Source organism: Fundulus heteroclitus, chromosome 17 (assembly GCF_011125445.2).
Source record: "Fundulus heteroclitus isolate FHET01 chromosome 17, MU-UCD_Fhet_4.1, whole genome shotgun sequence".
Lineage (NCBI taxonomy): Eukaryota > Metazoa > Chordata > Actinopteri > Cyprinodontiformes > Fundulidae > Fundulus > Fundulus heteroclitus.
The window spans coordinates 10,732,496-10,876,674 of NC_046377.1; the positions used below are offsets into that span (position 1 = coordinate 10,732,496).

At 39.1% G+C, this 144,179-nt stretch overlaps 1 protein-coding gene and 1 long non-coding RNA gene across 2 annotated transcripts; one reads left to right on the forward strand and one right to left on the reverse strand.

Moving 5' to 3' along the window:
- Window positions 1-56,046: 56,046 nt before the first annotated feature.
- Window positions 56,047-116,464, reverse strand: LOC105915955. Its single transcript, XR_004933134.1, has 4 exons — window positions 116,396-116,464; window positions 103,088-103,182; window positions 79,533-79,675; window positions 56,047-56,076 (listed from the first exon to the last, which is right to left on the reverse strand). It is a non-coding gene; the product is annotated as an uncharacterized LOC105915955 (long non-coding RNA).
- Window positions 64,541-81,211, forward strand: LOC118556574 (prosaposin receptor GPR37-like). The gene is made up of 2 exons (XM_036149127.1): window positions 64,541-66,097; window positions 80,304-81,211. The coding sequence occupies exons 1-2, from the start codon at window positions 65,114-65,116 to the stop codon at window positions 81,117-81,119; spliced, it is 1,800 nt and encodes a 599-aa protein (XP_036005020.1). The 5' UTR covers window positions 64,541-65,113; the 3' UTR covers window positions 81,120-81,211.
- Window positions 116,465-144,179: the final 27,715 nt, after the last annotated feature.

A 144,179-nucleotide genomic window follows, 5' to 3' on the forward strand; every position in this document is an offset into this window, starting at 1 on the left:
CGAAATGTTGCCATCTTCTTCATACTCCTAGTGTTATTGTTATGTCTGGAACGGCGTCGTTTAAGTGTTTTTCTTGTCTGGGCCACCAAAATAGACCTGTTTGTCTGCTTGGCAACAAGCAGCTCGGGTTGGTGATTCTCCAGGTTCTGCTGGACAGCGATGAAAGCTTGGCGTTTACAGCAAGGCGTGGGACTGAGGGAGACAACAGGTGGGAGGTTTTCTTATGGGCTGTGTCTTGGCACGACAGAGTGTGTCTTCACATGTCAGTGTGGCATTACACGTGTCTAAGTTGGTGTGTCTTGCTGTGGCCTCTCCAAGAGGACAGAGGATGGATTTCCCTGTCAGCATTGTTAGGTGGAGCCATGTCGAGTTGACAGCAGCGGCAGCATCCACAGAGAGAGCCTGTTTGTGGCTGCACTATTTCACAGTGCAGGGAATGACGAGGCTCTAGTGTGTTTCATTGAAAAGCACACAGGCCCACCTGTCCTCCGGTCTTTCTTTCCTTAGGCACCATCCTCCTCTTCTTCTCCCTACTTCATTTGAGACAAAACCTGTCTCTCTCTCTTTCCAGCTGTCTTCTGTCCCACCAGGAATCTGTCACAAAAAGGTGTGGGGATTCGGCTACACTGTCCCCCCGTAAGCTCTTGTCGATGACAGAGGGTGACTGGCTAAGCAGCTTTTCTTTCTTTCTTTCTTTTTTCCTCTCTGCTGGGTCTGACTTTCTGACAAGGGAGAAATGCAACAATGAGTGCACTCAAGACCCGTATCAAGGGAGGGTGAAGCACAAGATGGACCGAATCAGCTTCAGACAGGCAGACAGGTAGATAATGAGGATAGACTGTAGCAGACAACAGCATCCCCCTATATACAGTCGCACGAATATTTCACCCCAATCAGATGACAATAGCTGACAGGCACTTATACAGTGCTGGTTTCAATCATCAGTCTTGTTTTCTGAACCTTTCCCCCTTCTGTGACTCGCCAGTTCGCAATGAAAACACAATTTGGCTGCCATGTAGCGCTGTGTATTGCACCAAAATAATTTATGAGTGACAGAAACATTGGGTTGGCCCTACAGAAGGAAATGTGTTGCTGGAATGCCCACTTGTTGGTAGTGCCACATTGCATCCGCTGAGTCGGTTTGTCATTATTAGCCAACTGAGACTCACTCCTGCTGGAAGCGGCGGCGCCGGCCAAGACATGGCGACAGCCAAGGCCTCGTTGTTACAGTAGGCAAGGAAGCTCAGCGCGAACTGATGGAGCTAGACTATGGATGCTTACAAAGTGGAGCCATCTTTCAATTATCGCATAAGTTGGTTAGGCTCATTGTCCCTCCCTTGGCTGTGTGCGGCCTGAATTGTCATTTGCATTTAAGGAAAACAAGCTTCCTCTTGAGAAACGTTCAGCTTCAAATGGAGTCAAGAAACCCACTTGATGATCTTAAACATATGTTTGGCCTCTCCACTTTCTCCTTAAAAAAAACATTCACTTCTCTCCATCAGAGCACCAAACTGCATAAGTCAGTCTAGATGGCAATCATACTCCTTCCCAAATGCCTTTAGATAAGATATTCAGGTTGTGCTTGAGCATCCATGAGGATGCCTTAGTTCGGGGATTGTGTGTTTCTTTGTTAGAACCAAGCAATTAATGTTGTGCAGTTGGAATAAATGCTAAATCTGAAATGTCTTGGCTCCCTTTCAAAGATCAATGACCCTTGTGTTAATTTCCAGACCCGCTGTTGCAATATTCCTCCTCCCAGCTTGCTGCTACATTTCCCTCGGTTAACTTGTTCCGGGCAGAAATAAATTTGGAGAAGCTTGTAAATTTGCTTGTACAGAAAGTTACTTCAGGTAGTATCGTACCTTTTGTAGACGCTTGACATAAAACCAAATAAAAACCCAAACAAATCATAACTATAAGCTGTTTTTATATCTGTTATTTAAGGGCCAATTATAGGGCAAGTCAGAAATGCAAAATGTCAATGTAAAGATATACCTGTTTGGACCATTTTATCCAAATTTGTATTTAACTATTTCAAAAACACACAGTCAGAAGACTATGCATACTTGAACAAAATGGTACTTGTATTCCTTACAAGAATCCAAACTATCCAGTGAAGGATTGGTGTGTGCATATTTGCAGCAGCCTTGCTGTCTCTAGAAAAAGTTCCCTTTACAACAATTGGTTACTGTGGAGACTGATCATGACAGAAATATCGCTCCTTACTCAATTGCAATTGAGTAGGAGGTGATATAGGTCTCCCCAGACAAGGAAGATGGATTTTAGCTTCATTGGATAGTTCTCATTTACAATACGTAGAATAACAATAAATTACAGGTTACTATACTATAATATATAGACAGTTAACTTATGTCAAAACAAACAGAACAACCCCAAAACTAAAGCTGTTCTATTTGCTTATGACATCAAGGTGCTGCTTGCTGTTTCCAATCAAATCTGCAATATATACTTTCCTGAAAAGAAACTAAGAATGAAGGGACTATTTAATAAAGTAAACATTGAGAGTAAGGCTATTACTATTTGATTTCTTTCTCCAATAAATTCAGAAATTGTCTATATTCTTGCCCAAGGTAAAATATGTTTATATCTGTTTAAATGGGACTTTTTTAATATTACAGACAAAAGGTCAAAGTGTCCCACTGTGGTTTTTATATCTCCAATATGAAGGACCCTAGTTTGAGTCCCAGTTGCATCAGGAAGAGACTTTGCCAAGTCTGTGTGCAAGTAGGAGTGACTTGCGGTGGCAACCCCTGAATAAGGGAGCAGTCGAAAGGACAAATGGTCACAAACACTGAACTGTTCAGGTCCACTTAAAACAAAGGTCACAGAGTAGGAAAAGCACGGCAAACATTAGCGACACGTTTCAAAACTTTAAACCTACTTGCAGACACTTGATTCACCTTCAGACAAAATAAAAGACATAGAACCTTCCAAACAGCAGCATTTAACATCTGTCAGCTTGTAGGACACCTCATGATGGCAGATTGTGAGAACTGAACTTTACCCTGAAAAGCAAACCTTTGTCACCCTATCGATGTCTGACATTGTGTATTAAATGGATTTGGAAAGTTATCCAGATGCATCTATGAAAAATACCCTGGCAGAATATGTGTGCAAACTCTGCTGCAGACCACTTTATGCCATGCAGATAGGCATAAAGTTTGCTTATAATCCTTCAAAAATATGTCAGCATGTCACATTGCATTCTAGACGTTGACTATAACTACAAAGTGCTCCACAAATACTTATAGCTTCATAACAGATTTTTCCTAACAAGTATAACATAACTACCAATGTTATTGCTATTTCCTACTAGGACTGGTAGATATGGCCTAAAATGAAAAATAAATAAAAATTGTATATATATATATATATATACATATATATATATATATATATATATATATATATACTGTATGTTAGATTTATCATGCTATATTAAATATAACCACAATATTTACAACTTTTTATTATTTGGTGCAGCTATGACTGGTGAGTCAAACTGTTAGACTTTGACTCTGCAAAACAAAAAACAAAAACAACTAAATAAAGATAGTCAGCACAGTATAATGGGGCTCACAGTATTGAATTGGTTTTTAGGACAGCATAAGTCATATAATGATAAATCTGAATAAATTCAAAGGTCAGCTAAAATTACTAGTTCAAGTTGACTTTGTGCTAGCTGTTTAATTTCTCTGTCTTATCGCAGCTCCTTGATCTATACCCATTTTCCTCAACAGACGTATTATCCATCTGGTAATTCAACATCCAACACTGAAAACTTGAGATCTCTTGTTGGTTGTTTTACATTTCTAACGCTGTCACTATCCTCAGCTCACCGAGTAAACTATATGGACGCTGCCTTTTTGTGCATGACAGGTGAGGAACTGGGTAGCAAAGGTGGTCTAAATATGCCTTAAATGGACTTTATGTAATGACTAGCGCTGGAGAACCCAATAATCAGCCAAACACAGCATGTTTTTTTAAAAGGTTTGAGAGGATGAGTAGTGATTGACTAGGCATGCAGGGCAAACCACACTGGACGGATGAGTAGTGGCGGGGGAGGCAGGCAAGCAGAATCAGACTGACCAGGGGTTGCAGGCAGTGACAGGACAAACCAGATGATGAAGGCAGGGGCTGACCAGAACAGGCGATGCGTACTGAGGAACTACCAGAATGGGCAAAGCAAGAGGCGGTTACTCACAGGGAAACGTATAAACTGAGCGCACATAAATTTGTAAAGGCTCGGTGGCAGTACGCAACAAGCAATATGAGACGTCCTGGCAGTGAGTGGATCAAAGAGGCAGGTATATGCAGGCAGGTAAATAAGTGAGCAGAGTTGACAGTAATTACTAGAAACTGAGGAGTGGACTGAGCAGATTGGATGAGGACAGAGGGCTGTTGGCTGAGGGGAGCGAAAACTAATTAGTCCAGAAAAGTCCAAAACAAAGAAACAAAAACCTAAATCATGACACTTTAATACTTTAATCTGGCTTCAATTTATAAAAAGATTATTCTGAGGTAATATTTTACCACAGTTGTGGCCACAGGTGCCTCTCTTCTCCTGTTCAGGAAAGACTACGCAGTGTTACATCAAATGAGCAACATGGAAGTTGTGAAAATCTCTTATTTTATGCAAAGCAATAAAATAAATCACTTCATACAATTTTACTTATTCCAGTCCAGCTAATATTTTGTTTATTGCTGAAGGTTATTTCAGAATTGCCATAAATAATTAAAGGTTGAGGATGAATTACCATATTGCCATCACTTTTTGATTCTGTGGGGCATTTTTATATTGCAAGACTACATACTTATGCTCACACTGCATGTATGGGAAAAATTAATGTCGTTTTTTTTTCTCTCACTCAAATCTTCCAAGGCCAGCACACTTGGCAAAATAACTGCTGAGGTCCCTGACAGCAACTGAGAGTAAGTACACTGCTATCAACAATTTGGCCTTGTGTTGGCTTTGGCCTCACAAATCATCCTGAGCTGCATTCAACACAAAATCTGGGACTGGATGTGGCCCTCTGGATTACATCACCCCCATTAAACCGATCTGCCTCATTCTCCTTTTACAGCCATGGGTGATTTATTTCTAGACCCTCCCACTATATGGTAATGAAACAATCAGCCAGTGTACGCAGTGATTTAGGAACAATTAATTAGCAGAAAGCAAAGCAGAGAAGCATATGGCTTTCTCGTCTTTTAATTTTTATGTCTCTATTTGCAATAATGGTTCTGGTTAAAATTGACCAAAAAAAAAAAAAGATTTTTGCTATTTGATGACTGAACAATTTCTGATATTATGCATCCAATTAAACCATAACTTTAATTATTACCCTATTTTTCAATACAAATATCTGAAAATTAAATGCAGACAGAAGGTGGGAAGGTTTATGATGAATGTTGTAACTAATAAAGAAAACCAAAGCTGTCCAAAAACAGGCAGGGAAAATTAAATACAGAAAAACAATGACTGGGTACATGTCTGATTCAAAAAGATCAACTAAAACAGAAAACAGGAAGTAAATAGTACACCGTTTACAAATGAACCAGACTTCTAAAACACTGTCAATCTGAAATGCACAACTTGAAACAAAATATGAGCATTACACCAAAAACATGAAAACTGAACAAAACACTGAATAACAATCTTAAGGATGAGGAGGCAATTATTATAATGAAGCTCAAAGGTCTCAGATATCCTCTTTGACTTATTGGACTGTCTATCTGCAGGTCACCTCGAATGGCCTTGTAGGATAGGTTTAAACAAAGAAAACTTCCATCTGCTGGCCGCCTAGTGTTTCTGCTAGACTACTTTCCAGTGTTATCTGCAGCCCTGACATAGTATATGCAACGTGTTCCCATATGAGACTGAGCAGGAGTTTTATTAACCCTACTAGCCCTTATTTAACTTAGAAATCCAGAAACTTTTGAACAAAGGATAAATTAAAGTATATTTTATTTATAATGACAAAGCTAGGTTGAATTCTGTAAAGTGATTACACACTTGTGATTTCAGAACTTCCAATGTCAGTGATGCCATAGGAATTTCTCACAGCGGAACTGATATACCGTCATTTCTTGTTTGTATTTGTAGGGTTTATTACAACCACCTAAAGGAAATAATCTTTACAGATAAAAAGAAAGAAAATAAATATTTGTCATTGCAATTGTGCATTCCAATAAAATTTGTCTACTGCATGTAGCCCATCCCTTAGGGAGCGGTGGGCAGCGTACAGTGCCCGGGGAGCTTTCTGAGGCTAAAGGTCATGCTCAGGCACCCATAATGGGGAAAGATAGTGGAGCCAGATTTATCCCTGACTGTACATCTGAGCTAGCCCATGTGATTCCCCAAGGTCTCTGTCTTATTATTTGAAGCCACCCCTCACCTAACTCATCCACCCCAGATATGAACTCCTTCACTAAGCTGAGTAGACACACCACCGGTCAAAAAGGGTTTTTCCTCCACCTCTGGAAAGGAGAGCTGACACTGTCCAAAGCTGCCGGAAGTAATCTTGAAGTGAGCCCAGTCCATTTCAAACAGCTGTTGTGCCAACACTGTTTTCCAAGCTGAAAGACGAGCGTTGGCGCCGCATGGCCTCAGAGACTTAGGATTCTTTTGTTAGCATTTAAATACCACCATCAGACCTCGACTAAGGTTGTTTATTCTGTGGTTGCTCTGTGGTGCTGACACTTGGGTGGTCCAGATTTTGATTTCATTTCTGTCTTAAAGTAAAGTATTAAAATTCAGTATTAGTCAACGAGATCTTGCTTCTTTTATGGCTTAAAAGAGGGGTTTTAAGCTCTAATTCTTTTTTTTATATAATTATTGTTCGTTCTAGATATTAAAAGAATACTATAATCCATACCTAAACCTGAGGCAATCATACATTCCTGTACATCGCTCCTGACTATCAATATCTATCAAGGAGACTAGAGACAAACTGGTTGTTCCAGCTGCAGTTATAATGAAACCCTAAAGGCCTCTCATCTGTTAACATCCACATGTTTATTATGCATGTACTTTGGAATGGCAACACTTATGTGTTATTTAGTGACCTTTTGTTCAACCAATTTTAATAGTCAGCTTCTTTTCTTTGAGCTTTGAGCCATTAGAAAACCCAGCGGTCTGCACTCTGCAGAAGCACTTTGCTTTTTTTCCCTCTCTCTCTGAGGTCACTTAACAAAAGGGAATGATAAGTATGCCCTCAAATGAAAGTGAGAAACGTCTTTTGATAATACATTACTGAAATTAGTAGAAAGGACTGATTCACAAGTGCCATTCATGAGAGAGTTTAACAACATGTCTCTGTGACACATTTGTCATCAAAGGGTGATGGACATTGATCACAGCCTTTGTTGCTTTTACGTTTTGTAGGAATGAAAAACCAACCGTTCAGTCAATATTCCTAAAGAGGAACCACTTGATCTTTAACCAGAAGAAAATTTGTTTATTCCACAGTCCACATGTGGGGACTATGGAGGCCGCTTGTCCTGTTCAAGAAACCCGTTTGAAATGAGTTGAGCTTTGTGACAATGGCACATTATTCTGTTGGAAGACAGCAGTATAAGGTTGGCTATACTGCAATTATAAGGAGATGGACATGGTCAGAGACCCAGGATACTGACTCCCACCCAGTATCCTGGGTGGGAGTCTATTTAGGGTAGGAGGTTAAGTTATGAACTGGTAGGTTTTAAGTGTGCCGATAAACTATTCCCCCATTCCTTTACTCAACCACATCCTACCAGAACCTCTAATGCAATGCAGAACTGATCTATGCTTCTTTATTGTTTACACAAAATTCTGACCTTATTTTTGGAATTTGGCAGCTGAAATCAAGATTTATTGGACCAGGCAACACTTCTTCCAATATGCTTTTTATGCAATTTTGGTGAGCCTGTATGAACTGTAGTTTCGGTTTCCTTTTCTGAGCCGACAGTATCAGACAGTACCAGTGCGCTCATCTGCTCCAAGGTCCAGCCTCTTGTGTGTTCAGAGAGTATATTCACAGTTGTCATTTTATCATCTGTAACCACTTTGCCAATTTCGCCCCGAAAAAGATCTCGGCAGTTTCTGTAATACTCAGAAAAGCCTGAACAAAAGATACACTCTGAAGTTTGTTTTAACATTTTCAAATATGATAAACTAAAATGCTAACTAAAATCTCATTTTAAATGCCAATGGAACTGCATCTACAAAAAAGCATTTTCAGAATTGGAAAAGGCTTAAATCGGAGGCAACCGGACTTTCGATCAGCCTGTTTGCTGTTGCGATGACCCGGATAACATAATTTGCACAGGCATATTTCCGAATTATTTTTAAATCATAAAGTTAGAAATCTTTGACTTTCTTATATGCAGTAATACTTTTATGTTATTTGTTTCCAATTTACAGTATTAAAAACATACAAACAGGCTTCCATGCCTTCTCAGCCACGTGTAACATTGACGAGTAACAAAGAGGACTCTTAAATGTCACTACTCCTATCCTACTCAAAGACTGTAAGCAAACACTAAGGTCTCACATTCATCTATATCATGAGAGAGTTAAATTTAGCCTAAGGCATGAAACAGAAATAGCTTTGCTAATTTAGCCCATCATGGCTCTTTAAGACCAATTTGTCCCTTATCGTTTCTCTTCTCATGTCTTTGCTGATCACTCCTTATCTTTTTTCTTTCACTTTTCCTCTTCATGTACAGTATGTCTCCCATTTGCCCTCTTTAATTTTCTGTCTTGATCTCTGCCTCTGTCTCTCAATCCCTCTCCAAAGGGAACCCTGCTTATACTCTGGAATGAAGCCTACATTCTCATTGTATAGTAAATTACAGTAAAATTAACTTATCTTAGACTACTAATTGTCGAAGCATCCAATTTTGACCCACATTTGCAAAGCTCTGAGAGTGAGACTATTTATTAAAAGTGTAAATGTGGTGCAAAGCTGACATTTAGCCAAGCTTTTATGTGTTATTGAGCACAAATAACCCAGGTTTCAAATAACATTAAACTGTAAAAAGTCTGCATTTAGCTGTGGGGGTAGCTTTATGCATTTTGAAGGAAAGTTTCATATACTGTGCTAGTTAGACTTTTAAATATGCTTATGGGCATGAGTAGCAGTCATTTTGGTTTGATTCTGATGGACTTACAGCATTATTGTTTTCAGGATGGAATGATCATACTAAAACTTAGGTGCGCAAGTTTGAATTCATTTGGAATTTGTGCTTATACTCAAATTATCTTGCTCGAATTCATATGTGGACATAACATCTACTCAAATGTCCCTGAGCAAGTTGTGCAGGAACCATAGTTTTTATCTATTAGCAGCCTGTTGGCATTATTCTGGATGGATGTTTGATTGGTATTCCTGGCAGAATTGTTAGAAAAGTTTTAAATTGATTTGACCTTCTGACCATCTGACATTTACCTGACTTCAAAGCATGGTCCTGAACTTTGTCAGTTTGCTTTATCCATAGACAGTCTAGTTCATATTTTATGTGCTGCACCAAAACATATACAACTTTAAACCCTTTACCTGCTGATTTGAGGTTTAGTTGCAGAATTTGGTGATAATTCTCCTCCATGTTATAATTCCACCCTATGGACTGCAACAGGATCACTTCCAAATCCACTTTCTGTCTTTGTCATATAAGCTCTTGTAAGCAGAAAATTTCTCCAGGAGACATTTGGTTTGTCTATGCGGGCAGCTTCAAATTTGAATACGGTTTTCTTTATACTTCAGTGAGGATATCGACACTTGTTTACTAACATGTTTGAAATTGTGATTGGTTTGAACCTTGGCTGGTTCCTAAGCGGTTTCTACACATTGCTGACCAATTTCCTTTCACTGGAGGGGACCCTGTTGGTTTGGTGGGTAACACCTGGATACTATTGGGCTTTCTAACAGCATACTGATCAAAAAAAATGCATCAAAGGGGATTTTATGAATAGATAAAGCAGGCTAGTGTTAACCTCAACAATATTAAATATTTAGGGGCAATGCTAATCCATGGCATCAAACATACCAGTTTAAAGGAGCTCAGTCATTTGAGTGATCAGAAACCCAAGTCTGTGACTTGCAAAGGGACATTTGACCAAATAAGGCGCACTGTCAATCAATCTTGGATGCTCGTCAGTAACTGACCAATCAGCGATCGCAATTTGTCCCAAATGTAACTGCCCCTTACCTGCAGAAGCTGAACTTACTTTCCCCCCGAAAACATTCTGTGATTTTACATTACAAACGCATTGCAGGCAGAGGAATTTTGTTAAAAAACATTGGTATTAATGGTTCAACGTTATTGTGGGGGAAGTACAGGTTAGACACGCGTTAGTCAATCTAAAATGGAATTTTGTTTTAGGCCATTTTAGTTTTAATCTAATTTTAATTGACTAAATCTTGCTGCATTTCCGTCAACTAAATTTCATGTAGATTTTATAGACATGCTGTACAAAAGGCAGTTTTTTATTTTTTTCATGACATCTTTTAACAAAATTAACAAGTTTAACATGCATGTGCAAGTATATGATTATTTTGGTTACATGGTACACAAATCTCAACATTTTCTGAAAATGTCCATTGCAATCAAATAGAAAATAATTTCCTTTTTAAATAACAATAATAAGTCGAAGGAGAAGAAGATGAAGAAAAAGACGAAGACAAAAAAGGAGAAGAGAAAAAAGAAAAAAACATTTTTAATGATTTAGTATCAAAGTATATTCAAACATATGCCACAGGGATGGGGCTTACAGCAAATTAGCATTATATTTAAATATATCTTTCCAGTTCATGCATTTCAAATTCATTAAAGCTCTTTGTTATATGATCATTCCACCATAATAAAAACACAGCTCAAGTGCCTCAATAAAAGCTGAAAAATAATATGATGTCTGTATCAATAATGCATGAATAATGTCAATAAACCTCTGACTGGCACAGTAAATGTAAATCTCTCAGTAAATCTGTACAGGCAAAGTTCATTCAGTAGCTTTCAAAGTATATTTGGAATATTTGCACATCACACTTGAATTTGAAGTGTTTATTGAAACAACCCCTCTCTCACACTTGATATCTACAGATATTTGTGCATTCCATCAGGGTGTGACATTTAGCGCTGCATAAGAATGTCCCTGGAGCAGCTCGCCGCAAGCTAAACTCAAGCCATGCATCACTGTTGCCTCCAAACCACAGAAATTAGCCTTTTTCATCATTACTTTTGGACAAGGTCAACACATTGGTAAGGTTTATTGGCCTTAAGGAGCCTCACTAGGGCTCTGACAGAACAATAACTCTGAAATGTGTGGAAGCGAGAAAATTTGCTTCTCTGGTGTCTCTGGTGTGCAGTATCTTCAAAGACGCATTTCTACAGTTTTTATCATTGCTTGTGTCATCTCTTAAGTGGGAACTATGTTTTCCAAGTGTGAGGCATAAGAGCTTATTTTAGGAAATGTTTCCCATGTATTGTTGTTTTATTTGTTTGTTTTTTTCAGATATGTACCTAACTGGAACTTATTTATTTATTTGATAGGGTGGTCCACGACACTTAAGCTTAATATTACCAACTCTAGTGAAAGTGCACACAATATAGATAAAGTAGCACTGTTTTTATGTAATATAGTTATATTAGAAGGGTTTAACATCTTGCTATTTGAAATTTTCTTCACACTATACAACTTCTTTTATACGTTTTGTTAAAAAAAAAGACCCTAGAGTTGATTTAGCTTAAATACGAGAGCTAGAATTTTAGTGCTACATAATAAAATAACTCTTTGGAGTATATACTGTATGTTATTGATAGCATTGAAATAAAATCCAGTGTTGCGGGAATTAAAATCATGTCTGTCTGTTGTTGCCGAAAAAAAGAGATAACAGGGGAACAACTCTTCAAATGGCAATGCATTAGACACTTTACACTTAAGACCAGAAAGGATATAAAGTCTTTCCATCAAGTTCTGATTCTTGGGCTCCCATTCTAGCGGGAAATGTTCAGAAAATCTTTAAAGAGAGGTGCAAAGAAGGTAATCTGATCAAATGCGCAAGCCTGCTTGATGCTTTTCTGTGTGGAGCAGTAAGGGCTGTACTTTATGATAGACCAACTCACATTATCTGTAACTAATCTCTTATCTATCCATTATCTATGCATCCTTGGCAATTGACCAGAGGTTTTCTGTGCTGCAATTATCTGTCGGGTTAAAGTGCTACCATTTTTGCATGTCTCCCCCTTTTACCGCTGCCCAATCCTCTTTGCACCGATCCCTCATGGTTCCCCCTGCAGAGGGTGGGTCCATTGGTGGACGGCCTGGTGTCACTCATTCACTCAACCCGGGTCCCACAAGGAGTAACCCAACCACCACGTGCTTGCGGACGTGCCCCAATCCCCGGCCTGGCTCCAAGGTGGGGCACTGGCTACTGGCCGACACCTCGTTGAAATGATCATGAAAGCTTGTGAGATGCTTTTCATCTGACCCATCACCCAGAGCATGTTTGCCATGCAAGACCCTACAGGGGGCATTTAGCCCTTGTCAACACCCCAGTTAACTCAAGGTTCAGGTTGGCAGGGGGGGGGGGGGGGGGGCTCAAACGGGAGAGTGGGCCTTATTGACGAGCAATGGGAGAACGGAGTGTAAGATCGATGGGTGGATTAGTGTGGCCACTGCAGTGATGCGTATGCTGCACCGATCTCTTGTGGTAAAGAGAGAGCCAAGCTGAAAGGTGAAGATCTCGATTTACTGATTGGTCTACATTCCATTTCTCACCTATTGTAAAATATGGTCCATTGTTACAATCCCTTGTGGTTAGGTTGGACCTGGTAAGGCCCTCAGCTTTTGAAACCCTGGGAGCCAACTAATCTTTCTGCTGTCCTCCACATGTTTGCTGCAGCCTTTTGCTTTGCAGGCACATTGCACTTCTACATACATTCTCCACTCATACACCACTGATTTCACATACTTTCTGACTTCATATTGACAGTTTTGGTTTTAACCATAGTATGATTAAAATAAAAATAATAAAAATCTTTGTTTCAAAATTATTATACATGGTGTGTCTCCCTTTTTGTTAGGGCGTTTGAGCCAGGTCATAAGCAACCCATATGCACAGATAACAGAGGAAGGCATCACACAGCAGCGCACCGTTTAGGGATGTAATGCCGAATGTAATTACTAGAAGTTTTAAATAAAGCTTCCTTTAAAAAAAAAGCTTAATGTTGGATTACCGACGTCTGTGTTAGTATGAAGTTGAGTAATGGGAGCTGAGAATGTCAAGATGTCATCATAGCGAGAAAAAGGTAAAGAAAATCAGAATCAGGGCTTTCCCCAGACGAGCTGGAGGAGGTGTCTGGGTAAAAGAAAGTCTGAGCATCCCTCCTGATTGTGCTGCCCCCACATCCTGGTCCTGGAAGATGATGAGTTTTTGGGGTTGAAGCAAACAAAAACTTAAGGATTTAGAAAGAAGATTGTGTTTTAGATCATGTAGCTTGTACAATTTTATTTCTAATCAAAGTACAGGGATACACACTGGTCAGTGGAAAAACCGAAAGGACTTTTTAACATTTTCTGAATGGGAGTTATGTAAAAATAGTGGTAATAGTTCCCTTACCCTTGTCATCAAATAAATGAAAGACTAATGGCTTGTCAGATGGTGTGCGAAGGATTTATTTACTTTTCCACCAACGTACAGCAATATAACTGAACATTTCTTTGCATAAAAATATCTAAACTATATATTTTATACTTGAAGTGAAATTCGACATTCATTCTGAGTTATAACAGTAACTTGTTAAAAATACTTAATCAACCTGTCTAAACGGTCGTGTCCACAGTCTAAACGGTCATATTTGCTCCTAGCATATTGTTGGTGGAAAATATATCTCAACAATACCCTAAATGTTAAGTCTAAAGCTGTTAGACTTAAGTTACATTCCTTCATAATGTTTTTAGACATTTATTAAAATTCGAAATGTAGAAAGGTTTTTGACTGACAAGCAAAACAACAAGGAATTCAAGCTGGGCTCAAATTCAGGAATGTAATTACGTCCACAGTACCTTTACTTGATGACTTAGACAACCACACAATTCATGACCTGCAAAAAAAACAAAAGTAATGGATTCTTCATGTGTACCAGCCAGGGTTTTACTGTTGCTACAAGAAAATGTGTACAATTACTGTAGAAATTAAACTCCATTCCTCATCTGCCACAGAGAAATAATGTTTGTGCTGCAGCATCTCTGTGATAGGAGCAACTCTGTCACAGACATTCTGCCACTGTATGAGAATACTCATTATTCTTTCTAAAACTGCTGGTCATTCTCTTTTATAGAAACAAACTGAACTTTGTCTTTGGTGATATGTTAAAAGCAACTTTTCTGGTGAACAGCCTGTACAGCCCAAATGTTTTATGACACCTAGATCAAAATGCACGACTTTTCTATCCACCAGCACAGTTCAAACATACAAATATGCCTTTCACAAATCTTTTTTTATCTCCAGCTCCTAAATAAACGGCATACCAAATCTTTTACTACACATCAACAAAAAGAGGCCCAAATTAATTCTTATTGAACCAAACAAAGCAGTATTTAAGTTTTGGTTCATGCTTTCTGTCATTTCTTTATCATCTAAAGATTTTTCGGGGGCCCATGTCAAGTCTAAGCACAGTCGAAATTTAGACTCCAATTAAGTCAGGCATCTTTGCTCTAAACCTAGAATACATAGGTTTAATTCAGATCGACATGAAATGGTCTTTCCATCCTGTAAATATCTTGTGTATTCAGAAATAGGAGCTTAAAAAATTAGATCTCTATGAAAGCTCCAGGCCTGTAAAAACTCTGAGCAATCCCTGCCATTCGCAGGTTTTGGTCCTACTCTCAACACCCCTGTCCATCAAGTTCTGGGGGAATCACCTTATTGATCGGTCGCAGACTTTATCTTTAATTCCAAAAAAAGGTAAAAAACAAAGCAACTTGACTTGTTTTCCGTAGTTGGAGACGTTTCGCTTCCTCTCCAGGAAGCTTTCTCAATTCAAAAAGTCTGGAGTAATGTGGAGTAACAAGCTTTATATGTATAAAGCTTGTTAATGTGGAGTAACAAGCTTTATATGTATAAAGCTTGTTACTCCACATTACTCCAGACTTTTTGAATTGAGAAAGCTTCCTGGAGAGGAAGCAAAACGTCTCCAACTACGGAAAACAAGTCCAGTTGCTTTGTTTTTTACCTTTTTTTGGAATGACCATGACCTGGATGACTGAGAATCTTCACCAGCACTTTATCTTTAACTTTTACTAATGCTTAGGTCTAGTCTGACCACTGAAGTCATGTCTATCACACAGTGGCGAGACTAACCAGATTCTAACCAGAGTAAATAAAATAGACCCAATTTGAATGGTCAGATAATGGCTTTTGTAGGTTTTGATGGTAAAGAGTTGGGGGGACATATGTAATGGGTAATTACTGACCTGATTGTGAGATGAACCAAGTTGTTGAGGGGTATACTAACTTGGCTTTATTGCACATGAAAAATGCCATGAGTAAAGATTTAGTTCCACACTGTACAAACCACCCAATATCTGTTAGCTGCATATTGCAATATATGAATCCACAGCTTGTTCTCAACACTCCAAACAAAAAATGTCTTCGAGCTATTCACAGGCCTTCAGAGAATTATATAGTAACGTGTAGAATGTGATCTGATGTGCCATTTTATTTACTGTTATAATACTAATAATTTCACCAGATGACAGTGTGTAAAATAATGATTTCTGATGCTTTCATTTTGGAAAGGCTTGTTAAAAGTATGTTTAAGCTGGGCTCTGGACAGACAGTTCAGTCAATTTCCTGCCCTGATCAGTCAGAAATGCAAAATACTTTGCGACTGCAACTTGCTTAACATCACCATCTGTTAAACTGGCCTTCCTAGACCCCCATTGTACTCAGAAGGAACATAAAAACGCTGGAATTCAAAATGCAAAAGCTTTTTATTTTTAAAAGCTGTACTCTCATTTTTTATGTAATGCAATAAAACCCTTCCAGGTTGCATCACATTATCCCCAGTGAAATTTAGTCAGATTTAAAGTGATAGCGCGTATAGAGGGCCAGATTGTTGCCTGATTTATAGTCTGCCTCAGAGCAGTCATTTAACTCTGTTGATTGCACAGCAGTAAGGTTAATACGCCATATTCAGTAATATTATGAATTCTTATAGTTTTGTATATTTGCTGCTGCTTGGCTTTCGACTGCTGTGCCCTCATAAAAGCACACAAAGATTTCAAAGAATCGTATTTATTTTAAGCAATATTTCCTTACATGCTCCATTAATTTGTCAAAACATCAACCAATCAAACAAGGCTTTATGGTGTTTGTTTTGTAGGAAAATTAACCCAAAGCAAGTTACAAACACCACACTCGTTTATCATCATCATTCAGTTTCCATTCCCTGCGTTGAGCTCAACACAAAACAAGAAATGCAAATCTACGCATTGAACCCACCGAATTTGTACTCCTCCCCTGGTCTGTTCATTATGAGATGCACATATCAGAAAATCTGCCTCTTACTGTATTTATCTCCAAGTGTCAGAGAAGAGCATGCGTGCTGTCACTCACTCCCAACATTCCTCTGTTCATCATCCTGTGCTTTCTCTTTGTGTACAGCACACGAGGGCGCATGGAGTCCCCCGAGGGTTTGGATCACATATCATCATGTTCACTGAGCCTGAGCACTCCACTTCATGAAAGACTCCAGTTTTGTTCCAGCATGTCACAATCCTTGTTTTGCTGAGATCTGCCTTCCCTTGCAATTTCATGGAGGATTCTGCAGTCAATTCTTGTCCCTGTATTGTTCGGCTGAACGTGTACGGGAGAGCGCGCGCGCGCGAAGGCTGGTGTATCTTTCTGCAGCTTTAGAGCATGACAGGATGCATGTGTATTCATAGGTTATCACGCGTGCAGCGTCTTGTACAAATAATCCTGTCGCTCAAGATGTTTCAGTTTGGTATAATGCATTTTATTAGGATTCTATGTGACAGTACAACACAAAGTAGTGCATAGTTATAAAATGAAGGGAAAGGGACGTAGTTTTTTCTTTTTCCTTTTACAAAAATCTCAAAAGTGCAACTTGGATTTGTAATCACCTACCACTTGACTATTAAACCCCCAAATTAAATCTAGTGCAACAGATTAGCCCGTTTAACTATTTGCCACACTCCCTCAAATCTGTCCATTACAGACAGGTGGCAAGAAGAAAGCAATTAGTAAATAAATATAAAAGGTTTCATAAAGCCTTATGTGTAACTCACCCCACTGTCAAAGCATAACCTAGCCCCCGAACCAATGTTTTAAAATGTTACAAAGTGGGCAGTCCCAGAATTTTTAACTGCTAATGCAGTTAAAAATTCAACTGCATTAGCCACGGTTCAACCGTAAGAGGGCATCACTAAGACAGTTTTAAGACAAGTATTGCAGTACTCAATAAGTTCTTGTAAAAATGTATTAAAAAAAAGCACAATAACATTAAAGTCCCACTTTATACAGTTTATCTGCAAAAAAAGTTGATTTTGAAATGAGTTACACTTTAAAGTAACCCTGGAGGAGCTGCAGAGATCCACAGCTCGGGTGGGTAGATACGTCAACAGGACATCTGGTAATTAATTTCTCATCAAATCTGGCCTTATTGAAGAGTGGCAAGACATTTTTCAAAGAAAGCCAAAAGAAGTCCTGCTTGCAATGTGCCCCAGTCTAAGTAAAAGGAAATAAAAGATACATGCAAGAAGCAGCTCTGGTGAAAGATGACAAAAAACTATACTGACTTATATGCAAAACATTATGTGTGGAGAGAAACACTTCATCACTACAGTGAACCATAAGAATGATGGCATCAGGCTGGAAAATATTAGCGACAAGGTCCACCTTTGAGCAGGACAATGACCCATAACATGCAGTCTCTGATAGAGTAAAAATAGATTGAAACATAATCATGTGTTAGAATAGCCAAACCAAAAGCCAGACATAAATCCAATTAACTACAATAAGACTTGAAAATTGATCGTCACTACTGCTGCTCTCCCGATCAAATCTGACAGAGCTTGAGCTATCTTGTAAAGAAGAGTGGCCAAAACATTCATCTCAGAACCAGGAGTCATTTTCCTTCGCAATTATGTACTACTTTTTGTTGATCACTTACATAAAATCCCAACAAAGAATCCTGACATTTTTGGTTGTAGGTGACATAAAAAAAGAACAAAAATAAAGTTATGGGGGTATGAATAGCACAAAAGCATTGTTTATGTTAACATTTATATTTCTAAGTGTTTCTTGAGGAAAAAAGTTCTGCATTTTCATTTCTTTCCACATCTTTAATTCAGATTAAACACATTAACTACGGAGATAAAATAATGGTTTTATATGACAGCAAATGATCCATTCAAGACTTTTAGAATGTAATAAAAAGCATAGAAAGGTTAAAGTTATGGAATATTGTAATTTGAGTTTGTTACCGTCATTGTCTTTGAAGTGAAGTCTTTGAAGTTTCGGTATAGCGCAAAGAAAAGGAGTGGCAGACTTAAAAGAAGATGAAACTGGAGGTGTCGAAAAGGGAGGAATGAGAGAAGAGAAAGAGGGATGGAAAGGACTGCAAGAGGATGAAACAAGATGCACGTGAGTAACAAATGCTTGCGGACAGAAGGGGTGATGGAAACCCGAGATGACAGATACAGTTTTAAAGATGTTGTTTGAAAGGAAAATTGGAGAAAAGATATGAAGAGAATATGATTGGAGATCCAATTAACATTTCAAAAGATACCGAAGCAGGCATGTTATATTTGCAATGGATGAGCAGCAAACTGCTAAAGGTTTCATTCGATGATGATGAGTTCTGCACATTTAATTCAAATTATACACTCAGATCTGAATGTATTTAAAGGGGTTTTATTTGACAGACCAACACAGACTAGTGCAACTTTGTGGGAAACGTTTTACAAATACCTGTTAACTGTGGCATGCATATGTATATACCCCCCTTTGTCCCCCTCTGACATCATAAATGAAATTGCCTCAAACATGTACCGGTATCCATATGTACAAAAGAAAGGTTTAGATCAGAGTATATTCATCTTGTAAAGAAGAATACACTTTGTAAAATACCTTTTTCTTCTTTTTAGCAGCAATTTAGCCAACATTAACCAAATACCTCTTTTTTTGACAGAATTGGACACCGCAAACATACAAACCAATTTGGTGGCAAGAAAATTTATCAAGCTTCGCATATTTTCTAAACTCATTTACTGCTTTAAGGACCATGGATAGTGGCAAGTTTAACCAGACATCTTTATCCAGCCTTGTTTCCCACGGTTCATGTTGTTTCACACACTTTAATTAACTGCTTTTACTGTAGATAAGGAGAAATATGGGACAAGGAACCCATTTCTTATTGCCAATTTTTGGCAAGTGAATAACAATACACGTGCTGCCTTACTTGTATCGACATGTTCTCTTGTCTTTCTTCTTTTAAAGAGTGCCAAAAATGGCCGTAGGTACAGAGCTTGAGTTACTTTTACTTTGTAAAAACTCTAGGGATGCCATGGAGTTCTAATTTCTTAAAAGCATTTATTTCTTAGCATAGGTTTTTTTTTTTCTCTACTAAATAAATGTGCACAAATTCAAAGTGGAATTTTTCAAAGTTTTTAGGGTAAGATTATGTCATTGCAGTAAAGTCAAACCTATTTAAGACTACAGTCTCGGACAGCACTTTATGACTTCCTAAGTAATCACTGCTTCTTCAAAGTTAATTTGGAAGATTTCGGACAACAATTAAGTTTGTGTGATCAAGCACTCTCCCGCTCTATTTCAGGTAGTCAGCACTATTTACAGCTGCAACCCTTGCCTGGCCATCAAACTAAGCCGTCTCCTATAAAAAGAACATATGTGCTCTCTAGCCTTTCAGACGGGAAGTTTGAGAAGGATGACAGAAAAGATGCTAAGCAGAACTGATTTGTTAAAGTTAAATTCCTATCAGTTGTCCATGTGCATGTCGGCATCACAGCAGAGTGCCGGCAGGATGATGCACATGTACCACCTGTGTGAGGCTAAGTGTAGAGGCTTGTTTCACAGATTTTAACCCCATCAACAGTTTTGTTTCCCACCTCTGTCAAAAGAAAATTATTTATATGACAAACGCTGGCTTTACACTGTGTGCTGAGAGTGTAATGATGCCTAACAGTGTGAGATATCATGATATTAGAACATCACATCTAATATTTTCAGCATGGAATTGAAGCTCAGTGTTTGAAACTTGACAGCCTGTCTCTACTTTTGAAATCAGACATTTACACTGTAAGAAAGAGTCTTTTTTTTTACTACTGTCAAACAAAAAAATCAGACCAAAACATTTCCCGGTTTATGTCTATTAGTATTACCAGCAATATTTGCTTAATGCAAGAATATTTTGAGGATTATTTTAAGAACTTTAAGTATTCTTCAAATTCAGAAGTTTGCATACATATAATATTTGATAGAATATTTGATAGACCTGTGCCCGTATTCACAAAGATTCCTAAGACTAAAAGTAGCTCTTAGTGACGTCATTTTAGGAAAAGATTTGATTTTAGGAAAGATTTTTATTAGAAGTTTACCTTGGTAACATAAAGGTTATTCACACAGCATCTTAGGCCTTAAGAGAGTGCCTAAAGTGTAAAAAATGTTAGGAGTAGTGAGGAGGACTTTTAGCGGGCCTAAGTGTGTCTTAAGCAGAGAAGATGGTGGAAACAAAGAGAGCTGATTGGCTGATCCACCATCTAAACAATGGAGGAAATGAGCACATAAACTTCTTTTAACAAACATACAATAATAATATTTAGATAAGATAAACTCCATCATTCTTATAGGATATGAATTGGTTTCAGCAGCCCTACGGGTTTTAGGCAACTCGTCTATTTGAGAATAATTAAATAATAGGAAAAATGTTAATGCAATCATGAATAAAAAGTGGAGAAATTAACAAGGAATATATAGAAAATTATTTTCGGTATTGCATAATCATTTTAGTATCCTATAGTCATCTAGAAGTTTACTTGTGTGATGCCATCTAACTTTTCAGGCTGGTGCGTAAAGCACCAGGACATGCAGAGACAAAAGCGCATCTGTGGCAATACAACTCATTGTCTGTGTATTCATGCCGCGATCCAGGGACCAATTTACCTTTGAACATTCCTTCTCCTCCCAGAGCAGGAACCGCTTTATACAAGCAGGAAATCCCAGTAAAATGCTGACAGGTGAGTGCACAGTAATATCAAATAGATAAGGTAGTAAAATGATTGGCAAGTGAACATAACAGTAAGCAAATTAAAACAATGATGTCAATCTAAATATGGTGCTTTAAAACATTCTAATGCTGGGTGACAATTAATAAATTTAGATACAGCATCACACCTAGCAACAGGGTCAACCACATCTCCTCACTAAGATACAAAATTACGTCATTTCCTTACTCATTCTGAGCAGCATCTGAATTGCTCAAAGCTAGGACTCTAGGTAGGAATTTTTAGTCTAAGATAGGAGCTCTTTGAGAGGACTCTTGAGAATCTTTGTGAATACAGGCAGTGGATTTTGAAGGGTCCAAAACTGGGAGCTGGTTCCACAGGAGAGGCTAAAGCATCTGCCTCCCATTCTACTTTTAGAGACTCTAGGAACCACCAGTAGACCTGCAGTCTGAGAGCGAAGGAGAATTTTAAATTATATTGTTGATTTAACAGGAAGCCAATGAAGGGAAGCTAAAAAAGGAGTAATATTATCCTTCTTGTTGGTTTTCATCAGAACTCTTGCAGCATTTTGGATCAGCTGAAGGCTTCAAACTGCATTTTGTGGACTTCCTGATAGTAAAGATTACAATAGTCCAGCCTTGAAGTAACAAATGCATGGACTAGTTTTTCAGCATCACCCCTGGACAGAATGTTTCTAATTTTGGCGATATTCCGGAGGTGAAAAAAAGAAACTCTGGAAACCTGTTTAATATGGGATTTAAATGACATGTCTTGGTCAAACATAACACCAATATTTTTTACTGAATTACCAGAGGCCAATTTAATGCCATCCAGATTAAGTGATTAAGAAGTTTATTTTTGAGGACTCTGGTTCAAAGATTACAACTTCTGTCTTGTCAGAATTTAAAAGCAGGAAATTTAAAGTCATCCAGCTTTTGATGTCATCAAGACATGACTGCAGTCAAAGTAACTGATTGGATTCATCAGGATTTATGGATAAATATAGCTGAGTGTCATCAGCATAACAGTGGAAATTAATCCCATGCTGTCTGATAATTTTGCCAATCGGATATAGTAAAGATAATTGGTCCAAGGACTGAACCCTGTGGTACTCCACAAGGGACCCTAGAGTTTGAACAAGATTTATTATTAACATGAACAAACTGGAATGTGTCAGATAAGATTTAAACCAGCCTAATGCTTTGCCCCTACTCACAACAGTGTGCTCTAGTCTTTCTGGGAGAATATTTTGATTGTCTGTATTAAATGCAGCACTGAGACCTAACAGGAGAAGTACAGACACAAGTCCATTGTCTGAGGCCAAGAGAATATCATTAGTGACCTTCATCCGGAGCTGTTTTAGTGCTATGATGAGCTTCAGTATTTCCACATAAATTTAAAATTCAGTATTTTCTAATGATGCCATATTTTGAAAAATGCACCTGTATTTCTTCTCAGGCTCGTCTTTGGGTGCAGTCACTAACTGTAATCTTGTTTTTTATATTGCTTTTGGGCCAGTAGTTTCTTCCTTTCTGAGCAGGCCGTTCTGCCCTTGGTGGTACAGGAGCCGTTTCACTGTGGATATTGACACCCAGTTTCAGGTAGCTCCTTCACAAGGTGTTTTGCTTTTTTCAACACCAAAACCAACATTTGAAACTGATTACCAGAGTGGGAAATTTTAAAGCCGCCACAGGGGGTGCAGTACTCGTCTCAACCTCACCTCTCCCTTAACACAAATACACTAATGCAAGCACCAACAATGGCGGACTTCGGTGTTGTGGTCATGTCACAGTGTGGTCATGTCACAGTATTTTACTTTACAGTATTTTACTTTTACACATTTTGCTCCTCCACTGCGTTTGTGTGAACTGCCTTATGGTGAGCCCACACACTTCTTTTCACTTCTTTTCCCTCGTGCATTTCTTGTTTTCATTCACTCTTCTTCCTTTTTATTCTTTCTTTACTTCTGTGGCAGTGTTACTGCGCCACTCAATGCAGTTGCATTACAATGCCTATTGAGGCTCCTCCAGCTATGTGCGGTTTCCTCTTTATGCTCAAACCTTTCTGAGCAGATACAGTATTCAGCTCCATGTGGATATAGCCTTAGTCATAGTTCGTCATGTTACATTGTGTTATACATATATTATGTTACATTATGACTTTTTACAGCTTGGATATTTGAGTAATCTAAAGTCAGCCCTCATGAGCCAATGCCTTGTGTATTTGAGATGTTTCCATGGTTCAGCACACTTGAAAAGATGTCTGTTTCAATTGCCCTCTGCAGAACCTGTGGACATATAGAGGACTTACGTCTGCCATCTGAATTGACTGTTTGGGAGAACATCTAACCCATGCAGGATAACGGCGCCTGAGGACCTGAGATACATCTATTTTATAGGGTGGCGCAAGCATAAAAGTATATTAGCTGGTTAATTAATTGGAGGTATCTGCTCAAGTAGGCTTTAAAGAAAGGCTGTGTTGGGTGATAGATGGCCCTCAAAATCACCAGATAATTATACATAAGATGTTTTTTGATATGTTGAGATAAAACGCATTGTTTTATAGGGCTTGAACAGCCTAACGGCCTCTGCAAGATATCCATATGCACATAACTAGAATTTTAATGAACAAACCCTCTTCGCTATAGGATGGGACATGACAACTTTATTATGTCATTTATACTGCCTCCTTCATACTTTCAAAAATATATGCAGATAAAGGATAAATATATAAAAGCAAAGGATGAGCAATGATATATACCACTTAGAAAAATAAAAAAAAATAGAATTTGGTTTCAGGTTATTTAGCTGGACATCCCTGAAGGAAATGTATTTTTGGGAGTTGCAGAGAGTGAAGGAGAAGCTGACGTTTTGGAAATGGAAAGCGTGGGATTTGGAAAGACAGAGGAAAGATGGATAAATAGAAGCTGTGTGCTGACTGAGACACCAAATGTGCTGGGGTATCCAAAAATGAGCTTTTTTCTGAAGCGTGGCCCACCCCCCAAACCCATCACCCACTCACACACACACAAACTCTGCTATCTTGACATGGCAGCAAAGAGGAAAACAGGAGATTTGTTATGTAATCCTGTGTCTCAGCTGCTCACTACTTTTACATTTAGCCGAGCTCTTGTCTGTAAAACTCAGTCAGGTGGGCTTGTGCTTCAACTCTCTGTTGTCTGGTGATTTTTATTGCTTGTAATGAATTGCTCCTGAAGAACCACAGCATCATCTGTTGGTCTAACAGAGAATAGCTGCAGTAGAAACATTGGGTTATGCACAAAAACAAGATTATCGGGAACTCTTGGTTGCAGATTGGATGTAATATGATAAAGGAACAAATATGTAACACTTAACCTTCATGGTAAAAAGCTGAAAGTTAATGATTTAGGTTCCTAATTTCATACCTAATGTCCCGAAGTGCATTTAATTCACCTCTAAATTCAGTTACTAAACCAAGAATCTATTCCCGGCGTCTCATTTGCTGTGCCATTGCTGCCAGAGTCTATCCCTCTAATCTCCATCTTTCCATCATTTATCTCCCTATCTCAACTTGAGCTCCCTGTAGGCACTGACAGCATGAAGCTCTTATCAGGGGACAGAACAGACAGTCTGAGGATAAGTTGACTCATCCAGAAACATGTTGATGAATTATTCTCAGTGAACTCATGAGAATCAGTCTTTGGATATCATACAGCTAGTGCTTGAAAACAAGCGCTTTGAATAGAAACAGTGTATAGCTTCTATGTGACCACGTGGTAATGTTAAATTTTGCAAACCAAACCCACAGCTGTGTTTGTACCATCAAGTTGCTGTTACATTAGAAGGTCTGTAATAAAAGACATCCTTTTGTTTCCCAAAGCCATCCCATACTCCATGTACAGTGCAGTAAAAAATAAACAAAATATTAACACCCTTGCAGATTTTTTTCTGTTTTTGTCAAACCAACATTTCAGATCATCGAATACAAAACAAAGTTTTTACTAAATTATTTACTATGGGGGGATGGGGGGGGGGGAGAGAAAAAGCTCTTCAATAAATTGATTAAAGTAATTGCCCTGCTCTTTAACGTATAACTCACCCCCGTACCACCGCCACAATCCAATATCATATAAAAAATGTTACGAGAGGAGGCAGTGCCCAGCCGAGCAAGAAACATGCGGTAGGTGAGGGCTGGTCCTGGTTTGGACAACTTGTAAAAATTAAATAACCTCTAAATAAATTAACTGAATACTAAGCTAATAAATTGCTAACCTCAATAGGCCGCAAACTCCCAATTCAAACTCCAATCTCCTACAGAAGCCTATGAGAAGGAGCCGGTTTTATATCCCACAGCAGCAGAGCAACAGACATCAATTATTCTGGGTGACGTCCAAATAACTTTTGAACCAAGTAGCAATACTAATTCAAAATTCAATGCAAGAGACTCAATACACCTGAGGGGGGCACTAAATCAGGATTTCAATAAATGTGCAGTAAATTGTCATATTAATGACCAGGATATGAAGACAGAACTATAAGGCAAGGCAAGGCAAATTTATTTATTTCAGTGATACAGTTTAACTAGAACAGTCGAAGGCAGTCCTAAACAAATGTGTTTTTAATCTTGATTTAAAGGAACTCAGGCTTTCCGCACTTTTAGAGTTTTCTGGAAGTTTGTTCCAGATAAGTGGAGCATAGGAACTAAATGCTGCTTCTCCGTGTTTGGTTCTGGTTCTAGGTATGCAGAGTAGGCTGGAGGGTTGATACACTGATAACAAGTCTGATGTATTTAGGTGCTAAGCCATTTAGGGATTTATAGACTAACAGAAGTATTTTAAAGTCTATTCTCTGAGATACAGGGAGCCAGTGGAAGGACTTTAGAACTGGGGTGATGTGCTCTACTTTCTTAGTCTTAGTGAGGACGCGGGCAGCAGCATTCTGGATCAGCTGTAGCTGCCTGATCCACTTTTTAGGCAGACCTGTGAAAACACCGTTGCAGTAATCAATTCTACTAAAAATGAAAAGACACCTATGTTTAGTTTATTATTAAAAAAAGGTTAATTTTGGGGTGAGTGACCCTTTAAATGTAAATTAATTGTGACTAACCACGTTTTGGTAAGCCACATTATTTTTACCGTCAACACCACAGCCTGATTGCTACCAGAATTTACTTCAACAGTACCTGTCTGACAACATGAATTAAGCCAAAAGATTTATAAAAAAAATCAATACACCATTCCCTGATCGAAGGAAATTCAAGAACTGATTAGAAGCTAAGTCGATGACATTTACCATATTTTTCGGACCATAAAGCGCGCTGTGAATTAACGTGTCTATGTGTGTCTATGTCCACACATAAGGCGAATTAAATATTCTTCCCAGGTGTGTAATATCACTCCACCCCTCTGCGTACTCAGCTCTCCGTAATCCATGTCTATCAGGAGGACAGAGTAGTTGGACTACACTGCCCTGTTTCCAGCATAAGGCCAAAATAAACGTCACTTTAATATTGAATTACTGTACTAGGTTTATTGTTGCTAGCGCGTACTCCAGGCGCGGGCTGCCTAAAGGCTCCCACATACTCGGGCGTACTATGCTCATACTTTTTTTTTTTTTTTTTTTTTTTTTTTTTTTTTTTTTTTTTTTTTTTTTACTATGCTCATACTGTGAACTTGCCGGCTTTGTATCACCTAAAATCAGTCAGTAAGCACAAGTACGGTAATCATATAAGGCGCACCGGACTGTAAGGCGCACTCTCAATTTTTGAGAGAATTTAAGGATTTTAAGTGCGCTTTATAGTCTGAAAAATACGGTATCAGACAGGAATGGGTTACAAAGCCATTTCTAAGACTTTGGACTCCAGTGAAATGCATTAAGAGCCATTATACACAATTCATTCATTAAGAATTTTGTATCATGATTATGAAACTTGCTGACAGGTAAGGGGGTACGAGAGAGGGGGAGAGACATGTGGCAAAGGACCACAGGTCAAAGTCGAACCTGGACCCGCCATGTTGAGGACTAAGGCCTCCGTACATGGGTCATGCGCGCTAACCACTGCGCCACCAAAGCACAACTGTCATCATTAGTTTGATTTTCTTGTTATGTTTACTCTCCATATTGGTCATATTACTACTTGATCTATTTGATATTGATGTGCACTCACCTGCCAGCATTTTTTGTGATTGCCTGCTTGAATAAAGCAGTAACGTTTGGCAAAACGACTGACATAAAATGGAGAAAAAAAGGTGGGGGAAAAAAAACCTGAATTGGACTAAGGAGCAGCGTCTCTGTCCACACAGCTCTGGTAGGAAAATAGAGGAGTGTTGGAAGGTAAATTGGTTCCTGGATCACAGCGCATATAGGTGGAAATTGAAGCACATGGCCACAGATCAATACATCTTTTTCTCTGCTTTTATGCTCCAGCCAGGAAAGTGAGAAAGTGAGAAGCAATCAAAAGCCAGACAGAAGATGGCATCACAAGCAAACTTCATATGACGATTTAGGCTACTGACACTATCTTGTACAATACAGAAAACACTTTCTGACCTCTTATGTCGTCTAGAATGTGTATTTATGTATAGATTTTTCTGACTTTTTATTATTTTGAGAATTTTCTGTAAATGTTATAAAAATTCCTCTGTACAATGTTCTTTGTACATTTAGCCACTTTTTAATTAATGATTATTCAATATTTTTCCAAATATTTACATACGCTCAAAATTACATTACTCGAGCTGCACCTTTAATCTGTCCAGCTGCTGAAACGAATTCATTTCTCACCCTGGGGATGATAAAGATTATTTTATCTACATAATAATATTTGTATGATTATTAAATAAGTTTATGTGCTCATTTTCCTCCACTGTTTAGGTGATGGTTCGTAAAAATTTACAAATGACAAAAAAAGGGGAAAAAATTGTTCCAAAGGATTTTCTTTTTGACATTTTAAATGGAAGAAATGATTGTTTAAAAGTCTTTAAAATGTTTTCCACTGTGTATTTTGGCAGGGGGGAGCTGAAGCTCTATTTGAGGATGAGGCTCTTAAGGGACGACGGACGCACACAAGCACTCAGCCACACAGACTGATTGCAGTGGGAGTGACTCATTGACTCACTTATAGAGTGAGCGCAGTAATGCGCCACCTAAGAACCAAGGCTGGTCTGAAACTGAAAAAAAGGTAGATATTTTTTATTTTACCTAGTAGACCACAGACAAAAGCAAGGAAATCAATTTTAAACATGATGTGTTTTTAAACACATATCATGTTTGTCAGTAAAGACACCCTTGCAATGCAGCCCTTTCTTATTTTCCTAGTTTTCATATCAAAGGTCTGTACCATATTATACTGGGTCACTTAGGGGATTAATTGACTTATGCACTCATAAATGAAAGTAAATTGCCTTTGTTAAGCGATGTGTTGTTGATTTTGAATCATCCTCGATTGTGACAGCTCTTTTCCATTTTGACATAACCTAAAGCCACAATCTGGATAACAATACATTTCCTCCAAAACTCTATATGTACTCTACCATTGAATAAAAATGTTGGATTATCAAAACAATTTCCAAAATACTACAGCCTTGATACTGTATTATGTAATGATTGACGCAGTGTAATTTAAAAGTAAAGCAACCCGAAAGTTAAAGAGAACTCTGTGGTGCATGTACCTAATTGATGCATGTCAGTTGTTGCCTTTAGGTGACAAGTTTCATTGAGGTGAGAAATTATTTGACTTCAGCAGTGGATAGTTTCATCAGAAGCACTGACGATTCTGAATAAAGTGCTGGGCGAATGTTTGAGCATTGCCCAATCAGATGCTGCTAAAGATTGTTACCACAAAGGCTCCAATTCTTATCAGATTATGTCTGTCCTATAATGTAAAACAATCTTCCAAAGCATAGGTGATCTCTGCATGGTTTTCTGGAAAGTAGTAAATTCTCCATAACGCCTGGCAGAGCATGAGTTACCTGACTGATATATACCAACATGGAAGCTCTGTAGCAATGTTACTGTTCTTAGGGGGTGCATTAATGATGTGATATGCACAGATGCCGCTTTGTCATTGACAATTTCAAGCATTGCAATTGGCATTGCTTACATCATAACTATGGTCTGAGCACATCCTGTCCAAAACAGGTGGGAAGCACACAAAGCATGTAACTAGCATTCTCAGTGGTGCAGCTACTGAGGCAACCATGTCTGTCTTTGTCATGCAACTACCAATCAATGCTCTAAATATACCAATATATGTGCAAACACAAAACAGTATGAACTGAGCCAGGTGCTGGTCTTTGGAGACAGAACTCCAAATGGCACCTTGGTCATGCAACACAGATTACCCAGCAAGTTAAAATTTGGTGAGTGGTTCAGACAACTTGATTGCAGTGCATTTCTGTCAGTCTCTCATAGAAAAACCCTGGCATTATAGCTATGGCTATAAGAAGATAAAGTGGAAGGCAAAGTTACAGCCTGCTTGTGTGATTGAGACTTGAAGATGAGAGTGCCTTCAGGCTTTAGTGCCTGTAGGGTTATCAAACAGTGACTGGTGCACAACAACACAACCATTTTTGAGTTTGCTTGAAGGATTCTTTCCAACTGGACCCGACATGGGATCATCATATATTGTTTTAAAGCTGCAGTAGGTGACTCGCAAAAAAAATATTTTTTACATATTTGTTAAAACTGTTACTATGTCCTGACAGTAAAATATGAGATAATCTGTGAAAAAAAAACTCAACTCCACTGGCTCCTCCCAGTGGTTCTACTATTACTTAAGCAGAGATATGCAGCTCCAGGTCAGAAACAACCAATCAGAGCCAGCAGGATGTTATAGGAATGTCAGTCACGCTTATGTATGCACTACTCACACCCTTCCCCTGCACAGCACGTGAAGTTGTTCCAGCTCAAGGTTGACGGTGTGCTGTAGCTGTGTGGAGAAATGGTGGTGCAACAACTCAGTGTTACACGAAAACTGCCAAGAAGAAAACTGATTTAAAAAAGCAAGCAGCTAAAAAGAAAGAATTAAACCAAGCCCAAAATAAACTGAGGGTAAACATTGAAGCAGCTTAGAAGGCTCTGCTGTTGGAGAGGAGCTGTGGAGGGAAGTCTGTAGCTCGCAGAGGGCAAGGGGGAGGGGCCTGCAAGGTGTGCTTGTTCAAATTTTCAAGCTAATTTACAGTTTTCTGAGAACTCCCTACTGCGGTTTTAACTGGGGTGTAGTGTGCAGAATGGCATGCTCCCTTCATCTGCATCCTTTTGACGGTAAACTCATGTAAATGTCACTTGTATATGCACCAACACTAAGAACAAAATTCATAGTAGAGATAAAATAAATTGTGACTGGTTTGTGGAAAAAATAAATAAAAGCAAGTACAAAGTTGATGTTTTAGTTTTTATGCATCCAAACATCGTCCAAGAAAATCATGCCAGAATGGGACCCAAAAATCAGGGAAACGATGTGCCATACTTGGCATGGTCATTGTGAGTATATGTCGCTGATGGATAGCAAAAGACGGCGCCTGAGAGATGTAAAAAATAGTCAGGAAATTTTAACATCTTGACTATCTTAGCACTGAAGAGGTTTTCAGAAATTATAATCTAGTCACGTTCTGACATGTTGGTCATTGAGAGGTTTTTTTCATCTTAAACCTGTGTGAAGTGGATTGAAATCAGTCATGTAGTTGAAACAATGCATTGGAATGTTGAGTGGAACGTGATTGGTCAAGTTTCTTGACTTGTAAGGGACAAATATTTAGCCCACATTTGCATATTAAGACACTTATTTTTCACATTAAGTATTTTTCACTCAGACTAAAGTCAATTTGGTTTTGCAAAGGCCTTCTAAAACCTCCCTAGAAACCTAATTTATATTTTATATGTTCTATAAAAAATTATACACCAAAACTGAAATGGACATGAAAATACACATAAAATGAAGATAACAAAGCCTTCATCCTAACACTATGTTCAAATGCAGTCTTGTGTACCTAATGTAGTCACCTCAGTGAGTGTGGGTCTCTGTGTGAAATTGTGCAATTGCCTGCATTGCCCACAGCCACTAATAATCTTTCCTGTCCCAAATGTCATATGATCCCGAGACTCCAACGTGAAAGGGCAATACCTTCCTTCCGTCCTTTTCTCAGAGGAATGCACACATACCAAGAGGAGTGCAAAAAATATCATTTCTACAGGCCTGTTAGACGACCCTGATATGTCATGTGTAGCAATTTTTAAATAATTTGTTTCTGTGCATCTTATCACATTAAAGATGAGTTCCTTTCTTGTCTGTAGGTAAAAAAACTCTTTTTAGAGTTAATAAATGCAGCTGACACGAATATCAAAAATGTGTAAATTTCTGTAGGCCTACTATATTTAAGCTGTAGTCAGTGTAGAAGATACACATCTTATTCTAAAATACTAAAATTTTGACTTTTCATTATGATTTGATACTGGAAGCAGGGCGGTGCAAAGTCTGCAAAGTCTTTAATTAATCCATAATTTATTTGTATAGCCCTATCCACAATAATAGCAACACAAGTGCTTAAAAAACTAATAAAAAACAAAAACACACAAGGAGATAAAGGAAAACACAAACAGATTTAACACAAGGCAGATGAAATATTGGTTAAAACTATGCAGATACAATCAGAAGTGCCAGTTTTAAAAGCCTTCCTGAACAAAAAAAAGTCTTGAGCCTTGATTTAAAAAGGCCAAGTTCAATTATAGATCAAATATCTAATGCAAGCTGATTCCAGAGTCGAGGTGCGGCTTTAGAAAAAGCTTGGTTACCCCAATATTTCTATTCAGCCATGGAACCATGAGTAAGCATCTGATATCAAGGACCTGGTGCAAATTGAAAAGCTCAATAACTCGGACAACACATTCACACAAACTTTGGTTCAATTCCAGTATAAACGGGCAACTGTAGAGCTGCAACACCAAGATGCACATGAATGTAGAGGCCAGCAGGAAACAGCTTTCATGTTATTGGTTCTTGTTTTTGGTTTTATCAGATTTAAGCTTCTTTTATTCTCTATAATGCGCATATAAAATTCCCATGAATGAAAAAATTCAATTCACTGTCCTTTAGGAATGTATGTCCTTCCAACCCAACCCAATTTGCCGTTTCGCTAATCAAAATTTATGGTGCCGGTGCATCAATATCCCTCCAACAGAGAGCCACCACTCTTGGGACCTGTACAGGTCCAAAGTCCAATAGTTTACCTGTTTTTAATTAACTTAAAAGACTTATGGGTAAATTCCCAGAACACAGAACTTGACATTTCAAGGTATTTAAACACCAAACACCCCTTTTAGGCATCTAGTGACGACCTTCAACAATTCAATTGTGGTGCATTTCCACAGACAATGGATCAGAGTGTTGTTCTCAGTGAAACATTTCAATCATGTGTCTGGGATGTTATCTGAGATCTGATTGAGCTGCACTGGGGTTATCTATGATCTTATTGGCCATTTTCCTGAAGTATTCCATGTCATGTATTTGTATACATGACAGTTTGGTTTTGAGCCCTCAGACAAACTTTGTTCCATTCTGCTTCATCCATGTCCTCTTGAACGTCCTTTCTCCATTCATTAAAAGTTTCCACCGTCCAGAGACCTCCGCCCTCAACCAGCATTTTGTAGTCGTCTCCTACTTTCTAAATTTGAGGCCGTTATTTCCTCTAAACTGGATAATGGTGGTTGACACATGAATCATTTGAATCTTAAAGACATGAAACTTTTGAGCTGTAAGTATTTAAAGAAATGCTTTTATTAGACAACAAATACATCAGGGATGACTGGTCAAAAGAAGGAAAATACCATCTACATACACACACACACACACACACACACATACATACATACATACATACATACATACATATATATATATATATATATATATATATATATATATATATATATATATATATATATATATATATATATATATATATATATATATGACGTCCGCAAAATATGTTTTAAATGTTTATTTTTGTTGCTGCTGCCTTTATTTTCCAGATCACCCTTGTGAAAGAGTTGTTCATCTTAACTGGTCTTTTAGCTGGTTAAATAAAATTTTAATTTTTTTTAAAATGCCATGATGGCGGAGATGCCTAATTAATGCGTAACGATTATCACAATGGAATGATTTTGCTTCCATCTAGTGGTGGAAGTAATGACCATTTATGTAAGTAATGACCATTTATCCATGTAACTTACATCTGAATATCTAAAAGTATATGTATTTGCGCCAGTCAAAATAGCAATCAAATTAATTCAGAATCTGTTTAAAAGTAAAAGCAGTTATTTTTATATAGCCTTGAATAAATTCCTAGGGCTTGATGAGGTAGATGCATTTCCAGGGCACACACATCCTCACAAAAAAGAAAAGGAACTGGTCCTTAATTTCATGGCTTGGGTTAAACCCAAACTAAACCATTTTGATTTGTGTCAAACACCACCAAAAAAAACGTCATTTCTTATCTCATCAATTCAACAGAATTCATTTCCAATGTCTACAACATAAATCCCCAACCAAAACACCAAACAGATTATGTGTTTTGTCGCATTTCATGCCATTCAATCATTTTGGAATCACACACACTGGGAGACAGAGGATTACATAAAAGCGTGTTGATTTATCCCGCGCAATGCGCATGAATCAGTCTGCGAGGTGCAAAGATGGAACGACCGATACAAATCTCTGTCAGCCTCAACGTTCAGATGACATGCTGAGCAATTACAGAAATGATCAGCTGATAACAGGTTGACAGTCGCTCATTACGAGTAGGATTTTTCCCTCCATATAACAAGTGTAGTACTGGCCTTTAATATTAATCGTCCATAACCCACAGAGAGTTATAGCGACTGCCTTGTTTATTGTGAAATGTTATGGAAATGCCTAAAATGAAATGTCACCAACACATAATAGTGCTGTACGGTCTTAAACCAACGCAATAACTGAGGTTAACGCAGCTAATCACGCTGGATATTACACAAAGCTACTTTTACATGAAGTGGTTGACAAAAATGGTTTTGATTTTTAAGTCATACTTCTATATTTCAGTCAAAATCCCAGCTCTATTGTGATAAAAATGTGGCACCAGAATATAGGCATCTGTAGCAGTGCAAATTGCTCAAATTAAGATTCTTACTCCCCTTGTGTGGCTTTTTATTTTTTCAAAACTTCTCTTTTGCTCACCGTGCAAGACATCTCAAACAAGTTCAATAATAAAATTGTGTGTGTGTGTGTGTGTGTGTGATGCATTAAGCATGATTATTCCGTGGACTAAAATGTCTCGCAGATGGTGCACACACTTAACAACGGTGGGAAAAGTGCTGATTTAATTCCAGTGATAACACTCATTTTATCCTGACAAGCCATTGCAGAGGAGGAGGAAGGACCATGTGACGTTTCAAACACAACTTGCAGTATTTCAGGTGAGGTACGGACGGAATCCATCAGAGAACATCATGTCGATTTCTCATGAATAATTAGCATCTTTCTCTCTCCTGAAACCATGCTGTCAGAGGGGTTGTGTGAGTTACACATTGAGTAAAATTGGGTTCTTTACATCAGTTGTGAAGGATTTTTAAAGAATAACATACTGTTATGTCTCATCACATTTTTTATGATCAGTTAGTGTTATATGAGCCCAGAGGTGCTAAAACAACCTTGTCATCTTTTCATGCCCTGACTTGAATGTGCGTATATGTTTAAGTATATGTTTAAAACTGGATTTGTTTAGCCCACAAAGTATTTGCAAAGACTACAAAGTCAGCTTAAAAGTCCCAAAAGTCAAACTAACCCAAACTGAATATTCACATCCTAACAACCGCAATGACTTTCCAATCAAATTTAGAAACTGAAGTGGTTAAACGTCCTTGCAGTCAGATGTCTGAGAAAAAAATCTTTTGCTTGATTAAAAAAAAAAACTGAAAACTTTCAGAAAACAACTCAAATTGCAGAGCAAATCTAAAAATCAAGCAACGCAGAGAGCTTGAACGACTGAAGAATTGGGTGGATTAAGTTTTATTCTGCCAACATGGAAACGACAGGCAAACACTAACATGTACCCAAGAGATACTGAGACTGCAACAAATGAATGTGACATTTTGAAGCAACTTATATAGGCCCCCCTACAAAAACTGGTCACCAAAACCATCTATTTCACACCTATTATACGTTGGCCAGTCAATGTCCTATGAGCTCTTAAGTTCATTCTCAATTATTTTGTCATCTTTCACATCCTTCAATTTTGATTTTGATATTAACCACTGTATTTGATTGCTTCTGTACATTTTGTTTGAATTTGATTGTGGTATAATTTAACTTTACTTTGGAGAAAAACTGAAATGATGTGCCGTCTGTCCTCCTTTCATTCTCATTGTACAACTGTTCGTTGAGTTGGTGAGTACTTGCAAACGCCGCCAGTAAGACTGCCACTTGAAATTCCTGCAGTTTTTCTGTTCAATGCACCATCATGATGACCATTTAGGTGGAATTTATATCATTGTCACTCACAACATGCCTTTTTAAAATAATGTAATATTAATTATTTACATAACTAATAATAGGCGTGGGCCAGTTACTGATTTCAACTTATACCAGGGTTTTAAAAATCTACTGAACTAGTGAGTGGCGACAACTTCAAACTTTGGAACGGGTGAGGTCCACTAAAAATCATGATTGTTGATCACAGATTTTTATTTAAATTTTTTTTCCAAGCTACGTTCAAGAAATTTAAGCAGATTGCAATTATTGCTTCGGAAGACATGGTTGCACGCAACGCTCTGTACAGAAAACTGCCGTGCCTGTATGCTTTAGTGTTGATTGAAGTTGATAGTCCTTTTCAGAAACACTTTTGGTTATACTGGGTAAAACGGTCCTTACATCCTGACAGTAGTAAACACATTAAATATTCAGAAAAAGGAGGTTAAAAAATTAGATTTCTGTAAAAGCTGCAGGCTTGTAAAATCTCTGACCACTCTCGTCATTCGGTCCGAATGGAAAGCACCAATCAGATGCCTTCATGTCTCATCCTGTCCACGCCCCCCTCTGTCCCTCGAGTTACGGGGGGGGGGGGGGGGTATCACCTCATCTATTGGTTTTCCCACATGCCATTCATTCCAACGTTCATTGTTGCTCCACTACTCTCAGCATATATTTTTGAAATACTTACAAAAAGTGGCATCCGCAATGGTAAGACGTGCAAAACCAGTTTCGGCCGCCCCATTCAAATGAGTAAATGGTGTGTGCTACTTGCAGCTTGGGAGCTGCCGTAATAGAAAGATGACGTTCCAAGCAATGTTTCAATTTCTGAATGCAAGTCAGAAACGACCGTCCACATAATCTTTATCAAGATACGTGATGTATTTCGGTCATGTGGATGATGTTACATTTTATCAAAATCTTTCTTGCTCTCAGTGTCCATCTTTATGCACCCCTTCTCCTCCTTTTAGTGTTGTTGTACTCTTTTGTTTAATTAAAAAAAATTTTGATTTCATGTTTGTCACTTTTCACTTCGGTTCTTTCAGCGGCATCTTGTCTGAACAAAATGGTTTGACAACGTGCAAACAGAAACAAAAGAAGCAGAAGAAAACGCTGCTTTCTTCTTTCTGATATTCTGCAGCGCAGCATCAGATGCTTCACTGAGTAATGAAGGTTACCCACACTTAAAGCTCATTCAGGTATTCAGACTTCTCTCAGAGTGCGTCTGTGTCGGTGGAGGAGTGGGATGAGAGGACAAGGACATCCAAGAGCTGACAAAACGCAAATGAATATGCATAGATTCAAAACAGAGTTCAATTCGTGTGTAGACATCACGTTGGAGGAGTCGGCCATTATCAGTGCTCAGCAGTTAACTTCAGCAAGGTTTGATTCAAGTTAGCTCCCCCCAATTCTGCGTGTGGATTAGCTTGACCTCACAAGAGATGTGGAGAAAATTATTGATTATAGATCATCGTGATGACATACTACTTCAGTATCTCTCTTCCAGAGATACTGAAGGGCAATTTCTTCGCTGTCAGATTTTAGCTTGAATAAAATGTCCAGAAAGTTTCAGGGTTCTTATAGCTAAAGTCTGAAGTCAAAGCAGGAAAAAGGTCAAAGGAGAACAAGCTTCAAAAGGTAAAGCAGCAAGAAAAGAAACTCAGACACCTGGGCCAGGGCACAGCCGGGTGCAAATTATAGTGACTGGCAAAAGACAACATGGACAAAAATTAATCTTTAGTCTGACAGGCTCATTAGCAGAAAAATCCCTTTTTAAACTATAGGAAAAGCACCTTCAGGAAATGTTTTAGCAGCTTAGTAGTTGTGACAATCTGTCTGTGGACTCTAATTACTAACTAGGTGACTTCTAAGACTACTCGGTTGCTCTAAAATCATATTTAGGGGTACCAAAATAAAGATTTTCAATACTTTAGCAGGGTACTGTCTATGGATAAAGATGCTAAAAGGAAGCAACATGCAATACATTTAAAGATTCAGAGAAACGGCTCAAGGATTCTTCCTTCATTCATTTTGGTTTCTGTTCTCATCAATCACATTTTCTTCTGCATACAAAGACCAAACACTAACAAGGAATCAGTGCTACAGCTCCTTGTGGAAGCACCAAGCTAATACCAACATAATTATAACAAAGATTAGATCGATACTGAGTCAACATGTCATGTCTAAACATCCACAGGCTGACACATTTCCATGTAGTACTCGGCACCCAGTTTCAAAAATATACCTAAAACTTGTGCTTCTGTTATTTTGGAACCTATCACTGAGGAGTGCTGTATAGTTCCTGCTCCTGTCCAGCGCCCCCAGCAGAGACTCCAGTTCAGACAGAAACGATCCGTGTCCATATTCGGTGTAGGCTGGCGTGTTTTTGTAATTGATGTCAGGCTCTGGGAGGAAGCAGCTTTGCCATGTGCCGAGTTCCTCAGGCTTTGGCGCCAACAGATCTGTTATCTGAGAGGAGTACAAACAGGGAGCAGCCAAAGCAAAAGGAAATAGATTGACAAAGATAGAAAGTAGTAAATGGGGGAAGTTGTAGAGAGTTTATAGACACTGGGAAACAAAGCTGGTTAAAAAAAAAAAAGACTGGAGCAAAGATTCCAATATGGAGACAACAGTCAAACTGGGAAACCTGATCCAAACATGCTACCCTCTGCATTTATTCTGTGGTTTCACCTGAAGCTCAACTTTGTGCAGCAAGAAAATAAAATCTAAACCAATAAACTTAGTAAGTTCCTTGGTTAATTTAATGTAGTTCATAAAAACTTTGTCAAGTAAATGCATTATATGTGCCTAAATACTAACACTAAGGCATATTAAAAACACTGCACAGCCTGTATCATAGTGTTTGAGTGGATGCAGATAACATTTCAGATGATTTAGGGAACTCAAAACCCTCAAAACAAATGCAGGAAGATGAACGGGTTTAGTGGCATAATTACCCAATAGAGCAAGAGAATCTAAAGAGTTTCTGCAGACATGTCTAAGAAAAGCTACATTAAAAATAAAAACTGCAGGAGCCAGTATTTACAAAGAGGAAATGTGTTTTCAGTGTGGGCTTATTGAGTAGAAATACCTTTATATGTCTACATGTAATTACTTGTACACTTCTAATTACAAATGTGCATAAATATTTAAAAAGTAAGAAAGCAGTTAAGCCTTATTTTGTAAAAGCGACTAAAAGCAATTATGTGCAAATCATTCAGGCTTTGTGTTTTACTGAAAGTGCTGGAAAACTGAAGTGATAAAATTAAAATGCTTCTTTTTCCAACTCTATAACATATCTAAGAACTTACTATGAACTGCTGTCATTTTAGATGTTGCGGAATGCATTTTTCTCTTCCATTTTAAAGATCAGATATCTGATTTTAGTAAAGAAAAACATTACATTTTTAACAGTCAGCCTCCATCGTAACACCTGGCACAATCAACTGAAAACAAAAAAAGGCTAAAGTCTGTGAATAAACACTAATCAGAGTAGTCAACATTTGCTGGAACGAGAGGAAGAGTTCTTGGCTCTGTTTGAATACGGAAGAAAAAGGAGTTTTAACCATCTCTCACAGGACAAAATCTTAGTTTTCCAAAAAAAAGAAAAAAAAAGTGAAATATCCTCATGAGACGCTGACAGGTTAGAGCTGCATTTGTGAGCACGCCTCAAGCGTTTTGAATGAAGTAAATAATTGGGCTTTCACCCTGGGATTTAGGATGTCAATATCTTTTGAATTCCCTGCCAGAGCCGCTTGCGTGTGTGTTTTAACAGCATGCATTTGTTTCTGTATGAGAATATGCCTACCTGACATCTTCAAAAGCACTTGTGTATATATAATCACCTCTGGCATAAATGGCACTTACTCTTTAGGATGGCTTTTGTTTGGCCGTCACATCCCATTATTTGCACTGACGTGTGAGAATGTGCGTACATATTTATTTATTTATTTATTGTGTGGGTAATGGGAGACTTTGTCAAGTTTGATTTTCTGAGTCTGTGTCCTCCTTTGAAAGACTTTTGCTTGGACACTTTTTTCCACATGTTTTCCCCTAAGCATATGGGCATTTTCAATGACATGTTTACTCATTTTCGCCGCACTGATATGCCTTGCCTCCTACATTATGACCCATCTTCTTTTGTCTGTTTCCCGCTTTTATGTGACTCTTCTTTTCTCTCTTCTCTCTCTCTCATTATGTTCCAACATGTTGACAAATGCAACAGACTCCTCCGAGCTGAGTGTTGATGCGCTTGGTGTCGGCAGAAATTGGTGCCGTACCGTTTGGCACAGAGATGATGTTGTGGCAGTTGTGACAGGATGACTGAACATGTGACTGGTCTGCTGACTGTTTGAAAGTCAGTGACTGATTTGTGGACAGCTGAATGACTGGCTAGTTTTCACATAGACTGATTGACTGTCTATGCTGACAGAAAGATTGACTGGATCTAATCTAACTATTTGTCAGACAACCAGACAGAATGTCTTGTTACAGAGTTTCGGGGATGGCCAGAGGCCCTTTGCCCCATATTACTTGACTTGAGAATTGAGCAGACCTGAATATTTGACTAAATCCAAGATTTAAAGCCATGGAAAAAGTAATTTCATCTTACAGATTTCTTCAGTTAAAAGAATTTATTTTGTTTTTGTCACAAAAAAAGAATTTGAATCGCAGACAAAAGCAGGCTGTGTAAATACCTAAACCAGTATTGAAATGGTTATTTTATTCAATAGTAGAAAAAAAGAATATCAAACCAATTTAGTTTGATTCTCTTATAAGAAAAATAATTGCCCAAGTTCTAATAACTTGATTTTCGGGATACAATTTCACTACCCACACTTACGCCCAATTACTGTTAGATCTGAAAAAAACAAGTAATCAATGGAAATTGGAAATGGAACCCTACAAACAATATGAAAGATGCTAAAAGAGATCAAAAAGCAACTTGTCATGCCCCAAGAGGAAGATATTTAAGGAAAAAGGTAAAACAAGGTTATTGACATCCATCAGGGTACAAAGACATTTCTGAAGCTTCGGGATTCAGGAGAACGACAGGAGAACAAGTTGTGAATCATCCCAGGAACGGCCAAGCTACCAAAGATAACTCACATATGCTAAAAACCATCTTTACGACTTCAAAGACTGTGAGGAAAAATGAAATTTAAAATAAGAAAATTAAGCTTTTGGGAAGGTGTCTATTCAGTTATATCTGGAGTAAAAGTAAAGATAGCTTTTGGGTTTTGGTATAGGGCTGCTTTGCTGCTTTAGAACCCAGAAAACCTGCAGTAATTGATGGAACCTTGAATTCTGACAGAATATTTGGCTATCGATTTGTGACCTTCAGCTCACCTTCACCTTCAGCTTGCAGCACAACAAGATTCTGAAGCACACCAGCAAGCCACATCTAAATTTCGGAAAGAATGAGATTGTTCAGTTGCCAGCTTCCCATAAACCAAGTTGGGCACACAACAAACATGTGGAAAAAGGTCAGGTGTATCCAAAACGGAACTTCTTGGCCTACATGCCAGTCGCTGTGTGACAGAAAACTAACATTCCACATTACCCTCAACTCATCATTACCACTATGAAACATGACGTCAACAGCATCATGATGTTGGGATGCTGTTCTTAAGTAGAGGCAGTGAAACTGGAAACTTTGTAATATTTTCTTCCACTTCACAATCATGTAGTACTTTATGGTGGTCTATCACATACAATAACAAAAATAGTTTGATTTGTTACTTGACAAAAAACTGAAAACGTCAAGAGTTCGGATGACAGATATAACTTTACGGCTGCGCCAATTTTTTTTAAACCACCGAAGAAGGAAAAAAATGGTGGATAGTGGCTGCTGACTCTTCTGAATAGAACCATAGTACTGACATAATTCAGTTACTTTAAGCAACAGTTGAACTTCATTGTCTGTCCCTAGGAAAATTTTATTCTCTGCCATCGAGAAGGTTTATTCATTGTGACGGCTATAAGGCAGAGCACATGTTCATGTTGAGTCTCAAAGACTCATAGCACTACTAGTGGTGCGGCATGTGAATTACACCATTTTCAAGTATCTACCGCTGCCATGTAAAGGAGGATTGTAATGAGAACATTATTATGTAAATGTGTTAAGAGAAATGTAACAAATGTCCTGTTTTCAATGCATTGTTGTCATGGAAACAGGGCCATAGACTTTGTGGCTGTTGTTTTTTTAAATTGTAAACACACCCAGATGTACACTTATTATCCAAACTTGCAAATGCAAGTGTTGAGCAATGCTCTAAACTCTATTTTAGTGTGTGGCCTGTCTGCAGATATATTTTCTGCTTCAGCAATATCATATCTCTTAACCGCTGTTAGTATCCTCATTTTGAGCTACACTTTTTATTGCCGCCGTAATGTTTGCTTTTGTAATAAAAACATGACAGAAGCACTTTCTCATTTGGAGAAGCAGTACTTGTACAGTACGCATGCACACTCCACACAAACACACTCATGTTTCACCTCCTGAATTGGTCCTAACAAATGAGTGCAGATAAGGCTGTTTAGGTGTAAGTGCGGTACTTCATCACTTTTCTGTAGCAATAATTATTGGACTCCTGGTTTTTTTGCTCATTCCCACTCAATGCAGAACGCCTGGTTGGCTGAATTATGCATGTTTGTTTGTTGCTTTCATTACACAAGCAGATGTCTCTGCTGGAATAATGGGAGATTTTAGAGTGTTATTATGTTATTTCCCTCTCTCTCTCTCTCTCTCTCTCTCTCTCTCTCTCTCTCTCTCTCTCTCTCTCTCCTCTCTCTCTCTCAATCTCTCTCTCTCTCTCTCTCTCTCTCTCTCTCTCTCTCTCTCTCTCTCTTCCTGCCCTTTTGGTGGAGAGATTATGAGCACTTTGGGCCTCTCAGCTCACTGAACAGAATCTTCCTCCTTCGCTGCATGCCTTTTCACTGTTCTTCAAAAAGCAGTGGTTATAGGGTCAGGGGTTTGAGTCTGAGTTTTTCTTGCGTAGTCTTCTATTCTTCTGTCATATGATGTGTGAACGTTAAACAGATAGTTTGTTTTCATTAAGAGATAAATTTCTTTCTCCCTTGAGCACATTTTTTTATTCCCCTTGCACAGACTCTTATTATGAATAACTGTTTCCTGTCACCTGCATGCCTTAAAGAGCAAACCTCTTACTCACATATGAAAATGATTGTCCCATAATGGGTAAATTCGGGCGTGACAGTGGCATAGACACAGACACAGTTACGCACAGTTTATAGCAGTGAAAAAAATATACTAATCTAATCTAAAGTGAGTTCTTAAGGAGCAGAAGATGAGCTTTAGCGGAAACGCCAAAATTAACAGTAAAAAAAATAAATGCCAGAGGAAGTATTGCATAATATTGATTATATGACACACTAAGGTTAAAAAAGATGAAATATTCAAGTTAACAGTGAAAAAAGAGCACCAGCCCTAATTATAGAACAATATGAAAAATGTGCAATATGCATGATAGTACATCAGCGTTTCAAAATAGCTAATACATGTGTTTATTTTTGCATTTGAGACTAAACAATTCACAATCAAATCATAACCCGTGCAACAATTAGCATATTTTAAAGTTATTCAGTCTGCTGTGAGCAGTAGAGATTATAAAGTCTAACAATGGCTGGGAGGGACGATCTGCAGAAGTGCTCCTTAGAGCATCTGGGATGCTGCGTCTGTCTCTGAAAGAACTCTCCAGGCCTGTAACAGCTCCATGCAAGGGGTGGGAAACGCTGTCCAACATTGATGTGATTTTTCTTACAGTCCCTCTTACAGGCTGAGGTCAGCACAACTGGCTGCTAGGAACTACAGGAAAAGTAGTAGTTCACAACTCCCATGAACCATTTCTTCAGTTTACAGGACGGTTCATGAAATTAATCATTTTTCCAGTGTGATCAGCATTTAGTTTAGATATTTGCTGTGTATTTTCTCAGCTTCGCTCAATATTAGTCTTGCTAAGCACTCAGCTTAAATATTGATGAATAATAACAGCTGATACCGAATCTCTACTCTCCTTTTACTACAAGTTAGTAAAGTAAGTTGACGGACTTCCAGTAGAGAAGACGCTGGCATGTTTTGCTGCTGCTACTCACTGGCAACTTTGGATTTTGCAGATTATTGAACTCAGCCGTCTCCTCGTCCCCACCCAGCTGCAACGATGTGGGCTACCCAACTTTATATATGGGCTGTAACAACCTGGATTCTCACGTTGCTCCTTCTCCAACCTGGGTCAGGTGTTTTCCAATACACCGCGGCTGAAGTCTTTCGGATCTGATGACACCTGACTGAGCCTCCACCAACAACGTCAAACCTCCATCCAGATGTCATTCTTTTAACAGGCCGGAGATATTCATCATGGGTCTCGCTGAAACTTCCATATCAACAACTCCAACAATACTAAATCAATTTGTTCCACCACTTGTTGCTCTCACAGGAAATGTAGATCGGCCGAGCCTTCATTCAAACATGAAATCACTCTGAACCTTTTCAGCATGCACTTGCTCATGAGCAAGTGTTATCTCATCGAAGATCTCCTTGTCAACGGTGAGTTTAACTTTCTCTGTTTAATGGAAACTTGGCAACAACTGAATGACTATACACAACAACGCCACTCCACTGGGGTTTGTTTTCATACGCAAGCCTTATGAGACATGCCGTGGAGGCAGACGAATGGATTCAGACAACAATGGCGGCTCGCAGCAAGGAAGCAAGCGGTAACATTGATGTTGCTATTTCATCAGCGTTGTCCAATCTACTGAATATCAAGTCCATGAAAGAACGCCAGCAATTTCCCTCTGGGATTATTAAAGTATGTCTGATTCTGATTGATTCTGATTCTGAACAGCTGTGAAGGCTTTTGTTACTGGAAATTATGTTTTCACCCTTCTTCCGAATGGGTTTGGCAAAAGCTTGCTCTACCCTAACGTCAATGTCACTGGTTGGTTTCGATGTGAGTGGTTGAAGTAACACGTCAGTAAAGATGACAGACAAGTGGTTTATCAAATCATATTCAAGAATTTTTTGATAAGGCCCTTTCCTCTGAAATACATCCCCAATGGAGTGATCCCAGATGGATGTGTGGAACTCTATCTATCTGGCAAGAGTAGGGTTACATGTAAACTCCCTCGACCCACTCCTACTCTTATAGCTGCAGTCTACCGCCCCCTCACCCACACAGTGAGTTTTTAAATGAACTAAGTGATCTACTCACTCACCTTTCATCTCTCTCACCTAATGTAATATTAGAGGGGGATTTCAACATTTATCTGGACACCAATAACATTTCCCTCGTCAGAGACTTCATATCATGTCTGGAAAACTTTGAATTTGATCAATTTACTGATTTTCCCACACACATCAAAGGTCATACCCTGAACTGTATCTGTTGTTCTGATCTCACCCCCTCCACCTGTTCAACAGATGATCTTCAATTAACTGATCATTTCCTCCTTTCATTAAACATTCTGTTTCTCCATAACTAAGAGATCATGTCTTATCTCATCAACATGGATACCCTTCCTCTCATATCCTCAGAACTCTGACTCCAGATCCAAATTCCACCCCTTTTGAGCTTACATCTCAATATAATAACTTTAAGTAATATTTTGAACGATCCTGCTTCAGTGGAATCTCAGCATGATACCTTCTCCCATTCTGCCCCCTGGTTCACCCCTGAATTCTGGTCCATTAACACTAAATGTTGTCACTTGAATGACTACAAAAGAAAACTGGACTAGCAATACACAAAGAAATTTACAAAACTCAAATAGTACAGTATAAGTAATTAATTACTCCAAGTAAATCCAGTTACCTTCACTGGAAATTAATAAATTAGAGTAGCAGCTCCAGGACTTTGTTTTCACTGTTTAACAACTTTTTCCAGCCACCAAATGCATTCCCACCCCACTTGTTCCTCCTGTAATTCTATAATGCAGTTTTTCAATGAGAAAATCCAGAAGATTCACCAAAGTTCGTCTCCTAACACATCACTTATCCTCCCTTTTGAGATTATGCATCTCAGCCATTTTCTAGTTTACAACTTCCAAACATCTTGAAAATCTCTGAAATCATCTGTAAATCTAAATCTTCCACCTGTATGCTTGATCCAGTCCCAACATCCCTAGTCAAACCTTGCTTTAAAGCTCTCCTACCATTGTTAACTGCCATCATGCACTCCTCACTTACTATTGGAATTGTTCCCACTCTCTTTAAAAGGAGCTATAAGTAATACTGAGACCTTGTGACTCAGATCGGTACAACGGCTTGCCAATCCCAAAAATGCTGTTTTTTAACGGTGTGAAAACCTTCTGAATTTTTATTAACACCGGATAGGTCTATGATGTATTATGTTCTATTTATGGTTTGCTTCTCTTACTGGCTTCCACGTTAGCAGGCTGCTGCTCTTTTGCCAAGACAAATTATCAAATGCTGCGCTCTGTGTTGGGAACCCTGGGAAATCTCATAAGATTGGCTCAGGAACCAGGAAGTAAACACAGGCAACACAATGAACCGAAATAGTTCCGGACTGTACCTCTAGGTTTGAAAGGAGAAAAACGTGACGAATGCATTGATGATGGAGAGGACCAATTGTTTTTAGGGAATGTTACTTCCATCCCAGGTGAAAAATGAGAATGATTTCGGTTGATTTTACAGTAAAGATTTTACTTATAGCTCCTTTAAAACTGTCATTATTACTCCAATACTGAAGAAATCTGGCTCAGGTCTCAACAGCTACAATAATCTTTGCCTGATTTCTAATTTACCTTTTATCTCCAAAGTTCTGGAAAAATCGGATACCTCCCAAGTTCATTCTCATTTAACCCATAATAACCTTTATGAACAATTCCCGTCTGGTTTCTGTCCCCGCCATAGTACCATAACCACCCTTATGAAAATCAACAATGACCTTCTGATGGCAGCCAATTCAGGTCTACACTCTATTCTCATTGTTCTGGATCTGAGTGTGGCCTTTGATACAATTTCTCATTCCTTCTTTCTCAACATATTATCCTCAATTGGCATCACTCACACCGCCATGACTGGCTCTTGGATCTTATTTTACTGGCCGCATTCAGTTTGTTCAATTTAAGTCGCTTAGTTCCAATCCATCCCCTGTCACAACTGGTGTGCCACAGGGTTCTGTCCTGGAACTCCTACTTTTCATTATTTACATTCTTCCTTTCGGCAATGTCTTCCAAAAATTCAACCTCCATTTTCACTATTGTGCAGATGACACCCAGCTGCTATGATTTTGATGTTGATTTCACAGAAGGAGATTGTACTTAGCTTGGATCCAGCCTGCACATATGTTTGTGGGTCACCAAAACCCATTTGGATGTTACAGTCTCATATTATTTGTGTCTTTCAGCCACAGTCTTACGTTAATGTTCTTTCCTGGGTGAACCACAACATCCCAATCCTACAGCAGCTCATTCAAAGTTCTTCTCTAAACATTTAAGGTCATCCCCAACCTCGTTCCCCTCTACTTTTTTAATCTTCAAATGCCTACTCCTTCCCGCACCCTTATATCCTCCTCTTCCGTTTCACTTCACTCTGCCTCCTTCCCACCTAAGCACCTTAGGGAGCAGAGCTTTCTCCCACACTGCTACCTAACTCCATCCAGACATTTGCAACACTCACACTTGTTCTCAGTTTATTTCTAAAATCAAAAGCCATCTGTTCAGAAAGGTTTGGAGTTTGGTTCATTGGTCACTTAATGGTTGTTTTATCTTTGTTGTGTTTGTTCTGTACAGTTTTAAGTGTTCTGAAATGCGTTTTTAAATAAAGTGTATATAATTATTATTACTATTACAATTATTATTATTATTATTATTACTATCATTGTAATAATAGCTTGAAACACCCGTGATCCACAGCTTTGAAAGTTGTGGGATTGTAGCTGATCAATCAGTCTTTGGCATGCCACAAGAAATTTGGCAGATTATTATGAATAATCTATTAATACAACTAATACATATATAAAAAAAACTCCAGTGAGGAATCATATTCTGTCAGTTTTGATCTAAATTAAGGACAATCAAAAACGTATCTGGTATTGTGATGGTAAGGTAGTATCTTATAAAAACATTTGTTGTGTTCTACTTTAGTGTCAAATGTGCACAAACCTCTTTGGGCTAGTTATCTTTCCACTTGGCCTTGTTTGTGGCTCCTATTGTACCGAGTACCTGGATGAAATTTCGACATATTTCAGTCATCTAAATGTGGGGAAAAAACATCTTCCTCTAACATGTTTGAGTTATTTTTAAGTTATCTCATATAAGACGCCCCAAGGCTGAACAAATAGTAACTCATAGAATTTCTCTTATCACTGCCTTCAGAAATATTTTTTTTAAAAAGTGTTTGAATTTAATGTTATGATTATTAAGATGACACAGCAACCAATCATATAAACATGCTCAAGGTTTTGACTTTAGGCAACATCAGTACCGAAACAGGTTGGAAGTGTAATATCCAATTTTTCTGAAGATTTGCAAGATATCCTCATGCAAACACTGACAAATACAAGTACTTTACATTTTTTGTGAATTACAACCCCAATCATGCTCATTTCAAAGATATAGTGAAAAAACGTAAACTTTCAGGATTCAAAAAAAAAAATTTAAGAGCAGTTATTTTAGTTTATTTTACAAAACATTATTTTCTTTATGTCAAATTACCTGTCAGGGTTGTACCCGCCAATTGACTATTGTCTGCTGACATATAGTGGCTCTCAACAGTCTACACATCCCCGTTTCAGTGGCAGATTGTTGTGGTTGTGTTTAAAACTAAGGCCATGATAAATCCTTTCCAAATCTTATTCACCTTTAATGAGACAATCTGCTTTAATTAAACTGAAAAAACAACTAATGTTTTTAAAAAAGTCTGCAAGAACATCTGGTAGGATTTTCTTAGCTTTTGCACTTTGCTTCCTTTAGAACCAGTTTAGAGAGAGGTTAAAAAGAAGATAATTTCATTGTACAAAAGGTACATGTCTGGAGCAAACTATATAAACAAAATCAACAGTGCAACCACGGGACAATGAAGACTGTCATCAATAATTGGAAAACAACAAGAACATGACAAAGGCTGAGCATTTTTCTCCACAAATGATAAAACAAGATAGAAACTTATTAAGGATGCTCATAAAAGCCTAATGGCAACAGAGCTGCACGTATTCTGGCTAAGCCCTTAATGCGCGTAACATCTGATCATAATTTGGTGTGTTCTCCACATGTCTAGAATTAGGCATAGGGATGGACCACAGCCTTTCTATCCAAAAGAAAATATCCCATAATTTTGTAAATTTGAACAAACAAAAATGCAACTTTGGGCCACAATTCTAAAATATATGTTTGACACAAACACAACACCAAGCATCTCCCTAAAGAACACAATACAGTAAAATATGGCGTTGGCAGAATTATGATCAGGGATTACTCTTCAAATTACATCTTTTCACAATAGCGTTTTTATTGACGTGGATGAACATATGAATATTAATAAATGCCAAAACGTTTTTGGACAAAAGTCTTAGTGTCTGCCAGAAACCTGAAGATAAAAAAAGGATTTGATCATTCAGCATCCCAGTGAGTCCATGGTTACTGCAAAATCACATTATATGAAGCAGAAGTTTGGGAATTATTTATCATAGTTTGATTTTTGTCACAGAAAATCTGTCATTTTAAAAGGGGGGTTGCAACCCTAGTAAGGACAAAGCAGGCATACAAAAAATAGATGAAATCATCGACTCATATCTTAGTTCAAACAAACCCTTGCCTTTTGCTTTATCCTCCGCTACTCAAAGCTGCTCAGATTCTTACTCTCACACTGTAAGATTTTTAGTATCTAACCTGATATAAAGTGTGACTTAAGTTGAAAGAAAATAAGTCAGACATTACAGTTCTTCTGCATGTGTATGAGTACATACGTGAATCAAAAACTTGAAAACAGATTACCATTGTTTGTTTTTTACCGTTTTGCCTGTCACCGTTGCCACCAGTTATCAGCTACAAACACCACACAGCAAAGTGTTTACCAACAAGCCAACTTGATCCGGTAATTTTGTGTCTATGTCTAAAACATCTTTTGTCGAATTAAAAAAATCTTAAATTAAATAGCAGTTATTGAGGTTTTGACTTCTTTCTTGGCCTCCCTTTAATAGCATTCTCATTTGATTAAGATGCAATTTCATATTTAAAAAGAAAACTGAAGTAAGACCCAAAGATTAAGATGCACTTTTCTGACACATTAGGAGCCTTTGAACCTCTCTAAAGCTGAAAGGCCCCATCAAATATGGATGACAACCTGTCATCTGAGCCGCAGAGGACAAATAACTATTGTTCTAGAGAGAGAATGCATTGTTTTTGGTACAAAAAAAAGGTCCCTGATGGGAATGTCCAACAGATGTGAGGCAGCTTGTTTTCCTTCCCACAAAAATAATCTACCCTAGAAAAGTGGGTGAAATAAGGGAAAGTACTGCACTCCCACTTAAAAATGTTTGTCCATTTAAAATTGAGTCTCCAAAGAGAAGGAAACAATTTGACAAGCAAAAAGATATCAAATGATCGAATCACAAACCACTGAGGCAAAAACAGGTGTTTGTGGACATAGTGACTCAGTTAAGGATATACATAATTTTTGTGAGTTTTTACTTCCTCAGTACAAAACGTCTGCTGACATTGACAGATCACAATTAAGTCTGTATTCGCTCTCCTTACATGTCCGTCCTGCATGGTTTCCCTAAAAAAATGTGCTGTATCTGTAACGCTGTTACCATTTCTTAGTGTCTGACCCAAACAAACAGATTAAACTGTATTAATAATATTTTGCTTTGTCCAAATACTGTTAAGGTTGTCTGTAGAAATGAGAGTAGTGCTGCGAGAGACCTCTGTGCTGTAATGAAAATGCAGGATGCAAACTAAGCAGAAATTAGAACATTCACCTAAATGCTGGCAAAATTGTTGTGTTTTGTCACAAGTGGTCATTTAAAACTGTGACAAATTATAGGTAGATTGGGATAGCCACAGAGCGCTTTTAATCCCAGCATGGGTCTGTAAGGCTACGTTCAGACTGCAGGAATATGCGACCCCAAGCCCATCTTTTTGCCCATATGCGACCCATATCCGTCTTTTTCATGGCAGTGTGAATGGCCCAATTCTGATCTTTTCACCCCAAAAAAATATATAATAAACGGTCATGTTAAATTTTCTGTGTTCTATGTCACTCTCCTGGCTCCCACTGCACATCCATACACAGCAGTAGCAGTTAGCGCTTCACAAAACACCTTTGTTAATACCGCATTACTTTATTCTTACCTTGCTCTGTCTCACTATAACGTGTTCTTAATATTGTCAATGGCTTTGAAGCAATCCTTCATACTGAGCATGGATGAAGCGACTCCCTTTAACAGGGAGGAATAACTAACCTCCAGCAGAACCAGGCTCAACGGTCATCTGCCTCGACTGACTAGAGAAGAGAAGGCAGAGCAGAGACACAAAAGCACAGAAGCACACACTGATCCAGGAATCCTTTCTATGTTATATGGTAATAGCGGATGATCCGTCTCCCCTGGCTGATGTCACAGCTAACAGATCAGGTGTACTTACTAAACACAGCAGGAATATCTCTTAAGATAGTCGGGGCCTGTCGGAAGGGGAAGATCTGGAGAAATTGGGTCCAATTATCCTGCCGTGTGACAGCCACAAGAGACCGACTTTTTGATTTTACTTTTTTTTGTTTGTTTCGCCATCAGTCTGGTGGTGGGCAGCGTGGGCTCCTTCAAAACCCAGGGTAGCTGCACCATCTGGCCCCCTGCCGGCTCTCCTACAGAGCCTTAAGTAGTATCTACCAAAACTGAGATGGCAAACCATTTTCTCATCCATAAGACATAGGTAACTTCATCTGGGTTAACTTGATAACAGGTTGTCCAACAGTTCCAATGAAATGCAAAATAATGGCCCGCATTACATTGCTTTAGCATTTACTGACACAAAAACATTCTTCATTTGAGGCCAGTGCAGTAGTTTGCAAGCTTGATTACAGCTATTCCAATCTGCGCTGGAATGTGAGGTTCAAGGCTCAAGGCTGAAGTCCCTGCTGTAGTTTGATAAAATTCATTAAAAATCTTGCAAGAGAATTTCAAATCTCACAATCAAATGGAAGTGGCAAAAAGAAATTCCAGCTTTTGTGGAGGCATACTTGTTCCACAGCAAGACCCCACAAAAAAGATTTTATGCAATGAAACGTCAATGTGAGACCGATGGCAAAAATGTGAGTTAGCATCTCTTATGGCCAGCACCGGGAGAAATGGTTGAAATGCAAGGAGGGTTTGTTCAACAAGATCTGGACATGGTCTGCTTTTCTATTCTCTTTGCCTGGGTCATGAACTTTTTGCCCTTCTCACTACTTTCAAACTGCAGTAGTCTCTGCTGGTCCTTTATCAGACATGGAGCCAGCCACCTCTATACATATCCAACACACACACACACTGATATGTCCATGTAGAAGCACTGCATAGCAATACAGTATAAAGAAGTGCATGCATGGATGGGCAATGCAAAAACATGTTGGCTTGTCCACATGTAGGTGGACACACTTATGATGAAGGGCAATTACTTGGAGGTAGGAATAATGAAGCTGCAAACAAGGCCAGTCACCTCTCCAGCTCTTCATGCCTCAACCGGACATCCAGACATGGATTCTGTCTTTTTTTTTACCTTTATGTTCAGTTGTTCTTGTTTTACTTTGTTTCAGACTCGCCTGTTAGAATTATTCGTAAACACGTCTTATTTCAATGCGTCTCCAAACCGATGACGTAAAGTCACTTGCATTCAGCTGTATGTTATTGATTGATGTCTGTTCAGCCATCAATGACAGTAAAACCAACCTTTTTTTTTTTTTTTTACATTCCTCCCACATACTCAGAGAGAGAGAGAGAGAGAGAGAGAGAGAGAGAGAGAGAGAGAGAGAGAGAGAGAGAGAGAGAGAGAGAGAGAGAGAGACTGACACATTTAGCGCACATCTGCTAAACAGCTTTTCCAGACATTGAGTTCAATATTTTCCATACTGTCCTTAGTATATCAACATTTCCGGGAGTAAGATTTCTTTTTTTTAAATATTTATGTTAATGTGTATAGTTCTAATGGAAGTTCCTGTTCTTAATCTGACTCAGTTTATCTTTGTAGCACAGTGCCATCTGCTGAGTAAACAAGGTAACTACATACATGAACTTAAAAGGGGAAATGGGCTTTTCAATTCTTCCTTTTCACACTGAAATCATTCAGTTGTGGTCTGTCTAAAGCGTAACAACAATGTTTTGGTGTGAATTCCTTGTTAATTTAGCCCCACAAGCCCCAGTTTTACCCTGTTCTTAGGTTTAGCTGAGAGCACCTCCTAGTATGCTGGGGGACAGTGTAATGAACAACCGAATATTTTGACTTATCCGGATGTAGATTCTGCATTTTCAACTTGGACTACAAAATCGCAGTTATAAATAAAAGAAGTTTAATGCGGAATTAGTAAGGCAGAATTCCATAACCTTGTTTAGCAGTTCTGCAGTAAATAGTGTGATGTAGTTGTTAAAATAAAATGTACAACTACAACCTTGAATGTAAGTCATATATTTTATTCAATATAATACGTTTAAAATAGCTGAATGTGGAAACAACCCGTCAAGAGATATAGCAATAGGACTAATAACCCTGGTTCTGAATCCAAAGGTAGACACCACCCAGCCTTCTAATAATCCTTCTTATTTATTATAATAAATAAGACTTATTTAGAACCGCCTTTCAGGACACTCAAGGCCGCTGTACAGCTTAGAGCCAACATACAATAACATGAAACATTTAAGAATGTGGAGCAATGCAATCCTTGTAATAGAGGAAGTATTTTTTTTTCATTAAGTTCCTTGCGAACAGTTTAACCAGACTTCTTATAGCTTCGCTCCAGCCTACAACCTTTGTTTTTTTCATGAAACAAAAATCAGAAGTGAACCAAGAGGCAGAGCTATAGAAGGAAACCACCTGTTTTTTTTTTTTTTTTTTGTTGTTGTTGTTGTTTTTCCAAGAACCAATGCAGTTAAGGATTTTGGTGAGGCCATTATTATAGAGGGAAAATTAATAGTGTGGGACATTTCAGAGGAAATGGTAAATCGCTTGTACTTGTATGGCGCTTTAACTAGTCCAACGACCCCAAAGCGCTTTACACTAAAATCAGTCATTCACCCATTTACACACACATTCACATCGGCGCCACCAGATCTTCTGTCCACCACCAGCAGGAAATTCAGTGAAGTTTCTTGCCCAAGGACACAATGACAGACAGTCAGAGTATACAATCAATACACCACAGTATGGCACTCTTTGCAACTCTGTTGTGATGGTTCTGGGGCGGAAATCTGACGAATCAAGGCTGGTTCCAAGTCTTCTCTATTTGTCTTTCTCCTCTCTGAATAAAGTAAACGTTAGAATAAAATTTAAGCCATAGAATAGCTTTCTTTAGCTTTCTAAGAGATTTAAATTTAAATTTCTGCCTATAATTCATGTGTAAATGAATCAGTTTGCAGCCTTAATTAGTTAGACGGCTGTTTGTGTGTCTTGGCTCAGTCTTACCATCAGTGACTAAATATTAGGTAGATCAATAATATGGCTGTAAATAGATCATCTTGGAATCTTGAATTATTGAGGTGTACTCCAAAACGCAGTGTTGACTTTTATAACGCTGTAATCCACTTTCTCAGCTGCAGCTGCAGCAGCAGGAGGGGAAAAGAGATATAAAAGAAGAGCAGCAGGCATAGGACATGTTGCTTTTGCGACTTGGGGTGCACCTCTACAAAATATCAATACTGCAAAAAATAAAAAGATGAAAAATCAGCAGGTGACTACTGACAGAGAGGGAAGAAAAAAGACAGGCAAACAAAGTGTGCTGACTTTTCAGTATGTGTACCTCAATACTAAAAAAAAATCTCATTTGCAAATCACACCGTTTTGTTACTTTAGGTGAAAAGAGAAAGCTGGAGTTCGGTCAATTTTACAACAAATGAAAAGTGATTTTAAAAGTGTTTTCAGTCATTTTCAGGCTTTATTTTCCAAATCTAGTGTTAAAAAATCCAAAATAAACGGGTTTTAAAATATTTTTTATAACTGTCAACATCAACAAAAAGTTTCAGAACAAGTTTCAGGTAACATTTTAATTTGTTGTTTCAAGAAATAAACGTTATAAAATTCTAGAGTGGATGACAGATGAATGGCTTTCTGGGCAATTGTTGAGCACAGCATTGTCCTACTTCATCCCAACGGCAAACAGGCTTAAATCGGAGGCAACCGGACATTCGCACAGTTCTTCCTGAAAATGTTTCGACACCTATCCAAGAGGCTTTGTCAATTCTGGTGGCTTGCACTTGAGCTCTTTGTTTTTCACTATGTCAGATTTGATTTGACAAAAACAGAATTGACAAAGTGAATTGACAAATACTTCTGGATAAGTACTTCCTAGATGAATAGGCAGCAGTGATTAGCTGAGCAATTTTCTTGCTTTGGTTAAATGAGACTGCATAGACAAGCAAACTCCCAAAAACCTAATTTATTTGACCTTGTAAGGACTTAATAGTAAACTAAGAACTCGTACCTACAGGTACAGCTAAAAAAAAAATGTAATATGCCGTAAAAAGGGCAATATTTTTTGTCAGTCATCTCAGAAAGTGAAACCCATATTATATAGATTCACTACAGTGTTATATATTCCAAGCCATTGTTTCTTGTAATTTCAAAGATTATGGCTTACAGATAATGAAAATCCAACATCCAGTGTCTCCAATAACTAACTTTTTTACAGTATTCTAATTTTGAAACTGGTGTTACCCCCTACTCACACCTTATTACCTCAAAACACCTGCAAAGGTTTCCTGTGACTTTAAACTTTAAATGGTCTCTCACTCTGGCATCAAGAGCCACCAGACAATGATAAAAGACAAGAACTACAAATGTTGCCTTCCTCGTGTCAAGCCATTCCTGAACCAGAGACAAAATCAAAGTGTCTTACCTGGGCTAAGGAGGAAAGGAACTGGACTTTTGCTCAATGGTAGAAGGTCCTGTTTTCAGATTAAAGGTCCCAGAGTCTGGAGGAATAGTGGAGGCACAGAACCCACGTTGCTTGAAGTCCAGTGTGAAGTTTCCAGAATCAGATGATCTGGTGTACCATGTCATCTGCTAGTGTTGATTCCCTGGATTTCCTGATGTCCACAGTCAATGCAGCTGTCTACCAGGAAGTTCTAGAGCACTTCATGTTTCCCTCTGAAGACAAGCTGTAAAGAGAGGCTGATTTAATTTTCCTGCAGGACTTGGCACCTGTCCAGACTGGCAAATGTATCAAAAGCTGGTTCTATGACCATGATGTTGCTGTTCCTGTTATTGATTGGCCAGTAAACTCTCCTGATCTGAACCTTGTAGAAAATCTCTGGGCTGTTGTCAAGAAGAAGATGAGAGACACGAGATCCAACAATACCGATGACCTGAAGGCAGCTGTCAAAGCTTCTATTACACCTACATAGAAATGGGCATACGTTTTAGAAGCCTGACATTTGTGCCTAAAACATTCTTTTTGAATGGCCTAATGTGATATTCAAATTTTCTGTGACACTGAATGTTGAGTTTTCTTTACCTGTAAGCTATAATCATCAGCATTACAAAGAATAAAGGCTTAACATATTTTACTCCACGTGTAATGAATCTCTAACAGTTGCACTTTCCCAAATGACTTGCAAAAATATTGCACCTTTACACAACATTCTAATTGTTTCAGATGTACCTGTATGTCACTGAACATCTGACAGGACACAAAGAGGTTTTCAAAGAGTATTTTGTCACAAGCTTTAACACGAGGTAAGATCCTGATCATTTGCTGTTTTGGTTCTTTTGTGTCCGACTAGTTTCGGGTCTAACAGTTTTATAACCATTTTAAATTTTTATTTCAAGTGATTTTCTATTCTTAACGTTTACAGGAAAAAAAAGTAATTTAGTGAGTCCAACAAAAATAGCTGACCAGCTTGAGATCACTTGTAGGTCTTTCAGTTGGATCAGAGGTCGTCATCTCTCCTATGCTACATTGCTTAAAGGTATTGAGTCAGCCCCCTACAATCATCAAATTCAGGTGTTTCGTGGGCACATGTGTATAAAACCCAGCACCTAGGCTTACAGACAGCTTGTACAAACATTCGTAAAAGAGTGGGTCACTCAGTGAATTCCTAACATCCTGCCGTGATAATGTGCCACTTGTGCAAATAGGCTTAAAATTTTCTGGCTACTCCATATTCAATAGACAGATGTTGGGAATAGTTACAGCTCAGTCATGAAGTGGCAGACCTCTGAAAACCATAGAGTGCCAGATAATACCTCAACAGAAGCTGAGGTGTGCAGAACTCACCGGCTTTCTGCAGAGTCAGTATAGTTACAGACCCCCAAAGTTTGTGTGGCCTTCAGATGAAAAAGAATAGTGCATTGGGTACTTCATGGAATAAGTTTCCATAGCCAGGCAGCAACATCCAAGGCTTACATTCCAAAGTGTCAAATACAGTGGTGTAAGCCATGCCAACACTGGACAATACAGCAGGGGAGATATGTTTTCTGACTCATCTCATGGAGTCCGGTGAAATGTTTAACTCAGCATAACATGACATTTTCGTCCAACGTCATGCTCCCAAATTGAAGGAAACAGTGTGGGAATGGCCACTTCCTGTTCCATCATGGCTGTGCTCCATTACACAAAGCAAGGTCCATAAATACATGAATGAATGAATGATTGAATGAATGAATGAATGAATGAATGACTGAATGAATGAATGAATGAGTTTGGTGTGGGAGAACTTGAGTGGCATGCGCAGTCATTAGCTCAACCTCATGGAGCATCTTCTAGGCCAATTACAGCAGAGACGGTGATCTGGGCCTTCTCGTCAAACATGTACCATTAACTCTGAAACTTTCTCCTAATGCACAATTAAACTGGAATATGTCCAAACATTTATGATTACTCGTCCATAATTCATCAAAGTACATCAAAGAGAAATAAACACGGTCAAATGTGTGTGATTTTTTTTTTAAGTACTTAAAGTTGGGATGAGAATGCCCGGGCATGAAACAGGGGTGTAAATTGGTGAAAGGTTAAATTCAGCTGGATCTGAGGAAGGTGCCATAAAATCCTCTGTACTTGGCAGCATTATAAAAAAAAGACCCATTTTGAAAGACACAATGCTTAAGGGACTGAGATTGTATGGATAAATTCATCAGGGTATTCTGCTAATGCTGCATTTGATTTGATTAATTAGTTAATCAAATGAGTTTTATGAATCTTTATAAGAATCAGGATGCGTAATAAGAATAGGCTGAATCCTGTAATTGTATCTCTGTGAGGGCCATGATACGCAATTATAACAGGATATTCAGCTGATGTTGTGATCTCTGTAAAGCAATCAATATATCAGGCAGCCGCTTGCCATGGGGACAGGTTCAGTTTTACTGCAGTGTGCGACTCGAATCGTCTGCACGTAAATGACTTGTGACTTAGAACTTTTATGCTGGATTCTTCAAAGGCACCCCTTCCTTTGAATTGTAATCTTCTTTTCCGGGAAAATAATTTATTCGTCGTTTAATAGGATCACCTTCTCACCAAGTGAGTGATAAATAATGTCGAGAATTAGATGAGATGGAGGACAAAGCGGTGCTTAATCACAAAAAGGTGAGAGCCAGGAGGGAGGGGGAAGTTAATGACAAAATAAAAGACTAAATGAAGATAAATTTGAGGACCAGGTTGAAAATATGTTGCAGTAATTTGTCTTCCCCTGGATTAAGGGCAGAGCATGCCTGGGAGATAACGCACAGAAAAAGATATGATGAAGCAAACAGTAAATGACTTTAGATTAATGGAAATAAAGGGAAATTGCTGGGGGGGGGGGGGGGAGATACAAGAAGGCAGAAATAGAAAATTAGAAATGGAACGATGGGAGTCAGAAGAATAAAAAGTAAGCTTTAAGATGATAGGTCTATTTTCTTTTTCCTTTGAAAAACATGCTAGCTGTGTGCTGAACAACACCAGATGGCAATATTGGACCATAAATCTGCATGTGCCGAGGCAGACCGCTTACACAAACTCATGGCCTTACAGGAAGGATGCTAAGAGCCTCTTATGGTTTACTGCTGACACGAGAGGATTTTAACATAATTCACCATAAAGAGATAAAGAGCTGCAACAGTGAGTTCAGCAAAAACCTCTAGGAGCAACGGCCCATCCTGTTTGCCTGTAAGCTGAGAAACAGCAGCCCATAAGAATATGTCTTCTGACAAAGTGGATATAAACAACCGCCGAAACTTAAATCGATGACTTCCAATAACTTCTGGGGAACGCCGAATTGTGAGTGATGACCATAACTCTTTCTACTGCAATTTCATCGGAAAAGACTCCGCTCTTTTGTAGCTGTAAGCTGCAGGAATCATTTCCCACTGGCATGGACCCAACAAAATTGCAGCCATAGGCCTGAAGACTAATAAAAATCTCCAACTGCTACTAAATCATCTGGAAAATGGCTTCCTGTTAAAAAAAAAAAGGAAGAACTTCAAGGAGACCGAAGGGTGAATTATTCAGACACTTCCAACACAGCGCTCAGCTTGAATCAAACGTAATGTTTCTTTCCAATTAGATGAGGTCATGATTTACTCAAAGCTTGGCGTCTGTCTGTTTTGACCGCGAAGCAATATCCAAACATGTCATGGAATAAATAAAAATAATTCGAAACACGCATTCGTTCTAGCCATCGATGATGTAAAGTGTTTTCGTTTTGTACTCTCAGACGCTTGTTTTTTCCTGAGATTCCCAGCAGATAAAGTTAGGCAGAGCAGCCTTTGAAGTTGTGCATCATGAACTTCAAAATCCAACATGGCTGCCTTGCACAAGTTATATGTGAGTGCATGTGTATAATTTATTGTGCATGCAGCACAAGATGATAAATATCCATGAAATCTATGAAATGTTTATGGCCCCCGAGTTGTTCTTCAGGCTGCGTTTCTGCCCCACTGAACTCAAGACTTTGTAACGTGTTCGCATGACGTCCTGCTGTGCGCCGAAGCACTTCCTCCCTTTTTGTGTCCTGTGTTTACACACATGGCTTGTGCCCTTTAAAGCCCCTTTGCGTTTAAACCATTTAGTTATTCTATGCATGAGTACGTCTGAGAGAAGCTCTTCTTTTTATCTCTACCCACACGCGCCAAATCGCGCACTCTGTGGGCCGCGTTTACAATAGACATGATAATTACATGTGAAGTGTTGCCCTGTCCCTTTTTCAAATGATTAAAATGCTTCTGTGAGTTGCGGTTGTAGTGTTCAAGGTCACATACACAGCTCTGGGCAAAGTGTGTTGCGTGTGACGCCTGGAAAATGTTGAACAAGGACTGTGAAATTAGCTCGACCGGGATTAGCACACATTTCACAGAGGAAAAAAGGGTAGAAACAGTCCAAATATACCCAAATCCTAACACAACAGCATTGAAAAAAAAAATATATAACCTCAGATAAGCTGATTAAAAACAAAGTGTCTTTAAATGAGGATTAAAAGGTATTCAAATTCACTTGGCAGTATGTGAAGAAGTAAATACTTTTTGTAAAAACATGAATTAGCTGGGATAAACCACATTTTATGGTTAGATTTTTCTGAACACAATCAAGTCTGGTTACTGCCAGGCACGCCAAAAATAAGCAAAGTCCCTTAAATTGAACCTTTAGGGCAACATGAAGTAGGCTAATAGATCTCAAATAGCAATACAACATGGCCCAACCAAAAAGAGTTCAAGAACAAATTGGAAACCAAACTATTGACATCTTTCACTTTGGAAAAGGTTACAAAGCAATTTCTAAGGTTTTTAAACTCCAGCACACCACAGTGGGTTACATACAGTGTTTGCTTTGCTTCTTTAGGGCCTTGTTGAGCTGCTGTAATTGATGGAACTATTAATTCTGCTACTGCTAGAAAAAAAAACATCTGGCGGAGAACATCTGGGCATCAGCAAGTGACTTTAAGCTCAAGCCTGTTTCGATTATGCAGCAGCACAATTATCTGAAGCAAACCAGGAAGTCCAACTATGAATGCCTCTAAATAAATAAAAGGTGTTGTGGATTGGTCAAAGTCTGCATTTAAATCCTGTTGAGATGCTGTGGCATGGCCTTAAAGCAGCCCGTGCATGCTCTAAAACCCCGCTAGTGTTGCTGAAATAAAACAATTTTGCTAAGAACAGTGGGCCAAACTTCCTGTACATTGATGGAAAACACGCAACTCTGGCAGTTTTTGCAAACAGTGTGCAGAAGCACCCTGACTTGCTCCTCAATTTGATCAAAATCACCAACTGATATGAAGAGGATATTAAAGTACACACACACACACACTGGTATATCTGAAACATGGGAGTTTGACAAAAGAGCAGAAACAGAAGAAACCTGTAAAGGGGAAAGAAATACTTGTTCATATACACAGCCTGTTGGATATGTTTATTGTGCAATTCAATATTCAAACATCAGAGGAATGCCTGCAAACCTCTTGACTACAGCATTGAATGTTGTTCTTTTTTATTACTCTACCTTGCTATGGGGACTATTAAAAATTCATCTCAGTAAAAACGGCCAATTCACAGTGAATTTAATATTATTTTGTTTTTATAGCCAAACCAAGGTGAAAATCCAAATATTAACATAGGCTTCTCGGGTTATCTGTCATCACAGCCCACTGTTGGTTCTCCACCATGGTGAAACTTGGCGCAGTTTGCATACTTGTGTGTGAGGGTATCAGCTTCCCTGCCTGGAGTTGGCTCTGTCACCTTTTTGATGTAGAAGGTCACCAGCTAGATGTCCCCGTCTGTCTGCCAATATGCTGTTCTACTAACTGAAAAAAAAAAGAAAAATATGTGCAAATCCAACGATAAATAAACTGAACTATGGTGAAAGTAGCTTAGATCTGAACTTTGTATGTCCATCGTGCATCCTTGCGGGTCTGAAAGCGTTTCCTTTACTCCATATAAGACCACATACAGCGCACGTGGTCTTACCCACAGGCAGTGAGTCCATTTAAAGTACTTAAAGCACTCGACAGATAATAATGCTCACTTGATTTGGTTTTGAGAGCCTGCAGAATTATTGACCGACCGCTGGACGTACTTAATGATAAGTTGTGGCTATAGATGTCCATTTTTATTTTTTTGTTTAAGGCAACCACATTTCCATGAGTGCTCCTGTGGTAGTCTTCTTCAGACGTACCACCTGTTAGAGCAACAAAAATCGTCTCCTTTCCGCCTTTATCCATTTATGCAGCTTTGCACTTGTTTAGACTGTTTTTTTTTTTTGTTTTGTTTTTTAAGTAAGAGCCAATGTCAGACTAACATTCAGTGTCACAGATCTGTAGAGCCGGACACTACCCTCAGATGATGCTGCTGCCACAATGTGATGCTGTGAAGGCAAGTGTCAAAGTAGCCTCTGAAGAAATGTCAGAATCAAAGTTGCCAAGCGGGAGTCTTGAGAACCGTGCTGCATAGATTTTGCCTCAACTATCACCTACCTCCCTCCACCCAGTACTACAAGTTATGGACATACACATGCATATAATGCTGAAGTGACAACACGACTCAGTGTAGTTGGACCACAATAGACAGCTTTTCCTAAACAAAAAGAACTCCAATTATAAACAGGTCATCTATGTCACAAAGCAGTCCCGAACCATTACACTAACCCCAACATGTTGGTCTGTTGATATGATGTTTTTTCTGAGATGCTGTGTTGGTTTTATATGGGATGCAACAGGAAACGAATCATCAACTTTTAGATGGGCTTTCATGTTTTCCTATTGGTTAACAGAGGATTTCACATCCCTCCTTTGGAAAAAGATATAAAGCCTTGTCTCCCTCTTTTTTCTTCCAAGTGGATCTTTGCAATCCTTTCTAGACTGATGGATGTCAATGACTTTGTTCCTCATCTGTTCTCGCCTTTTACTCTTGAAATGAAACAAAATGATGTGGATTCTCAGGTTTCCCAAAGCTTTTGCCAAAATGTTGACGGTTCTCATTCCTGCGAATCAAAAATCATGAATCCCCTGATAAGCCGAATGTATACTTGTATCCACATCTACTCACGGTAAATACAAGGCGCTGCATATCCTCGGGGATGCGACGTCGGCCTTATTTAAAACAGTAAACCAAACCCAGGGATCTTTGTCTCCCTTTTATTAGTACACAAAACACAGTGTCTGGAACTGTTACTCAGTGTTCCTTTCATTGTAGTGCTAGTTTTGGTTCTGTCTCTCATTTGGGAATTAAACCGCATATGTGTGTTTTTAGTTACCAACCTTTGGCACAGTTTCCCTTTGTTAATGTGAGCTTGACACAGCAAAAATGAACTCAAAGAATGTATTGGGTGGGGGGGTCGGGGGGGGGTAAGCCTAATTACTTTGCATTGTGGTTAAGGTGCTGTTACTGATGGCTTTATTATGTAGAATTACATTTAGGGAATATATACACAGTGAATACATGACATCAAGTTTTGAGGAATGAACAGACAAGTCCAGATCTTTATAAGCAAGAGGTCTTAAACTATTTCCTCTCAGTTACTTTGGTTCAGTCTCTTAGACCATTTCAGGGGTATTTCTGTGAGTCTCTCACCAAAGGAGTTATACTTTTAGAAAAATTGTGATAAGACTATTGAGTGACTTCAGGTACAATACCCTTTCAGTTATTGATGCTTCAAGCCGAAATCTCCACAGTCAATGTCAATGCGGCCCGGGGAGAAACGGGATTAGCTCAGACAACAAATGAAGATCATTTTCAGTGAAGCTCTTGCTCAAAGCAGGGCATATTGAATATCTGGAGACTCAGACTGCCCAGAGAGACAGAGAGTCAATGAAGAAAAAGTTGAAAAGGTACAGTGCCTTGCTAAAAGTATTCATATCTCTAGAGGAGAAAAAAGGACAAAAAAATTATATTATATATATATATATATATATATATATATATATATATATATATATATATATATATTTTTTTTTTTTTTTTTTTTTTTTTATTACACACACACACACACACACACAAATGAAAATTCCAAAAGTGTGGCAGGTATTTGTTTTCAGCTGCTGTTTACTTTTACTGTTATGCACCTAAATACCAGTATAAATAAAGCTGCTCTGTAATGGACTCAAACTGTTTACAGATGAGCAAAACAGGAACACACCTTGGATGTCAGGGACTAAAGTTTTTTTTTGTTTATTTTTTTTATTATTTTTTTTTTTTTGTAGGTTGCACAATGAGAAGATTAATCAGAGAAGCTGCCAGAGGCTCGTGGTTACTCTGGAGGAGCTGCAGAGATCCACTGTGCGTATGCAGCAGGACTGAAGGGGGCCAAATAGAAATGTATGTTACACTTTGTAGATTTGCATTGCCAATTATGCGCCGCTTTGTGTCGGTCAAATAAAAAATTAAATGCATTGGCGTTATATGGAGCTAATGTTAGAACATCACAATCAGAAATACTTTAATAAACATGACAAAATGTGACAAAGGTCAAAGGGGTATGAACGCCTTTAAAGTTGTCTTCCTTTTGAAACAAACACAACCCAACCACTGTGCTCACCCTCCGCTTTTATTCGACGAATACGCAATCTGCGTAAATCGTGCTTAATTGGTGTCACAGCGCCGCCTGTGCGGAAAAGAGACCGCCGTAAAAAAAAAGAAAAAGAAAAGTAATGTATTTATTAGCACGTCTTGCCGGGCGTGGCATGCTCTTCTCAGCCGGAGGGGAGGAGGCAACAGCCGTAGTGTGCTCCGGGGCTGCTGGATGCTCCATGATGGATGAGGGATGACAGATCGAGGTTAGCCGCCGGGGGAGTCCATTTTCCTGCAGCGCACGGTCCTATACCCGGACAGAAAGTAAAGGAAGGAAGATAAGGAGAGAGCATCAACGCCCCCCCCCCTCTCTCTCTTTCCCTCTTGTTTCACTCTCCCTCCTCTCCAGCGCATCACAGTCTAGCGGGCTTTACACGCCGACTGCACCGCATTGCCGCTGCCGCCGACCCAGCCCAGTGAACTAACGCGCAGAGGGGAGCACAGCTGGAAATTAAATGCTGCAGAGCGTGTGTTTGGAAAATGCTTCATTTTGCATCACTCGTTTCCTCCCCTCTGCGTGCTTGTCCGATTACCCCAAGACTCTGAACGCTGACTGAGAAGAAAACTGCGATTTGGGGATATTTTTTGCTGCGGGCTTTGCAAGGATTGCAGCTCATCGCGAGGATGGACTAAAGCTGCGCTCGGTGATCCAACTCCTGGACCATGCGGGTTCTGCAGCCTTGGACGTTAGTCATAATATTCGGCCATGCAGATGTGCTGTTATCCCTGAAAGATAATAATGCAGAAGTTGGGAGCAAAGACGACGGCATCAGCGGCGGCTACTCCGGCAAGGCTTTCCACGGTCCGCCCCGGGAGAGCGGTCAAAACAAAGCCCGAGAACGCGCGCTCCTCCCGGGATACGCCACAGGTGCGACCCTCAACTCCACTCGGCCGTGGAGGAAGGCGGCAGCGGGGGAGACGAGGAGAGCCGTCCACGGCAAACGCGTCTTCAATAGGAGCGTGACACCCGTGGAGGATCCCATCGGAGTCCCCCACTGGGACGCGACGCGCCATCACAATAAGAGGATAAAGTTGAATGGGAGCGCGGGGACGCCGGCAGGTGGACACAACAATGCGGCTAAGCCCCCTTCAATGGCTCGGCAAGACGGAGGAGGGGTGCCGGAGGAGGGGGACAAGCACCAGCGAGGCTCAAAGGCGGGGAAGAGGTGGAGGACCAAACAGAACCGAAGCGCCGTGGTTCTGCCGCCGTGGGAACCCGTCCCCAAACCGGTGGCTCTCACCTCCACCGACCTCCCGTTCGACCTCTTCACCCGGCGGCCCGAGTTTTTCACCTTCAGGGAGGACAACCCGTGGGACGCCACCCCGATCACGCCTCCCGGCTCGCCGGATTTCGGAGACGAGATCAAGAACCCGTTCTATCCGGTGACGAGCGAAACTTTCGGCGCTTACGCCATCACGTGCGTGTCGGGCGTCATCTTCCTGGTGGGCATCGCGGGCAACATCGCCATCCTGTGCATCGTGTGCCAGAACTACTACATGAAGAGCATCTCCAACTCCCTGCTGGCCAATCTGGCCGTGTGGGATTTTGTGCTCATCTTCTTCTGCCTGCCCATGGTGGTTTTCCATGAGCTCACCAAGTCATGGCTCTTGGGAGAGTTTACCTGCAAAGTGGTGCCCTATGTGGAGGTAATTGTGTTTCTTTTTAAGTGGGATGCATTGAGCAGTGTTATCTACATTGTCTTATTTGCGTCACACCTCAAAAGTTTTTTTTTTTTTTCAAAGCTATAAGAGGTTTCCCTCTGGTGTTGCATACACGTTTGAGTCAGGTTCCAGTGAGGTTTTAGTTACAAAAGCCCTCAAGGTTTGAAACGGCGCCCTTGCACAACCATAAGACATTTCCCGAACGCACAAAACAGTTTGGTACTTGCAAATTCTGCAGAAAAAAAAAAAGGTCCCATTTTCTGAAGCAGAAAGACTTCTGTCACAAGCCATTCATTGTGCTGCAACCATCCCTATCTAATGAGGGGGATGCGTCAGGTGGGCTCTTTACTGGATTTTATAACCTCTCCTTTGTGAGCTCGCCTCCTCCAATTACACACGAGATAGAGTTATCCACTGGGTGTCTTTTGTGCAAACCTGATGCTTTCTTCTCAGAGGCCCTAACCCTTTAATAGGTATTGTCCCAATCACTTGAAACTCGTTCGAAAATGCATGCAATAAAACGTCTGATAAATGGCAACAATTAGATCTTTAATTTTTCCATGGTAGCATATTTACACGGCTGATACCTTGAACAAATTGCAAAAATCACACAGGCCCAAAAATAAACAGTGCAATACTATTTACAATGTTCCATTTTTTTCTAAGAAAACTTTGCATCCGGAGGTCTAGTCTCGTTGATCTCATCACTGAATGGGGAAAGTTTTTAATTACAGCTCAACTTCAAAAAGTAACCTTGTTTTGCTCAGTTCGGGACGTTTCACATCTTCTCAGCCTGTCCTTTGTGGATTTACTGTTGTGTGTCACTGTCATGTTGTACAATCCAGTTCTGCTGTAGCTTAAAAAAAAAATCTCACATTTTTCTCAAGCACCCCCTGATGCATGGTAGAAATTATCCTGTATTCTATGATAGTGAGCAGCTGACTGGCAATCTTAATATTAGTCTCAAGAAAGACTCTGGATAGCTGTCCACAGCTGTTTTCTTGTTGTTTTTTAAGTGAAGTTTAAAAATAATTAAACTTTATTGATCTCATAATGGATAATTGGTTAAAGGTGTTATTGAACCAAGGCCTCTTTCTTGGCCACCAAAACCTCAGTCCATGCTTCACAGTATACAGGGGTGCTACTGTGGCAGCAGCTTCACGTTCATGACTGGCTGGAACATCCTAAAACCAATTTCCGTTCATCTGAAACACAGCTTTGCCCAGATGGTTGAACAGGACATTGGATCCTAAACACACAAACAGGTTTTGAAATAGAAATGAGGCCAATGCTACCCCTCAGTCATACCCCTTAAGAAGTCTTATTGATTTTTTTTTTTTTTTTTTACTGAGGCATTACTTTTTTTAAAAAAGTTGTAGAACCACTGCTCTAGAAGTCCCAAAGATTTAACGATACACCATTATTGATATTTTGTTGTTGTCAGTCACAAGTGACTTGAGGACTCCCTTTGCTCAGTATGCAATATTAATAACTACTTAGTGGTCTTGCTCTGTTTGACAAAAAGCAATATTACAAAGTCCTTGGCACTATGTGCTTTTTAATTATTGTTGGAGATCGATAAGCTCACGCCGTTATCTCTCAGTAACCCTTACTGACACGTCACCAGGATGGCCTATTTGATGCAGAATATGCTTTTTTTTCATGTGAAGATGCAATCGTGGCACGTGCACAGGGTCTCATCTCGGTTCATTTGCGTGTGTTTGTGCATGCATGTGTAAAAACAGACTGTGAGTAATGCGGCCTAAGGTTATTACCTTCCCTGTGGGCCATTTAGCCAAATGAACTTGCATGCATGCACATAATATGAAGCGACTTCCCTCTTCCCTTAATACAAACAGAGCTCCTGATGTGGGCATCAATATTTTGGAGAGAAGACAAGCGTACGCATAGGCGCGTGCAACAAGCATGTCTGTGAATTCGAAATCGCCAGCTTATTTGAGAGTCCGCGGAGAGTGGAGGCTCCCCACAGTGGTGTCTTCATCAAACCTTGTTTTATTCAGCGTTCAGCGGAGTGTGGAATTTTCCAGCCTCAAAAGAGAAAGCAATCTTCTGCTGCAAGGTGTGAGCAAACACGGCTGTAAAATTGTAGGAAAGCTGAACAAAATCGAAATTCCGTAAAACAGCCATCTAGCATTATATCTGCGATAAGCTTTGCAGCTGGTATTTCAGACAGCCAGCCCGTCTTGGATGTTCTGCTTTAAACTGATAACTGAGCCAAAACTAATCAGCAGTGATTGGAGTTTCTGCACCTTGGCTGCTTATAGGAAACAGACCTGTGGCAATGAGTAAAAAAAAAGAAAAAAGTGTACTAGATACTGTATAATGGCTGTGAAAACAAGTTATTCAACAACGTTTGATTGAAAATAATATACTCAAGTGATTTTACATTACGTACTATTATCTTCAAGCTAGAGATGTATCGATCAGGCTTTACCTGGCACATATTGATATCTGGTTTTATTCATTTAGGGCTTGACCTCACAATTCCAATTTTAATTTGTTCTGAGGATTTAAGACTATAACGTATTAGAGAAAGAATGTGCTGCGGGTTCTTTTTGAAGTGTGTTTTTTTAGGCCAACAGAAAAAGAAGTTGCAAGATTTTCCACCATTCAAACCTCAAAGCATATATTTCAACATTTATCTTATGTCATATTTATCTCAAAAGTATAAAAACAGTACAATACAGTCGACTCACTTGTTGACGAGAAATGATGAGCGCTCTTAATTTTTATAGCATTTAATGAATAGGACAAAGACAATTTTTTTTTTCAAGTACTTCTGCAGTTCTGTGCAAAGGAAACGTCAGATTCTGACCCATGGTTGATTGATTGGTGCTCTACTTGAAAGGGACACTTATAAATAGTAGATAACGTGCTGGAAAACACGCTACACAACTTTTTTTGATTTAGCATTCCCAAACAACTAAGTCATTAGCACATGAAGATGGTAATATAGCTACCCAAATGGAAATATGGCAGCTCTGACTCACCACACCCAGTAAAGGGCATCTAAAGGGATGGGTTTGGCTTTTGGGCTACAAGATAACCAAGTCCGTACTATATTGACAGAGGTGGAAGAACAGTAAAGTATCTACCCTTGTTACTTTTTAAGCAAATATAGATCCAGTTGGTGGTTTCAGAAAACAGGTATACTTTAGTTTCTGGAATATTTTTTCCGTGGAATCTTAAGTGAATCCGACTCGAGGACACTCTTGCCTTCTAACTAATCTAATTGCAACCTCTTCACACCTCAATGCAGTGCTGCCTGCTTCCAGACATGTGCTCAAGTGAATGCAAATGATGGGGAGAGACATACACCTGCCTCACAGTTAGTTTTGGTGAGTTCAGCTTCATCATTAGCCACAAGGTGAGCGTGACAAGAGAAAAGTCCCAAAGTGAGCATAACCCAGGAGAGTGGAACAAAGTCATTTCCACGTAAATAGCCAAGCGTAAGTGGATGAAGGACCCAGCTGGTCCAAGTGCTCAAACTCCTGTATTTGACATTTATTCTCCTCAGAAGTATTTTAAAAGTATTTTAAAATGAGCAAAAGTAAGGCTTTGGAACTGGAGCAAAATTGAGGAAAGATCTTAAAAAGTGAAGCAAATTATGGACTTGTGCTGTTTGTTAAACCTTGATGTTCTTCTGTTTTGTTGGACGCTCTAAGATGTTCTGATTTGAATGCTTCAGTTAATATTAAGTTCTATTAATAGAACTTGCAACCGTTCTATTGCAATATTAAGCTAGCTGTATTAAGCTAGCAATTTGTGGGCTTTAAATTACTGTCTACCTTGTATTTTTTACTGCTAATGGTATTTCAGGAGCTAATGCCACCTTAATTGTTCTACATCTATTGGTCTGATTGACTAAGCATTGCCATAAGCTAATCTTCTTGGATCAGTTTTTTTTTCATCTGAGTATTCAGTCATTCTGATCTTGTGAGATGCTGAGCCTGATATGAATTAGGCTCCCTTGTTGTGCAGTTTACCTCCTTGATTATAAACCCCCACCCCAGCTGCTTCTGACAGACCCAGTCGTAACAGGTGTAGCTGAATAGATGGAACAAAAGAGGTTCCATGTGTCTTAGGCAGATGTCATTTGCAGAAAAATCCAAACATCTTCATTTATGAGGCTGATGTCATTGGTACCTCATCATTATCAATAATGTAAAGTTTGTAGCAGATACCGAAGAGAGGGCGGTGAGCTTTGGAGAACTGTAGTTTTCTTCATTTTTGCATCAGATTCTGGTACAACTTAAAGCTGCAAAACTTAGGCTTCAAACTGATACTTTAGATGACATGCATTGTAGAAGCCAATATGTGTAGCCTATATAAGACAGGAAATGACCAGAAAAGACAAATCGTTTTTGACCGCTTGGCCGGGAAACGCTATAACCACAAAGCTGGCTGTTTGTATTATCTTTCACATTATAAGACAGCTAAAGTGGGCATAAATCGGCTTTTAACTGCAAGAACAGTGTCTGGACATTTCCTATTTATCATCTCACCCCGGCAAATGCATGTCAAACCTAAGATTCTGGTTTAAAAACACTCCACTGGCTTTAAGCGTCGGCTTATTCTCTACATGCATCATTGTAGAGGATTCTTGTTCTGGCAGTAAGGGGAGCTCATCTGTGGCCATATGTTCCATAAAGGCCACATGATCGTCAGTGCAATAATTGTTGGCTAATATCTTCCAAGTGTTATGAACTTCCATTCTTTTTGGTATTGTAATATTTAGCCAGTTTGAAAGGGTCTCACAGCAGCAGATGCTCCCACCGGACAAAAATGACATTGCCAAGAATGCTAAAGGTCACAGAGTGATGGAAACAGATGAGAAAGAAGAAATAAACAAATAGGTACTTATAGCACCTGATATAATCACAACATGCATCAATAGAGTCGCCCATCGCAAGATTTTCTAATATCCCGCAGCCCTATTTATTATGACCACTTTGAAATGTCAAAATAACCAACTCTCTGAGCTATAGCCGATTTTGGAAATATTTACAAAGACATAACAGCTAAGTAATGTTAGCTTTTTAGGAGTTATATAGCCAACTTGCAGCTGCCACTAACTTCATTGTGTTTTATTGGGATTTTATGTGTCAGACCAATACTACATAGTAGTGCATAACTGTAAGGTGGAAGGAAAGTGATTCATGGCTACCCACTTGTCAGAGTCATGAGAATGAAAAAGCCTGGACAAAAAGAAGGGAACGATGGATTGGTGAAGGAGAAGGAGGACAAAGTGGGTCTGGGCCTCAGAACTACAGAGGCAGGCCCATATGTAGTGTTGAAATTGGTAGTAATGGCAGGACATACATCACCGTGACAGTCACTGCTTTCAACACACAGACACACAAAATGGAAGCAACTGGATCAGAACTTTGATTTTATGGTATTCCTGTGTAATGTATTGGTATATCAAGCTACTATATTGTGCACAAAGAGCCCAGATGCTGTTATGTTCTTCATGCTTTTGTTTAAAGAGTACATATATACAAAATCAAATAACTTTTACTAGCGCTTAATAGGTAATTTTCTTCTACAAATTCATCTTCATCTATCCCCATGTCTTTACTCTTCCACAGGCACAAACACACACAATCTAACACACAAGCTCAGAGTCAGTAGTGTGCTGATCCTCCAGATGGATGGGATGGCCTTGCCTCTACTGATCACTGCCCAAGGCTTTTCTCTCCTCATACACCCCCCCCCCTCCTGCTCTCTTTGCATCAGCTATCTGTGATTAGAAACAAGCCTCAGGGGGAGGACACACAGATCTACACACTTGAAGCCAATCAGAGAGCATTTGGCCACCAACAGACACAGTATACTAGAAATGTGTACTGATAACGATACTAAATATACCCATTTTGCACATTAGCCATTGTGCTATATTCATTTTCAGCAAGTCTGAGAACATGATGGATGGCTAATCGTGTTAATTATTCATGATATGTAATTAGCAGCTCTGCATATATAATACATGATGGTTCATTCAGTCTGCTCTTTGTCTACGGATGATCAAATACGGTATTTCTATGTGTCGTAACAAGATCACACAACAGCTTGCGCTAAAGTTTGGGTCTGCTGTGTGGGTGCGATTAACCAAACTAATAATTATCCATGTAAGCTTAAAATATTCATTATATCGTTTCCATTATGGAGTCATAAGTCAACAGAGAAACATCGGCATATGGCAGGCCATTGCAGATTTGAATATGATCTGCTATGCGAGGTTTTGTGCTGCCACAATGACAACACTCGCAGGCAGGAATCAATGACCTGGAACGGGAGTCCTCCAGCAGCTACTGAATTGCTGAGAGGATAATGCTGTTCTTTCTGATGTCTAGAGGAAATCTGCCACAGGTTAGGACATAACTTAATGGAAGCCAAATGTATTGCCTTGACAAAATAGCCATAGTGTGGGGTTCAAAAGCATGAACTGCACCATTGTTGCTTTTAATTCAATGAAAGGAGCACTTATGGTTCTGATGTGTTAGAATCTATGGATCTTTGTATGTTTACTTGCACAAAAGGTAGTATTGATTTCCTCCATTTGCTGTCAATTTATAGAGCAAGTTAACAGAATGGAATTTAATAGGAAATCTTAAAGGCCTCCTCGCTTTTGTAAACAGTGCTAAAAGATTTCAGATCTCGATGGCCAAATATACAAAGTTTTCTGACTCACATAATTAATATGCATTAATATGCAACATGAACACAAACAAAACTGATCACTCTACGAGAGCGTAAAAAGACGTAGTAGAATTGCCTGTTGTTGGAATAGACATAGGTGAGGATCAAGGTATAACAAGGTTTTAAGAAGCTGGTCTCAAAAACGTTTTGTTCAGTTTAAGCTACTTATAATGAAATGCCAGAAAAAGTTGAATACAGCCTGCCGTTTTCTCAGCCTGATGAAGCATATAATAATGAAGCCATGCTTTTGGTCCAGCACTTTTTTCTTGGTTACAAGAAATACAATTTTAGCTGTTTGGGAAGGCTTTCGTGTCAGGGAAACAAACACAGAGAGTTATTGTGTGGAAACCAAAAGGAGAGTCGCCCACTATCCTCAATATAGTTGGGCTATTGAAAAAGCTACATTAGTTAGCATGTCTGTGAAGGACCCAACTGCATGCTGGGGTTTGAAACAATCACATGGCACTAGTTCTTTGTTCCACTAAAGAAAGCACCTTGGTGGTTCTTTCTTGGATTCAGCTCTTGTTCCTAGTTTCCTTGGAAATTCGTGAGCTCATTTCAATTTTCAAGAAAACATTTTGGGAGAATTTAAGCTTTGTGACATGATGCATTATCCTGCTGGAAGTAACCATTAGTAGATGCGTACATTGAGGTATTAATGGGGTGGACAACAGTAACAACACTGACATTTAAATGGTGTTCAGTTTGTACTCTGCGTGCCAGGAAAATGTCACCACCAACTGGATGGATTTGTACTTTAATGTTGTGTACAACAAATTTACGTTCTGTCACTGCTTTAACAAGTGGTTATTTGAGCTACTGTTGCCCTTCTACCATCTCAAACTAGTCTGCCGGTTCTTCTCAACCACTGAGATCAATTAAAGCATTTTTATCCACACAATTGCCACTCACTGGGGTTTTTTTCTTCTGTTTTTCAAATCATTCTCTGCAAACCCGAGAGATTGTGTGTTTTGAAATCCCAGAAGGTCAATGGTCTCCAATTTCAAGCCCATCATACACAAAAAGCCTAGCCATGTTGACCTAAATCTTCTTTCTTCCCAATTCTGAGGCTTGCTTGAACATTGTGAAGAGCAAATTGTCTTCACAAGGTCTTGATGCATAAATGGATTCAATTGCTTTCACATGATTGGCTGATTCACCAATTGTGTTGATGAGCAACTTGAAAAAAATGTTCTGCATAGTCTGAGTTTATATAATTTATTTTTGCTCAGCTGTTAAAACAACAAAAAAGACAATGTTTTGCATTTTAGCTTTGAAACTTTTAAATGCTATGCTACTTAGAAACTTCAGTTCCCTTCATCAGAGGTCATCTTACCATAAAAATAAGACAGATTTGTCTTACATTTCTAATGTCTAATGGATTTCTGTTGGAGAGGGAGGGTTCACTTTTCAACAACAACAACCCACTAGTGATGCATAGTCTGAAAGTAGCGAGACAAATTTGTCAACTAGGTGGAGATAGGCTTAAATGTAAGGTCAATGTTAAATTGTATTCCAGAGCAGAACAGAAAATCTATTACTTTGGCAAGAGAGTGTTTTATACAGAAGTTGTACCCACATTGATTTATTTTATCTGTAAAAAACTCGTAGAGACCATTGTTTCAGAAACCCTAATTTACAAATATAGTATGCTATTTGAACTTCAAGAGGAAAAATTTTAATAACATGAGGCATTTTGTCTATTAACTCCAGGCAATACCTGGACCCTACAGACATTACACAGACAGTCAAACTACACTAGGGTGCCACATCAATACATACCATTGCCAGTGTCTCCCTGTACAGTCTCAAAAGCATTGAGGATATTCCAGGAGACAGACAGTTCCTCTAGGAGAGCTGGACAGGGCTTTCTGAGGTCCCGAACCAATCAGCAGGATCGGTTTCTGCTCCTTTGTGCAATAAGGAACAGGGTGAGTACCACCAGAGCCCTTCAAAGTGACCTCGTGCAGGCCATTAGAAACAAACTTCATGAGGGTGGCTTGTTTGGCCTCACGTCCTCTAGTGGACGCTATGCTCACTGCCCAGCACCATGGTGCTTGCCTGGCATTTGCCAGAAGACAATAATATTGGCAGGTTTGGCACTGAGGACCTGTCCTTTTCACAGATGAGAGCAGATCTGATCACTCTGATCTCATGTGACAGACATTTAAGGTTGTGGAGAAGCTGTGGTGAACATTATGCCGCCTGTGACATTGTTCAGCACGATCAGTTTGGTGGTGGGTCAGTATTGGTCTAGGGAGGCATAGCCATGGAGGGATGCACAAACCTGAACAGGGTAAGCAATGGCAGTCTGACTGCCATTAGGTATGGGAATAAAGTCCTTAAACACCCTTCAGTGCTCCAGTGGCTCCTGGGTCCCTTGCAGTGCATGATAACTTCAGTCCTCATGTGGTGAGAGTTTGCTGGAAGTTCGCAGAGGATGACAGAATTAATAGCGACTAGGCCTGTGCTCTCCTGACCTAAATGTAACAACATCCCAGAGGCATCATGTTTAGGTCCGTCCAACACTGCCAGGTTGTACCACAGACTGTCCAGGAGATCAGTGATGCCCTGGTCAGAATCTGTGGTGAAATACCCCAGGACACCAGCCATCGTCTCATAAGGAGCATGGCCCAGACATTGTCAGGCATGCATAAAAGCATGTGGGGGCCATGCAAACTACTGAGCACCATTTGGAGTTGCTGCCGCATCCGTTTTTGTTCCATTTTTTTTTTGTGACTTTAGATTACGCCTTCTGTGGGTTGATAGTTGTCCCCAACACTTTACCCATCCCATGTCAGTCGGGATATCCAGCACTATTTTTTCCCCAATGAGATCTCATGTGTTTCTAAAGTGATCCTTTTTTGAGCTGTTCTAATGTACAGGAATTGGGTAATTGTAACCATTAAAGCTGCATAAAATACGATTTAAGCCACTCTGCATGTTGTAATTGTCTGAAGGCTTCCTGCCTGACAAACATTTAACAATATGCTCGTTTACCTGCTTTCTACACTGGCTTTTCTTCCAACCAAGCTAATACATGGCTGGTGTCAATGGCCTTGTGGTTGGAGTTATAGTCTGCTGGAGCAGTCACTGGGTTGCAGTCTACTCACAATAAATGCAGCAGGTGGACTAACCCTTTCTCAGCCCGCTCCGTTACTTAAAGACTGGGGTTGAAGCTGGGCCGTGTTGTGTTTTGACGTCAGCCCATACATCACCTTAGAGCACCTATTACCACCGACAGTGGCTGCAGTCAGGCTGGTCTCTATAGTGGCTGAACCAATCGTTTTTTAAGGCCCCCCATTTAATACAGGAGCCTTTGTGCCACCAGCTCCCACGGCCTTTATTCAAGGAGTTAATGGGCCGTTATTAAAAACGTCACCGGGGGGAGAAAGTCTGTCACTTGCTGTGCAAATAGAGGACTGGAACATAAACCATGTACTCAAGATTAAAGGTCATCTTTGGCGGGGGGGGGGGGGGGGGGGGGGTGGACATAAAGCACAAAAAAGGTATCAGTTTGGGGAGAATTGGCCTTGGAAAAATGTGAAATATTGACTGTGCATCTTGCTTTTTTTTTTTCATTTTCACAATAAGCATTAGTTTACACTTATTCTCAAATGTATTACTTGGGTAATTGTAGCTGATCACTTTTCACCACTTATGACATTACTGTTTGAAATAATGGGTCTAGAGGCCTGTGGCTACCTGGCCTGTTTTCTCACCTGTAGGTAATGTGAACATGACAGGGTCTGCTGTTGGAACCAAATGCCATATTAACATTGCTAATTATTCTGCGGTTGATTTGGCTCATTTCGCTCCTCCCGTCACTTGGCATCATCTTTAACTCGCCGATGTTATTTTTGTTCTTTGTTTGCCTTTTAAATTACTCTCATCCATTGGTTTCCCCTTGTTTCTCACTCATTTGCATACGTCCCTAGACAAACCGCTTCGGCATCCCACCAGCTATGACTCTTGGACAATCTGACTCCCTCATCTCCCCTCGCAATACAAAACTATACTTGTCCCTGCTACCCTTGCTTTCCAGTCTGACACAGTTGATCAAAGCTAGGTGCTCCAGGCCTCCATGGAAGCCTTTAAAGCCATTCCAGCTCTGTTTTCAGGCCATGAAATATTCAGTGTGTGCAAGTACCTGCGCATGTATACTTGATTGTTATTTGTGACTCAAAAGTGGGTCAAACAGAGCAATTTCAATTATGCTTATTCACATTAAAAATACATATAAATATATATGGTTTAGGAGAAGGTCAACACTTGCTGGACGTAGCCATCAGAATATGGGTACACAGTGCTCACAAAGGTATGGACATGATCAGCAACAATACTCAAGTAAGCATTTAAACACTCAATTTGTACCAAGGTGCCATGATTGTGCCAAAGAGTATCGCCCACACCATTATACCACCACAAACAATAACCTGAACCATTGATATAAGGTAGGATGGATCCATGGTTTATACCAATTCTCACCTTATCATCGATAGGTATTTTTGGTGAATTATTTAGATTGTCCAATCATTTTTTTTTTTAATTCATTGCATTTTATTTCCTGAAGGTTTTATGTTGCACCTCGTTTCCATTTGTGGTACTGATCAACCTTTGGGGTGGTCTGCGCGTTTAGTATAAGATGAAGTATGACCAAATTAAATTAACTTTAAGAGACCACTTACTGCTAGTGAGTCGATTATAGAAAATTACATTCAATAATTGGTATTTAATGCAGGTATTAAACGTTTCCAATGCGGGTACGAATTGGCATGATTGGGTACGGAATACTTCCTGGCAGAGTGCAACTTCTTATACCAGATCTAAAAAGGTTGAGTATGAAGATACCAAAATTGCAAAAAGAGCAAATGGCAAAAATAATTAGCACCCCCTACAATGTGTTATAAATTATTGGCACAATATATTACTATATTTGTGAAATAAATAATCACATTATTCACCGTTTTTAAATTGGCCAGAAAAAAAAACTGTTTCTGAAAGATGAGTCTGAAGTGACTGAACAGAGCCAAGCTTGTGCTGAAAAAAAAAAAAAAAAAACCCAAAGCTCTAATGCATTTTCTCAGGGGAAGGACTACCCCACAATACATTATATCCAATTTCTTGCAAATGTCCTTATATTTATCTTCATGTATTCCCTAATAACTAAACCCTACAAAACAGCATTGCTACTTCAACTGCTGGTTCAACACAGATTCATGGGATTTAGTTTAATAATGTTCAATTTGCCATTTGAAAGAAGATAAAGAATCATGCAAGCTTTTTAGTTTTGAACTAGAAAGCTTGAAATTAGGATTTAACCATCTCTTAGTATGACTGCATCGCAGGTATTACTGAGTAATTTCATCCAAGGACCTTAGGCTTCAGGGGAAAGAAAAAAAAAAAGATTACTCGGCTAGAGTGAGTGCTTTAGCTGGAATATTACCATGCATTAAATGAGACCAATATGTCAAACCCTTGAAAGGTCAAAATGAATCACCTTTTTTCAACAAACATGAGTTTTAAAATGTAAGCTAAAGGCTTTTATTCCCAACCTACATTTGTACATAGGCCCCTACGGGTTTTCCTCAGACTGGCACCAGGATGGCCTGAGCTTATCTTGAGCTGCTTGTGTTGACTAAATGCAAGCCACATCAACAAAGTCAGTGGGACACCTTATTTACAGCATATCTTGGTCCTAAAGGTATTAGGAAATTCAAATCTGCAGCACATCTAGGACTCACATGGAACCAGCTATTTACCAGTTGTCTTGCAACAAACTTATAAAGGCAGTTAACTGTGGGCTATTTGATAACCCCGGGACAGCCTATCTGGGACTCAGTGGCTGCATCCGAAAAGTTCTAATCATAGCTCCAAGCTCACTTTCCTAGGTCCCTTCCCTTGACGTTTCGTGTGGTCAACAGCAAGAACTCAAAGGAAGGAAAGGAGCTTCGGACTGCTGTGCCGATTTCAGACAGCCTTTGACTCGTACGTCATTACGCAACGGAAACACACATGGATGATTCTAGTCAAATCCAGGCCTACAGGCTTTCTTCTCTTCGGATATTTTTGTTCATTTCTGTGAGATGGACTGTGCTTATACCTCATGTCACACAAAGGATTGCGGGATTCCTTAAAGCTGCTTAGTGCCGGTAAGGGACATCACAAGCCCCCTATGCTAAAAGAACTATGACAGGAAGCATACAGGCTCCTTTTTCTACCTCCTTCGTCACTGACTGCACTATTCGGACAGCACTCATGGCGACCGCTGACACACTTCCGCTTTGGCTAAAGAATCCTACCCACACTCAGCTTTAACTAAACTTAACAGACAGCACAAGACTTTTACAACAATCTACAGACGTTTTAGAAACTCTAAGAAAGTCACCAGTACTAAAGCCTAGTCGAAAAATTAACATATATTTGAGAAAATGTTTTTAACACTGCGTAAAATATGCCATTGATTCATCATTTTATATGATTCATGCAGAAGAGTCACAAGATGGTCTGATGAGTAATTACTGTCTTGGGTTCAAGAGCCTGATTGATCACAGTTACTGTTGATGACTCCACAGTCAATGAGTATGTGTGTGTGTCCCACTCCTCAGAGTTCCATATGGTTACCCTTCATTAGCCTGGTTAGGACCTCCATGACAGGGTGTGTGCGCTTCATGATGTGTGAGGGAGCCCTACTTACACTAAACATCTTGCAGAGCATGTACATTATATCCGTCCAGGAAGGATGAGTTTACAGCACCAAAGCCTTGGATCACCGGGGCCATCTGGGAATCTGGCTGCTGTAATTAAATTTGATATGAGGGGCGAGGTGGAGGGAGGGTTCTGTAAAGAGGAAGAGAGGTTTCTGAGATGGCAAGAGGAGGAACACTAATGCAAGTCAAAATAAAAAAAGATGGGCAGAACAAGACTAGTTCAACAGAGTATGGATCTGCAAAGAAATTTACACAAATGCAGCAAATTAATAAATCCAACAGACGTTAATGTCTAAAGTTTTGGGGTTTTGATTGTAAAGAAACCTTAAGCAGCTACAGTGTATGCTTTACTTCATTTAGTTGCTGTGGCATTCACTTTGATGCCACTGCAACAGATGCCACTATTAGTTTATGCTGTGCAGTTAGATGGTTAAGGGTTATTTTGGGAAAGACAGTTCTATTAGAAAAAAAATATTATTTACAGCACAGTGTTTTGCTAAGGTTAGCTAACAATTTAAGTACATCCAGGACCTGTTTCATTTCTACCTGGATTATTGAGTTGAATCAGAACAAACACTTGAACTTGTTACCATTGTGACTTTTCAACCAAAAATTTTATTTCACTAGAATGTTGTGATTAAACTGCTACATAATTCTAATGAACAATGTTGTTGATAAAATATCTATTTAGAGTCATTCAATTCATCTTCAAAAACCAATTTCTAATGCAAAAACGGCTTTTTGGTCTTTTTGTTCAGGTTGCCTCCTTGGGCGTGACTACCTTCACCCTCTGTGCACTCTGCATTGACCGCTTCCGTGCTGCCACCAATGTCCAGATGTACTACGAAATGATCGAAAACTGCACTTCCACGACAGCCAAGTTGGCAGTCATCTGGATCGGCGCCCTCCTCTTGGCCCTCCCGGAGCTCCTCATTCGACAGCTCGTGGTGGAGGACACAGGACTGCCGGACGAGCCCCCAGTCGAACGCTGCATTATCAGGATATCCACATCCCTTCCTGACATGCTCTACGTGCTTGGCCTGACCTACGAGGGGGCTCGGCTGTGGTGGTGCTTCGGCTGCTACTTCTGCCTCCCAACCCTCTTCACCATCGGGTGCTCGCTGGTGACGGCGCGCAAGATCCGGCACGCCGAGCAGGCCAGTGTTCGCAGCAATAAGAAGCAGATCAGGCTGGAGAGCCAGATGAACTGCACCGTGGTGGCTCTAGCAATCGTGTATGGCGCGTGCGTGGTGCCCGAGAACATATGCAACATCGTGTCTGCATACATGGCGGCAGGTGTCCCAGAGCACACCATGTCCATCCTGCACCTCCTCTCCCAGCTGCTGCTGTTCTGTCGGGCCGCCGTGACTCCGGCGCTGCTGCTCCTGCTGTGTCGTCCGTTAGGGAGGGCCTTCCTGGACTGCTGCTGTTGCTGCTGCTGTAACCACGTACCCTCCTCGGCCACAGCCAGTGACGATAACGAGCACGAGTGCACTACTGAACTGGAGCTGTCGCCGTTCAGCACTATCCGCAGGGAACTGAGTAACTACACCCCGGCCGGCTCCAACTGCTGAGCCGACAGCCCCGATCAGGGAGGGCAGTTTTGATGGCCGGTTTGTGGCTTGTGTTTCTTGTGTTTGGCTAAGAGACGTTTGCCTTATCTAGTCTCCTCACATTTTGTAAATGAGTGCAGAAATGAGGTCGGACACCAAAAATACAATTCACCTTTAGCCAGCGGCCCTACACGTTTCAACGTTGTACATCCCTAACCCTTATTTTCCAGGAACAGCTAACAAAAACAAAATATTTTACACTCACGGCCTTGGGTGCTAATCAAACAAGGACATTACATATTTTTAGCTATTCTACCTGAAACCTTTAAGACTCACAAAGCGCCCATCTGTAGGGTGTTTCTGCCCTAGAGTAACGAGCAGTTGACAAGGCCCCTTAACATTTCTGGTCCATGGTTTACCAAACATTTGCCTGTAAGCCTTTACTTATTACACTCAAATTGATTGGCACCCCTAGAAATATGTAAAAATTCTTAAAATATTGTTTTGCTTTCCTTTTATTGCAATAGAAACTCAAAACAATTGTGCAGTTCTTCTACAGAGGTCTTTGGAGATTTTTCAACTTACTGTTGCCTTCCTTGAATTATGCGTTTTGTCTTTCCCATTTTGGAAAGTGGCTAAGAGATGACGTCTCTGTTGCATCATTAGAACTTGATCAAAATCATTTGTAGAAAAAATTACAATAAATCCCATATAGCACTGAATAGAAATTACCTTTATTGTTCCTCAGTGGGGAAATTCTTGTGTCCCAGCAGCAAAGGGAAATATAAACAGATGTATGTAGATGCCCACAATGCTAAAAATATAAAGCAAAGAATAGGAGACTGTGCAGTAAGGGCAAATTTACAGCATGAGAGAAATATGCTGTACAGTTATTTCATTACCAGGATGTAAGTAGTACTTCAAACCCCAAAAGGATAACAAGAGCAAGGAACAAAATTAGAGTAGGCAAGTTGTTGGGGGAGAAAAAAATGCATTCAAAGACCACTAACCTGAAAATGTCAAAATCTGCACATAAATTTGGCTTTTTCACATGATTCCTTCTCCAACATTCACATCGCCATAACATGCACTCCTACAGTCATATTTGATCAATTAGAATATTATTGAAATGTTCGTTTATTTGAGTAACTCAATTCACTAAGGGAAACATGCATATTAACACAGATTGATGACGTTTTAAGCCTTTTATTTCTGTTAATTATGATTTTTGCATAAATTTGGCCTAATGAAAAATGTGTTTAATACCAGCTTACAGGTTGACAAACAAGTCTCTTAGAAATGCGTATTCCAATTTACTGAATATGACTCTAAAAGCAAAAGGCAAAAAAGACTTTGAACATGACGGGATTGTTGAAATGCATAACCACTGTCACCTGCCGGCATTGGACACAGTGAAAAAGTGATTTAAGTTTTCTTAAAAGACCCTGAAGGGCTTGTGACAAATGGTAGACCCAAAACCAGTTTGACCTGCACCAAAACCAGAGAATCCAACAGGCAGATCCCCAACCCAGATTAAGGCCCTAACTCATGCTGCAGATGTTTTAAGATTATCTCGGGAGTTTCAGATTGTGCAGAGAAGTCAAACCTATGTGAGATACTGCAGCGGGTATCCCGCTTGTCTGAGGGTCCTTGTCTGTGTGACGATGACGACCGGGTCTTTCATCAGCACAATGCTGCTGTTCACATCCCCTTCTCACAAAAGCCTTCTATAGCATCCCTTATATGGACAATCCCGCATGTTTCACTGATCTAAATGCCATTAAAAAACATTTAAGGATGAGTGACATGGGAGCTAATGCAGACTTTTGAGTTTTAAAACAGTTTTTAAAAATACATCCACTCTTAGTTTTGCTTCTGGCTCTTGTTTCTTCTTTTTAAATTTTAAAACTGAGCTTATAGCCTGGATTTGATCAGTTATTGTGAAATGCAAACACACGTAGCCTTTGCCTGAAAATGTTTTATCAGGCTCTCCTCAGAGGTTTAGCAGAAGTTTTGCATTAATATTTAAAAGGTTCAGAGAAAAAAGTTAGGAGTACATAAAAAAAACTGTTACATTCAAATTTATAGGAATTGTTAGAGTGCTCTTATTAAAAACCAAACATGACTCATTATGGGTTTATTTTCCTTTCTGCCTTAATAAATAAAAATAAGATTAGAACTAAATAATCAGAGTAAGATTATGGTGATCCATTAAAAGGCAACAGTTTCTTTTCACATTTTTCTCAAGGGTGCCAATAAGTGTCTAACAGTATGGCTGTTTAAAAAAAAAAGCCAAAATAAATGTCCTTTGCCTTCATGAATGATATTTATACACAAAGGAACCCTGAAGCATTCAGCTAAAGAGAGAAATACTGAATCCTAATCACCTTGAAATTGTGCCACTGTTGGTTAACGAGACGAGGATGATTCATTATTAGTGTGTGTATTTTGTACAAAAACTCAGATACAACATCCTACTAAAAGGCCTACACTGCCTATACAAGTACACAACTGTGTTTACAGACTGAATCAGTATAAATGTACAGTTCCTATGAAATAACGGTGCACATAAGGGATTAAGGCTTAAAAAAAAATGAAAAATATAGCTAAATAGCGCAGGACATCGGTGGATTTCAAAAGAAAAATATCCCACAGGTGTCTGCGATGTGGAATTTGGTTATAGAGAATGACTTTTAGGACTGCTGTACAAAAATATCTGGTCGACCCAGAAGAAACTGGAGCTGGTCTCAGAGTACTGCAAAAATGGACACAAGGGGGAAAAAGGATGTCAATGATATAAAGACATTTTATTTGAATTGAATGAAGCCAAATGTTATTGGTTTAAAAAAAAAAACACTACAAATTGAGTTGAATAGAGTGAATATCAGTGAAGTGGGTAGTTATAGTATATAACTGAAAGTGATTCACTTGGGACTCTGCTCTATACTTGTGTATTGTGTTATGCCTTACACTTTGGGGGTTGTATATATACTGTACAATTTCTTTGGTGCTCTTTTGATAAATGCGCTGTGATCAACAAATCAATGTTCTCCTTAGAACCACAAGTAATCAAGCTGCAAATGTTGGTTCCAGGTCTAGAACACGTTACAAATATTTGTGACAAATTCCCTTAAAAAACATTAAATAATTTATACAGCCGGTTCAAAAGACCTTGCCTTAATTTGGAGTAAATTGAATTTTATTCTACAGTACAGTTAGTAGCGTTTAGTAGGTATATGTTAGATACTGACAGACTGTACACTTCAGTAGGTGTGATAGTTCATTTTTTAAATTTATTTTTTACAACAGAACACAAAAGTATAAACACAATTATGTCAACAAATGTCATTTATAAAAACAGATAATCTATGGTTTTTACAATATGTTGTAAATGAAAACTAGAACCAGATTGTGATTATGCAATAAATTATGTTTATATAATCCATTACTGCAAAATGTAAATACAAAAGAGGTTTTTTTCCCCTGCCATTTTCATATTTCTGTACTGTAAAACAGACTGCCGCTTGTCTCTCGGTAGTCCAGATTTGTAGAAGGATTGGAAAGCAAGATTAGGGTAATGGCAAGAAGGCCTCAAAGTCTAAGAACATTTTGCTAAAAATAAATAGTGAAAATCCTTGCCATAAATAGATCCTTAGCCATTTTTAAAGTAATTAGGTCGTATCACCTGTGCTTTACATACAGTGCCACACCATATAATTCAGTTTGATAGCCATACTAAATCTGATTTAAGATATAAATCTAGATTTATATCTTAGTTTTCTTGAGTATCTCTTTTTTGTAACGCTTCTTGACACGAAATCCTACATCCTTGCAAAGTTTATTTTCTTTTTAATAGTGGCACATTTGTAAGAAAGTAATTTGTTGGTTGAGCAGTACAGTATGTGGGGCTGCATCTATGAAAAACCTCACCAATTACGGTCAGTGCCAAAAAAGTTATTCTGTTATCGACTCTTATTTGGTGTCACTTATCGGATCAGACGACTGAGGTTTGAAGAAACACAAACGAGTTTACTTCAATCCACAAAGGTTTTTAGTCGTTTAGACTGGGCATCCACATGGATGCGGCGTTTTGGGAAGACCATAAATTATCATTTTTTAAACCGGGTCCCTGAGCGAATACATTTATAAATGCCGGTTTTATTTTTCCATGTGTACATGGGAGCCGCATCTTTTATCAAACGATGACGTCCTAGCTTCACTTTTCTCTGTAACCTACATGCGCCTAACGCTCACAGATAAAGATGGCACCATCCGATGCTGCGGCTTTGTTATGGCCGTTAGTAGCCGCCTTGGACTCTTTCTTTCAAATGGCCCTGCTCTACACAGCATGTCCGCTGTGTCTGATCCCCCGCCATGGTGCTGTGTTTACTTCACATGAGTTCTCTGCGCAAACCTGGTGTCTTTAGCATGTTTCTTTGACAGTGTCACAGCACCACTCCAGCCTTTTCCCGTCTTTGTGTCTACACAAAGACTATTAACAGTGCATTCATTTAACAAACTTGGTCACGCACTGCTGTGGCATAACATCCCATTCTTCAACCAACATTTATAACAAAATCAGCCAGATTGCTTAGTTGGGTAACTTTAAAACAAACGGCAAGGAGACATTATAAGTCTCCAAAAGGGTTGAGGTCAGGAAAGCAGGAAGGCCGTTCCATTCCCTCTACTCCCAAATTCTGCAGGTAGTCTGATAAATTAATTTAGGGTGAGCACTGACATCATGGAAGACAGTTCAGTCCCATTGAGGTAAGACAGAGATAAGGGATTGTGACTGATCGGATTTTCAATTGGCATAAACCACCCCTCTCATTCGGAATACAATTTATTTCCGATTTAGCGTAATCTGATCATAAAATTTTGATTGGTTTCTTTACGTTATTCATTTTATTCCAATTGGACCTTTATTCTGATTACTTTTGTCCCAGTAAACATAGTTATTGAATAGAGATAAGGGTTTGAGAGTGGATGGGAGGGGGAGGGAGACGCTGCTCGTGCCACAACTCTGCCTCCACCAAAACTAGAATTTCATGGGCACAGCTAACATATTCTACTCTGCTGATCAACCTAGAATTTTTTTTTCCTTACAAACGTGTCAATGTAAGGGGAAATAAGTAAGATTTCTTGTCAAGAAGGGTTGTTGCAAAGAATAGTTTAACCAAATACAAATTTCCTGTGACAGGTAGCCTTTCAACAGCTGCAATCTTACAGTGCAAGAAAACATTTTGACCTCCAAGACCCCCCGCAGTGTCATTACTTGAGCTTTTAAGAGGAACTAATGAAGTGTTCTTCACAGGGCATTTACAAGTGTCTTGTTCTGTAAGTCTTTTTTCTGGAGTCTACTAATCATTCCTGGGTCAACATGAGGGTCAAAAATACAAGGTCATTTATTGGAACCCAAGACATATGCAGATTTTAAAGAAATGTTATATCAACATTTAGCACAAAAGGATTTTAGAAAATGTTCTGAATAAACTTCTTACTGTGATCAGAATAAGCTGCATCTATTGTTGAACTGCATGAACTACATGGTGACCCAGGTTTGATGCTCATTGGTATACTGTATATTGCGAAGACCTTTTTGCATACAATTCTGCACTGCCAAACACCTTTTCTTTGTCTCTTGTGGTTGTTGCACTCTCTATCTGGGAATCTGTCTCAGCTCAGAAGCCACTTTACTTTTAGCTCCAGCATTAGAAGATGCGTACGATAAAAATAAAACCATAACTACTGCCGCCTCTTTGGCTCAGGCAAACTCTACATATTGAGCTCATAGCCCTTTTTGTGGATGTAGCCTCTGGTTGGTGTTAGCTGCACTTCATCAAGTTAATTGCCTAAGTGGGCAAGTATGAGCAGCTCTGCAGCACAGCGTCCTATAATCTATGTGGCAACTCTTTATTACAATCGCTAAAAGTGCCACTATTGAGGGCCACTGTATGAATCCATCATTTACTCTTCTAGACATGGTTTTTCCTCACTTTAATACACGGGACTGGATTGAGAGGACATTCAAACTATGCCCCAAGACCCCAGGCTGGGATTCAAACCCTGGTACTTCTTGCTGCTAGGCAACCACGCTACCAACTGCTCCACTGTGCAGCTTGTAGTGTTAGTTTTCTCACTTTAATACATTTATATAAAGATTTTGTATTTTAACAAGTAAGTGTTTACTGGTGGGGCTGATGCGTAACCTGGCTTCTGAACCTGATTATTATTTTGCATATTTCTGGAAGTATAGCTCATGAATGGCTCAGTGTGTAGTAACGTGGTTGAAACTATTGATGAAGTGAATCTTGTTAATCAGTCAGTGAGACGTTTCCTCTGAACTTTGTGAGTACTCTCTTCACTCTGAGCTAAATGTGTCTGTATTTGATACCTAAAAATGTAAGCACACAACCACTGTAGTCTCCAAGTTTAGTCACTTGTTTCTGAATAGCTTTTTATATAGCCAAAAATCGTCCCTTTGTTTATCAAAGAACTTTATCTTGAAAACTGTACATTAAAAATCCTAAATGTACTGTGGTGTAGATTTATTCTGTGGTTTGAACTCTACAAAAACTATGCACGATATGGGAGCATTTTTGAACAAGACAACGCAAAGGTAAAATTATATTGTGTTCAAGAGACAAGGTAGCTTCATTGGGTTAAAAAGATTTTAAGAATCTCCACTTTGAAATATGTTTTCTAACAATAAATGTTTCAATGTTTAACGAATCTATTAATACAAGTATAGTTGAGTCCTGCTTTGACATCTCTAGGTACTAGGTGTTCAAGGGAACAAGCCCATCTCCAAGTTACCAAAACTGCATTGATTTGTATTCTTATTTTCACAATTCATGATATTTCATGTATTTTAGATTTAGATTATTAGAAGTAAACTTTAACATTATTAGCCACCGTACAACTAAGTTTTCTTCGGGTTTTTAACTAAAATATAATTTTTCTTTTTACCTGGAAATTTTAACATTGCCTGAAGTGTCCACAATTGGATATTTCTTTTTTTTTTGTATTGGAAGCAGTTTGAGTAAATTTCTAAAGTTTTGGAATTGTAAGCTCTTGCCCTTACGAGAGCTCAATTACAGTTTCATCTGGAGACCTCTATTTTTAGCTAAGTTTAGCGATTTAAAAAAAAATTAAAATAAATAAATAAATATGTTCCCATATTCACACACACAATCCTATATCAGCAGACAATGACAATCTACACTTTAACAAGGGATCGATGTTAAAAGGTAATAAGTACAACTTTTTCATCAAAACGATTAAGCTTTCAAAAATAATACACCCACAGAATGTCTAGAGCCATGAAGAATAAAAGAATTGATTTTACAGAAAAATAAATATGTGTTGGGAAATCAGCCAGGAGAGAACTTGGATGTTGGACTGTTGGCTGAAAGCCACTGGAAATGTAAGACTGTTGCAGTTTCACTCGTAAGGAGAAGGTCTACACAAGAGCAACCCTGGGTCCGAATGGAGTTTGGTGACCCAAAGACTAGAGCAAAGCTAAGTACAGTGCGCTTTCTGTGAAAATAAAAGCAGCTGTGATCTTGCTAAGCTGTGCAGGAGAAAGCTGACCCTGGAGCCAAGCCACACCTCTGACAGGCCGTGCAGAGATCCCCATGCTCTACAAGCCTAACGCAGCCCACTGGAGACCTGTGTAAAATCTCACCCAGGCTGGACTCCCAAATGAGCCGCTTCCTTGTCATTGACTCGAACTGCTTTAAACTGGATGCCCCAAAGTCCACCGAACGAGACAGAGGCTTGGCAGGAATGTTAAAATTGTTTACTTTTAATGTGTCTTTACTGTTTTTTTAAGGTTTGCTGCCAAGGAACCGTTTTACACGGTGCCCACATGGCACTGCCATTACTCTGTGGAAAAATAGAGGCCACAAAAAAAAAGGAAGGTGGGAGGGAAAAAACATACCTCATACTTTATCCTATTACAGGATACAGTTTGAGATATCAAAAACCTCTTGCACAAAAAGCACAAATAAGACGAGACACATAGCAGAAGGTAAACATTTGAGACTAGTGGCGTGTAAGTTCATCAGTTTATATGAGCATCAGTTATGTGTGTCTGTTTGGGTGAAAGTGTTTATATTTCCGTGAACACTCTCCAGAGGCCATTGTCCTCGATGTTATCAGCCAGCCAACAGTTCAGAAAGCATCCGCAGATGTCAGCGGGAGAGGAGGGAGCGGGGAAGAGTTCTGAGCACTCTACGCCATAACAAACCAGGAGTGACTAGATAGGGAAGGCATAGTCCAAATATGTTGTTTGTTATGAGACAAGCTGCACTGATTTCCTGTCAGCTTTAAGTCTTTTGCTGGCTCCAAATTGCGAAATCCAATATTCCAAATTGTTGGGCTTTTCCGCGTTACACTTCCAGATTTTATCCCATCTCCCCTTAAGTTCAACCACAGAAGCCAGTCTGCATACCAGCACATCCATCTTTTCGACTTTGCTCCCCCACCTTCCAGATCTGTCCGTTCATTGCCTTAGTGAGCGCGTTATTTGCAGCCGGCCGCCTGATCAAGGCCAAATGGCTCCCGAAATCCGCTGTATTTGCTGATACATCTAAAATCCACCAAATCCAATAAGTAGAAATCCAAGTATCCTGAATCCAAACATGCAAACATTTCAAACGTCCAGGAATGACAAAGTCAAAACACACACCGTTTTCCATCCAAGAATATAGGGTGTATCCCACAAAATTAGTCAAATCAGAACCGGACAGGTCCCCCTTTCGTTGCCTACCTGTCGAAAAAATTGTATCAATAGTATTCAGAGACCAGCTTACCAGATCCATGTTTTTTAGAGTTTGGTTGATATGAAGAAAGTGCTCAGAAAGACAAGACGTAGCAGCAGAAGCAGGAGAGGGGGAGGGGGAATGAAAGCTGGAGAGGAGAGAAAAACACAACCGACCTAAAAGAGAGACAGAACAGAATGCAACTTTGGTTGCATACAAAGTTTTTTGAAAGATTATACCATCCTGCTGGCGTATTAGTTATTTTGGTGTTTTATGCTTAATTTTTGCTCAGTTTGTTAGTAAATGAAGCCCTTCATTTATATTTATAATAGCAACGGAAGTACGATACTGCGCATGTGCAGCGGGGAATAAACAAGGAACCAGCTAACAGCTATTAGCATCTCCCAGCGAACTGAGGAAAACAATGAAGAAAGGCTCAAGATCCAGTGTTAAAAAAGGCAAAGAGATATATGATTCCTAGAGGGAAAAGACTGGAATAGCACTGGGAATACATCATGAAGTTTGGTGTTCACTGAAGCAGAAACTAAAGATGCTGATCGCTCAGCTGTGACTGCAGAGTTGATTGACATGAGTTAAACTTGTAGCCATCCCCTTTACGTTTCTTCTGGGTTTCTTTGTCTTTAAAGCTCTATGCCAATATATAAAAGAAAAAAAAATTTACACTGGCTACCTTTGTCATACCACCAATATGGTTGGACATCTTTCTATTGAGGTCACCTATTACATTAATACCCTTAAAGAACATCTTGCAAAACATTCCAACTATTCATGTAATTTATTCAGTTCTCTGCTCTACCCTAATAATGTGCTTTTCAAGTCAAAAGTTGAGACTTGTTTGTACCAGAACTTGCTCATTTCCATTTGCTCGATGTGGTAAGGAGAAAAATGTCTACATAAAACTGTTAGTATCTGGTCACAGATGATGTCAGCAGTAATTAGAGAAAAGACTGACTAGGAATATCAGTCTATTTTTGCAAGTCTTGAGTTCTACTGAAATATTTATAAAATTCAGCCTAGTAGTTCTTGTTATTTTAGTTCCAATAGCACATAAATGAGTTAATTAAAAGTGAAGAAAGCTCATCTAAAAACTGGTGTGTTGCCAACTCATGATAACTCAAACCGAAGGAGGAAATCAGAGCAATCTGGCATCTAAGCATTTCATGTAGTTGTACTGATTATTCAAATTGTCATCTGCTAGTTTGAACCTGCTGAAAAACTGATCAGTGTTAAGACTGATTTAGGAATTTTTCAACAAAAAAAAAAGTGCATTTTGTGATGCAGACTAATAGATTTTCCCCCTTTGTGCTTGAGATATCATATAACCAGCATGTAGTTGATATGCTGGTTTCTGATTTCACCCCCCATGCCAAAGTTATGGTGTCATGGTTAAATTTTGGGTAGGACCAAAGCACCGGTAGAACAGAAACACAGAGGTAATGTGACGCAATGATTTCAGGAGTTACAAGACAAACTTACAAAACTGGCACAGGGAGAACAAGATGTCCAACCCAGAAGTGCAGAAGACTCCAGCAGTGAGCAATGGGGACCAAAAAGCCTAAATACTGAGGAAATGGTGGAGAGTGATATTAAAACCAGGTGTACTTAATCTCAGAAATTCAGAACAGCTGTGGGAAAGAAAATAAACCAATTAGCACAGGTAGCTCAGATGGAGCTGAACTAAAACTCTGTAAGATTTACAAATCAGATAGGGGAAATGCCAAACACTAAAAGAGAATTAACCAAATGCACAAAGGAAGGAACACAAGCTTTAAACAATAAACTAACCACAAAGGAGTAAACCTTTATGCAAAGACCCTAAATTACAAATAGAGGTGGATAGAGTAGCTAAAAATTGCACTCAACTAAGAGTATCATTATTTAAATGTATTTTGACTCAAGTTCTTCGAAAACGGATTTCCAAGAACAAAAATCTTTTCAACCAATACTTACAGTAATGCATAACAAAGCACTTCCACTGACTGTATAATCACTGAATCTCCACATAGCACAGCAAGCTCAGCAGATTGAAATAACAGTTGAACAATGAAGCCTGTGTACAAACAAAAAGTCTTACTTTCTCATAAACTGTGCAGGTTTACTTCTGTGGTGCATTTTCAGTTACTAAGTTCTTCATTCAGTGAAGTAACTAGAGGTGAGTAGAGCAGCCAGAAAATATACTCATGTTAGAGTGGTATTTCTTTAAATTATTATTACTCAAGTAGAAGTAAAATGTATAGAGCAGTGAAATTACTCTACTACTACTTTTCTCTGAAAAGTACTCAAGTTAATGTAACACAGTAAATGTAATTCCTCACAAACAACATCTGCAAATCAGCAATCATGTATGTAAACCTGGCGGTACTTTTCTTTTTTCCATTAGGGAGAAACAAGGCCCCTATTATCAAAGAACTCACCATCAGCCTTTTAGAGTAAAGCAATAAAACAAAATTATAGTTTCAAATTAGTCCATTGAGAATGCAAATTAACATTGGCTGACATTTGGCTTAATGGAGCTTATAAGAGATGCAGAAATTAAGAGGCGTCAGCGTTAACGAGCAAAGCAGCACTGTACATTAGAAGATGGTTTGAAGTTACAAATCTGAAAATTGAACTCCCATTTTTAACCAGTTTGTTCTAGAGGGTACAGCTAATGGCTGTTCAAAAGTGGGTCTGTGTTGAGTGACTAACTCGCTAATTCAAATATGACAGTAATTTAAAATGTCAACAACAACAATGGGGCGAAAAAGAAAATTGACATGAGAGGCTTTTTAGGAGGAAGCTGTCTGCGATTTAGAACAAGTTCCACTGGGGTTAGATGTTGGCTTTAGCCTCCAGGACCAATTAATCTGTACTTGTACAAAATGAAGATTCAAAGAACTGTCTACTGCTAACATAGCTACAAATAAATTTAGGTTAGGTTCTATTGGCTAACTTCAAGAGTACAGTGTAACTGTGTGTTGCTGTGCAGACAAAAAAAAACTCCAGAGGAGAAATCAGATGCAAAGAAAAGAGCACAAATACGGTGCTACAGAAAACCTAGTCTCCGCATCTTGACAGTTTTTTATGCTGCAGCCATGCTATAGCATAAAGCATCCTTATTTATCTTCCTCATAACAAAACAAGTGGATTATTTAAAATTTTCCTTCAGCGATGTGTCACTGTTATCTGTTCTCGTCCTACACACCCCATCCCGCTCCTCTCCGTCGCCTTGCCTTTGTCTGCTAGATCCAAGTTGTTATGCAACGCCGACGATAGCGGCCGACGTCCTGGATCTGTATCTGAGATGTGAAAGGAACTATTTATGCCTCTTGTAACAGAAATAGCTGTCATGCTGGAGCACTGAAAATGCAGCAAGCCTTCTCTAGCCTGCAACCCTGACGTGGTAACTCCCCCAGTGTGCACAGTTGACTCCTGCTGTCATGCGGAGGTTCTCATCAGTCTTACCCATTTTAAAACAGGGAAGGTGAGCTGCTGAGGAGATGTGTATGATGGTAACAAAATAAAATATTTTTATGTAATGTAATATATATATATATATATGTGTGTGTGTGTGTGTGTGTTATTTAATTTGAAAATAGAGAATTTGGGATTCTATAGTGTGCAAAGATAAACTGCTAAAATACTCAGTGATGGGAGTCGTTATGGGTTGTATGACTTTCTGCCCAGGGTGGCAAAGTTCAGAGTCTCACATGAATAGCCAGATCTCAGTGTTTTATTATAACCTGGGGAAAAAATAAATAACACACACACATTATAGATAGATAGATAGATAGATAGATAGATAGATAGATAGATAGATAGATAGATAGATAGATAGATAGATAGATAGATAGATAGATAGATAGATAGATAGATAGATAGATAGATAGATAGATAGATAGATAGATAGATAGATAGATAGATAGATAGATAGATAGATAGATAGATAGATAGATAGATAGATAGATAGATAGATAGATAGATAGATAGATAGATAGATAGATAGATAGATAGATAGATAGATAGATACTTCTTAGTTTGTTTTAAAAATGTTCCGGCACCTTGCTAGATGGCGGGACAGAGAGGTAGTTTCATATCCATCAGATGTTTTTAGTTTTTAATGTTTCTGCTAAGTTTTCTACTTCTGACGAATGGGATTTGTTTGGGGCTGCTCTGAAAACCTTATCGTCAAATCAGCTCCTAATTGTACTCTAACTCAATCTCTTGAGCTTTCTGCCATTAATCTGTCAAGTACAAAAATGAGACGCCCCAATTACACACCGCTGATGAAAAATAAGGACTGATTCGCTTTGAAATCCGCCACAATTTAAGCTTTTATGTGGCGTCCCAGTATCGAAGTCTTTTGTGGCAGAGGCGGTCCCATATTTGGGTGTGCGTGAGTATATCTGTGTGTGTGTGTGTGTGTGTGTGTGAAGACGGGATGTTGTCCCAGTAATGCTGACAGGCGAAGTGCCTCTCATCTTCGTAATTTTCCCAAAAAACAGCTGGCCTCCTGCTGGTGCACTTGTTCACGCTCAATCAGCCGCAATCAGCAAACCTTGCTTTCTGTCTCGTTCTGCAGACATGCTTGTGTGTGAGAGACGGTGTCTTTCTATAATGTGACTTAATGGGGAATTGATACTGTTTTTTTTTATATGTCTCTAATTAAATATGCAAAAGTTATATCCTAGTCAGGTATTGTTCACTTTTTCTTTGCTATTTTTGGCCTGCAGGACCAGTGTGGGGTTTTGATTACACAATAGTTTACTGCAGTGTTTTTTTTATTCCACAGAAAAAGTAACACTAGAATATTTCATAGAAACAGTAAAAGTTTAGCTTCCTTTTATGTTCATTCACTCCTCTCTGTCTTTTGGGAAGAAAAGGATTTGCGTTTGGCTTTTAAATGCTGTCTGAAAAGATGTGACCAGGTTCAAACCATTCTTTAGATTTTTTTTTTCTTTGTGCAGTTCTTTAGTAGGCTGTGCAGACATACTCCCACTTTTGTGTTTTTCCAAGTGGGAATCATGAAAAACAAGAACTTCTAGCCAAGCAATCTGGCTTATGGGCTAAGGTTTTTCCTGGCTCTACTTTATGAATGGTTGCTGTGGTAACCAGGGTTTCAAGTGACCATGCTTTTGAACTTTTTCCTTTTCTTCCATTCTGCTCCGTATCTTGCTTTGGGAAGATCCAGGAAATGGCAGCATTGGAGGTTTGGAGAGCACAACAATGCTCTGGTGAAAACGTACATGAAAGAAACTTTATTCAGCAGGGATCCTGAAACAAAGTCTTGAAAAACGTCTTGGTAATGTTAAATATTAACTTTTACTGTTTTTATTTGAGTCTACTGAACTTATCTTTAGCATTTTTAATCAATATATTCACCGCTAAGGGCAAGATGTGCAAGGTGGATTTTAATTTTCTCCTTAGTTTTGAAATGTATATGTTTTCTTTGTGTCTCTGTCTTTTCGTTCTCACACACTGTCTTTGGTATTCCTCTTCCTCTCTTCTTCTGTCATGTTTGACAGGAGTTTGTACAGAATACCTTAACAGCAATAAAATAAATTACCCAGGGTTGGGTGTCACAGGAGGCTTTATACATAAAAAAAACTCCCTTGGTAAAGCAAATATGTTTGGCATAGCTATGGCAGCCAAAACAACATTCTGCTTGCTGGAACGCTGGACATGACAAGAGGGGGGAAACAGCAAAATACAAATAAAAAAAATAAAAAAAATGGAACTTTCCACAAGTAAAAAAATGTATTCTGTGCAACGTTAAGGGATGCATAGATTTATATACTGGGAGTCTATTTAAATTTCTGCCTGATTCATTTTGTCCATTTTAAAAAACAATGATACACATTTTCCCTCCATTGTGGCATTAAAAGTGGGTTGGCAGAAATGTTGTGCTTTTTGTTCTTTATAATACAACGGTAGTAGTTATTGGTTTAAAAGAATACAGAGAAAATTCTAACTGTTATAATTCAGACATTTGTCACTCAAAAACCAGGAAACTAAAGTTTAAAACAATTACCCTGTCACACTTTCGGGAACTAATTTTGAAAAAATTGTACTTGTTTCAAATATGTTTGTCTGTTGTGAAATATGAAATATTATCTATAGTTCTTTACATCCATTTTGCCTGGCCACACATTCCTGCCACCATTTTCATCGTCTGAGAGCAATCCTGACCTCTCATTCATTTTAATCGTAACAGTTTGATCCAGCTAGTCAGAAAACTCGGAAATGTGTACACTTGCACTGAATAAATCCATATATTAGCATCACAATTCAGCCACTGTTCAGCGTGGTGGAAAAGACGAGATAAATATTTGACTGTCCGAGCGGCGGATAGAATGGGATTTAGTCAGAGACAAGATGCTGAGCTGTGTAAAGTTGCCAGCTCAAATTTAAGAAGCATTTATTTTAGAGCTTTTGCAGAGCTGTTTTTAATTTCAAATGTAGAGAGATATGTTTGGATGGCTCGACGTCTTGTGCATGCAAAATGCATGGCGATGGTGTGGAAATTGTTTTTAAACGAATGGTTGGCGAGAATGCCACTGTTCATCCAGTAACCTGAACAGTAAGATGCAGAAATATTGGTGGCTTAGTATGAGCATGAGATGAAGCTGTTTCAATAAGAACCAACCGTGAGTAAAAAACTGAAGGAAAGCTATTGAAGAGCAGTTTTAACTCAGATACATTTGGAGCTGAAAGATATAAAAAAATAAAAAGATAACTAACAAACTCAGAAAAGTGGATACATTCAGACAAAGTTTGATAGAAATAAAAAGATTGTCAAGTCTTGTCTTCCACTACTTGTCTTCTACGCAAAGAAGAAAGGCAAATTAGGGCTCTATGCATATACTTATGAAGAAGATGGCAACATGTTTGCAGGTGTGATGGGAAAAACAGGAAGCAAGCTTTGGAGAATACATTTGAAATCTGACAACCAAAATAAAACAGGAAGCAAGGTTCAGCTGGACAAAAAAAAAAAAAAGAATCAGATGGCTAAATACATTTACAGAAAAAAGGAAAACTAACCGAGACAACAAAGTAAAACCAGAAAAGACATGACATTTAGCCCCAACTGTCTCTTCCCATCAACTGACCAGCTTTCCTTATGACATGACGCTGCCACCACTACAGGGCCTTGGTAAGTGAATGGGCAAAAAGAGGCAAAATGTGACCAGATCAGAAACCTATCCAAAGCCAGTTTCAGCTGGAAGTGCTGCCAAAGGTGGCTATACAAAGTACTGACTCTCAGGGGGGTAAGCAGTTATGCACGCTGAAAGCTTCTGTTATTTTGTCCTAATGGTTGTTTGCTTCCCAAAGTTGTTGGCATGTTCTGTAAAGGAAACTCTCAAACAATCCATTTCAATTCCAGGTTTGGAGGCCACAGAACATGAATGCCAATGGTGGTGAATACCTTTGTATTTATACAGATTCAATTACACACAAAGGGATTCTTTGTAATAATCTGGTGATGTCTGAAGGCAGTTGGTTGCATAGGATTTCTTTATTTAGGGGCATGCGAGTTAATGGAGCTAAATACAATTGGTCCATCACATAAGATTCCAATAGCTTGTTTTTGTTATTTGTGATTACCAGTGCAATTTTGAGACAGCTTGAATTTTGTATTTTCAAATACATGGCAAAATTGCATGTGCACGTGTTTACATGTCAGAGTCAGAGTACAAACTCTATGAGTTTCCTGGCTCAAATTGGGGAATTAAGTTCACAAGAACTCTGCAAATGCTTTTAACGTAGTATTGTCCAAATGCCCCCGTACCGTCAGCAGGACAAATGAAGATGGGTAGGTTACTTATACATCATGCTGATGTTTGAGTCCGAACCAGAGAAGATGTGACTGCCTCCCTGATTGGTCATGTCAGCTGGATGCATGTGAGCACAGCTAAGGGAAAGGGCACGCCACATCCCTTTGTGTGTTTGGATCTTGAAGTGCACTTTATTCCCCCCACTAAGGACCCTTCTTCTGTCCTCTTAATCTCACCCAGAACTGTAAAATGCACTTTAAACAGTGATGGATAAACTTGTTTCTATTAATCTTAGTGACACTGTTAATGACACGTTGCCAGTTGCCACTTTCATTTCTAAAATGAAGAGAAACTGCTGTTAGCGTCGGCAGTGTGAACCTGTGCAGATGGGTTTTAATCACTGCACCTGTGAGCAAAGCCACAACATTTTACAGGGATTTGTGAATATGGTGGTTGCCATGGATACTTTTTTTAACACTGACACCACCCACCCAAAATAAACTTCAAATCTCATTTAAAAGTGCATTCAAGTTGCATTGGTTAACATCAGATGGCATTTGAATGCCTTCAGTACTGTTAAAAAAAAAAAAAAAAAAAAACATTGTAAATCTATAACAGCTCAAATAACTCCCTGCTCACCATTCTACAGTTAAAGCTATAGCTGGTAATCCTGTTCAGGTACATTTTTATACTGTTATACTGGGTGAAATGGTCCTTCCTTCCTGACAGTCAATATATTATGTATTCAGAAAAAGGAAGATCTGTGCGAGAGCTGCAGGACTGTGAAAACTCTGACCAACCCCTGCCGTTTGCATCGAAGTTTTAGTCTGAAGATAGGTAAATATTAGATACATCAGTAAAGGCATGCAGCTGTAACTGCAGCAAAAGGTGGTTTTACAAATGATTGACTCGGTTGGGCTAAATACATATGCACATCACATATTTCAGATTTTTAACTATTAAATATTTTGTAAACAATGCTAAATTTCTCTTAACCTTCCCAATAATATGCTACTATGTGTTTCCCCATCATGTAAATGCATTGAAGAGTGAAGAGGTTGTGACATGACAAAATGTAAAAAGGGTGTACAGAGTTTTTGGGGCTCTATCTAATATCTGAGGCAGAGGCAAACCCTCACTTTGAGCTTGTTTAGAGGCATTTGGGCTTTAGTGGCTATTCCCAACTTTCACCTGCAGGTACCCACCATCATCTATTTGAAAATCCTTTGAACACAAAATGGGCAAAAATCCCACCAGTAAGATTCATGACAAATTAGATGGTTTAGAAAGTTGAGTTTTTGCAGCTCAAATAGGTGACAACAAATGCTGAAAGCAAAGATTAATTCTCTCCCTCTCTTTCTGAGTAGAAAATTGCATTTTCAAAAACATCAGTGGGGAAATAGTCAAAAGTGTTCAATTTGTTTTTAAAAATATGTTGTTTTTTGAGAAAGCAATGAACACTGAACCCTTTTATGTCCATCTAATTGTTTTAAGTTGAGGTATATTGCCTGAAAACAGACATTAGCATTATTATCATTTTACAACTGACTCCAATGAGCTCAGTAGATTCTAAATCACTTGAAGCCTTACTGGCGTTTCATAAGGAATTCATGGCCATGTGGGCTTTTCCGGGATTTTCCGTGTGTATAGTGGACGTCTGTTTCTTTACAGACAACCACTCTGTCCATCATGACAGGATCCATGAACCCTGGAGAGAGGAGAGGCCATTTTCGCTTTCGTTTGCCTTGTCACTCAATTCTAGGTCACTGGAAGCGGTGAATGCTCGACTGAGCTTGAGGCGCACTCGCTGAAGGATCTCCACATCGCTGTCTCCCCATGTGTGCTGGATGTAGGTGGGTGGATGAACTCGCATTTTCAGTGAAGCCACAGACTTTCAAAACAAAACAGAAGACCACGCAAAGAACTGATATGCATTCATTGGTTATTTTTTAAGACTCATCTTAACGGTCAAACGTCACACATGCATGATCTAACTGTGCAGCTATAAAATGTAATATTTACTTAATATTCCTTTTTATCTGAGAGCTTTGTGCTGATGCACTGCTTAAAACCTCCTTTGTTTCAGTTCGATCCCCTTTCTCTCCTTCCATGGCTTAAATCCTGCTGGTCAGCACATCATAAATGATCTGAAAGGATGACGGTAAACATATTTATATAACAATTCACTACATAAGCCTTTCTTTTTTGCATTCACACTGTTTAATTTGACAGGGAAACAGGGCAACCTTTTTTTCCACAGTTAGACACTAGGATGTCGGTCCCATGTTCATTCTAAAATGTTCAGTACGGACTCGGTGGTTGGGCACATAATTGGGATTAAAAAATGCAGAGTTGCTATAAAGCTGTACACATATTCCAGAAAAATGCCTTTTCCATTGATGTTCCAAAACAGATATTTAATTTCAAAAGCAGTTTTTAAGAAAAATGGCGATAATAAAACAGGAAGTTAGTACCATACTGTATATGGTGATAGTGTGCAATCTGTGGCCATCTTGGCAACACTGCAGAAATCACATCTGCTAAAAAGATCATCTATGCAGGGAATTTGGGTGAGCTATGTGGGGGCAAATCATAAAGAAACGGTCACTCTGATGGAACAACTTGAAGCTGAGGGAGAAGGACACAACACAGGCCCCGCTACTGATATGACATATATAGAGCAGGGAGTCAAAGCCCAGATTGCTTGTGAGAACAAAGTTTATTATTTCTTTCACAGCATTTTTTGCTTTTTATGTGTTTGCAGTCAATGCGAAAGGTCAACTGATGAATGGGATGAGACTTCAGCACCCTCAGCTATAACATACTGCTCAGAAAAATAAATACTTTTTAATCACGGTATAATATCAATTCAGTAAACCATCAGTTTAGTATTAGATGGGATTGTTAATCAAATTCACAACAGGTGCACTAAAGGTGCAACAATGAGATGACCCAAAAAGAAAAAGGAATGGTCTTGCAGATGGAGGCTACAGAATTGTTATTATTTTTTGGTAATTTTGCATTGGACCAGGTTCAGTGTCACTACTGGTAGCCGTAGCGAATACCTGGACCCTACAGAAGTTGCACAGACTGTCCAACTCCACGAAATGGCACATCCACAGCATGTATTGAAAGTGACGGTTTGACGTCTCCCAGCATAATCTCAAGAACAAGGAGGGGATTCAAGGAGACAGGCAGTTGCCCTAGAAGAGCTCGACATGGCTGTCAGAGATCCATAATCCATCAGCTGGACCAGTATCTACTCCTTTGTGCAAGGAAGAACAGGATGAGCACCACCAGAGCGCTACAAAGTGACCTCCAGCAGGCCACTGGAGTGAAAGCCTCTGACCAAGCCATTCGAAACAGACTTCATGAAGGTGGTCTGAGGGCCCAACATCCTCTAGTAGGCCCTGAGCCCACGTCCCAGCCCTGTACAGCTCGACTGGTATTTTCCAAAGAGATTGGCGGGTTGGGGACTGGCAGCCTGTTGCACTACCCAGCAGGTTCAGTCTAAGCTCAAGTGAAAGACATGAAAGGGTCGGAAGACGTTTTGGTGAACATTATGCTGCCTGCCACATTGTTCAACATGATCAATTTGGTGGTGGGTCCATGTTGATCTGGGGAGGCGTATCCATGGAGGAAAGCACAGGCATGTGCAAGTCAAGATAAACAATGACACCCTCACATTAGGTATCAGGATCAATTCCTTAGCCCTGCTGTTAGAGCCTTTGCTGGTGCAGTGGGTTCTGGGTTCCTTCTGGTGCATCATAATGCCGGGCCTCATGCAGCAAGAGTGTGCAGGCACTTCCTGTAGGATGAATGAGGTGATATCATTGAATGACCTATACCCAACAGATCATCTCAGGGATGTCATATTTAGATCTGTTGGATGCCACAAGGTTGCACCTCAGACTGTCCAGGAGTTCAGTGATGCTCTGGTCAAGATCAGGGAGGAGATACCCCATCCGTCATCTCACAAGAACCACGGCCAAATGCTGTCAGGCATGCATACAAGCATGTATGCATGCCTGACAGCATTGACAACTACTGAGTACCATTTTGAGTTTCTGTAATTTAGCAAGCAGCATCAGTTTTTCAGTTTACTTTTTTTGGGAATTTCGGATTAAGCTGTTGCTGCTTTGATCATTTTCATGAAATGATGTGGCTTTGTGTTGTTTCTAATACATAACCAATTCCATATCCGTATGGATATCCAACATGATGGATCAAGCTGAGATCTGATGGGTTTTTGAAGGGTTTATCTTTTTGGAGCAGAGTGTTTAGCTAATCTGAAAGTTTATTTTGCTTTCCTTGTGAAAACAGAGATCATCTGACTGTAGCTGCTGTCATGTATCAGTATTTTAACCCCCCTTCTATCCAGCACATGTGTTGCATTCTGTTGAGTAGAAGGCACCTGGACTTCTTCCCCTGTATCCTCAAGATGTTTCACCTCTCATCCAAAAGGCTTCTTCTGTTCTGAACATGGTTGGAAGTAACAGGCTTCTAAATTGTAGATAGAGCAATCAGACTAGTAGGGCAAACAGGACACACGAGTCACCCCACCCCTTCATTCAGAACAACATTTGCATCATTGCTGCTGGGCGATCCAAACATGTTTCTTAACTAACGATGCCACGTCAGTTGTTTTGACATATCTAAAAAAGTGAATTACTGTAAAAACCGCCTGAGGAGACAAGTCAAAGTTGCCGAATAGGTGCTAGAAAGATGAAATCTAAAGCCCACTTCCTGTTTAGTGTTGGTTTATTGCGTTTAATAAATTATTTCATTCCTCTCTCCACACGCAGTATGTTCCCCGTTTAAAATGAAGACATTACTGGTTTCAAACAAGTATTCCTCGCTCGTTGCTTCGATCTTTGTGGGGAAAGGAAAACAAACCGATCAAGAAAGCACTTCATATATCCTAATTGGCCTTCAGTATGTTAAGGCGTCTGTCCAGGACCCAGTATAAAGAACTGCTGCTTCCGTGTCGGGGGACGGATCATCCTCCATGACACGACACCGATTAAATATTAAATGCGATCTATGCCCGCTGCAGAGCACCTTTCCTTCTGGCTTCGGTCAGTAGATGAATCATTGCTCAATAGAAATATAGCCTAATTGTACTGTCTAAATTTTTAACATAAAAAAACGGTTTCACGCTTAAATAAATGGACAAGGAGGACTGTTTAGATTGTTAAACTCAAGTGAAGTTGTGTTTCGCTCTGATTCACACTATTGGCATGCCTTGAAACATGTTTGCTACAGCGGTGAACCGTCCGGCTAAAATATCACTCCAGCCCCCCCGCGTACACACGTACTCGCCGAGAGGGAGACAAGACGAACAAACTAGCCGTCTCTGAAGGGAGGACAGAGTAGTTGCTGGATCACTCTGCCCCGTTTCTAGCATATCACCAAAAATAAACTGCACTGTTATACTGAATCAACTTACCTGTCCAGCAGAAAACCTGCAACCTCCGCATCCATTACCGGCTCCCTCATGCATATACTGTATGTGGTCCAATGTGGTGAGGACTGTTCAGAGAGCTACAATGGAGAAATTAAACCATATTAGTTTTAGTGTTTCAGATAAAGAGGATTTATTGCACTAAATTATGAATAAAAAGTACAAGTTGAGTGTTAAAAAGGACTGCAAAATAGTTGAGAAGCTACATGTGACGCTGTATATTGAGCAAGACCACAGTTTCCTTAAAGGGGAGTTTTCCTCTCCACTGTCGCTTTATGCATGCTCAGTATGAGGGATTGCAAAGCCATCCACAATGCAGACGACTCTCCCTGTGGCTCTACGCTCTTTCAGGAGGAGTGAATGCTGCTTGTCAAGACTTGATGCAACATGCTGGGTTTCCTTAGATAGGAAACTTAATGACCAATCTGTATGATCTGATTGATTTTGACTTTATAAAGTGCCTTGAGATGACATGTTTTGTGAATTGGCGTTATATAAATTAAATTTAATTCAATTCAATTCAAAGCTAAACCTGTTCACTGAAGTACGAGAGCACGTGTAATGCAGATAAACTGGCACACTGCACAAATATGTTTCCCAAAGCCAGTCTTTGAAGTACAGTTTCATGAGAGCTTACCTCATTATCTCTTAAGTAATAAAAAATGTGCCTTTTTGTTTCACAATTAGAGAGGATTCTCTGGGGAACAGGGGAATGCTTTAGGCCTTCTCAAAGTTTTTTTTTCCTCAAGGTGTTTAGGGATTGCACAGAAAAGGAAGAGTTTGTTACCAACGCTGACCAAATCCCACTCTGAGATTATACACAAAACATGGTTGCTTTTATCTAAAAAGAAATGGTCATGTTTAATGAATGTTTGGCACAAATGCCTTATGTTATTAGTTTCACATCAAATGAATGCTCACTGCTGACTGCAAACAAGAAATTCACATCAATGCAAAATAGAAAAAAAAAACATGAAACATGTGATGCAACTTGGACTGCCTTTGGTTGTACTCAGAGGAAGTGCTGGTATCAGCTATTTACAAGGTAAATAGATACAAATTGGCTGTAATATAGAGCTAACGGGCCTAAGTAAACAGAAAGGAGTAGATAAAGCACATAGTTATTTGCTTCAAACAGATCAAACTTAGAGCTGAAGTCCAAGGGAGAACATTTCAGGACTCCACCAAAAGGGAACGGAGAACATGTGAGTTTCTACTCATGTTGCATTCTATCTACTCCTGGAGTTGGAAATTCAGCCTGGAGGTAACATCAAACCCAAGCCAACAACCTTCTAGTCGCAAATGTTAAAAATCACCAGTATTTACCAATCATACTCAACAACATTCTTATGAACAAGGTAAAATAATCTCTCTATATTTTAGGAATTGATAAACTAAAGAAACAAAATATGCGAAAAAGCCTAAATGATATACACACTGCCAGAGGTTAACTACAGTTATTGAACTGTTTTTAAACACGCGGAAGCCGTTTTAGATTTATAGACTAAGCTGGTGAAAAAACGCTGAAATTTTAGATTTACGGAGGCCTTCCTATTGATTTGTCCAATTTGGAACTTGAATTTCGTTACATGGAAAATGGACAAGAATGTTATTTTTCTTTATTTTTTGTGAGTAAACTACAAATGGGAAAATGATGGTGGAACCTGTGCTATAAGGCTCAGGTTGTATGTTTAGGGTCATTGACCTGGTAATCTTTTGCAGTATCTAAAAGGCTTTCTTCCAGGACTGCCCTGTATTCAGCTCCATCCAGCTTCCCTGTCCCTGCTGAAGAAAAGCATCCCCACAGCATAATACTCCCACCTATATTCTACAGCATAGATGAGTCATTCAGTTAGTTTTCCACCACACAAAACTTTGCATGTAGGCTAAAAGGTTTCCCTCTGCTCTGAACTCCTCTGACCAGAGTGACATGTTGCACATATTGATAATTCCTTCAAAGAACATCTGGATTGGTACTGAGATTGATTAGACCCCATGGACTCTGTTGACCCACTTATGCCATATCTGAAGTCAGTTGCTTCACACTGGGTTTTATGTACGGGATAGAAGGAGTTTAAGAAATATCATTACATTTGCAAGGTCCTTTAAGTGTAGATGTCAGCATATCTTTCCATTCAGATCTTAGTTTTAGTAAAGCAAGATTATATACTTATATTTTTACACCTAACAGATAAACCTCTGTTACTCTTTAAAAAAAGATGATTTATTAAGTTCTCAAAAGAACAAAACATGCGGACACACAAATTCAAATGATTGCATTTATTTACTATATTGTTCATGCACTGCTGTGTTTCAGAAATTTCCAATAAAACGTAAGCAGATACATGTTTCACAGTGTTATTTTTACCACTACCTTTCATAACTAGGATATGGTCCTTTAAATGAGAGCCCAGCTGACAAGTGAAATGCATGTTTTCGTGACATTCTAACCCCAATATTTCGCAGTTAAATGTCTCTAAAAAAAAAAGCAAGAACATGTAGCATTAATAATGTGGCTGTGTCCAATTACAGAAAGATTGATTAGATAAGTGTGTGTGTGTGTGTGTGTGTGTGTGTGTGTGTGTGTGTGTGTGTGTGTGTGTGTGTGTGTGTGTGTGTGTGTGTGTGTGTGTGTGTGTAAGAGGGCCCCAGATGGACACCTGCTGCTGACTACTTGATGGACTGGCTCTAATGGGCACCACTTATTACCATGGCAACTCCCCTGCGAAGGCACACACACACAGACACACTCATGAACACTGCAGTCTGATCATTAGCGTGTAGTGATCTTTCTCCTCTGTTTCCTCTTCTATCTCCATCCTCCTTTCTTTGAGATCCAAGCAAATTGCACCCCTCCCGTTATCACAGCCTTCTCCTCCACCTCCAGCTACATTCTTCCAATAATGGCTTTCCGTCTTCTCTCTCCAACTCTCCACTTTGGCCCAAGGGATTTATGTCTTTAAATTTATTTCATTTATCTCATCAATATTTCTATAATAATCTATATATTTAATTATCTTGCTTATTGAACATCCCAATTTCTTTAATTCTGCCATTAAATATAGCAATCCACGTACCATCTTTCTCTCCTTCCCCTAATCGAATTGTCGCTCCTTTCATTTGCCACCTTTCACCCATACATCCCATTATCTCCCCCAGTTAGAACCCAGTTGGAGTTTTTCACCAGAGACAAATGAGTAACCATTCAGCACGACAGAACTCTAATTGAAACCTCAATTAATAGTCTCCACTGGTCGTCGGCATGCTGATGAAATTCAGATTTTTATCAATTTTCGGAAAGCATTACTCTGACTTTAAAGCAAAAATATGTTCTGGTGAAAAATTATAGAAAAGTGTTGTTTTCTTTTTATATAATTGTCTCAAGCAGTCTTTGACAATATGCTTTGGTAATTAAAAGCAGGAATCTATGGCAATTTTACAAGACAAACAAAACAACAAAAAGTCAGGAAGGTTCCCTTGGTGACTTGACTTGTTTTTAAGAGGATCAAAATGTGTGACAAATGCAGAGACTGGGAGTGCTTCTAGTGTGTGTGTGCTTATTTCTAGGGTCACAAAACTAGCCTGAGTAAAACAAGTACGCACAAAAATACACTTCATTCATATCCCCGTCAATACGGCATCTTTTGTCTGGGCCGTGGGTGACTGCAACATTGTTAGAAAATGTTTGGAAATGGCCAACAAATGAAATTCGAGTCAGTTCGAAGCTGTAGCATTTTGGATGAAAACTGTAAAACGTTCTTATGCAAACAGATACTGTAGCTGTAACTCGTTTTTAGATGTGATGTTCCCCTTAATAATAAAAATCTGCAAATGACGGAATAAACACTTTCTTACAATACTAGCAAAGGGTTCAGATATTGTGCAATTTTACCTTTGAATGTTTTTGTATTTAAAACAGCATTATAAAGTCTGATGCAACAGAATTTTTTTTTATAACATTTGCTCTGTAATGAAGCACTTGTGGCGTTTAAATGCAACATGTTACTTAGCAGCCCTACAAGCAAGGGTTCTGCGCCAGTCCTAATCAAGCAAAGGTGCTCATCAACAATTTTAAACCTTTTTGTTTGAACGTTACACCACAAATTGGGAATTGACAAGGTTTTTAGCTTCTTTTATTTAACAGTGGCCTACTATGGAGAATGATTCCACACAAAATTAAATACCTCATTAATAAATTATTAATGAATATTCCATCAAATAAATACATGCCGCATGACGTAAAATTAAATATATTAAAAAATATATATATTAGCTTATTGAGTCATTTATTTAATTCAAGATTTATTCATTTGATTACCTAAATAGCCTCATCCCACACATACTTGTTAAGCTCCCCCATCCCCTGTGGTAATCTAATCTAGAAGACCACAGTCTTCGCATTCATCTGATGCAAGCGTCACAGCAGAGCACATCCTGCTAAACTGGCTGGATAGGCTTCAGCCAGGCTGGAAGGCTGATCACCCGCCCCAACACACACACACACACACACAAAGTAACACGTGCATGCATGTATTCTCACTTGGGAAAGAACAGAGCAGGGTGAAAGCGGATGAATGAGAAAAATCTCAAAATGATAAATGCAAGACACAAAGAAAAGGGGGTCCCCTGAATTGTTTGGTCAGGTACGGCTGCTGGAAAGGTCCGAAAGAAGTGGAAAATGAAAACAGAGGAATTCATTTTGTCGACATATAGGTGGCTAAAGGTAGAATGACAAGGATTTTGATTAAGCTAGGGCCGAAAGATGAGAGGAGACTGAAGCAAAGCTAATCAGAGTTTTGTAGGCAAACAGTGGCTTAAAGAAATATATGTAAGAATTACATAACCAACTAATAATGAACCAGTCCAAATGTATTACTTAAAAAGGCACTCATGGAGTGGAGATTGATATCTCTCTGATTTTCTTTGTGAGCCCCTGCTGGAAATACAGAGAAGTCAAGGGCATATTCAAATCCTCAGCCTGTGAAAATTCATTCTGTGCAGCATCTCGCTGCGTCACAAGGATGCCTCCGACTGGAATGAAGGGTTTGTAACACAGGCAGCCGGGCCCCTTCTGTTGCTGAGGTGCGACTGCATGATTGTTCCACTCGGCTGCAAGCTGTGCCAGACACATTCCTCCCTTGGAGACAGCAGCTGAGGCAGTGACAAACTGAACTGTTGCACCAGCAGGAAAGAGAAAAATAATTAGAGGAAGGAAGGATCCAAGATTTGTGGGGCTTTAATTCTTCGTTTTTAACCATTCTGTGGTCTTCAACCAAACCTTAACATATTTAGTAAACGGATCTTTTGCATTCTGATTAAGTTGCATCTCAGAAAATTCAGCTTGAAACACAAAAGGAAATAAGCTTTAGTGCTGTGTCAAACATGAGTCATTTGTACTGCAGTGATTTGTTAACAGCGGGTCGACTCATGGCCTGCGTCGTACACAGCGTGAATGACTGACAATTTTCAAAAATTTTCACTTTGAAGAGTTTTGAAAGAAATCTAGAAGCTTAAAAATACTATAAATATTTTTTCTGTGTCTGCTTTTGACCAGGATTTTCCTTGAATATCCAGTTTGAGAGCACTTAACAGGTAACTCACCCCTAAATTAACGTTTTTTTTTTTTTTTTTTTGCTAAATTAAGGTATGAACTTAAGATCGGGAACTGGACAACGCCCAAAACCACACCCTAGCAGCCTCTTTATACCCTTTTCACCCATCCTTCTCAGTCTGTTATGTTACATCAACCCCCCCCTCCCTTACCCTTTCCTTCACCCCATCATTATCTCCCCCTTTTTTCCTTCCCTCCATCTCATAACCATGTTTACTCCTTTTTTTATACAGGTTCCATCTGGGGGGGTCCTATGCATAGACCATACCCCCACGGTGAGTCTACATCTCCCAAGCCCTCCAGCATTCTCCCCAGATGGCCAAGCTCCTTCATCCATTCATGCAATAAAACTTTAAACGTATATCTTTGTGGCATGGTCCTTGCTAATGAATAAACTGTTAACATGGTTGGCTTATAGTGCTGTCTACGTATCCAGGTCCTTATTTTGTATGAATAGAGTTGAATAGAGTTTGAATAGTGAGTATTGTGGTCTTTCAATCGATTTTTCAGGTTAGTGATTTATAATTTTACCATTCAGTTAGTTTATTTAGCTTTTACTAGTAGCCCAGACCATGTCCTGCCCTCACTCCCATGGACGTTTCCTGGGCCACCAAGCACCACCTCCTCTCGGTGTATGAGATTGGGTGAAGTAAAGCTCTGGTATGGGGATGAGCTAAAAACAATATTACCCGTGACCACGAATCACCAGGGACAAAAACAGGACTTCAGTTGCTACAAATGAAACAAAGTGCTTTATTTCCACTGAGTGATATATGACAGGAATTATTTCTTAAGAGATTCACATACAAATTAAGCACCATCCAGCATTGTTTTTCTTTTTTTTCCCCACCCAGCACATGAGCTTTCTTGTTGATTTTCTGGCACAGAGCAACTTAAAGAAAGACAATCCTGCCAAAATATATAAAAAGCAGAACCCCTAAGCAGAGCCAATGCAAATGTCAAACTCAGTGCGTTTCACTGCAGGTTTTCTCACTGTGCAGAGCCAGTTTATGTATCACTCGTAGGAGACTTACTCTCGTGCAACCATGGCTGTTATGGGTTCAGCACAACCCAAAGGCATTTTACACACTTTACAGTCACCTCTAGAGACTGCTTAGTTGCATTGGTTTCTAATATTCATTCATTTGCCTTTTAAGCATACTCCATGTTTATCCAGTGTTCCATTTCCCCAAGATAAGGTCAGGTTGACCGTATTACCTGGAGGGGTTTTTAGATTGCAGGTGTCGCTGAACATGCCTTCCCTATTGTTGTCACACACACATACATCCCAGCATGCCTTGTAGCACCCCTGCAGCCCTAGATCAAATTGTAATGCAGGATATGTTGGATCATGCGTCAAAGGACACAAAGTAATGTTTGACCTCAATTTTGATAAGAGGTCTTTAATCTAGCAAAACATGGAAATGCTTCATGACGCCCGATGCTGAGCTGGCTTTCTGACTGAGTGGCTGATTCTGTGTACGCATGTTCAAGGTGGCGACTTGGATGCTGTGTGACTGTCTCCTGTTTCTGTATATTTTCTGGCTCAGGGCGAATTATTCAAGGCAATATTCCTGACCACTGCAGTCCATTCTCATCATTTCCAGACGCTTGCCGTCATTATGACGACAGTGATGCTGTGCAGATAATGCTTATGATTTTCTATTGGCCTTGCTGAATAGCCTGAATATTACCAGACATATTACCAGAGATTGGATTGCTTTCTTTTACAGAGAAAGGGTAATTCAATGTCAAAGTAATGGAATTACTAAACTGTTTTCTTTTTTTTATGCAAAGATAAGAATAAATGCATGTTCTTTGGATGTTCTCTGGATACTTTTCTTTCGTCTATTAGTAACTTCGTTTTACAAATCAACGTTGTTTAAATCTGAGAACCTACCATTCCTGCATTACTATCTCTTTAAATTTGTACTAGCTCATAATTCTAAAGCAGTATCACATTACTTTCTGAGATATTTTCTGTTCTAAATTACTTTACTAAACCTGTTTAACTGATTTAGATATTGCCATGTCTTGTGGAGTGGTAGATGGACCGAAATGCATAGGACAACTATAGGCAGCCACAAGGTGAGGTGAAAATCATTCTTTATTAAAAAGGTAACAACAGCATGCCTGTGCAAATTCTCAGTTATTAGGGTCATCGCAACAGAAAACAGGCTTAAATCAGAGGCAACCAGACTTTCGCTCAGCTCTTTCAGAAAACGTTTTGACACCTATGCAGGAGTCTTTGTCAATTCTGGTAAATTGACAGGAACATTTTCAGAAAAATAGAGCAAAAGTCCGGTTGTCTCCTCCAGCAGCACTTACAGGCATGACAGGCAGTGACACGGGCCAGGAACATAATAAAGCTAGCCTCACACTGTCTATGTTCTTTGTGCATTCTGTCTTTTCATTGCAAAATTACAATGAAAAGACGCAGCCATCCAAATATTACCGGATCTGCTTTCAACTTCCTGCATCTGACGTTCTGTCTGGCTCATCTGGTTTTTAGAAATGAATGCATTTCGCTCCACCACCCATCCGGAGGAGGAAAATCCCCCATTGATTAGAATGGCTTTCATTTGTGACGTAACAGAGAACGCACGGATGAAGGAGTATGCGGGAATAAGAGGTAAGGAGTAGACCAGACGTAGGGGTGGCACAACAGACGAGCCGACAAGGAGGAAGAGGCATGCAGTTTAAACAGGGGAGGAAACAACAAATGGGTAGGCAGGAGGACAGGTGAAAGCATTTAAGAAGACAAGCAACAGGTGACTGGCATGAAGATGATGAACTGAAGGGGAAAAATGTAATGGCAAAAACGGGAAGGAAACAGAATATAAAAAAATACAAAAAACACAATAAATAAACACACTCTCCGACTAAATAAACTCACTAATAACTGAACTGAAGATAGATCTTTGTTTCCCTGTCTGCCTAACAGAAGAAAAAATCTATAATGTGCAGAATTCTAAACAATGACAAGAAACAATGAAAAGAATCTACAGACTGATAAACAACACTAAAAGCTGAAAATGCATGATCCCCAAGAACATTAAATTGATAATTAGTTGTGATAGGTATATTAAGTAGTCAGTGAAATATTCAATCCACCAAAACCTTTCTGCACTTACAACCTATTATTAGGCTGCTTATTTTTAAATCACATTATATTTGTAACTACATTTATGAATTTTTACGTTGAAACACCATCCAGGTTTTCTGGAAGGTCCTATTGCTTGGTCCGACTCACATGGTTCAAGGCACTAATACCCCCGGACTTATTGAAATGTAAAAGAAATTTTAATGTTTTAACAGGTTTTTTTTATTCATTTCACATAAATTACTGGAAAAAATATTAAGTAACTTCACATATGATATATGTAGGAATGGTAAGATAACCTTGAATAAAAAAAATTCAACAGTTTATTTTGTTAATTGAGAATGATAGCATTACTACATTTAATTTGACAAATTCAAAGTTTTCAAAACTGCTTGAATTTGTTTTTTGATTTTATAAGAATTGGCAAGTTTATCTTCTGAAAGTGCAAAGAGTAAACTTCATTGTTTAATCATTGTTTATTAATTACCAGTTACAATCTAAAGCCTCTTGTTGAATCTTTTTAGGGTTCTTTTGGAATTAAATTTGAAATTAAATCTAAAAAAAAATATGTTTAAGAAGGATGAAAGGATGGAAGAAGTCAGCTTTGGTCCACATAGTGATTATTTAACATAATCATACTGTCAGAACTGGATAATCCAATAACTGAAGGTACACTCCAGTGTTTAAACAAAGATTTAAAGCACACCCTGCTATATTCTAAGTAGTTAGAGGCCACAACAGTAATCGTGTTTCTATCAACCTTTTTTAATGCGCATTTTGAAGTATCACATTAGAAGGGGTGTGCATTTTCTTTTTTGTGATATTTTTAAAGTTTGCTCAAAACTCACATGAGAATTGGATGGAAACACAGCTCCTAATTACTGCCATAGACAATTATGCACTGGGTTTTTACTTACATATACAAAACTACATAGTGCTCTTGCATCACTGCACTGCAGAAGAACTATTATTGTCTTTTTCAAAACAAGTCAGTGGACTTTAATATGACAAGTGACCTCTTTAACTGTTCAGTACATGTGTACAAACCGGGATGATAGCACCATTTTTTTGACAGCACGCATGTAGAAAGAGGACAGCGCTGCTGTATCTTCAATCGCCTCGCTCTTTCTTCATTGCTCCCAGGCTTGTGTCTTCATACACACACACACACACACACACACACACACACACACACACACACACTGTCTCCCTCACACACACAGAGTACAAATGTCAGCCAATATTTCACATTCTCTTCCCCAAAAATGTCAGTGCCTCGGCAAAATCGTGTCTACCTTGCTAGCTTTCCTGCAATCTGCCTTTATCCATCTCAACTTCATCTGCCACCACCGGCTGACATTTCACATGTTCAAGGTCAAAGGACAAACTGAAGGTGAAACACGCTGGATTTAGTCAAGTAAGCAATGAATAAAGTTTTTAACCAATGCACACTGGTCGGCTCTAATGAGGCGAGAGGTTTTAAGGCCATCTGTCTCTGCTTTGGTCTCCTGTTTCCACAGCTAATTTCCTAGAAGTGTTGTTCATTCAGATGTAATTTTGCAAACTTAAGTCATTCTGCGAGGTTCATTATAAGGAGATGATGCATTGCCATAGCAACCCTTCTAAAAAAAATAAAAGTGCACAGAGTTGAAAACGCACACAAAAAGGCTTGCACAATGTAGGACTCCATGTCTTTCTCTTTCATGTCACCGCTTCACAACCCTGAGGTGTTGCAATGTAATCTTGCAGCATGCAAGCTTATTGCGTTCGTTCCAGACATTTGTTGTGTTTACATGCACAACATTCCTTGATTGGATTGAAATGTGTTCGGATTGAAAAAGTAAAGAGTTATTCGAATACCTCGTTTATATGGGCACAAAATCAATCAATCCGATTATGAAATACGTTTACATGCACCAGGCTTTATTCAGAATACAGGCACTGTGACCTGTGCAGAGTTGTTGAATTTCCCTAAAACCACAGAAGAAAAATCTAAAATGTGTTCTTTTTTTTTTACTTTATTGAAGAATCATATACAAAGCTGGGAAACAAATAATTACCGAAAAAACATTTTTTAAAATGCATAAGTGTGTTCAATCTGTTGAGTCTTCTGAGCGGCCAGAATGGACCCGTGCCAGGTTCTAAGAAGGTTTGAGATGTTACTGCACTCATTAATAAAACCACAGGCTTAGTAACACATCCTATTGGTTTTCCCAGTCTAAGTGACGTGATGGGAATAAGTGTTTAGGTGGACGCTGTTTGGATCAACAATCAGCATAAACCACCCGCATAATTCGGAATGCAATTTCATTCCGATTGAGCATCACAATATTGATTGCTGTGTTTACATGATGCATTTTTATTCCAATCAGCTCTTTATTCCAATTACTTATGTCAATGTAAATGGAGCTCAGTCTTTTATTGACTCTATTGTCATTAACTTACATTTAACAAGCTGGGGTATATAGAGACTAAGGTGGAGCTTCAAGCCTTTTTGTGCAATTTCTCTTGGCATTCTTGGTTTATTCTTTCAGTGAGTTTGTTGGGAAAACCAATCCTGGGAAGATTGGTGGCTATAGGTCTTATAGCCCTTGTGAATTATCTCTCATTGTAGAATGATGGACTTCAGTTTATTCCAAAATGGCCTGTAGTTAGGTTTAAATGATTTTAGAACATGGTAAAGACCAGTATGTATTGCATCCTGATTGATTAAACCATAGCATTTAAAGATGTGCAGATTTTACTATGATTTCATTGCAAGAAAATCAGTCCTAATGGTTTACTTGTTGTATATCCTAACCTAGATTTAAGAAATCATTCTAAGTTCCTTATTACATAAGTAAAAACAATGGAGAAAAAACCTAAAAAGGAACAAAATATTTTGCCCCTCTGCTAATGTTCTGTCAAGATTCCTCACATTTGCCTTCATCACCCTGTCCTGATCTGTGCTTTGATTTGAATTTAGCAGAGGCACACTCGACCTTCCTGCAATGGGAGCCGATGTTTGTTCTAGACCACCTCTTTCTGGTTTCTACCATTACAACCTATATTTGCATGATATCTCTTTTTTTTGTGAGATACTGAGGGAGTAGTTCTAACAAAATGAGCTAGCAGGGTCTTTTAGTTGTGAATAAATGTGCTCCCCCTGTTAAAAGGCATAGTTTGGAAAAGCTGTAAGAGGACAGAAAAAGAAAGCGCCATTTAAGATAGATGAGCTGAATTTACATAATTAAAAGATAGTTTCCAGGTGTAGAAAGTTTTAATTCTGTTTATTATGCACTGTGTGTACAGCTCTAAATTGCAGAGGAAAGATCGCAAAGGAGCTCAGTAGAACAGTGAAGTGCATAACCTCTGCTGACAAAGCTTTTACCAATTTGCTTCTCTACCCCCAAAGAAAAATCATTCCATCTATTTCATACAATATATGATCACACTAATTGTTTCCATCATTTAAATTAACCTTCTCTGCAACCCACTTGTATTTTACTTTACTTTCCCCCTTTTTGGCCACGTTCGGGGGGAAAAAAACATGTCTTATCCTCCACCTTGGTTAAATTTGCTCTACCTCCTGCTTTACAGATTACTGTAATCCACACAGACCCCCACCACCTGTACACACTTTAAAAAACACCACCCTGCACCCACACGTTAGTCTGATTTGCTCATACCTGCCAGCGTCTTGCCAAAAATGGATCAGGGAATGAGGGACATTTTTTTATTTCCTCAGTGACAGCCCAATGAATCTCACACACACATACACACGCACCAGGATCTGCGAGTCAAATGGTTATCCATTTTTAATGACACATGGACAGCTTGACCTAGTATTACTTGGATCTTTGCAGTGTGTGTGTGTGTGTCAAAGTGTGTGTGGGTTGTGTTTCATAGCAGTAAAAGGAAATCTGCAGAGAAACAAGCAAAATTGGATGCCTGGTCCTGCAACCAGTAAGCCATAGATGAGTCATTTCTCCCACATGATCAAATCCTCATATAAATCAGGTATATGGTGTAAAAAAAAAATGAAAGAAGTGTCCAATTTAATAATTAAGCCTACTGATTTCACACCCATGCATAATTGATTTTGAGCCAAACAGCAAGGAACATGCAGCACCTTGAGGTAGATGTTACCATTTCAAAGAAATATTATTTATTCATCCAAGCCCTGCTGTGCACACATTTATTTATTTTTTACAATGTAATTTAGGCATTTCTTCTCCATTCGAAACCAACATTTACTTGTAAGTAGAGCAGCTCTGCATTTATATTGAATAGTGACCATCAATTTGATATCAAAGTATACATTAGCACAATGGCAAAGGACTGTTCTGATGCAGTGTTTAAAATTATATTATATGCCTGCCAATTCTGCACACCTGAAACCTCTGCATGCCAACCATGTATGTGGCCTGTTGCTAAAACTTTGACAGCTTGCAATGCCCACACTGGATGCATTATTTTGGGGGCTGATGAGATGCTAAAAAATTCACAGAGTGGAGCAATATTATTGCATGTTCTCCTGATGTTCTGCAGCCCTTATATACAGAAATTATTTATAAGATTTCAACAAAAACCCACTGACCGTCCTGTGATGGACTCTGTCCAGGGGGGACCACGCCTCTTGTCTAGTGACTGCTGGAGATGGGCAACGGCCCCCACACAACCCTGCAAGCATAGTGGGTATAGAGAATGAATAGATGAATGCATGGATGTAAATTAGATTAAAACACCCGGCACCAAGGCATTTTAAATTCATATGGATTATAAACAGTTCTTTGCTATCTGAATCTCGGAGCTGAGTTGTTTTTACCAGCTAGTGTCAGGGATCTACGCGGTGTTGTGTTGGTGCTCCTGCACACCTGTTATTCATCAAGCTCATCAGCTGGAGTTCAAGAGCAGCTGGTTGAGTCGTTTGACACTGGAGTGTCCACCTATGTGCTACTTCTAGCCTATAGGCATATGCATTGTGTTGATCTCCTTGTGATTGCCTGGCTTTTAGGCTAACCTCACTCTCTATGATCTTTCCTAAGGTTGCCTAGATCCTCTTCTCAGTGAGGCGTCTTGGCCGAGAGGCATCTGGCTGCAGACCTCCACTTTTCAGGCCCGGAAATGCACTGTATATTTTCAAAATAAAATTTGCGAATGCACTTCTGGTTTAATTGTGTTCCTCACAAATTAATTAACAGTATCACATAAAGTGTATCAAATGCCAGTCTGTTGTATATATTGGTTTTATTTGTATATTAAACATTTTCTCTTAAGCTATTTTTAATATTCATAAACCAACATCTTATAAGATATCATAGCTCAATACATTTTATTGTGAACTATACAGAGTACTTCAGTGTCTTTTCATTATCATTTATCATTTTGATTTTTTTGTACTGCTCTTTCTCTACATATTTGTTTCAGTTAGTTTTTCTGTTGTAGTATTCTGTATTTTTATTCTTAACCACCATAAATTTCATGCTATGCTAATTATGTTCTTGTGCTGTTGGAATACCTGAGTACCACTAAATACTACCCAAACTCTTGATATCTACAGTATAAGTCAAATTATTGTGATCAATGAGAAAGAAAGCACACCAAGTCACAACATGATCAATGTTCTGTAGAGCTTTACTCTCACACAAAAAACTCACGCAGTACGATATTCACAATATGCCAAATCATTTTTTGTCCATTATTTCCTCACAAAATCTCCACATGGTTTTAAAATATAAATTTGAACGGCTCGAAGATCGATTTCCTTTCGTCTCTTCCAGTTCATCCTTACACAAAATCCCATATTGTGGAGCAGCCTCTGCCAGTGTCTCCTCCTCCATGCACAGAACATCAGGCAGGTCCACTGTGGCAGAGATTTGTTGGCCTCAACCCACTTTGCTGCATTTCTGCAGTTGTGAACAATGCAATCTTGAACTATAGAAAAGAAGAAAGATGTTCGTACCATAGCTTCTACACCAACAGTATGTGACCAAAAAGATAATGTGAAACAGGTTATGCCTTCAACTGGTGTGTCCACATCAGCAAGTCTGACTGAGGCCTCTGCCTGCTACTCTTCTTCCTGAGAATATAGCAAAAATGATCAGCTGCAATATTTAAAACACAAGCTCCAAAAAGAAAGGATCCCATCACTACCCTCTTTTAATAGGTCTAGCAGAAATGCTTTTGATGCACCTGTCCAGTGGGCAGTGTAATCCATTTTTCTCTGTCCAGTTGCCAGGATTTAGTAACTGGGAAAGTTTTCTAAACGAGAGTTGCAATAAAGATCATAGTCCTTAAAATTATCAATATGGCTTTTTTTCATGGACATGTGTCACTGGTTCCGATTCGGGACAGATCATCCATGCATCCCTTTTCATGCAGTCACACTACACACATTATTTCAACAGGCTATTTTATGGTGCCAGTTTTTTTATTTAGTTGCATGAAATGTTAATAGGTCATCATACTAAATCTGTCAAACTAATACAATTCATAACCATGATTTGATACATAAAACTACAATTACACTTATGTTGCACCATAAAAAGGGATTAGTGGTAAACAAATTCCTTATTTCAAAATATGTAAACCTGACAGTTTTCACTGTTTGGTAATACAAAAAAATGCATTTTTATTTGCATTTCCATAACATATATCCAAAAGCTTCATAAGGAAGAATCTGGGACATTCAGAGTGCTTGTGGTGGTGTCACCGTGTGTTTTTATGGGTTAAGAAATTTTATATGTTAAAATGAACAAAATACATCCTGACATATGGAAAACCTGAAGCCAGTAAATGTACTTAACAGAGAGATGTTTTCAACTTTGTGACTATGCCCAACTATTGCATAGAGTTTACAAAAAATATTTCATAACGTTACATACAAACAAATCACAACAGTTTACATTATGCACTAAAAATTTAAGAATTCTTAGGTGTTTATGCTAACCATTGCTCAAAGTAAATGTTGAAGTCATCTCACTTAGCTTTAAAGTGATATTTACGAAGAACACAGGAAAGCATGCATTTAGTTTCTGGGGATTATATGAATCAGAAACTCACCACTACTTGGACAATAAATCCACTTTTCTTCTTTTCGCATGCTCTCTTGCTGGTCTCTCTCTCTCAAAATGTCCTCACCACCTCCCCACCTCACAAAAAACGTCCTCACAAAAACTGGCCCTGACAATGGAGGTCTGCAGCCAGGTCCTCTTGCCTGGATTTGCTGTTCAAACCACCTTGAGCCAAAAGCTCACGAGCGACTACCTCCTCTCTATCGGAAACTGTGAGGCTAACTTGTCCACCCTCCAACGCTCCACACGAAAACCCAGTTCACCACACGCACCAACAACCCCGGACTTTGCTCACCACTTCCTGGTTCCAATCAATCTAATACAAACCAGTAAGGTCAACTCTCTGATTCATTCACCCATTTACTCGCTTTAGCCCATCTCTCGCCCTTTTAAAAGGAACCCCACCTACCAGATATACAGTGCCTTGAAAAAGTGTTCTCACTCCTTTTAACTTTTAATATGCTAAAGCAAAGGCTCTAATGTGTTTTAATGCCATTTTATCTGATAGTCCAATGCATAATGCAGGAAGGAAATCATAAATGGTTTTAAACAGATTTTGCGAACAAACATCTGAAACATTTGGTGTGCTTTTGTTTATAATCCCCTGCAATAACACCTGTTCCTCCTTGGAAAACAGCTCAAGCTCAATCAGATGGGATGGAGAGTTTCTGAACATTTTCAAGTCTTGTCATAGATATTCGGTTGTTTTTAGAGACATTGCGCTACAGGACCGGAATATGATCTAAACCACTACAATAGAGCACCGGTTGTATACTTAGGGTCTGGCTGAAATGTGAATTTCTGCCCCAGTCTAGTTTTTATCCTCTGCTCAGCCACTATGGGATTTTCAGCCACCCTTTTTCCCCATCTACTCTGACAATCTTAATTGTCCCTGCTTAAGAAACTGCCGTGTGTCATGGGGATGGTGTGTTTGTGGATAATTCTCCACCACATGCAGTATTTTGCCTGTAGGTCAAAGTTGTTGTTTTTTAGTGGAGGCTCATCTGATGAGATCAATGTCTTCTACAGGCTTGTTTTTTTCCCTAAGTGGCTTGTAGCAAACAACCAATGGGACCATTTGTGGCTTTCTTTAAACAATTGGTTTCTTATTCCCATTCTTTTGTAAAGGCCAGGTTTGTAAAGTGCTCCGCTAATAGAATAGATGTCCTGTCAACAGCATCTCTAACCTGAGCTGTAGGTTTCTGCAGCTCCTCCAGAGTCAACTTGACCCTCTTGGCAGCTAATTACTAAATGATTAAAAGGGTTTGGTAGAATATAGAGTAATCATAACAAAGAATCAATTAACACTGTTATATCTACACACAACTCCCATCTGTTGGTTTTATGTTTTTGTTAATCCCACAAGGTCATAGAAAGCCGTATCCATTATCTTTTCTAAAAGATATGACCTATCATAATTCTCTTAAAACCACCAAAACAAAATTAATTTTATGTTATGCTTTATTTTTACTTTTTACTGACAAATAAAAAAATACAAGAACTTTAAACATAAACCCTTTGCCATCTCTGTAGGTGAGGGAGCAGTATGTGTCCATTGATGTTGACAGGATTGGTTGCCTCCTGAGGAAAAACGCATAACACTGAAACTGCTTTCTTATTTTTGTTTGTTTTTACTAAGGGGGGGGGGGGGGGGGGGGGTTCTCCTATTTTCTGCAACAAGATGCAAAAGTACCAACCTAACGGCTAGCCGTTCTGACACAGTGACCATTAAGTTAACACTTGAACTGCTGATATCACCATGCATAGGTAGTTTTATCAATAGCTACATAAAAGGGGGAAGCTACTTTGTTATTGACTGAAATTTAGTTGAGGTCTATATTAAAAAAAAAATTAATGCTTTTTATCATGTGCCTTGAAAATGTGCAATGTCTTGGTTGTACATAGGATTTTGCAGAAAAACTAAAATCACTGACCTGCTGTAGCTCATATGTATTCTGTATCTCAGATGCATGCGTTTGGACAAAAGCTCAATTGTCAAACGAGGATATTTTTCCCTGTCAGAGCACAGAAACTGTTATTTACAGAGAGATTGTGTGCATCTATGTCCCAGTAAGCCACAGAAAAAGATGACTCACTGTTGTCATGGGGAGAGAAAGGGTAGTGAGACTTTGAGGTTTCACTCAGGCATGTAAAACACACATTCAGGCAATCACAATCGACTTGCGGGCTAATTAATGGAACCAAACGCTTCTGTATTTTGAGTTTTTGTTTATTGTGGTTTTTAAAGCAGAGAAGGTGTACAAATTCTGGAGGACCATAAAAAAATAAGATCTCATGTTGGAGCTGTGAGATGGGAATACAACAATCATTGTAAGATCCACACACACAAGCCTTTTTGGAGCATTTTGTTTCTGCTTTCCACCTGCCTCATAATCCTCAGTGTGCTATGTGAAACTGCACATGGAGCAGTTTGGATGAGTCAGGTACCTCATTAGCCAGCACTACAACAATCGGAGCAAAAAACGTCACTAATTCAGTCGGCAACTTTTGGTTAGTCAGTTTTACGAAGGAGAACTATAGCCAAAATTTACAAAAAAAAACACATTTAACGTCAGGCAAATTTAAAAACACTTAATTAAACCTACGATGTCATCATTTCAGAAACGATGTGGCTCGCACGTAGAAAGTGTATCCATTTTTAAAACTGATCGTTTACGGCCTCTTGAAACACCGGATCCATGTGGACACACAGCCTAAATGACAAATTACCTGTGTGGATACACCTAATGTTATTTCCATGTGGACAGGGCCTTAGTTCAATTAATATTTATGCTTTATTATGGTAATTCTAGACAGCTGAGTTAATGAGGCCTTGTAGCCGGGTCTTTATCAAAATGAATATCTCCCCCACATTGTTTTTAAAAATATCATACACACAGGACCGTTTTCAGAAAAGTTTTCACCCACACTAACCCGCATAAATAGACCACTCAGTATTGTTTTAAACCTGCCAGACAAATTGGCGGCACTGTACCTCTAAGCTAAAACCTATGTCAACCAATCAGAATCCTTAAAAATAAAGAAAACAAACATACAATATGTCAAAGTACAGAACCGAAAACACAAGGAAACTTAAAAGTATGGAATGAATGGAATATGTATAGAGACAAATCTAAAACTTATAATACAAATATATTATAAGTTTATTATAATTATAAATAAATATATTAAAAAACATCAAAACATTTTAATTTTGGAAGATGAAGTAAAATCAACATCTTGAGCGAAATGTAGTATTTAAGACTGAACTGAAAAAGCATATGCAGTTTAGCCTAAAGTAAGCGCTGAAAATGTATTGTAATCCTAAAAAAAAAGAATAAATAAACTTAGACCTTTGCAACAATATCTTGTTTAAAAAAGAACCTTGACTTTGTATGTTATATAATCATTCTTCTGTGGGTTTGATAAATAGTTGAAAAATAATTTTTTGGCCAGAATCACATCCATGTTTTTCTGCCAGTTATGTTTCGTCATTTTCCTCACAGGAGGAGTCAGATTGAACGAACACACTGGGAGGCCAGAGAGAGCGTGTTTGGCCATGTGATGTGTTGTGGACATTGATTGAGAGTGGGAGAAGACAAAGAACCACAATGGCGGGAAAGAAAGAGGTCATTGTCTTCCACTTTGATGTGAACACTGATGTGGAGAAGGAGGAGCGGATGACAAAAGGAGGAAAGCAAAGAGGTAGAGAGCATGCCGAATGTTTAGAGATGTTTTTTTTGTAGACATGTTGTGATAGCTTCCATTTTGTTGAGTTTTAATTAAAAAAATAAAATTGCCATTTAACATCAGAAGGCTTTGGAAGATCCATGAGAGATTGACGTGGGGATGCTGAGAGACAATAGTACAATGAAAGATATTGGCTTTCCTGCATCACACAGTCCTCTTTGTTCCAAACTGAGTAAAGTATTTGTGCCAAGAAATAACTGAGGAAAAAGAAAGGGATGGAGTGGGGCTCTCCATTCACAATCATATCCCTACTGTCTGTGGTCAGCCGTGTGGGGTGACTCTATGTGTGCATGGCCAAGCTGCATGTGTGAATGGGCTGCAGGCTGCAGGAATGAAAGGGCAATGGTCCTCCTACTGTCGTCGTTTATGTGCCGAGAGATCAGAGAGCTCTGAATCAAACTACAGTTTAGCACTCGTCCCTCAAAATGATGCTCAGCTTTAAAAGCATCAATGCAGTTTTTAACGGAACCTCACGGGAGCAACACTGAGGCTGCTCAGTTCACAACTAAAGCTCAGACGAGCGACAAATGTGAGGGGGAACAATTTGTTCTGATTGCAACCTTTCAAAACTGAATAACAATCAAGTTAGATCAGTTAAACGGTATATACAAAGTGTAGGGGAGATGCTTTTATTTGACAGACTTTCAGAGAAGACTTCATTGGTTCATTGATGATCTAGTGAGTTGCAAAACTATTCCTATCGCTTTAATTTTTTTCACATTTTCTCCCATTAAAAATGTTGAATTATCGTTTTTTTTTAACTGTAATTTTACATATTTTTGGAAAATGGTTTGTTTTTGTGTCAATTTTATGTACCTCACTTTACTCTGATACCCCAAAATACTATCTAGTCTAACCAATAACCTTCAAAAGCTCAGACAGATTGAGATTGGTTAAAAAGGGTCGGTGAAGAGGAATACTTATGTGTATCTTTGCAATGAACACGCTTTGGGTTAGACTGTTCTATTTTAGCCATGGCTGTGTTTGGGTTGTTATCCTGCTTTCTTCCTTTATTGACAAGCATTTAACGACTTACCATCATTTCTGAATAATTTATGGGTCCGTGCTGAAGAAAAGCATCCCACAGCATGATGGAGCCACCACCATGTTTCACTCTGAGGACGCTGGGGTACAGAGCGGTGTGTTGGTTTCACGTCAAACATACAGTTGCATGTAGGCTACAAAGTTTAATATTGTTTTGCATCTTGAACGCATGTTTGCTGTGTCCCCTACATTAGGGCAGTGCAAATTAAACTTTTTAAGGTGGATTTCCTGCTGCCACTTTTAGATGAGTATTAAAGCAAGAGGTTGAAGTACCTTCTATTTAATCGTATCCACAAAAAATGGGGGAATAAATTGTTTTTTCAGCTTGGTCAAAATACAGAATTTGATAAATGTGAATTAGGTATGATTAACTAAACCTATATACTCAGATCTAACAGCTGAATCACATCAAAAGCTACATCATAAATCTATTTCTATACAGCTCTTGAATAGCATCAGAAAAATGCAAAAGAGATTATCATTGGCTTGGATTCTGAGTTCAGAAGTGAAAAGGTACCCTGCAGTGGCTGCTAACCTGCTTAAACTGAAAATGCCAACAGGCCGGTAGTATAATTAAGTGAGAGATAGTGACTGAAGCCTTCCTAAATAGATCACGCTTAATTCTGATAACAAATGTCAATGGTAATCCATGTCCCTGAAACTCCCAAATGCTTTATGTAAATGTATGCAAATGTCTGTGCAAAGCCTTGTGTCATCCGTTTTGGATTGAATCAGAGGATGACAGCGTTTACTCGTGGGAGACTTTGAATATTTGTACCAAATTTCACCCTAATGCCAAATTCTCGCTTGCGTCGAGTAGGAAAACTGTCGTACTGCAAACACAATGACAGATGGACATCCAAGCCAAGCTTTAATATCATACTGAAGAAAAAAGTGAATTCTTTACTTAGTGTATGCAAGTTTATCTTTCATAAATGGAATACATAAAGGCACTTAAATGAGCAACACAGTTATGAAACAAGGGAGCCTTTTAAATGTGAATGCACAGAGCTTATGAATGTCCTCAGTGACAGATTATGTTTTGCATTCTTTAAAAGCCAAAATGTTGGTTTTAGATTTAACCTTTAAACCTTTTGCATTTTCTTCCCGTTACAACTTCAACTTAAAACTCATTTTATTTGGATATTTTGTTATCAGGCAGAACAAAACTGTGAGTAATTTTAGAGTCAAAGAAAGTGACAAAAGTTTTTGCAATTTTTTTTGACCACATAAAAATCTTAAAAGTTTGGTGTGCATTTGTATTCAGGCCTTCTATTCCAATACTCTTAAATAAACTAATCTGCCAAATCTGCAGTGCTGTGGGACAACAGTCCTGGACGAAAACCTGTAAAAGGTTGCAAAAAATAATAAGAAATTAATAAATGTGGTGTACACCCTTGTAATTATTCTCTTTTTAAACCCAGAAGTTCTGTGAAGGCCTCAAAGGTTTAACAGAGAACATTAATGAACAAACTGCATCATGAAGACCTGATAACACCGTCAACTGGTCGAGGAGAAGGTTCTGTGTAAACTCAAAGCAGACTTGGGTTATAAAATGACACTTTTAACATTTCATGGAGCACTGCTCTAAAGTTAAACGGCTTTAACATTAGCGAACCAGCAAAGAGTCCCATGCTAACACTGGAGGAGCTGAAAGGATCCATAACACAGGTAGGGGAATCATTAGATTTGGAAAGCTGGTTGAGACATACCCTGAACGTCTTGCAGCTAAAACACAACACTGATCCCCAAAGATCATGGACATTGCATGCTATCACAGCCGGGATTGCAGCACCAAAGGGGTGTGGCTGAAAACACTGAACCATTCACCCAAGAAACATGTAAAAGATGTGTGTTGGGTATTTTTTCCTCATATTTGCCTGATTTCTGTATCCATACCCTCGTTATCTGCAGCGTGCAAGCTGAGATGCTGCATTCCATCATCAGTGTGTTATTAACAGTGTCATCTTCTTATTAATAATGCACTTCTCAGACTAGACTGTTTAAAACCGTGGACCTATTCTTGTTATTATGATGGACTCTCTATCATAACCTTACAGCTTATAATTTTTTACAGATTCTGGGACCATATTCTGAGGCGGAACAGGAGCATAAAGGAGGTAGATCGACTTTGACCCCTTTTGCATTACCTTTAAAAATAGTGTTTCAATATTGTTTTCCAAGCTGCCGTATGCACTAAAGGTAAACAGAGTGATTTAAATGCCACAGTACACATAGATGAATTTGCATGGCGGCACGTTTCACGCATAAACCATCAGCAGCACCAATTAGGGAAGTTGTAATTACCGCACTGTTCCATTCAGAGATTATGTTTTTGCATGCAATATAAGGCAAAATGTTGCCTTTAGTTTACTTCTCACAAATCTGCGACAGAAAATAAAATAAAAATGCCCAACAGCTTTCTGCGTCTCCCAGTGCAAATTCACACTCAGCTGTCAGTGTTTCTTAAGGTGGAGAAAGAGGAGTGTTATTTCCACAGTCAAGTGGGCAAGCTGGAACAAAAGTGCAGTGTGTGTTGGCTCAGTGGTGTGATTGGTGGGGGTCCAAATCGACAAATCAGCCCTGTGTCAGAATGCAAGCCCACACACACACACACACACACACACACACACAGAAAACATGCACACAGAAAACAAAGGCAGAGAAGGAGAAAAGGCACAGTCTGTGAATCAAAGTTAGTGTTGTTCACTCTGTTACAAAAGACAAATGAAAACAGGAAGGAAGTAAGGAATGCATTCAGCCGGAGCCTGGACCCCTGACAACAGCTTCTCCTGGTGGTTTTTAATCACGGCGCACATTGTTTTGTGTGTGATACACTTTGAATGGAGAAATTCAGGAGGTGCGACCAAGGTCAACGTGGGCGGGGTCAGACACGCCACAGCCTTGCTCTCTGCATCTGTGCATCACAACGCCTCCTCCAACTATTCCCCTAGTGACGGGGCTTTTTTCGGGATCTACGTCGCTTCTTCACTTTTCTGGTTTGGGCTTTTGTCTGGTCTTTTAGCTTTCTCCCCTTTGTTCTCTCTTCCTTTTGAAAAATGTTTGTTGGAAATGGATTTTGTCCCCCGCTGGGAATACAAATGGCAAGGGCCAATTCCAGCCGCCATCCAAAGAACTGCCTGAAACACATCCACTGCAGCAGTCATGCAGAAAAGGCTTTGTCATGAAATGTATGAGATGTTTTTGGGACGTTTTAGATTCAGGAAAAGACATAACTACAGCGCCTGGCCAAGGTGTTCATAGCTCCTAATATGTCTCACGTTTGGTTATGCTCCAAACATAAACCTCTAAATATTTCACTGGGCATCCCTAAAATCCTCTGGATCGCTAACAGGTTTTATTCCATGACTCCCAAGTAAACAGCTCCATCCATCTTCAAATCAAGTCAAGCCAGCTTCCCTGTTGAAGAAAAGCATGATACTGCCACCACACGATGAAGGAGAGGGTGTTTAGGACGATGTGCAGTGTTAGTTTTCCTCAACAAAATGCCAAAATGTTCGTCTTGTCTGACCAGATCAACAGGGGTGTGAATACTTTTTCAAAAGAACCTGATCTAAATACATCTGCATAAATGCTGCAAGTTATTCTGGTATATCCAATAGAACAGAAGAGACAGGAAACGCAAATTCATATGCGATGTTAACCTAAAACATTTTTAATATATATACAGTATATATAAGCCAATATGGGCAGTGTTCTTTTAGCTATAAAGATTATCACTTCAAAAGATGTTTTTGTTGTTACTCAAATTGTCTTCCTCTAATGTTCAGATTTGTTTGATCTGAAAAATGTATGTGTGATAATAAAAGTAAAGATGGAAGAAATCTGTAAGGATGCCAGTTTTTCCCAGCGCTGCAGAAACAGTTCTGCGTGACTGCTGCAGACCTCCTCTGATCTGTAAAAATGTGTCGGTAAAAGCACAAGAAACAGTGTTTACATACTAAAACTGTAACGACAATACCTACTTGTCAAAAAATGGTGTTTCTTTCAGCACCCACATTCAAATTAATATTTCTAATTTTCATGTGTGGAAATTCTTAAAATCTAGAAAATCTCACGCCTAGTTATTCATGAAACCATTTCTGAAAAACGAAATACCCGATTCATAAAGGCTCCCACTTTTATTTGCTTTTTTTTTAAAACCACCGTGTAAGAATCAAAACTGTGCGGCAGGTCTTGCTCCAAAGAACAAGACATTTTCAAGCAAGCTATCAAAATAAAGCAAACAATGCACGTTTCTAATCTCACACCCACACAAACTTCCTCTGTGAGGAGTGATGCTAATTTGTCCAAAGAGTCTTGAAATTCTTCTCTCATTGGACTCAGAAGTGTGAGGACAATATGGTCTTTCCAGATGGTCCAAGCGTCAGTCTTTATAAGGTGAAAGACTACAGTGTGAGCCGGGTGAGTTTATTAATTGTATTTGTCGCTTTTGTTCCTTATTCAAAATGAATAATGACATTTTTTAAGATATTTATGCATTGTGAAAGAAAAAAATAGTTGGAAAACCATTATACTGTGTCACTCAATGCTTCAAATATAACTAAATACAGTCAGTATAGAAATAATTTACATCCTCATGTAAGTGCAACAGCAGAAAGACCTGAGCAATGACAGAGAAGTAGTTGTTGTTGCTCATCAATATGGGAAAATTATTTCTATTTCCAAACAATCTGAAATCCATTCTACCGGAAGAAGGATTATACGCAAGTGGAAAACATGGATTACACTGACTAATCCTGGAAGATTCTCCTAAAGGTCAGACAATGTTGAATATTAATGTACGTGACAGCAAAATAAGAAAAACACCCTACAAATATGGCTTGTTTCGAATGGTTGCCAAAACAAAGACCCGTCTCTCTAAAAAGACAATGGGGGCGCAACTTAGATTTGCAAGGTCACACCTGAACGACTAGTGGTCGTCGTTTGGAAAAAGCCAAATCCAGCATTTCAGCACAATGACCTCATTTCAGCTGTCTTGCGTGTTGGTTGATGATTTGGGGAATAATGCCAAACTTCGCACCGAATCTACTACAGAATTCCTGAAAAACAAACCAATCCAGGTGTGCTGATCCAGTCAAAGTTCAGACCTCAACCTGAAGGAAAACCTACAGCAGGGTTGATGTAGATAATTAACACCTAAAAAGCTCACCCATCCAAACTTTATCCATTGACATATTTTAAAAGGCTAGCTAAAGCTGGCTAGACCTAGTCTTTATTTAAACCAAAATGTTGAAAATCGAGATTTGTAGCTTTTCTTTCCTGTTTAGATGTGGCCTGAACAAAGATGCTGAAAGGGAGCCCAGGTAAGTGCATTTGATCAACCCTTGTAACCTTTTAACCACATTTAGAAAACAACGGGCATGTTGTAAACGTCTTCACCTTTCAACAACATTTTCAGGTCGCTTCGAAAGACTTTGACTAGACCCACCCAAAACTCTTTTCCAAATTCTTTTTGATTATTTCTAGCCATTCAGAGTGGAACTTGTCTCAGCAGTCCACAGAACGTTTGACTGATTTTAATGACTTATTATTTTGCTGATTATCAAGCATTTTTTGCAAATGTTGAGAGGAGCCTTTGGGGTCTTTTTGGTCAGCAGTGGGTTTTGGTCACTAAATACTGTGAATGCCATTTTTGCCCAGTCTCTTTCTTATTTTTAATCAAAGACACGGACTTTCACTGGAATAAAAGGTCTGCGGTTCTTTAGACCTCAGATCTGTGGGCGTTTTTGTGACCTCCTGGACAAGTCTTAAAGTCTGCTCTGAGAATAAATTTTGTGATTAGGTTCATTACTCTTCTATATATGTGGATAATGGCTCACACTTTGGTTGGCTTGAGTCCCAAAGCCTTAGAGATGGCTCTGTAACCCTTTACACAGTGATAGTTGCCAGGGACTTTGTTTCTCATCCATTCTTGAAATGTATTTAGATTTGGCCAGGATATGTTGCATCTGAGATCCTTTAGCCTACTTAACGTCGTCTGACAGGTTATATTTAAATTATTTCTTTATTCTACAGGTAAGGCAGTGCTAAGGCCTGGAAGTTGCTGAAAGAACGAGGCTAATGACCAACACTATTTAACCTACATTTTCTACATAAGACCCGGTTTGTTGGGATAGACTTAACATTAAAAATTATGTTATTTTGCATTTACCCAGGTTATTTTTGCTTGATAACAACATTTGTTTGATCATCTTAAACGTTCATTTGTGACAAAAAAAAAAAGCAGAAGAAATTTGTAATGGGCAAATACTTCTAGTATTTAACTACCAGGAAAAATAAACCGTTATGCTATGTTTAAGCATATAGACTCAAAATGCATTGGTGATGGCTGCAAAACAGAAGTAGATTGTACTGAAATAAGAAAATAAATTGACACAAAATGGGAGTAGTAAATTGTTAAGAGGTGAATTGGCCTACAGCTGAGCAAAGCCTCTTCGCCTAAGTTGAAAGCTTTTGGTCAGGATTTTGTGAAATGGGAACTGATTAGTAACTTAGTAGATTTAGAAATTAGTAACTCATACGTACCGATTAGCAAGTGTATATGTAACCAATGAGTGAAAAAAATCTCTTTCTGTTGCTCCACTGGATCTTTCTAATTATACTGATAAAAAGATTGCCTAAAAATAAAAACATAAAAGCATTTCAGGAATGCACAGACACATTCCCTGCAATGTGAAAGTAAAGAATGTAGACCGATTCAAACATTTATGAAGAACTTATTCACAATAACTAATAAGGGTTATTGGGCACTAACACTATTTTTAGTCATGTTTCTACTGATTACATCGTTTTAAATAGAAGGTCTGTGTCACTTTAGCTTCAACAGAAAGGCATCAATACCTACAGACTCAAGTGACATTTACCTTTTGACATTAATAATTTCCAGAGGACTGATCTTGCTGCCTTGGCTGGTCCCTTGACGTCTCAGCTCGTATATGAGGCTTTAAGGGAAAGGTCTCACTAGTTATAAAATTGATTGTTCTAAAACTATAAACAAAAAGAAATCTTTAGTTGTCCCAAACAGATTCTCCTTGTCAGTCACCATTTGTCCATAATGAAATATAAGATAATGAAATCCTAATCCTATACTAAAAAAAATAAAAAAGCACAGGCGGTGGAGACTGCATACTTAGAAAAACACAGTTGTCAAAATTAGATTAAAAAAAAACTATATATAAAACCCTAATAGACATATTTATGCTCACAATTGTTTACCTGCTTATTAATGACACACTTAATGAATATGCACTTACGCACAGAATAACATTTTGTGCCCCAGAGTTCAAAACTACATGAGTAGTTCCACTTATCAGAGGATAGGATGCATTAGATAGATTTCTGGGTCCAAATATCAAGCACAACAATGAACTGAGCCATGCCTCCCCTCACTACCGATGCTCAGATGTTTCTGAAAGCACAATTTTCTTGGTTGTGCTGCTGTTTTATGGGCTGCGTTTGATGATCTGGAATGTTTCTGTGGCTTTGAATTCAAATATCGATTGTGCTCTCCTTCGATTAAATACTGACCTGTGGGTTTCATGTTAGAGCAATGCTCACACAAGTAGGATGACAGGAGCTTTGAACAACATATCGAAGTCTAAAACTGGGGCGATATGGACAACCCGTAATGTTGGGAGGAAAAAGTAAAAAGAAATGATTATAAAATGTGGTGTAATATTGTTATGGTAAAATAAAATATTTGTTTTGAACTAAAAAGTGATTATTCACTCAAATTCTTATTGTATTAGGTTATAATTAAATTATGATATACAATGCAAAATATCTTCAAATTGCACTTGGTGAGATAAATACATTTCTATCCATCCCACCGCCAACCTGTTTATGGTGCTAAAAATCACACACAGCTGTGTGCGGCTCCCGGTCCATCTTTACTGATGCTTCACCAGTGAGTAGTACATACTTCAGCAAACTGCTCCTAGTAAAAACTCCTGAAATCTGTGGCTGTACAGGATAAAGCTATGCGTGCTTTGCATGTTGCATTGTCAGAAACTTACAGTTGCTTTCTTCACCTAGTAATCCCATGCCTGTGCAGCATGGCATACACACAGCAATAACATATAGGCTGTATCTTCATAACCTAATTTGAACCACTTACAACTACCTGTCTGCACTTCTACCTGTTAACGCACTACTTCTGTAAATAGTGTATAGATAATCTACTTTGTATTGGTAACCTACCCATGTTTGTCAATACTCTTCATATACTTATTATTCTCTATAGTCTGTTTATAACCTTTCATATTCATAACATGTTCATAGTTTGTACAGTCATAGCCTGTATATATTTATATTCATTTATATTTACAACTATAGCACTAGCACAACAATGTTATTGTGCACTACTGAAGCACTTCAGGATGGATGCAAACTGTATTTCATTGCTTGCACATGTGACATGTGCAACGACAATAAAGTTGAATTATATTATATTCATTTGGAGAGTGTGCTGCAGAAACCCAAACTAAATATCTATTGCTGTCAGGGGAAAAAATGTGTCTGGGACAACACTGGTTTTAATAATATTGTTGTGGTATCGGATTGGGCATAGGCAAATGCTCATCTTAAAACCACCGGTATTGAGGGAAATAAAATCCTGATTGCAAGATATGATGTACAGAGGTTGGGTTCTCAGGCAGAAAAAGTTTCAACTTTTAGCTTAAGGTTTTTACCGTCTGGCTAATGCCCTATCTGTACTGATTCATCCTCAGAATGTCAGAACGCAGTACGGTGGCGTCTAACGCTAAAACCCACTGCCATTGTGCAGAGAGGATTGCTACCCAGCAGCCTCTTTTAAAAATAGGCTGAATCCTTCCCTGCAAAAGCAAAAACACTTCAAAGATTTCAAGCTTTTAGCCATGTGCTTTGTAGAATCAGTTCAAATAGAACAGGAAGATGATTGAGTGTTTGTTCAGGGAGTTTTTCCCTCTTCCTGTACTGCTTGGTTTAGCGCCGTGTCCTAGACAGATGCAGCCTAATTCCATGGGAAATACACAACGAGGCTCATCACACTGGAAATGCACAATTTACTGATTTCCTGAAGTCATGATCTTAACTCAGCCACCTTAAAACCACATATATAGCATGATGCTAGCCAATCTTTGACTCTAACCAGAGAATATAATAAATCTATAACAATAGACTTTGGATCAGAATCATTGTCAAATTCAAGAAATACTGTCAGGCCCAAAACAAATAAACATATGCAGTCAGCAAAGCATTTATAATACCTAGTTCGGCAAATGTTATTGAGGTTCTGTTCACAAAGCAGTACCGGGGTGGGGGGGGGGGGGGGGCACAGAGAGAATTAGAGCGCACAAGAGTTAGTGCATGGGCTTGAAGTGAGCTCCCAGCCCAGGTACTGTATAATTGAGCCGAGATGTGCTCAATTTGGCTTCATTTTCCTAGAGAGCCCGTCATATTCATATCCCTGTCATTGCCATAGTAACCAAAAAGGTCCCTTTTTGAAAAATCTCTCTTTTGATGCTTCCACGCAGCTGAAGCAACGTCTTCAAATCTGCTTTAATACCAGCAGCACAGAAAATGTGTGCGTGATAGCGTGTGTACGTGTGCATCTACCTGCATGGGTGCTTGTAAATTTATCTCCATTACTTCCAGTAGCAGTACGGAGGGTGTGTTGACAGAGAGTAAAGGAATGAAAGAGGAGAGGAGGGCGGATGATAGGAGGGGGGGGGAAAGCCGGTGCGTTCACTTTGGAGGCAGTTGCTGGGAGGATGCTTTGAAGCTTCGATGTCACTTGCACTTATATCAACCACCCCATAAAAATCTGCTCCTGCTCTACATGCATAAAATGGGCAGGTGCCAAGGAGGGGAGAAAAATCTCATACATACACGCACAACATATATATTTATATATCAAACTCTAAGCTCTGGACGTGTGACTCAAACAGCACTGTGGAGGTGGAAGCCAAAGGAAGCTGGTTTGTTGACTGAAATAAGAAATAAAAAAAAGGAAACATTACCGTGTAGAGAATATATGAGAACAGAAATGGGTGGTAGAAGCTCAGACAGATCATAAAATACATTAGGAAGAGACAGAAAATGTTGTTTTTTTTTTAAAACGTAATGATGTAGTGTACAGTAATGTTGCTTCAGGTAGCTCTTGTGCACTCTGACATTAAGTAGCTGGCTGATTGCCTCAATCAAAAGAAAGGTTACCCTCTGTGAGGAAATTAAATGATTAAAATAAAGACTATTGATCCTTCTTGAGCATTTTTATGCCCATAGTATGATGTGCTTGGTTCAAAGTACACCTGTTGTGTCCAAGGCTCAGACTTAACTTGTGTCGGCAATCAGAATGTGTCCTAAATTGGTCAAAAAACATCCAATCTATCGCACCACCTGGAACTGTCATGTCTGGATTTTAGTAGGACCCGAGTGGAAGTGGCACCAGACGTTAAAAGGTGTGGTAAAATATATTTTTTAATTAAAAAAAAAAAAAAAAACCTATTTGGAAACAGGACACAGAACCGACATGGAGAACAGGCAGAGCCAGTGGGGAATTTAGGGAACAAACAAGCATATATACACTGAGGCAGGGTGCGAGAAATGGCAGGCAAACGAGAAGAGCTAATCAGAGGAAATGAGGAACAGCTGAGATAGAGCAATCAGTAGAGCTCACCCTAATTAACTAGCGATCAGCAGAAACACCGTTACAAGAAATCTGGGGAAAAGGCTGGCAGTGATATAACAGAAATTACTCAAATTATTATATGTACCCCCCCGTCTAGCCCATTGACAGCTGGAGATAGGCACCAGCACCCCAACAGGGATAAGCGTGTCGGAAAATGGATGGATGGATAAAGAACATTATAAAACTGAACCAGAAAGCTCAATGCAAGGAAAAGCACTGACCTATCTGGCAAAACGACTCTGGTAAAAATAACAAATATGGTAAGACCTTTTGGAACATAAAGAAATGCTGAAAACCTGAACCAAATGAAACCCAAGACCTAACACCTCAGGATCATGACAGGAGCAGCTCCACACATTGTACAGCTCAACAAAAGCAACAATAAACAATAAAATACACTTTTATGAAATAAAATATGGATAGTCAGCTATATTGTTAGTATTTTGTTTATTTCAGCTTCTAGCATTTACAACATAACCTTCGTCAGCTTTTTACATTTATTTATTTCTCCCCTGTTTGCTCCCACAAGCTATATTTTAATGAGGCCAAACTCTCAAAAAAGCTGTTTGCATTCATATACACTACTTTCATGAGCAGGATTTTCATGTTATAAAAAGTGCTATTTTGGTAGGAAAAACAATGGCCATTAGGCCTGTACGCTTGATTTCTTTTTCTTTTCTTCTTCTTTCTTTAAGACATTTGTCAAAAAGTATACAGGTATGAAATGGCAAATGGAAAAACATATTTAAAATAAATGATGTTATGTAGTCAAGATCTAAACATAAAAAATCCTGGAGAAAAAAAATCACAATATGAACACTTGTACAAAAAACTAACAGTTTGTAAAAAATGAACGCTCACTTTGACCAACTGTTTTCAAGTTTTAATTAGATCAAGCAGAGAAAATGAACCGTCTGTGAAATCTGTACTATTGACGCTCTTGGTTATCTGTGAAACGCTTCAGCTGGCTGGAACACACCGTAGACGTATAATCTGAACCAATTTGGTTCATCCTTTCAAGCTCCTGTCTGGTCTGGTGTTCTTTTCAACTTCACTTATTCTGAGAACATACAGTCTGGCTAACATTGTCACTTCAAATGCAACACCAGGCTGGAAATGTTCTCGGCTGTCAGTCGATGTAGTCTCTTCGGCAAAGCCTGTTTTTAACAGCAAAGATTTTTCAGCTTTGGGTCTAAAGGTGTTCAAAGAGGTTTTTGGCTCGTGTTCTTTGCCTGCAGTCGTACCATGACTTGTTCCTATGTTAAAATCCTTAGTAGGGATAAGACAAATAACTCTTTGTACTCATGCAAATTGGCAGAAACAGTGCGTTGTTGTTGTGTTCGCTTGTAAGATTTTATGTTATTATGTTTCCTACATTGAAAGTTATGTTAGCTTTTCAGCATTTCTGTAATCATTTACAGAATGAAAAAGGATGTGGCATTGAAAGCAAAAAAAAGATTCTAATGCTTTACATTCCAGTGAAAAAGAAGGGCAAGATGTCAGCATCTGACAAAGTATTTATTTCTGTAATCCCACCTATTGCAAAGTCTTGCAAAGCATTCCTATACATATCGTTTATTTTTTTTTTACATTTGTCACATTAAACTACAAACATCAGAAGGTTATGAAGAACTTTAAACTAAGCTTAGATTATAAAAGGATATCCAAAGCTGTGAACAGCTGACAAGGAATGAAACCATCATCCAAAAAACAAGGAAACAGTATCACAAATGCAGACCAACCAAGACATGACTTTGAATCTTTGAACATAATTGCCCACCTAAACTGACAGGCTAGGCTAAGGCAGCAGTAACTACAGAGGAGCAACACGTAGAATTGCCAAGGCAGCGCGTTTCGTTCCAGTGAGCTTTATATTTAACAGTGAGCATTGACACTTCCGTCTTTTTCTTCTTCTACTGTTTACATTTGGCTTGCGAATAGACGAGTCCGACAAGCGCCATCTCTCTACGGGGCTGAGTCCAACGTGTGGTTTTAGACGTACAGTGTGAGCAGTCAGATCGCATCAGAGCATCAGGCCATACTGTGTAAGAACAGATATGGTGAGCTGTAAACTTTTAAATCCTGCGGTTTTGTCGCACAGTCTGAGCTGTATCTGAATAAAATCGAAAATATCGTACAGTGTATGCCCGGCTTTACCTGCTCTTCTGCTCCTCAAGGGGATTGCATGAAAAAATCTCCCAAATCCAATCTGGTCTTATTTCTTTCAACCGAGGCCTTCCTCATGTTCACATAAACTTGTACGCTGTTTGCTTCTTGTGACTCTCAGCCAATTTCAAAGGATACGGAGAGAAGAAGAGCTACAATGAACGGCTAAAACCGAAGCTAACCAGATGCATAAACAAGAAGTGCGCAAGCGCTGCCAGCAACTGGAAACTAACAAGGAATGTGCACGCACACTGCTGTTGCATGAGCGCATCAGAATGTGGGACAACGTTATATTTCTCAGATTGAAGCACACCAAAAAAGAAGCAAAATGACTTACTGGTCAGAAGGAGGTAAACTTGTAGCTAGCTCCTTTAAAGTTTGCCACAAGCCATGTAGGAGGTTGTGCAAAACATTATTTTTGGAGGAAAACTAACACTGCACATTACCCTGAGTACACTATTCCCACATACAGTAAAAGTTATCCTAAATTCACGGAAAAATCTGGTGCAAGATCTGAAAACGGTTTTAACAGACAGACACTCTTGATATATTCAAAACGAGTTTTAGTTAAAAGACTTTTGCAAAGAAAAATAAATAAAAGTTTAATTTATACCTGAGATCCATGTTATATTTCCTTTCCACTTTACAGTAATGCTTTGCTCTGTGTTTTTATAAAATCTCATTAAAATACATGGAGGTCACTAAATGTGAAACAATTTTAATGTTTATGCAGTTTACTATCTATTTATATCAATATTGATTGCTCGCCTCCCCTATCCCTTAAATCACCTTACCCCTAAAAGCATCTTCTTTTAATGTGAAAATCATTTCCTTTAAGAGGGTTTCACCAAACTGCAAGTTCTTTTGAATGGAATGAAATATGATATTTCTTTCAGACACACAAGTATATAATTAATGTCAGTACATGTCCATGTAACACAAATTAAAACAGTCTGAAAAGGGTTTGTTGGCAGAATCAATACGCTTATAATGCCATGCAAGTTCTTTTGTGTACAAATGACAAAAAAAGAAGAAGAAAAGTCAAAAGCGATAAATCAAGTTTTGTGACAATTATGCTAGGATCTGCAATCTTCTTCACAGACAAGAGAAATAAAACTGTAGCGACAGGGAGACATCTGAACGACTAAATAGTCTGAACTAACAGAACAAGGAGGACAAGGACCTCTTCCTCCCACCATCTCTGAGTCACCGCATTCTCAGCCCACATCAGGCTCCATGCTTGATCTCGTATGTCACTTGCGCCCTGATACTGTGCACGACGACATGCAATGAAGAACGAGCGTGCACACAAAGACATCTACAACCGCCACGTCCCTCGGGGCGCGAGTATGTAAAGCTGCGCATGGTTCTATATATATATATACAGACGTGAGATCAGAGCTGAAAGTCACACGCAGAAAGCAGACGAACACACCTATGCACCTGCTGTAGGCCAAAGGGAGTTCACCATGGCAACAGGAGAAAGGGGCAGCAGCATGCAGCGTGTGGCTGAAACAGGTGAGTGAACAGACAGCACTCGTATGTGCATACACGTACGCTGTAGCTACACTTTGATGCATGCTGTGCACACAAGCAGGACGGGAGTGGTAAACCTCAACACTCGCTTGCGCTTTTAAGTTGTTCAGGGAATGCAAAATATGATCCTAAACAACTTCTATAAACCCACGACTGCAATGTCGAGTAACTGTGGTTAAACTAGTATGCTGAAAATAGAGCAAAGCAGCTAGGTGCCTGAGTAGAAGTGTGTGCAACCATAGAAACTAAAGGAGGCTCCAGGCTGTAAATGCCACGTAACAGAGTTGAACGTCATAGAGGTGTGGTGCAGCAGTGTGTCGGTTTAGGTGAGATGGTCTGATTCTGTTAATTAGAAATGTGACACAAAAAAATTGCTTTTACATTTGAAAGAACATTCTTATAACCTGTTAACTGACTAAGCAGTAAATTTGATGTATAACGCTCAAAATGTCTGGAAGGGTTCCCCTGATCACTTGCATGCACTTGCTTAAAAAGAAAACTGGGTAAATGCATGGCATCCTCATTCAATTTCATTTTAAAAACGGGTTTTGAGGCATTTGAGGCAACATGACACTTGGGTTGGAAGAGTACCACTTCAAGAGATCATCGTGCATCAGTTTGAACGTGTCAGTGTCCACACACTGCCTGCAAGCTTAGCAGGCCCCTGAGAAATACCCCCACATGAAGAAGTCATGTAAGAAGAGACGGCTTCGAGTTGGCCACCGATTTTGACTGGATTGTCCTTGGTGAGAGGGACACTCGCTCGCGAATTAAATTGGGCAGTGTTCCACGGTGATGCCGACAAGGAGACGAGGCACGATGATAGAGTGAAACCATTAAAAGAGCCGAATCACTGAGACAGCCACAGGGAATTGGGTCAGCGGCTAATTGGACAGAAGACATCAGCAAATCCTTTGTGTACACACACACACACACACACACACACACACACATACACACACACACACACACACACGCTGTAGACTCCACAGCTTCACTCCTGCATCTCAAACACTGAAGGTATGTCAAATGGAAGGTTGTTAGATTACATTTAATATATAAGTAGTTTGAGACCGCGTATGGCACTGCTTAGCAAGTATGTCTCCTGGCAGATATTACTCCTTCTGCTGCATGTATATGAAACAGATTACCGTAAAAGGACAGTTTCTTAATCAGAGTGCCTGAGCAAAGATATGGAATATGATTATTCACAAAATCCTCTCAAGCACACAAAACACTTACAGCCCATGTACCCACACATGGAGAGGAGGGGCACCCTCATAACACACACATTCACGCACAAATACACATGTCGCTATGCACCCTATTTTGCAGTACAGTAAGTGAAGGTGGCTAAAAATAGATATTAGCAGACACTGTTGTGATGCTGAATAAATTCAGGGGTTCTTTCTCAGTCCTGTGTTTCTCTGTTGCAGGGCAGAAACGAGTGGAGCAAATGGAGAAGGTGTGGAGCTGCAGACAGAGGGTGAAGCATTATGCAGTGTCATGCTACAGGCAGGACTGGAGAAGGCAGAACAAAGGGCGCGGATGCATTAGCAAGAGAGAAACTCTTGGGGAGAGACATTCATTTAAGCCTTAAAGAGTTGCATTTCAGGGAGCTAGAGTTTTTCTCATCTTCTCTTCTTTCACATAACGGTATTTGTTCCTTTTAAAATTCTACTCCCATTTACATCAGAACTCACAATATTGATTCATGTCCTGTAAGAAAGATAGCATGACGTAAAGAGGGAAAAGGGATTTACGAAATAAATCCTGGTATATTACATTTTCTGCATTGAGACACCTTATAATTTTAAATCATCACACTTGAAAATCACCCAATGAAGTCGTTATTCTGAAGGCCTCTGAGCCGCCCTGAGTTTAATATCCAATATGGCTGCCGCGAGTACAAATCGTGGTTTGCAGATTTAAACGAAATTGCTGACAGTCTATGTTACAAAAAAACAGAGACACACACAGTGCCATACAAATTATTTTTCTTTAAATTAATACTTCCTCTTGTTTTGCTAACAGGAGGTGAACTCACAGCAATTAATTGTCAGCAAATCCTTGTAGTTTTCCAACAAGAACATGTTCAACTCAAGTGTCACGTGATTCCTAAGCACCCTTAAATAGTTTTTACATTTCAAACGTACCAAAATATCAGTTTCAGTCCAAACAAACTGGTTGATGGTTCAGCTTTAGGTTCCTTCCTCATAATCTTTTTTATCTTGATCTTTATTAAACAAATTGAGCAATGTTTGTCAATGGGTAGCCAAATAGTACTGGGGATGAGAGGCAGAAAATAGTACAAAATGCTGGAAGCCTGTCGGGTGAGTATGTTAGCTTCATGAAAGACTGGAACAATACAACAGGATATAAAACAATCACTAGAAAAAAAACTGTGAATAACATGGTTATTTAAAAAAAATACTGGAACTGTAAGCATAATAAAAAAGATTAATCTAAACAATATATTTATATATTTTGTGAAGACTCCACATGCGGCGTATGACAGGAGAGGTAAACTATTTAATTTTCTATTGTTCCTCAGAACAACCCAATCATTTGTTTTTTTATCTGGCTGTTTCATAATCACTCTGAAATGAGTGCAACTGATGGAACCAGCTCATTTAATATTTTTAAAGGCAATCAGAAAAATCAACAAGAGATAGAAGAGGCACCAAAAGCTGTTATGTATTTGGTCTACCTTTTACCACAGACTAACAGAGACTAACAGCAGTGTAACTGTAATGATTTGGTCAGAAAAACACTGAAATGCAGAGCAGAGCTTAAGTGTTAGATAGGAAAATGTTTAATAGGAAAAATTTACAAAAGGGTTCTTACTCAAGAAAATCGATATGAAACACAGCAACAGGACCGGGCATGGAATAACAAGGAGCAGAGAACGGAGGCACCAGAGCAACAGCATGCACGCGTCGGACATGGAAATGGGTCGGCAAGCAGATTAGTCCAGCAACCAGTGAGTTTAAACAGCAGGTGCAACAGGTAAATGGCATCAACGTGATTGGCTGGCTGGCACAGATGGCCTAATTGAGCTTGATTGTGGTGAGTGTGAATGATCAACACAGACAGAGCTGAACTGGGTATCAACAGGGAAGAGATAAACTGGAATAATTTGGATAAAAAATAGAAGCCTAAGCATAAAGGCAATAAACTAATAAGACAGCATCTAATAAAGTACATTGAATATGGCAAAACTAAAGAATTTAACAAGAAAATGATCAAAAAAATACCAAAATCCAAACACCTCAAGTTAGTGACAATGCTGGATAGCTATTGGAGAAGTCTATAACACGATCGAGGCTGACACGAAGACCATTACCACACAAGTGGTCCTGTTAAGAGGCTATATAAAGTGGGAATGACCTTTTCCAATGCTTCACCTTGAGCATAACTGAAGTCAGAAACAGCAATTATGTCTAAGAGAAGATCTTTCATGATAGCGTCTCCTCTGTCTACCCTCATGGCCTCAGGATCAGTGCCAACAAGATGAAAGTCCTCACACTGTGCACTATAATCCGCCTGCCACTGTCCATCTCAAGTGTGTTCAGATTGAACGGGTTTTGTCTTGACAGATAGAGGACCCCAATACAGGGGTCAGGGAAAATGCATGAAAATTATTTCGCAGGGGATCAATGAGCAATAAATGAGCCGGACCAATAAGGGTAAGGAAGCAGAAAATCCAACAAAGCATGAAAGAACCAAAAAGACTTCTGCGATGTAGAGCAGGCAAGTCTCATTAACCTAATGTATTGTAGCTAAGAAGAGGCAGGAACTGAGGTAACTGATAGAAGGTAACCAGAATAAACACAGAATGGGATAACAAACTAAGATAACAGAGCACTTTAGGATATACTCAATGAAAAGCTACCAAGAGACTCCAACTAAAATCAGATTCTTAACAAATACAAGAAATGTTTGATTTACCAAACACCTTAAATCTCAAAACACAATGATTAACTAAATGTGGAATTCCATATATGGCAGGACCAAAAACACAAAATGATCACAACACAAAATGAGTGCAGGAAGGATCATTACAGGTTTGGGTGTTTGCTCACAGGTAACGCCGAAGAAAGGAACATTAACATTGGCAGACCGAAATGTGACTAGTTTGCACTCTGATGTTACATATTCTTCTCATAGACCTTAAGCGTTCTCAATCAAAACTTTGATAAATTAATTTTTCAAATGCAGTGCCCCAGTCAGAGTATGTATTGGAGTTTCTCTACTCGAACAAGTTACAAAAGAAAATATTCAAGAACGATGGCAGGGTTAACAAACCGTTGAAGCATAAGTCCGTTAACGCAGTCTGAAGTGGCTCGATCACATCTGCATTATGAACCATGCTCAACTGTTGAACTGATTTAGTTCTACAGAGTGTACAGTAGTAAAAAGAACAAAGCAAATTGAGGATACAATAAATTATTGATGTCTCAAACTCAATAACAACAGCATCATGGATTGTAAAATGTGGGGGAAAAGGTTAATGTCATCTAAGATCTAGCAGTAGCCACATAAGGATACTAGTTGGAAGGACAACCTCCTCATCCAGTCGCAAGCTTGGGACCAAAAGAAAATATGAGCTTGATATGACTGCTATGAATATCCAGCTAAAATGAGCCGTCAATAATCCCAAGCAGAAAGATCACAATAGTATGAGCAAAGTTAAAGTACATAAAATGAATTACTGAGGACCGAAAACCACTCCTTGTGGCACTCCAGATGTCAGAGCGACGGCAGCATTACATTTTCATAAACAATCAGAAAATCCCCTCTTGATTAAACATGAATCAAACTTAATAGAGGTATAGAGGTATAAATTCAATACCAGTAATCTGTTTAAGTCATGATATCATCATATTTTGACAGAAGGAATTAAGCTGCAGGGAGGTCTAAAAGCACTAAAATAACAACAATTGAAAACTGTGGTTTCAATGATGTAATGTGATTTAACAAAGTGTTTCTTAACCATATGCTGGACACTATGCAATGGATTTCTCTGAAATTTAATGCTGAAGATGTATCTCACTGCACCATTTTCGTGATCAGATTTTTTTATTCTACGCATCTCTTTTTCCAGACTACTTTATTATGCATGTTTGGAGGTAGAACTTTGGGAATAAAGATAAGCTTTTCCTCACTTTGCATTTACTTATGCATGAGAAAGAAAGGGGGGGAAAAAAAGTCAAATTGCATACTGAAAGCAGAGGAGGAGATGAGTAGTGAGGAAAAAGATAAAGCAGAAAGATGAGGAGAGACAAAGCAGATAGGGGTCAAAGAGGCAGCCGGGAGGGAAGATGAAAGATCATAATGTGGAGAAGAAAAGGGCAGCGGAGTGATTTGGATGCATCTGGTACAAATTAACAGCAGGGGCTGACAGCACCCAAGTGTGTGCGTAAAAAGACTGAATTATTCAGAGACAAGCTGTGGCTCACTGAGCAAATGCTAAGTCGGCACAGGGATGCAGATGCACATGCTTCTGCTCCGCTTGTGATCGGGGACCCGCTCGTCTCCTCTGGGTCCCACAAACAGATGGGAGAGGAAATGTGTCACTGGGTCAAACTCAGACTGGGACGTCCATCTTGGTGCAACTATGCCAAGAAAAGGGCCAGGGAATACATTAAACAAGTATTTCATAGTTTTTTTTTTTTTTAAAGTAGTGTCTAAGTACACGTTGCAAGCACTGGGTGTATTTAATCCATGGATATTTTTTTGTGATCCAGCCGCCATCTACTCTACATCTCCAGTCTCTCCTCTAGACTTTACATGCACAATTCCACAACCCTTCTTCATTCCATGCACCCCTCTTCTCATGCACAGCTGTCTGCCCGGCTCTGTTGATGGATCCGGGGAATACGGCACCTCGTCACCTGTCGGAATCTGCTGCATGAGTGCACCCGTGGAAATTAGCGCCAGGATTATGCAAATCCAAATTGAACTGCGAAGCTAAGAGGCTCGGCACAGTGACCTCGCCGTCTCACATGGAGCACGGATTGATGTACAGTATTTTCACGCACGCCCATGCGCTCTGAGGCACGCACACACACTGATGCAAGAGCAATATTTTACACGTGAGCGCAGGTACAGTC

Coding starts and splice junctions, on each gene's coding strand:
- LOC118556574 (XM_036149127.1), top strand. CDS start 65,114: ATGCGGGTTCTGCAGCCTTGGACGTTAGTCATAATATTCGGCCATGCA. Junction 66,098..80,303: donor AAGTGGTGCCCTATGTGGAG/GTAATTGTGTTT, acceptor CTTTTTGTTCAG/GTTGCCTCCTTGGGCGTGAC.